Below are 144179 nucleotides of genomic sequence, written 5' to 3' on the forward strand. Positions count from 1 at the left end.
TCACCTCCAGCTGAGCTCTTTGTTAATGTGCTGTGGAGACAGTGGAGGATAGCTGAATTCACAGAACCCCTGTCACTTGCATAGGAGATCTAATAGAGTTCCTAACTCCTGTCTTTGGCTTGGCCCAGGCACGACCATCACAGCCATTTAAGGAGTGAATCAGTGGGTGGAATGTGTTTTTCCCTCTCTTTGTTTTCCCCTCTCTGTGTGTCATTCTACCTTTCAAACAAATTATTTTTGAAAAAAGAAAATTTTGTAGGTGACATTGATGAGTTAAGAACAGTAGTTGAACAACCTTTTTTTTTTTTTTTTAGAAAAGATTTATTCATTTTATTACAGCCAGTTATACACAGAGGAGGAGAGACAGAGAGGAAGATCTTCCATCCGATGATTCACTCCCCAAGTAAGCCGCAACGGGCCGATGCACGCCGATCCGAAGCCGGGAACCTGGAACCTCTTCTGGGTCTCCCACACGGGTGCAGTGTCCCAATGCATTGGGCCGTCCTCGACTGCTTTCCCAGGCCACAAGCAGGGAGCTGGATGGGAAGTGGAGCTGCCGGGATTAGAACCGGCGCCCATATGGGTTCCCGGGGCTTTCAAGGCGAGGACTTTAGCTGCTAGGCCACGCCGCTGGGCCTACAACCTTTTTTTTAAAAAAAAATAAATGTTAAAATATTTTCACTACTTAGGGCATTGTGAGGAATATTATGAACAGAGGCACCATCTCCTAAAAACTCGCCAGGCTGGGGAATAAGTCTTGATTTGACCAGAGCCTAAAGGTATCTTGAATTTTCCCCTTGGGAGCTATTGCTTTGCTTTTAAGGGGACATAGCTTTAGTGCTGGACAATTGAGCACTGAGATTAATAGCAAGAGGTCAATCATATTTTCCTTTTTGACTCTTACCTCTTTTTATTTCTCATATTTTTCCAATTTCTGGGCTTCTTGAGTATTCCCCTTCTTGTGATAAGCTTGAAAAGAATATGGACAATTTCTATGCATTTATATTAACGCAAGAAAATACAGATACAGCTACAAGCTAGAACATAGATAAACAAGAATTCAAAGAATCCTAGTTGATTCCAATTGATGGAGCCATGGAAACACTTTAGACTAGATCCTTCACTATTATGTATGGAGAAACAGAAATGAAGAGAAGGTAGCAGATCTCGTGATTCCCACTGACATTGTTTCCAAATTATGCTCTGCATCATGCATGACCTTATTGCTACAATACTTTCCAATTATGATGTGTAAAGGTTATTGGTTGGAATTTCTGGAGCTTATAGCCTGTTAGATGTTAAGGAGAATAGATCCAGAACCGTAGAAATGGTAAAGAGAGCTAAACTCAAACTAAATGCTGATCCTGAAACATCACACACAACCAGTCCTAGCTTTTTTTGAGTGTAGGCGGCTTCTTAGCTTCTGTCCTTGGCCCTGTTTTCTTCTGTTAAGAGGAGCTGTGTGTTTAGGGTTTGGCAAATGTAAGACTAATTCAGAGTTGCAAAGTTATCACTGAAATTCTTATGATGTTCTATTTCAGAGGATAATGCATCCCTTCTCCAGCTCACTACCAACATTTTCAGCTATCTCTTAAAGCTCTTATTTTAATTATTTTAAAAGTATGGCATGCCTGTCTGCTATTCCCTTATCAGTAAAGCCTACTCTGAGAAAAAAAAGCTGTTTGACACTGTCTTTCCCTCCTTTTTTTTTCACCCATTGCTAAAGCAGGGAATACCTTTTAGTCTTGATTTTAGTGACCTTTGCTGCCTATAGCACTGTTCAACCACTTACCACCTGCTTGAAACTCTCTTCCTTGACTTTTATTAAATTGTATTCTCCAACTCCTCTGGCCAGTCTTCCAAGATCTCATTCAACAGTAGTTACTATCCCAGTTAATGCTTAGCTTAGATAGCCTCTATTGGAATTGCTCTTGGCAATCTCTTTTGAAGGCATGGTAAAGATCCAAGACATAGCCAGTTGGAATAGGCATGTACATCTAACCAAAAGTGGGCACTAGGTGCACATTAGTCCATTCTCCCTTGCAGAAACATAGTGAGATGAGGGAGTTGGTGGTAGGGAGCAAGGCTGACAGGTCAGAGAGACTCAGGCTGAAGCTACCATTTTGGCTTTATGGAATGTATGGGTGGTGCTGGCACGATGGTTTTGTGGTTAAAGATCTCATCTTGAAAGTGCCAGGATCCCGTATGGGCGTTGATTCGTGTCCTGGCTACTCCACTTCCCATCCAGCTCCCTGTTTGTGTCCTGGGAAAACAGTGGAGGATGGCTCAAAGCCCCAGGTCCGTGTATTCACATGGGAGACCTGAAGGAGGCTCCTGGCTTTGAATTCGGATTGGCTCAGCTCTAGTGGCTGGGGCTGCTTGGAGAGTGAACCAGCGGATGGAACATTTTTTCTCTGAGTCTCTCCTTCCTTTTGTAAATCTGACTTTCCACTTAAAATAAATAAACCTTAAAGAAAAAGCCAATGGATGGGTGATTAGGAGACCCTGCTTGGCAAAGAGACAGGAGTGGGAAAAATAAACCCAACATTCATGGAGATGCAAGAAAACCAGATCATGAGGCAGAGTAAGATGAGGAGTAGCAAGGAAGATGGGGAAGGCAAGGCATGTGAAAATAAATGAGGAGTGCTATTGCTGGATCATACGGTATGTTGATTTTGAGTTGTTTGAGTATTCTCCATACTGATTTCCATAGAGGCTGTACCAGCCTGCAGCCCCACCAGCAGTGGAGTAGGGTTCCCTTTTCCCCGCAACTTCGCCAACAAGTGTTGTTGGTGCTTTTATTCATGTGGGCCAGTCTTACTGGCGTTAGGTGGTACCTCATTGATGTTTTAATTTGAATTTCCCTTATTGCCAGGGAACTTGAGCATTTTTTCATATGTTTATTTGCCATTTGGGTTTGTTCCTTTGTGAAGTGTTTGCCCATTTCCCGTGCCCATTTTTTGAGTGGCTTGTTTGTTTTGACATTTTGGTTGTTTTGTAGCTCTTTGTATATTCTGGATATTAGCCCTCTATCACCTATGTCGTGTGCGAAGATCTTCTCCCATTCTGTGGGAATATATCCAGAACAATTGTTTTATGAGAAACCAACATGCACTCCTATGTTCATAGCAGCACAATCAGTAATTGCAAAAACATGGAAGCAGCCAAAATGCCCATCAACAGAGGATTGGATAAGAAAGCTATGGTTCATCTACTCCATGGAATACTACTCAGCTATTAAAAAAAACAAAATGCAGTTCTTTGTGTCCAAATGGGCCAAACTGGAAACCATAATGCTAAGGGAAATGAGCCAATCCCAGAAGGTTAAATACCACATGTTTGCCTTAATTTAAGATGATATGATGTTATGTATAACATGTTATGTTATGAATGTTATATGTTGTGTATAAACTAAAATTGAAATGTCAATGAGGTGGTCACAGAAGGTGGCTAGGAACTCGCATTTACTTTTAACATATTGGTTACTCATTACTATGTCAATTAATTCCATAATGATGTAAATTTTTGCTGATGGTATGTTGGAGCTTTTAATTGACTGGGATGATACTCTGCTGGCTCTGTCTTCAGACCAGAAAGGGTATACCTAAGAAGCCGTTGAACTTGACTGGACAATAAGATGCTGGACTCTATGTTTGGTATATGCTTGCAATGGGGGAATCTCAACTGAACTTGAACTGTGGTTATGCAACAAGGTGGAGGAATCCACCATGGTGGGAGGGTTTGGGGAGGGGTGGGGAGAACCCAAGTATCTATGTAACTGTGTCACATAATACAATGTAATTACTGAATTAAAAATAATAAATAATTAAAAAAAAAGAAAATAAATGAGGAAGGGAGGGGAGTACTGAGTGAGCATGGGAGATGGCACTCAGAAACTTTGTAGTTTTATGGGGTGCATGTTCTTCCTGCACTAAACTGCTGTTATTCCACTATATCCTTGTGGTAACTCTTTTTGTTACTTAATTTTAATGCATCATTGTTTCTTGCTACTTTCCCCCTAAGGAGCCTCTTCCTCTGCCAACTTCCCAGATTCCCCCAAACGATCTCTTCCACTGTCTTTTATGTACAAAGGGTCAAGGACTACAGGAAAGTGGGTAAGACGATTGTTTCCACTGTCAGCCAGTGGATTCTGAATAGATTTCTTCGTGCTTGGAACAGCAAGATTGGCAGCGATTCAGAACTATTCAACTATCAAAATTGCTTGAGTGGGACCCTCAGAGCATGCCCCACATCGGGGGACCTGGAATGGATGGGAGGCTGGGAGGGGCTTCCCCCTTTGTTTCTTCCCTGACCCCATTTACAGGGGGAAAATGATGATATTAGTGTGGAAACAATGGTCTTACCCACTTTCCTGTAGTCCTTGACCCTTTGTACCCTAATCAACTATGTAAGATTATGTGGTTGGGGTTCTGAGATCAGCAGTTCAGTTGGAGGGATCTCCAAAGAAACTTCGTCTGAGGTGATCCCAGACCTGATTCTTGTGTGTGCTTGCCAGTACAGGGTCCAGCACAGTCCGTCACCCCAATCAGCTTACATACATACTGGTCATTGCAATTTCTGGGTCAGTTCTGTTTCCAGCCCTGTCTTCCACACGAACCAATGGATGTTGTAGTCTAGCCTGATCCTGCCCACTTTATACTTGGCCCTCACACAAACCAGTGGGAGCTGCAGCCTAGTTGGGGCGACTCCCCATAACCCCCACCAGGCCTGGCCCCTACCCTGGTTCCCATGCTTGCAAGTATGTACCGCAGGCTTGTTGAGGCTATCCCACATCTCATTTAGCTCTCGTACATGTCAATGGGCATTGAAGCCTAGTTCAACCCAACTAACCCTATTATCCAGCCCACACACATACTGGCTGGTGCCTTTCTGTCTAGCCACCCCTGCCCCTGTCCTGGTTTTCATGCTCTCCAGTGGGAGTGGTAACCCAAGAGGGAGGTGCCCACTATTTCCCTACTAGGCCACTCCCACTCCCAGATTATGCACTCTCCAGGTGGTTCTGGAGTTTAACTTGACAGGTTTAGCCCCCAGTGCCAGCCTCTGCCAGCTGATGCTGCAGCAAAGTCCAACCAACCCTCACCCACTCTAATTTTTGCTTGCACCAGTCGGAACAATCAGCCCAACCTGGCTTTTCCCTGATCTAGCTCACCTGAGGCCCACAGGTGTTGTAGCCCTGCCTAGTTTGGTCTGCCCCCATCCCAACTCATGTTCTCCAGTGGGAATGGTTGTCCAGCAGGGGAGCCCACATTCCCCCTGCCGGCTTTGCCCTCTCCCTCCCTGGTTCTCACGTATGCTGTTTGGGTGCTGCAGCCACATCTGGTACAGCTCACCTCACCTTGGCATTCTGTAATGTGCACTGCTTTGTTTCATGACCGAACCTGGCCTGACCCACACTCTATTCTGGTGCTCAGATTTGCCAGCATGTAATGTGAACTGGTTCAGCCTGGTCTGCCCCCAACCTATGCCAAATGTATGCCGGGGGGTGTCTTTCTCTGGCCTGGTCTGGGTTGCTTCCTATCGTGGTTCTTGCACTCACCTGCAGGGACTGTGTCCTGACAGAGGAGTTTCCCAAGCTTCTCCATCAGAACCTCTCCCTATGCCAGGTCTTGTGCATACTGGTGAGTCCATGGGCCAGCCCTCCTTGCTGGCCTTCAATCCATTCCGGTTTTTACTGTTGGATGTTTCAGCCCAGCCAAGGGTTGTCCATATCCAGACACTGCTCACACATGGCTCAGTAGGGGCAGAAACCTAGCCTGGTCTGTTCTATATCTGCCCAGGTTCTCCAGAGCACCAGATGGAGCTGGCATCTAGCCCGGCTAGGTGTACACAGCCCCAGTTCGCACTTGTGCAAGGGAGAATTCAGCCATATGCAGACCAGAATGCAGCCCCCACTCCAGCCCCTGCACTCTCCTGTGGGAACCCCAACCCAGCAAGGGTGTACTCTCACAGCTCACCAACTGGGCCTATTCCCAGCCCTAGATTACTCACATACCAGTGGTTGCTCTGACCCAGTTGGCTTAGCCCCTCACGTGTCTCAGCCTTTGCTTTCAATGCTGTGTCCTAGTATCCCTGGCTCATGCAGACCAGTCGGTGTAAGAGCCTAGTTTGGCATGATCTTTGCTCCATCCTGATTTGTGTTCTTCCTTATGAGTTGAGGTTTGCTCAGCCCTGCCCTCTCCACCCGCTTCCAGTTGCAGCTCGGCCCACCCCCACTTCCTTTTAGGATGTACCTTCGGGTGCTGCTGCCTTGACCTGCCCAGAGTGTTGTCAGTTTCTTTACCTGTAAGTGATGGCAGGTTCCATGGTCACACCTTGCTCAGCCCATTGCCACCCCAGCTCACGAGCTAACCAGCAGGACTAACCAGCGGGGATTTCCATAGCGTTTGGCCCACACTTCCCCAACAGAATCTACCCCTGGACCCGGTTCTCTCACGTGCTGGTTAGTGTCTTGTCCCTGCCATGTGCAACCCAGCCACTGTTCCACCACTCAGCCAGGTACTGGTACCTAGCCCTGTCAGACAAGCCCTCAGCCATAGTTTTCATGTGGACTGGTGTGTGGCAGTCAGTGATGCTCTATGCTAACAGCCCATCTCAGGATTCCCATCTGGGCTGGTGAATCAATCACTTTAGCTATTGTAAGTGTACACGTAAGTGTAACTGTTACATACATTCACATTGTTGTATAACCGTCATCACCTTCTGTCTCCCGAACTTCTACATCATGTCAAATTAAAACGCTTTACACTTTAAATAACGACTTCTCATTCTCTTTCCTCCTAGCTCCACTACTCTGCTTTTGGTTATCCATGTTGTGAATGTGGCAAAATCTTCATTTTTAAGGCCTGATTAAGATTCCATTGTATATAGAAATCACTTTTGTTTATTCATCTACATATGGACATTTGGGTTGTTTTCTTTCTACCTTTTGTTTCTTATGAATATGGTGGTATGAATATGAATGTTTAAATGTCTCATCAGATCCTGGCTTTTGATTTTATGTAGGTATATAACTAAAGGGGACAGCATTAGAAGAAGGACAACCTTGTTTCCATATCTTGAATATTGTGTATAATGCTGTGAATCATGTAGGTCTATATTTATGATTTTTTGAGAAACTTATTTCCTGATGAACATTTTTTAAAAATTACTTTATTTTGGCAATCTTTACTTAGTTCATTCGGGCACAAAGGGTTAAGAGCTACAGGAAAGTAGGTAAGACTATTGTTTCCACATTATTTTTTTTTTCTGTATATTGAGTAAAGGGGCAGATAAAGGGAAAATCCCCACCAGCCTCCCACCCATCCCAGGTCCCCAGTGTGGGGCATGCTCCGAAGGTCCTGCTCGAGTGGTTTTGATAATTCAACAGTTCTGAATTGCTGCCAATCTTGGCATTCCTGATGAACATTTTTAAAAGCTTATTTATTTGAAAATTAGAATAAAAGAGAGAGAGAGAGAGAGAGAGAGAGCGCAAGCAAAAACTTTCATTCTGGAGCTGGGCCAGATGAAAAGCAAGAGCTGGGAACTCAATCCAGGTCTCCCTGGATTGTAGGTGACAAGGACCCAAGTACTTGAGCCTGATGCCCCAGGGTCTGCATTAGCAAGAAGCTGAATCCAAAGCAGGCGTTGGACTCAGTCCCAAGCACCTGGATATAGGATATGGACATTCCAAGCAGTGGCATAACTTGCTGCCCCACAATGCCTGCCCCTCTTTTTCTTTTTCTTTTTTTTTTTCTGCTAATGATAATAGTTTTCTTGATTTCCATTTTGTATAGTTTGTTGTTAATGTATAGAAATTTTGTGTATTTTTTATAGCCTCTGACTTTATTGATCAGTTCTAACATAGTTTTTAGGGTGTAGAGCCTAGAGTTTTCTTCAAATATGATCATTTTTTTTTTGCAAACAAAGATAATTTTATGTCTTCCCTTCTGATTTGCATGCTTTTCTTTTTTTAAAACAGGAACATGAAACCATTTATTTGCCTTTTTTAGAATACTGTACAAAGGTGTTTTTGTTTGCCTTTTATTTCTTCTAATCTAATTGCTCTGGCTATCAGTTGCAGTATTGTATTGAATAGTTATGGCAATAATGTGTGTTTTTCTCTGTTCCAGATCTTAGAGGAAAAGCTTTTAGATTTTTACATTGGCTGTGTTGTTAGCAGTATGTTTTACACATGTGGCCTTTACTATGTTGCGGTAAGTTATTCTTTCCCTGTTTTGTTGAGAACTATTGTCATTAAAGTATGTTGAATTTTACCAAATGCCTTTTATGCTGCTATGATATGGCAAGGTGCTTTTTTGTCTGTTTATTTGGCAAATTGCATTGATTCATTTTCATTTGTTGAGCGAGCCTGGGATCCCAGGGACAAATCCCACACTTCATAATATGTGATCATTTAAATATGCAGTTGAACTTAATTTTCTAGTATTTTGTTGAGTGTTTAAAAAAATCTGTGTTTACAATGGATATTAATATTGTTGTTTTCTTGTTTCATCAGTGGCTGTGAAATCAGGGTGATGCTGGCCTCATGAAATGAATTTGACAGTATTCCATGTTCTTTTTCTTAAGAGAATTGCAGAAGGATTTTTAGGAGTTTCTCTTTAAATGTTTGGTAGAAATCACCCATGAATACATCTGTTCCTGGACTTCTCTTTGTTGAGACATTTTTAATTACTTAAATATCCCTATTTGTTATCTGTCTGTTCAGGCTTTCTATTTATTCTTCTTCAATCTTTGTAAGTTACATATTTCCAGAAATTTATTCATTTGTCTTTAGGGTATTTACTTTGCTAGCAAGTAATTATTTGTAATAGTTACTTATGATCCATTTTTATTTCTGTGTCACCCATTGTAACATTTCTGCTTTTATTTATATAAATGGTCTCTCTTTTTCCTAGTCTAGCTAAGAGTTTGTTGATTTTTTTTCAAAAAACTGACTCTTCTATTGTTTTCTACTCTGTGTCTCATTTATTTCAGCTATAATATTTATTATTTCCTTCCTTGTGCTAATGAGTTCAGTTTGATCTTCCTCTAATTCCTTCAGTTGTAAAGTTAGGTTACTTAATTGTGATCTTGCTCCTTTTTGACACAGGTATTTATGGCTATAAACTTTCGTCTTAGTATGGATTTTGTTACATCCCATTTATTTTGGTAAGTTCTAATTTCATCTCTGTCAAGATATTTTTAGATTTTCTTTTGTTTTTCTTTTACTCGATAATGTAAGAATGCGCTGTTCCCAAATTTTTGTGAATTTACTTTTTTTTGCATTTTTTTAAGATTTATTTTTATTACAAAGTCAGATATACATAGAGGAGGAGAGACAGAGAGGAAGATCCTCCGTCCGATGATTCACTCCCCAAGTGAGCACAACAGCCGGTGCTGCACCAATCCAAAGCCGGGAACCAGGAACCTCTTCCGGGTGCAGGGTTCCAAAGCTTCGGGCCATCCTCAACTGCTTTCCCAGGCCACAAGCAGGGAACTGGATGGGAAGTGGAGCTACCGGGATTAGAAGCGGCACCCATATGGGATCCCGGCGCGTCCAAGGCGAGGACTTTAGCCGCCAGGCCACGCCGCTGGGCCCGTGAATTTACTTTTTTAAAAAAAGATTTATTTATTTTTATTGGAAAGTTGGAGTTACAGAGGAGAGACAGAGAGGAAAGATCTTTTGTCCACTGATTTACTCTTTAAGTGCCTGCAGTGGCCAGGGATGAACTGATCCAAAGCCAGGAACCAGGAGCTTCTTCTAGCCTCCCACATGGGTGCAGGGTCCCAAGGCTTTGGGCCGTCCTCGACTGCTTTCCCAGGCCACAAGCAGGGAGCTGGATGGGAAGTGGAACAGCCAAGATTAGAACCATTACCCGTATGAGATCCCAGCGAATGCAAGGCAAGGACTTTAGCCACTAGGCAACTGTGCCAAGCCTGTGAACTTTTTTGTTGCTGTTATTTATTTCTGGTTTCATTCCACTTTGGTCTGAGAAGATAGTTGGTATAATTTTTATTTTATTTTATTTCATTATATATGTATTTAAAGACTTATTTATTTTTATTGGAAGGCAGATCAGATTTATGGAGAGAAGGAGAGACAGAAAGATTCCCCCATACTCTGGTTTGGTCCCCATGTGGCCACAATGGCCAGAACTGAGTCGATCTGAAGCAAGGAGTCAAAAGCTTTGTCTGGGTCTCCCATGCAGGTGCAGGGTCTCAAGGCCTTCCCAGACCGCAAGCAAGGAGCTAGATGGGAGGTGGAGCAGCCAGGTCATGAAACGATGCCCATATGGGATCCCGGCACTTGCAAGGTAAGGATGTAGCCATTGAGCCATTCAGCCATTGCACCAGGTCTGGCTACTAGAATTTTCATTGTTAAAACTTATGAACTAATGATCTGTCCTGGAGAAAATTCTAAAGTGCACTTTGGAAAAATATTTCTGCTATTAGATAAGCAATTATGCATATATTTGATACAATTTGCACCTGGTTTGATTGGCCCCTAAGGCTTTATGTGTTGAAATTAAATTGCCTTTGGGCCCCAGTGCGACAGCATAATGGTTAAGGTCCTTGCCTTGAACACGCTGGGATCCCATATGGGTGCCAGTTCTAATCCTGGCAGCTCCACTTCCCATCCAGCTCCCTGCTTGTGGCCTGGGAAAGCAGTCGAGGACGGCCCAAAGCCTTGGGATCCTGCACCTGTGTGGGAGACCTGGAAAGAAGTTTCTGGCTCCTGGCTTTGGATCGGCATAGCACTGGCTGTTGTGCTCACAAAATGAAACCCCTAGACCTTGCACCTGTGGAACGATGGCCCAAGTAAGCCTCTTTTCTTCATAAGACAGTCTCCTTGAGGCATTTTGTGATAGTCACAAAAACTGGACTAACATAGTATCTGTTACGTCTTTTTGGATGATAGCATTGTTCAAGTTAACTATTTCCTTGTTGCTTTTTTGCTTGGATGTTTAATCAATTATTTAAAGTGAGATATTAAAGTTTTTCATTGTCACCATCAATTTCTCCATTCATATCTGTCAATATTTGTTTTAAATATTTAGGTACTTTGATGTTTTGTGTATAAATATTTATAAGTATTTTATTAACTTGCTTAAGTGATGTTTTATCATTACATAATGATCTTTGCTTTTAATGACGATATTTTATTTAAAGTCTGTTTTGTCTGATATAAATGTAGCTACCTGTCCTGTCTTTTGAATACAATTTGCATAGAATAATTTTTTTCATTCATTCAATTGCACATATATATTTTTTGTATCTGAAATGAATCACTCCTAGGAGGTATATTGCTGTATATATTTTTTACAGTTATTCACCTACTATTTATGCCTTTTGATTAGGGAGTTTAATCCTTTTACATTCAGTGTGATTACTATCTCAATTTGTGAAATTTTTAATCTCTTTTGTGGTTCTTTTATTTGCTTTCTTTTTTACTGGCTTCTTTTTATATTTGATTTCTTGGGTATTTTCTTATCCAATGACTGAATCTCTTACAATAACCTTCTCCTAATTTGTCTCCCTGCCTCCATAATTGCCCTCCTTTTTTCTGATGTGAATTAATGTAAGCTAATTTAGCGTCTTATATCATCACTGACTACCAGTGGTGTGACATGACTAGAAGAGGTTAGATTGCAGTTCTTATTCTACAGAGCCTTCTTTCCAAGTAGTATGTTCTAATAAAAACACAACTTTGACCCAATTCTGCTAATCATATATATATATATATATATATATATATATATATATATATATATATATAATATGTAGTTTGATTTCGTCTGGCAACTTTCTTCACAGGCTTAATTAAACCCCATGGAAGAAAGGATTCACTTGAATCATAAATAACAGTTCTCCAGTATTTATTATTATTGTTATTTTATCTAATCTTCTGGTTTGATTAGTCATCAGAATCTTGAATTGTCAGGATCTGCAATATAGTGGATTCTTAGACCTGATATGGTACTCTGAGATCACCAGTTTCTTAGGACTCATTCTTGTGAAGGCAGACGAATAAGCAATCCATATGTCTAGAATGTCTTTTATTTCACTGATGAAAAATCCCTTTATGTTCATGAGGAAACCCCCTAGTGTAGGTCTAGGTAGATTGGTTGAAGCTTTGCAGAAACTTCCTCTGGAGTGTGAGCTCATAATTAGGTCCCAAAGAGAGGCTAGTATGTTCAGTGAAATAAGCCAATACCAAAAGGAGAAATATCATATGTTTTGTCTGGTATAAGGCAACATTCATGCAAAATATTATATATATATATATATATAAATATATATATACATGTATATACATATATTTATCTAGACAATCTGTAAAATGGAAGCAAGTATACTGTAAAATGAAGATACATTGTAGGACACATCTCTGCTTCTGAAAAAAAAGATAGACTCCTAATGAAACTATTAAATATATCTTGACAATAGAATGCTGGACTTTCTACCATTGTATATACTGACAGTGTCATGATATACTTAAATAGAAAATAATGGACTTGTGATTGTTTTTGAAGGACTATGCTATTGTAATAATATAGGGGGGATCAGTGGGGGAAGGGGGAGTAGGGATATTATGGTGGAAGGGAAAATGCCTGATCCTGTGGAACTGCATCATGAAAAAAAATGCATACTTAGTACTGCTGGAGACCCTCATTGGCACACCATGATACTAGATGATAACTGTATAAGAGTATATGTTTATATACATATACATGTATAGGTATGTGTGTATCTCACATAGACTGTGTTGACTTTTCTTTTTTCAAAGTAAATTGCACTCCATAGGGCAAATCTGCTCTCCTATGTGTATCTATTCATATTGTTCCCTGAATATATTTCTCTTCCATGGTTCTTTATTGACTGTCAAAATGAAGTCCAAACTCTTTCAAGTGACATTATGGGCCCTTCCAGACCTGCTCCATTCCTCTCCCTTTTTGTACTTTGCATTGTGGTCAAGAATGACCAAGATGCTTGCATTGATCTGCGGCAGCTGCTGCTTTGTACCTCTGTTTGGAGGTCATGCTGTCATCTTGCCTGTTAACCTTTCACACAGGTTTTCATTTGGCTAGCTTTTACTCATCCTTTATGATTCAATTCAGGCCTCTGCCTTTTCCAAAAACCTTTCCTGTAACTCCGTTTATACTTAAGCTTATTTCTTTTATCTATGGCTTACATATTTCTTATTCAAGCATATTTAATCCTCATAACTTTATGATTTAGGTTCTACTATTATCTCACACTTCGGATGAGGCTACTGAGTCACAGAGAGGGTTGAATATCCCATAGTCACAGGACCTGGATGTGTCAAATCCACACTTCAATCCTAAACAGTCTCACTTTGGAGTCTGTGCTGTTCATCCTTATGCAGGATTTCTTCCCAAAGTCCCTGTGTCTATTTCCACAGCATTCTAGGTGTACCTTTTTCTTAGCATTTTGCATAATAGTTTAAAAATATCTTTTTGGGTATGTGTATCTGTTGTTTTACCACAAGACTCCTAAAGCTTATTGGTATTTGAGGCAATATAGTGGTTAACAGCATGAAGTCTGGGCTTAAATTGGGGTCAAGTCGTATCTCTGCTATGCACCAACTATGCAGCCTTGCATAAACTGTTTTTACCTGTGACTCATTTTCTTCATGGAGTGATGGCAAGAGTGAGAGGAAATGATGTGTCTAAAGCATCTGGCAGAAGATCTTATAAAGTGAGAAATTCTTGGTTAAGTTTGACAGTTACAACTAGTTATTATTGTCTATGCAACTCTGATACTTAAAACTGCCCCGAGGAAGTAAGAAGTTGAACACCATTTGTTGAGGTTAACTGTTATGGAAGGGCCTGGTGCCATGGCCTGGCGGCTAAAGTCCCCACCTTGAATGTGCTGGGATCCCATATGGGCGCTGATTCTAATCCCGGCAGCCCTGCCTCCCATCCAGCTCCCTGCTTGTGGCCTGGGAAAGCAGTGGAGGACGGCCCAAAGCCTTGGGACCCTGCACCTGTGTGGGAGACCTGGAAGAGTTCCTGGCTCCTGGCTTCAGATTGGCGCAGCACTGGCCATTGCAGTTACTTTGGGAGTGAATCATTGGATGGAAGATATTTCTCTCTGTCTCTCCTCTCTCTCTCTCTCTCTCTCTCTCTCTCTCTCTCTCTCTCTCTCTATATATATATATATATATATATATATATATATATATATCTGACTTTGCAATAAAAATAAATAAATCTTAAAAAAAAACTGTTATAGAAAAGTTGGGACTGACATATGTCTTCAGAAGTGACCTCCTGTAGTTAAGCAGGATATGTTGCCTCACTTTGCTAGGACATCTTAGGAGTTTTTCTTCCAAAGAGTAGCAAGCCTTGCGGTTCACCACCCATGCAATTAGTAAATATATTATTCTTGTCTTTGTAGTTATTAAGCTTAATGTGACTGAAGCTTATATGGGATGGCTCACTTCTTTGAAATGAGTCTTGTTATACTATGTCATCTAATCCTCTTTCAAAATGAAAGAGGACTCCATTTTCATGTTCTTTCTTAGAACAGGGGGTTCAGGACTCCCTAGGACCACCCATTCTCATCAGATCACTGAACCTTCTTTTTTAGTTCTAAACCTCTAGGCAAATTCCCTTCCCAGTTTTCCAAGGCTTTGATCCTTTCTACTATGCTCACATTTGTTGGGATGATGAGAAATGTAGTTACCAGATATACTCTGGATACCTTTGGAGAGTATTATGATGAAAAATGCCCCAGGCAAAAACTAAGTCCCCATCTTCTTGTATACAAGAGAAACTGAAAACATTGCTAGAAAGGCTGGAATAGATGCAAACTTCACATCCAGAGAACATTATCTCTTTGCATACTTTAGAAATGGATGCTTCTAAGGTAGACTTTTTGGGCTATCTTGGGGCTAAAGAAAAAGCTTGTTTGGATTGAAGTGGGAAATCTTTCTCCCACATCTGAACCCGCTTTCCTTCATTAAGGTAGCTGAGATAGTGACCACTAATCTTTGTGAAGGAGCTAACAGAACCTCTCTCTAGATGCCATAACTGATCATTGTCATAATTCTAGATGAAGGAACTGATCTTTGGCCTAGCAGTTAAACACCATTTAAGATAACTTTGTGCCATATCGGAGTGTCTGTGTTCAGGTTGCTGACTTGCTAATGCAGATTCTGGGAGATGGTGGTATGGCCCAAGGGATTGGATTCCTGCCATATTCATGGGAGATCTGTGTTGAGATCCTAGGTTCAGTTTTGGCCCCAGCTGGGGCTGTGTTAAGCATGTGAAGTGTGAGCTAGCAGATGGGAGTTTCTAGCCTCTCTGTATGTTCCCCCTGCTCACTGTCTCCCAAATAATAATTCAAAGAGAAGTTTAGATGTAGAGAGAAACTTGAACACGTATCAATCCCATTCAGAACCTAAAATCTGTCAGTTGAAATGTCCACCCAGTTTGTTGTCACTTTCCTCTTTTCCTTAAAAATCTGGTGTATATAACATCTTCCCTCCCACCCATCAACACTACCAGTTGAAGGTTGTGGATTCACAGGTGCCAGGGGGAATTTGATGTGAAGAAATAATGGCGATAGTGTGCATTTGACTCACCTAGGAGTGAACGGGATTCCAGGGTAGAGGAAGGAAGGCTGGGTGTAAGCCAAAGCATGATGAGCACACAATAAACTGGGGCCGCGGCTTGTGGTTTTTTTGCTCAAGGCACAGCTGGAATTTCCCTTTCAGTTTCTGTCCTAATGGCCACAAACAAATCATGTAGCGTCTGGAGATGGAAAACGTCCACCGCCAAGAAAGAGCAGTTAAGAGCAGTGAGGAGACGGGATCTCTCATCTTGGTTCTACCTCAGAATGTTTCTGTTGTAATGTGAGAGTCCATCAAACCTCTCAGAGCAGCAAGCTAGAGATACTATGATCAGGCTGTCACACAGAGATGGTGGGAGAACTAGCTGAAAGCTTACAAGTAGCCCATGTAAGTTAACTGAGACCCGTAAGAAATTAAAGTTGAGTACAGAGAAAATTAAGGATTAAAAAAAGGAAAACAAATGAAGAAAACAGAGTTCAGAAAACTTTAATAACTCCCCAGTTACTGATTGGTGACTGTGCCAAAGCAAAAATGTGAAATACTTCATTGTTTGTACCAAGACCCTTTGTGTATCTCTTTGGAAGTTCCTTTAGGAGTGACTATACTGCTAAGAATTTCAAGGATAGTGGAAAGCTACCAAAGTGAATATTTTGAAGGTTGGCAGCTGATCTCAGCCACAAGTAATTTAGTATCTTTGTCAACCTTAATTCACAGTGCTTTCTGAGTGACTTGATAGCCCTTTAAACTTCCAGTAGGCAAACCTTTTTTGTTGATACACAATTCTAATTATTTTACATATTTTTATATAACATGGAAATGTTGATGCTGTTCAATGTGAATTGTATATCATTCATCTGAATCTAACATAGAGGAGAGAATTGGAAGTGGATAACACCAAAAAAAGGAGACGATGTCCCAGGAAATCAAGTGATATTTTTGTACTGAGGTCTTGTGGAAGAGAAAGCAAGTGCAAGTCAGATGAGCATCACAAATAACTGACTGCTTCTGGTTGGATCAGTATCCAGGGAGTTCAGGTTTATATGAAGGCCATTGGTGGGTCCCTAGAGAGATGGAAATGAGGAAAGAGGGATGCAGAGGGCAGGGTTAGAAGACAGTACACACAGGAGTGCAAGCCTGCTGTTGCCCCATACCTGGTAACTCATTCAGAGCCCTTCTAGTGCTTGTGATTGGCCATGAGAGCCAGTCAAGTTCTCCTCCTCCTTCTCTGTCAACCACTACCCTATTCAACTATCAGAGAATTTTGACAGAGAGGAAGATACAAAGAATTACACAATCTGTTTTCTCTAAGACATAGTTACCAATCTACTGAATGTCTCTCCCCTTGGAAAGCAGAGTTGTGAAATCCTAGAATATTTTCCTACCACCCCACTAAGAGGTTGCTGCTGCTTTCCTGGACACTGTTTTTGGTTTCTTTATCCAACAGTGACCATGATTTTCATGACAGATTGTTGATTACTTTTCTAAAAACATATTTGACCAACTTCTTCATGATATTTCAAAATTTAAGGGCTGGAAATTTAAACAAGTTCAGATTTAAATGAGCTAAACAGAAGTTAAAATAAACTTATGACTTCTGGTTGCAGAATTTCCAGGCTTCCTTTTGTAGAAGAGAGAAAGTTTTAAAGCAACCACTCTCATTAACTAACCCAGAGAAAGCCTCTTTTCTGTTTCTGAGGTGTTCAAATTGAGTTTTCTGTAGGATTGGTTGGTGCCTTAGGGTCAATCTGTTAGTAAAATCACACTATGTACACCTTTGTTGAATGAAGGAGCTGGTGGAAGTTCAAATATGTGTTCAGTTGATTGAAGAAGCTGGTGGAAGTTCAAATATGTGTTCACCTAGGACTTTAACCAGAGTTTGAAGATGGCTTCCTGTTAGTAGCTCCAGACTGGGCCATTTAAATAAACAGAACTGTTTGTTCTGGTGAGGAGAGGGCATTAGCAATCATCCCCATCTTTTGCTCCTTGCCCAGTAAGTTTATTTTATATGAAACCACAGATTTTCTTAGCAGCTTTAACAGTGGGTTGTTATAATTGCAATATTATACCCAAAGTATTGTCACTGCTAAGTAATCTCCAGTTTAGAATACATGAATAAATTTTCCCAAATGCTTAAGAGTATCAGTTTTTCTCAGCTAAATAACGTGTAAATTAAAAAGTTAAAAATGAATCTTTTTATGAAATGAAGCATGTACTTGAGTGCAGGGTTTTGATAGGCATTTATGAACTGTGTAGGTGAGTTTAAAATCCCATGGCAGCTAAAAGTACTATGCTCCCTTTCACTTACTGGACAACACAATGTGTACAGAATTATATATTCATTAATGTATTACTAATTCTCTCATTTTCAAGATATGGCTTTCCAAAGTCACTGTGGATGCTGACAGTTGGTCAATGGACAGGAAAAGAGAAAGAATAGAAAAAACATATAGCTCTTAAATGGAGTTCAATGTCACACACACACACACACACACTCACACACACCTGCCACCAATGTTCCGTTGGTAAGGACTTGTCATAAGGCTCCACCTAAATGCAAAAGGAACTGAAAAATCATATTTTCTATCTGCAGAGTTACCTGGCATAGCCAAAATTTAGCACAATAATGCAGCATTTCTGCCACCATTGTATTTTGTCAGTTCTTAAATTATTGCTTTAGCTCCAAACGTAATCATCTATATCCTGTGTTGTGATGCTAGCAATAAGATATTACAGATGATGATTTTACTTTGTCTGCTGGTTTTTGAATTAAGTGCTGTTAGTGGGATGCAACAGAGGGCAACTGCAAGGCTGAGGAACAAATAGAACTGCTGCCAGCTGTCTACTTGGAGTTCCTATGAGCATAATCACATTAGTCCTGTGGCCTCACCTTGGGAAGAGCAAGACCTTCCATAGCATCCTTGAATCTGGTTGGCAGTGTTACTGCCATTTGAAAGAACCATGCTGACATGCCCCACACAGAGACAGCAATGGCTTGTCAATCCTCTCTCTGCCATCCCAAGAAATTTGGGCTTCAATGACAAAGGGCCCTTGTCTAAGCTCAGAAGTTTCAACACCAGCTTATAGGTACCCCTTTTTAGAAGTAGGGGGTCTTAGATCAATATAATCCCTTGCCCGCATTGGAGTAATTATCCTCTCTTTCTTTCCCCTCCCATTCAGTCTAGGGGTGATAGTTGCCTTTATGATATCTTAGAGCAGCACTTTGAATGGAAGTATAATGTGCCTCAGACACTAATCGCTAATTTACTGGCAGCCACATTTTAAAAAGTAGAAAAGAAACCAGCAAAATTAATTTCAACACTATATTTAACCCAGTATATCTGATTGGGTTTCATTTCAATATATAATCACTATAAAATTATTAATGAGATTATTTTAAATTTTATATGAAGTGTTTGAAATAATGAATTTACATACACATATCCATTTGTATTATAAGCTAGATCTATATTTAGATTTTATAAAATGTACAGTCTAAAATATAGATTTACCTACTAATACTAGAGGCACATTTAAAAATATTCTAAGAACTGCATTAAATATCAGTTTTTAGCTTTTTATTTTGAAATAGACACAAGAAATTACAAAGAGTTGTCCAGAACAGTTCTATATGCCCGGCCCCCAACTTCTTTCATTTGTCACAACTTCTGCAACTATTATGCACTGTGAATACCAGATTTCACCACTTTTGGCATACATGTGTCATTTTTATATGTCTTCATAATTATGTGACTTCCCCCCCCGAGATTTAGCTTTGTATAACCACCTCCACCATCATGATCAAGAGATTAATACTAGCTTTTTTTTCCTTTAGAATCATGCCATTAAGACACATTCAAGTTGGATATATTGGTTTGGTCTTTTTCTTGGTAAGTAATATTCCACAGTATGGATGTATCACAATATGTTTACCTATCCACTGTTGAAGAATATTTGGTTTATTTGAAAATTTTGAATTTTACATACAAAGCTATTATGAATATTTAAGCAGATTTTTGTGTAGGTATGCATTTTGTTTGGCATCAATGGTTAGGAGGAGTGTTATTGCTGGGCCATATGATAACTCCATGTTGAAATTTTTCAAAAATTTCCAATGTGATTTCTGAAGCAGTTGTACCATTTTACATTCCTACTAGCAACACATTCTAGCTTTTAGTTTTTGGCATCTCAATCAGCACTTGACATTATTGATGACTTCTATTTTAGCTTTTTAAAAAAGTATATAGTAGCATCTTGTGGTGCTATTTTTAAGGTCTATTTTATTTTTATTTAAAAGACAGAGTCACAGAGGGAAGGAGAAATATAGAGATCTTCAATCTACTGATTCACTCCCCAAAAGGACACAATGAGTAACTTTTTCCACGTCTCCCACATGGATGCAGGCACCTGTAAACAGGGAGCTGGCTTGGAAGTGGAACAACCGCAGCATGGTACTAATATGGTATGCCAGCACTTCAGGCAGAGTCCCAGCCCAGCTCACCATGCCAGTACACCGACCCCTCTTCTGGTGGTTTTAATTTGCATTTCTCTCATGGTGGCCAATGTTCAACATCATTTTATATGAAGATGAAGGAACTTCATCTTGTTTGTGGCAAATTGAAATTAAAAGATTACTTTGATGCAAAAGTTTTTTTAAAATATTATTTATTCAAAAGGTAAAGTGATAGGGAGAAATAGAGAAAGAGAGGAGAGAGTCCATCTACTGGGTACCCAGAAACCTAAATCATCTGGGATTGGGCTAGTCAATGCCAAGAACTCTATCCAGGCCTCCCATATTGGTAGAAGGGGCCCAAGTACTTGGGACATCACCTGCTGCTTTCCAGGCTTTGCATTTGCAGGAAGTTGGATCAGAAGCATTGTAGCCAAGACTAGAAATGTAATCTGATGTGGGATGCAGGAGTTCCAACCTGCAGCTTAATCTACTGCCCCACAACACTTGTCTGGTGCAAAAATTCTTGAAATGCATGCATATGAGAGTTTCTAAAAGTTCATATTATGAAAAAACTATACATGAAGTTTAAAATTGTTAATAAGAGAAACTAATCTTTAAGTTCCATCATTCTGCAAACTTTTTGAAGTATCTTCATATTTGCCATCGGTATGTCACATGTTCTCAAGTATGTTTGCCTGTTTAAAAATTGTGTGGTTGGAGGCTGGCACTATGGCTTAGCAAGCTGATCTGCCTGCCTGCGCTGGCATCCCATATGGCCACCTGTTGTAGTCCTGACTGCTCCATGTTCCATCCAGTTTCCTGCATACGGCCTAGGAAAGCAATAGTAGATGGATCAAGTGCTTGGGCGTTGGTTCCCATGTGGGACATCCACTAGAAACTCCTGGCTCCCAGCTGCAGACTGCCTCAGATGTAGCTGTCACAGCCATCTGGGGAGTGAATCAGAGTGTGGAGAAAATTCTCTCTCTCTCTCTCTCTCTCTTTCTCTCTCATCATGACTTTCAAGTAAAAAAATAATCTTTTTTAAAAATTGGGTGGTTGGTATCTTGCAGTTGAGTTTGCAGAGTTCTTTATATATTCTAGATTCAAATCCTTTGTTGAGATAGGAATTGCAAATGCTCTCCTTGTGTACAGCATGTCTTTCTATCTTCTCAATAGGTTTTTCTATGTGAAATTTGTATTTCTGCATTTTTATGCTGAATGTTTTTGGTGTCATGTATTATAACCTTCATCTGAAAGTTTTCATCTCAGATCTTAAAACTCTACATTTCATTCTGTATTCTAATCTGGATTAATTTTTGTAGAATGTAAGAAGTTGTGGACTAGATTTGTTATTAAGTCTTTTTGGCTTTGATGACAATTTTTTTCCAGCAGTATTTGTTTTAAAAAGAAGTTGTTCTGGTGTCCCACAGCTACCCACACTTAGTGATTCACTGGAAGGATTCACAAGACTCAGCAGCAAGTTTTACTTAGTGATAAAGTTTCTTATAGAAAAGGATACAGACCAAAAACTGTAGGAAAAATACACACACACTGAACAGAGTCGAGAGACATCAGATGTACACATTTTCATTTAAGCCACACAGGATGTGATTTCTCTCTAGCAAGGAACTACAGTGAGCGACATTTAAGGAATAATTGCTCAGGTTCCAGGGGCTGAGATCTTTACGTACTGTCGTGGTGACTTGTTAATGTATGCCACACAGGCCAAGAATGAACTTGCACAACTTCCGTGTGATCCTCTCAAAGTTTGGGAGAAAATGGGTGGTCCTTCTTGTCTGGATGTCATAATTTCTGGCAAGTGACACAAGGAACACAGAGAGCTGGCCTCTGAGTTCTCTTATTTCCATTTTCCATTAAGTCTTACATAGCCTTAAAAAAAGATTTTATTTTTATTGGAAAGTAAGATATACAGAGAGGAGGAGAGACAGAGAGAAAGATCTTTCATCTAGTGATTCACTCCACAAACGATCACAATGGTCGGAGCTGAGCCTATCCGAAGCCAGGAGCCAGCAGCTGCTTCTGGGTCTCTCATGCAGGTGCAGGGTTCCAAGGCTTTGGGCCATCCTCGACTGCTTTCCCAGGCCACAAGCAGGGAGCTGGATGGGAAGTGGGTCTGCCAGGATTAGAGCCGGCACCCATATGAAATCCTGACACGTGCAAGGTGAGGACTTTGGCCATTAGGCCACTGCACCAGGCCCACCTTTTATATTTCTATCAGAACTGCAAGAGAGTTTCAGTTCATTGGCATCCTCATCATCCTTTTTAACTTTAGCTGCTTTAACTGATATGTAACAATTTCATTGTGGCATTAATTTGCATTTTATAGTGGACAAAAATATTGAATTCTTTTGTGTGCGTTTTTTTCTTTTTAAGATTTTTTTGTTTTATTGCAAAGTCAGATCTATAGAGAGAAGGAGATACAGAATGGTCTTTCATCTGCTGGTGCATTCCCCAAGTGGCCATAAGGGCCAGAGCTGAGTTGATCCAAAGCCAGGAGGTACTTCTGGTTTTCCCACATGGGTGCAGCGGCACAAGGACTTGGGCCATCCTTGACTGCCCTCCCAAGCCACAGGCAGGGAGCTGGATGAGAAGTCAGGCAGCCAGGTAGGACATGAACCAGTGTCCATATGAGACCCTTACACTTGCAAAGTGAGAATTTCAGCTGCTAGACTGCCACGCCGGGCCCAAGATATCAAATTTTGTTTCTTGTGTTTATGTGCTGAATTGTCTGTTGAAATCTTTTGCCCATATTATATTGATTTTTAACATCTTATTGAGTTTGTAAAGTACCTTATTTTTTATTTATACATTGTATATTCCAGTCTGTGAGTTTGTCTTTTTTTCTCTTCCTTTACATAAAAGATTTATTTTATTTATTTCAAAGTTATAATTACAAAGAGAGAAATAGAGAATTTTCTGTTTGCTGGTTCACTCCCAAAATAGCTGTAATGGCCAGGGCTGGGCCAGGCTTAGTCCAGGAGCTTCTTCCAGGTATGATGCATAGGAATAGGGGCCCAAGTGCTCAGGTCATTCTCTGCTGTCCTCCCAGGTGCATTGTCAGTGAGCTGGACCGGAAGTGGAGCAGCTGGGACTTGAACTGAGTCTACTGGGATGCCAGCAGTACAAGCTGAAGCTTAACATAAGGCTCCATAGCACTGGTCCTGTAAACGGTATTTTGCAAGTTCAGTAATTCATTACTAGTATATATAAATAATTTTTTGGTATTTTGATATTTATTGCAACTTCACTATACTCACTGGTTTGAGAATCTTTTAAAGGTCGTAATGAATTTTCTGCATATGAGAAATTATCTGAAAGTTTAAAAAAATGTACTGTTTCATTATTGGGCATTTTTAAAAATTGAATTTTCTTGCCCAACTACATTAGGTAGTGGTTTTCTAGCAGTTGACTTACTTCATCTAAGTCCTCAAATTTATTGATGTATACTTGTTCACAATATTCCCTTATTCTTGGTGTTCTTACAGGCTGTAGCAATCTTTCCCTGTCATTATTGACATGAATAATTTACATCTTCTCTCTTTCATGACTGAGGAAGCTGGATTTTTCTCTGATATGGGATGCTGCTGTCGCACGTGATGGCTTAACCTGTTGTTCTACAATGCTAGCACCAAAGTTTTCGTCTCTGAAATAGCTTGCATGGCTCTACATAATTTTTTGACCATCCAGAATACAGTCATCACAGATGTTGTAATGGTCTGATTAACTGTAGCATGTATGTTAATTCTGAGACAGTTTTAATTATTTGGTTGTTCATTACTTAAACAGACTTTTATCCTTTTTACCCTCTGTGTTAAAATCTGTTGAGTTAAAGGAAAGCAGTGTCATTTCCCCCCACCCCCACCCCCACTACTGAAGCAAGACTTTTCTGAGCAATATATCCAATTCACTGTGAATTAGGTTTTCCAGACGGCCTGTTGGGGACAGGCATCATTGCAGGTTCTTTGTGTATGCTGGGTACTATGTTCTTTAATCTTCTTGCGTGGTTCATTCCCTGACTCCCAGTAGTTTCTCCACATGCATGTAACAAGAAGTTGTCTACTGAATACTCAAGGGTGACTCATTGTGGGCTCTCTGAAGTTCTCTTTCTGTGTAGTTTTCTTTTTTTCTGGTTTTCTGTCCTGGAAGAACTTGTTGCTTAGAGCTTCCTGGGCTCTCAGCTGTGTCTGTTCAACTCAATGGGCACTCCAGGCTCTGCCTCCACTTTCCTGCACCTGCGCCACAGCCAGGAAACTGTCCTGGGTCAATGAGCTCTGATAGTTAAACAACTTGCGTCATTCACTTCCTTTCTGTCTGGGATTTCTGTCCTTCTTGCCCTTCTTGTATTGCCTTTAAGGTAACTTTATATATTCTATCTAGTGTTCACCAGTTTTAAGGAGGAGATATCTACTGTCTGTTGTTCCATACTGGAGTACCAAGTGTCATCTATTAAACTTAAGTGAATCAAAATGAAATAACCTTTAAAATTCATCAGTTGTGATTAGCCACATTTCAAGTACTCCAAGGTCACATGTGGCTGTCGTATGAGACAGCATACTCTCATCTGGACTGGATAAAATATCACCTCTTTACTCTTAGCTATATAGTTAAGAACTATATACCTAGTTAATAATTACTTACACTGAGTTCTCTTTGATCAAATAGCTCATGTGGATTCTTTCATACTATGGATGATATATTTACTCTGGTAGTTTCATTATCATGGCAGCACAGTGATAGGCTTTGGCAACCTAATGGCACAAGTTTAGCTCTCACTTACTGGCTATACAAGCAAATTACTTAATCGTTCTAATCTTCAGAATGTTACCAGGTAAAGTGGTGACAGTAATACATACTCTTACAATTTGTCTTGCAGATTCATTAAAAAGGCTGAGTCCACATTGTTTCCATCTTGTATCTGAGGTAAAGGGGGATATTGAGGGGGAAGCCCTTACCCACTTCCCTATCCCCCTGAACCTTTTTTTTTTTCTCTTTTCTTTTTCTTTCTTTACCTGTAATTAACTATGTAAAGATTGTCAACAACACAATAAAATAGATTATTAAAAAAAAAAAAAAAAGGCTGAGTCATGGAACCAACTAATGGCATAGTGGGCTGGGTGCCTGTGGCGCCAGCATCCTATATGGGTGCTGGTTCAAGTTCCAGCTGCTCCAGTTCTGATCCACCTTCCTGCCTATGGCCTGGACAAGCAGTGCAACATGGCCCAGATACTTGGACCCATGCGAGAGAGAACTAGCTGGAGTACCAGGCTCTTGGCTTCTGCCTTGCCCAGACCTGGACTGTTGCAGCCATTTTGAGGAGTGAAACAGCAGGTGGAAGATCTCTCTCTTCTTCTCTGTAACTCTGCTTTTCAAATTAAAAAAAAATTAAAAGAAAAATAAAAAGAAGGGGCAGGAAGCTTGAGGAGTATCATTATGTTCTTAAAACTGCACATACAAAATGTATGAAATCTCCTTTTATATAAATAAATAAATCAAAAAAAGAATGAAAGATATACACATAAGATCTTAAGAATCTATAGGAGAAAAACTTCCTGACATTTGATTTGGCTATGATTTCCTCAATATGACATCAAAGGTATAAGCAACAAAATGGAAAAATAGACAAATTTTAATTTATGAAATTTCAGAAGTTTTGTGTGTCAAGATTACCAGCAAATAAAGCAAACCTCAGGAGGAAAGACATTTTTTAAGCCATGTATCTGAATAAAGGTTAATACCCAGAATATATAAAGAATTTCTAAAATCTAGCAAAATAAATAAAAATTTAAAAATGGGCAAAGTGTTTGATAGACATTTTTTCTTTTAGTTTTAAGGATTTACTCATTTTTATTGGAAAGTCAGATATACAGAGAGGAGGAGAGACAGAGAGGAAGATCATCCATCCGATGGTTCACTCCCCAAGTGGCTGCAACGGTTGGAGCTGAGCCAATCCAAAGCAAGGAGCCAGGAGCTTCCTCCATGTCTCCCACGTGGGTTCAGGTTCCCAAGGCTTTGGGCCATCCTCGACTGCTTTCCCAGGCCACAAGCAGGGAACTGGATGGGAAGCAGAGCTGCTGGAACTAGAACCGGTGCCCACATGGGAGCCTGGCATTTTCAAGGTGAGGACTTTAGCTGCTAAGCTATTGTGCCAGGCCCAATAGACTTTTTTCTAAAGAAGATATACAAATAGAAAAAGATGCCTGGAAGGATGTTCAATGTCAAAAATTAGGGAAATAAAGTAAAAATTACAGTGATGATTATTATCAAAAGCAAATGCATAGAAAATATCAAGTGTTGGCAAGGATGTAGAGAAATTGGAGTTCTTGTGCATGGTTTGTGAGAATGTAAAATGGTACAGTCACAATCAAAAGCAATATGATGATTCTTCAAGAAATTAAAATTCTGGAGCTCGGCAGCATGGCCTAGTGGCTAAGGTCCTTGCCTTGATCCCATATGGCCGCTGGTTCTAATCCCGGCATCTCCACTTCCTCTCTATCTCTCCTCCTCTCAGTATATCTGACTTTGTAATGAAAATAAATCTTAAAAAAAAAAGAAATTAAAATTCTGCTTCTGGGTTTGTATCCCCCCAAAATTAAAATAATTCAATTATTTTCTTGAAGACCCTCAAAGAGATGCTTGTATGTCCATAGCAATATTATTTATAATTTCTAGAATATGAAAGCAACTCACAAATCCTTCAATGGATGAATGGATATGTAAAATCCAGTAAAGGATCTCTAAGAATTTCATGAAAAATGTGTATTATGAAAGAAACTGTCCATGGATTTTCATTTTGGCACCACTATTAACTCATCTTTTAATTCCACATCTCTGCAATTTTTGAAGTGTGTGTGTATAAAATGGAACATTATTTAGCATTAAAAAGGAAGGTAATTCTGGTATGTGAGAAGAAGGGAAGGGAGAAATATGGAGCTTCTTTTTGCTTGTCCATTTCCCCAAATCTTGCATCAGTTGAGGCTAGGTCAGCCTGGATATGGAAGACTGGGATTCAATCTGAGTCTCCGATGTGGGTGCAGGGACCTAAATACTGGAGCTATATTCTGCTGCTTCCCACAGTGCATATTATCAGGAAGCTGAAATTGGGAGTAGAGCTGGAACAAATCCACAGTCTCCAATATGAGATGCAGGTATCCTAAACATCATCATTCAATTTATTTTTAAAAAATATTTATTTTATTTATTTGAAGGGTAAAGATGTCGGGAAAGACAGGGAAGAGAGAGAGATCTTCCATCATCTGCTGGTTCATTCCCTAAATGACCACAACAGCCAGGGGTTGGACCAAGCCAAAGCCAGGAGCTTGGCACTCCATCTGGGTCTCTCATGTGAGGGTTCTGGGGTTCAGATACTTGGGTTATCCTCTGCTACTTTCCCAGCTGTCTGAGCAGGGAGACGGATCACAAGCAGAGCAGCTGGGACTCCAACTAGTCTTCCATATAGGTTGCTGACTTCCTGGCAGTGGCTCAACTCACTGTGCCAGGATGTCCCATCCCTCCCCTCCCCAAGCAGCATATTAACTCCTAACTGCCATGCCAAATTATTGCTCCCATAATTTTTGAAAGTTGAAACTTGAAGAAAAGTAACCACAGATTACTGTGGTGATTTAGTGTGTTCCTTTTTCAAAAAAAAAAAGCCAAAATGAAAAGAAAGTGATATAGTTTAGGTAGTATCAATCAAGGAGATATTCATGTTGGAGGATAGCTTCCGAGTGTCCCAGTCTAGTCAATACATCAGCCTCATTATGGAACCAAACTGAAGGATGTCAGAACTGACTCTCATGACCTATGAAACCATTATCACTTCTAACACTTTATCTGGTCGAGTTTTTATTATGTGCATATAAAATTAGGCTCACTGCTATTCAAATGTCACTTAGATTATATGCCATCCGCAACACTAGAAACTTTGTGTACTCAGTTAGGTATGAACTTTGATCAGTAGTTCTCAACTGGGGGGCAGTTTTGCCTACCTAAGGGCCTTAGTCAATGGTGATGTTTTTGGTTATCACAATCGGAGCGTTGTCACATTGAGTGGGAGGAAGCCAGGGACACCACTCTTAAATGTCCTCACACTACCTAGGAAAGCTCGCTGCAACAAAGTTCTTAGGTGTTCGATGTCTGCAATGCTAAGTTTGAGAAACTGTCATCCTACCTGAGCTCAAAGGGAAACTGAAATTGGCTGGGCTGCCCCAGCATATAATACCACAGCTCCAGGCTTTCCAGGATTCAGTATTACTGATTTTTAATTTCATGTGCTACTGCTGCTTCTTCTTTGGGTGGCAAAGTAGACTGTGTGTTGTAAATATTCTTTTTAAATTTATTACTTTTTTAGATTTCATCTATTTTTATTGGAAAGGCAGGTATACAGAGAGGAGGAGAGACAGAGAGGAAGCTCTTCCACTCGATGATTCACTCCCCAAGTGGCTGCAACAGCTGCAGCTGAGCCAGTCCAAAGTCAGGAGCCAGGAGCCAGGAGCCTCTTCCTGGTCTCCCACATGGGTGCAGAGTCCCAAGGCTTTGGGCCATTCTTGACTGCTTTCCTAGGCCTCAAGTAGGGAACTGGGTGGAAAGCAGGGCCGCAGGGATTAGAACCTGTGCCCATATGGGATTCCGTTGCATTGAAGGCGAGGACTTTAGCTGCTAGGTTATCGTGCCAGGCCCTCTTTTTATTTTAAAAATTTTACTTCTTATTTTTATTATTATTATTACCACTAAACCCAGCTTCTCTTTCTGTACCTTCTAGGACTCCCTGAACTCTTCTATTTGGCTTTTTAATAGTGTTTTTCAAGTCTTGAACTTTTTTTTAGCTTGACCCAGCTCTACTACCAGCTTTTTGTTTGTTTCCCACTGGTGACAGGAGGTATCTTCCAATTCTGAGATTCTTTCTTCTGCTTCCTTCATTCTATTTTGGAGACTCTCCACTGTGCTTTTAATTTGCTCCACTGTATTAATTTCTGATATATCAGTTTTCATTTGATTCATTTCCAGTGTGACATATCCCTTAAATTCCTTGAACTCTTGCTTTATGTGGTTCTCATTGTTGATAAGAGGCTTTATAACAAGAGTCTTGAATTCTGCAGCTCCCATTTTCTTGATGTCTTCCTCAGTTAACTCTGAGGTTGGCAAAGGGTTTTCCTCCTTTGCAGGGGAGTCTTCAGTAATATTCATTGTGCTTTGTTTTTGCTTTTAGTCACTGTACTTCTGGTTAGCAGACTCCTCCCCCTTGGGCTGATTTCTAAGCTGAGTCACCCACAGGTCTACAATTGTGGTTGGTACAATGCTCTTTGTTAACAGCCACTTGTATCACTTCCTCCAGTGAGTTGCAGGTCTGGGTTCTTATGTTAGAGTTCCATCATGGTCTCTATAGCCCCAGCTCTTGGCTCACCACTCTCCACCTCCTGTGATACCATGCTGGAGCTGCAGCAGTGTCTGCACAGTCTTTCTCCCGCTTCTGTTTGGGGCAGTACCCAGGATTAGGGAGACACCAGGAGTCCTATATAGATAGGTTGCTGTTGGTGGTGATCTTGCCAGAACCTGTTGGCTGTTAGTTCTGAGGGCCACATGGGCCTATTTTGACCCCTCCAATGCCACAGTTGGTATTATTTTCCTGTGGGACCAGTGCAATACACTGAGATCAGTGAGTTCTTGCCGAGCTCAGTGCATGTACAGTTCATTGTTGTTTCTGCAGTCTTAAATACTTTGCCACACCGTATGAGATGGCACCTGATGTGCCACTACCAGAGTTCTTGATCTGCTGGCCATCAGGTGTGGGCACTACCTGGACCTATCTTGGGTGGAACTTGTAGGATGCCACATTGTTACAGTTCACTGAGCCAGAGATGAGTTCATTCTCAGATCAGTGCATGTGCAGTACTGTCCCATAGCCCTTGCCTCCCTGCACAAAATGGCACCCAATTCAACTCTAGCTGTGAAATGTACCCTATCCTTGCATTGCCCATCTGGGATCTGCTGCTCTGTCTCTGCTCCTGGTCAAATCAAACAGACCAGCAGAACGGACAGTTCTTTGTTGTGTTCACCTCCTAAGAATGTCCCTTCCCACCTTTTTGCTGGTGGAGTTCTGGCTGCCAGTGGAGTTCTGGCTGTCAGTGCAGTTCAGATCGCTGCTTGCTGAATGCCGCTGGGTTATCAGTCACTGTAACACCACATTGTTGTGTCCGCTGCTTTCCCGTGTCAGTCTCCAAGTGCCCCTTTGCTGTTGTTCTGTCATCTCCTATTTCCTGGAATGTGCCCTCTCTGCTTCACACTGCCTAATGTTTCTCCATTTGTTTAAACTTGTCCTTATCTTATTTTGACATCTTGATTCGAGGTAAACATTCTTAAATGTCAGAAGAATGCGGCTCTTTTTTTCTATCTTAATAAATCAATTATTGTACACTTTTTGTTATTAAATTTTTATTTTGAATTTTTGCATTTTATGGTACAATTTCATATAGACTGGGATTCCTCTACAAACTCCCACTCCCTGACAGATTTTCTCCATATTGCTACAATAATATAGTCCTTCATAAGGAGTCATAATCCCATCAGTCTGTTATTTAAGTGTGATTTTACACTTTTTTTTTAAAGATTTATTATTATTATTGGAAAGCCGGATATACAGAGAGGAGGAGAGACAGAGAGGAAGATCTTCCATCCGATGTTTCACTCCCCAAGTGAGCGCAATGGCCGGTGCTGCGCTGATCCGATGCCGGGAACCTGGAACCCCTTCCAGGTCTCCCACGCGGGTGCAGGGTCCCAAATCCTTGGGCCATCTTCGACTGCTTTCCCAGGCCACAAGCAGGGAGCTGGATGGGAAGTGGAGCTGCCGGGATTAGAACTGGCACCCATATGGGATCCCGGGGCGTTCAAGGTGAGGACTTTTAGCCTCTAGGCCACACCGCCGGGCCCTGATTTTACACTTTTTAAAAACCCATTGGTGGGTTTTATGTTTTTTATTATTTAAAAAAATTTTGGGGGGGGGGGAACAGTCAGGTTTACAAAGAGAGTGAGAGACAGAGAGAAAGATCTTTCCTCTGCTAATTCACTCCCCATGTGGCCACAATTGCTGTAGCTGAGCCAATCTAAAACCAGGAGACGAGCAGCTTCTTCTGGGTCTCCCATGTGGGTGCAGGGTTCCAAGGCTTTGGACCACTCTCGACTGCTTTCCAGGCTACAAGCAGGGAGCTGAATGGGAAGTGGAGCATCTGGAACATGAACCTGCCACCCATATGGGATCCCGGTGTATGCAAGTTGATGACTTTAGCCACTAGACTACTGTACTGGACCCCACACTGATGATTTTTAAATTGCATTCTACAGAATGAGGCTGCAAGAGACTAAATTGTTAAAAAAAAGAGAGAGAGAGAGAGAGAGAGACTTATTTGAAAGCAGAGTGACCAAGAGACACAGGGAGAGACACACAGAGATCTCTCATTTACTGATTCATTCCCCAAATGACCACAATGCGAGGAGCCAAGAACTTCACCCAGGTCTCCCATATAGGTGGCCAACTACTTGGGCTATTTTCTGTTGCTTTCCCAAGTGCATTAGGAGAGAACTGCATTGGAGGCAGAGCAGCTAGGATTTGAACTTGTGCTCTGATATGGGATGCCAATGTGGCAACCCATGGCTTAAGCCACTGTGGCATAATGTTGGCCCTCTGTGCCATACCTCCATCCTGAATTTATGTTGAAACCCTAACCCCCAAAGCAGGGTAGTATTAGGAGGAAAGCCTTGAGAAACAATCAGGTTATGAGGGCAGAGTCTTTAGGAATGGAATTGGTGTCCTTATAAAGGATACACCGAAGAGGCCCTTCATCTTTTCTGCCGCGTGAGGCTATGGTAAAGAACATAGTCTAGGAAACATGCCTTCCCTAGACAACAGATTTGCCTATGCTTTTAGGACTGCTTAGCCTCTAAAACCATGGGAAATAAATTTGTGATGGTTATAGGCTATCCCAGCTGTGATAGTTTGTTAGAGAAGCCTAAATAGATTAAGACACAGGTATTTCATGGGTCTCTTGAGAAAATGGATGAAGAGCTGAGAAGCCAATGTTCTGACCCACCTCTGGGCTGTTTTGCTGCTTGCTTTTGCATGTGTATAGTCTCAGTGAAATTCAGCTGTTAAGAACAAAATAATATTTGAATAGTGCTGCTTTTATATGATCAGTGAATTGTTGAAGTTTTGAATGTAAATTTTGTTTTTTTATTTTCCTTGATACTGAGAAAACAGAGGAAAATCTGCTAAATGGATATTCTATCATTCTTTGTAAAATGCTCATGAGGATTTTCATGTCTGGGATAATTAAGGGTACATGCAATTAATAGTCTTTTTTTTAAAGGATTTGTTTTATTTTTATTGAAAGACAGATATACAGAGAGGAGGAGAGACAGAGAGCAAGATCTTCCATCTGATGATTCACTCCCCAAGTGACCACAACGGCCGGTGCTGCACCGATCTGATGCCAGGAGCCTGGAGCTCTTCCGGGTGCAGGGTCCCAAGGATTTGGGCCATCCTTGACTGCTTTCCCAGACCACAAGCAAGGAGCTGGATGGAAGTGGAGCTGCCGGGATTAGAACCGGTGCCCATATGGGATCCCAGCGCATTCAAGGTGAGGACTTTAGCCTCTAGGCCACCACGCCGGGCCCAATTAATAGTCTTTTAGAGGCTATTGATATCACATGATTTGGGAAAATGTTCCTTTTTGTAAGGATGTATTTTATTTTAAAAATAGGAGTTACACAGAGAGAGACAGAGACACACAGAAAGAGGAGAGAAATAGAGACAGATCTTCCATCTCCTGATTCACTCCCAAATGGCTACAATAGAAGGAGCTCAGCCAGGTCAAAGCCAGGAGCCAGCAGCTCCATCTGGGTCTCCCATGTGGGTGGCAGAGATCCAAGCATTTGGATCATCTTCTGCTATCCTATGGGCATTTGTAGGGAGCTGGATTGAAAGTGGAATAGCCAGGTGTTGAACCAGTGTTCCAGAACAGGATGCCAGCATCAGAGGTGGTGGATTGACTCATTGTGCCATACTGCCAGTCCTGAAAATGTTCTTCAAATAGTCCTTAGTCCTTACAGTTGAGTCTATCATCAGAAGATTCCCAGACCTGGGCTTGAAAACTATGGTCCTTCAGCCTCTCAGAAGAAGTAGTTACTAAGATTGAAACTTTCCATAGAAGAGTGATCTCACCTTCTGTCCCCAGGAGTGACTGATGATAGTATTGCTGAGCGGTGTGGTGGGTCTAGGAGAGAGTATCTATCCTACCACTTCTCTCATTGCTTATTGGACCTCACTCCAGACAAATTTGTGAAGCAGGTTTGGTTGTTTTGTTTTTGTCTTATGTCTTTCTTGTCAATTACTTCCTAGGAGTTTCTGTTCCCCAACTGCCCAGTGTATACCTGCACAAGATGATTTCATTGTCAAATTCCAGAAAGGCCATTTCTTCCCAGGTAGCATGCCATGCCTGAAACCTCTCTATCTGCTTATTTTAGCTTCTTTGTTTGTGTTCATCTCCTTGTTTGTGTTCTTCTTGCTCTCTGTAACAATTTTGTAGAGTGAGGGTGAGGCCATGTAATGGAGCAGGACTGCAGAAAAAAGAGCCCTCCACCTTGTCTCTGCATGCAGCTAGGGTAAAGCACTCCCCACCATCTCTCAGCACAGCTAAGCATTTAACTGCACCCGGGTTGGACAACACTTACCCACCTCGCAAAGCACTTCTGTGTCATCCCAGGGTTGTCTGTTTTCCACGGGCAAAATAAAGCACAAAAACAAGATAACGTTTTCTTGGCTCATAATACTTCCCACCCTCACAGGTCCGGAGTTACTGCCCTCCAAATTGATACATTGAGAAAAGCACAGCCTGTGCTAGAGGGGCTGTTTATTTCCACCTGCGGGGATCCTGCACTTAATATCCTGGCTCAAAGAAACAAACAACTTTGGGTAAATTATGGTGAACTGGGTTGTGGTTTTTGTTTGGTTTTTAAGCTTTACTTTATTGCAAAAAGCAGATTTGCAGAGAAGAGGAGAGACACAAAGAGAAATATCTTCCATCTATTGGGTTGCTCCCCAGATGACCCCTATGACTGGAGCTGAACCAATTTGGAGCCAGGAACTTCTTCTGGGTTTCCCACGTGAGTGCGGGGGGCGGGGGTGGTGGGGCAGACTTAGGCCATCCCTTGCTGCTTTCCCAGGCCACAAGCAGAGAGCTGGATGGGAAGTGAAGCAGCTGGGACACAAACTGGCACTCATATGGGATACTGGCATTTGCAGGTGGATGATTAGCTAACGCACCAACTCCAATAAATCCATTTTAAGAACTTATTCCTTCCTTCATTTATCAAACAAGTGCTCACCATGGGTCTGTTATATATAAAACTTATTCACCCAGTGTTATAGATTGTGATAATAAATAATTCCTTATTGTATTGAATTCTTTTCTGTTTATCAGGGAAATTTCTTTTTTTTTAACTTATTTTTATTGGAAAGGTAAATTTAGAGAAAGAAGGAGAGACAAAGAGAAAGATCTCCCTTCTGCTGTTTCACTCCCCAAATGGGCACAATGACCAAGACTGTGCCAGGCTAAAGCCAGGAGCTTCTTCTGGATCTCCCATTTTGGTTACGGGGCCCATGGATTTGACCATCCTCCACTGCTCTCTCAGGTCACAAGCAGGGGAGATGGATGGAAAGTGGAGCTGCTAATACATGAACTTGTGCCCATATGGCATACTGGCGTTTGAAGGTGGAAGATTAGTCAACTGGACCACTGTACCACTCCCATCAGGGAAATTCTTTAATAAAACTTCTGCTTGTGGTTCAGTAACAAAAGCAAACAGCACTCACACATACAAAATATTTCAAAAAATTTGTGGAGAAATGGAATTAAAAGATAAGTTTGAGCCAGGATTGTGGCACATCAGGCTAAACCACTGCTCTGTACATCATTATTCAGTATTCCATATTAGATAGGAAGTCCTTGTCATTGTAGCTGTTTATGGGGTGAACCAGTGAGTGAAAGATCTCTGTTGATTTATTTGTTTCTTTCTCTGTTTATCTCCCACTCTGCACTTTGAATAAATAAGTATTTTTTTAAAAAAAAGGTTATTTTGGTATAAAAAAATAAAATCAAGGCTAGGATGATGGCTTCACTGGCTAATCCTCCATCTCCAAGAACTGGGATCCCATATGAGCACTGGTTTGTGTCTCGGCTGCTCCACTTCCCATCCAGCTCCCTGCCTGTGGCTTAGGAAATCAGAAGAGGATGGCCCAAAGCCTTCAGCCCCTGAACCCAAGTTACAGAGCTAGAAGCATCTCCTAGATCGTGGCTTCAGATCAGCTCAACTCCGGCTTTCTGGGCCATTTGGGGTGAGAACCAGCGGCTGGAAGATCTTTGTCTCTCCTTCTCTCTGTAATAGATCTGCCTTTCCAATAAAAATAAGCAAACTTTTTTTAAAAAAAATTGAAATCTCTGTGCAGCTTCTTGATAACAAACATTTTCTGTAAACTTTTTATTTTATTTATTTTTTTAAAAGATTTATTCATTTTATTACAGCCAGATATACAGAGAGGAGGAGAGACAGAGAGGAAGATCTTCTGTCCGATGATTCACTCCCCAAGTGAGCCGCAACGGGCCGATGCGCACCTATCCAAAGCCGGGAACCTGGAACCTCTTCCGGGTCTCCCACGCGGGTGCAGGGTCCCAATGCATTGGGCCGTTCTCGACTGCTTTCCCAGGCCACAAGCAGGGAGCTGGATGGGAAGTGGAGCTGCCGGGATTAGAACCGGCGCCCATATGGGATCCCGGGGCTTTCAAGGTGAGGACTTTAGCCGCTAGGCCACGCCGCCGGGCCCCATTTTCTGTAAACTTTTTGAAGAACCTTCATACCTGAAATTCAGGCAGCTTTTGACTTACCATCAGAAAATGTTTCCAGGCCTTGTTTAAAGACAAAAAATCTTCAGTACCAAGCGTGCCTATAAAATAGTGTGATCATTAGTTTTTAAAGAATAAGCAAGACAGAGTGTATCCATTGAAAGATAAAATCTCCACTTGAATGCAGGCACATTGAGAGGCTGTGCCCTTATTTTTTGTTGTGGCAACAACTACTGAGCTATTAAGACTTAGACAAGATGTTACCTTCTTCCTTCAGAAAACTGGCCCTCATCCCCTGCTTGAGCTTGTTGCCCCTGTTCTGGGCTCCTAGAACATTCTGTGTTTTGATTTGTCAAAGCATTTGTCACACAAAATGATATTTCCCTTACCTGGGTCATGCTCCCTAAACATAGAAAAAATTTCTTGTTTGTTTTTTGTGTTTCTGTGCCCAAACAAATGTTGGACTAGTTTCTTATTTAATGTTTGAAAAATACTCATGTAGCTCATTTTTGAAAATCTTCAATGATAACAAATCTATATTCTTTTAATGGAAAATGATTTTTAAGAGATGTTACTCAGAAACAAATTGGAAAAGGTTTCCATCAAAGTTTATTATCACTGTCTTTAGTTAAAAATAAGCTAGTATCATAATATATTCTTTTTTTTTCTATGCCACTCAAAAACTGGTTTTGTAAGCAACTCCACGGAAGGGATTGTGAAATGTCCTGTAGCAGCGTTCCAGGGCAGCATCATTGAAAGGGTACCATCGTTTACACGTTTAGGGCCCCAAATGTATTTGCAAATGTTTACCCTGACCATTGTTGAGCACATACAGATGTTGAGAGCATTACTCTGGAGCTGAACTGCTGAGGTTCGTATCTTAGCTCTGCAACTTATCTCTATAGCCCTGGACAAGTTACTCAACCAATAAGAACCTTGGTTTTCTTACTTGAAAAATGTGGATAAGTATCACCTGTCTCATGGACTTGTTGTGAGGATTAACTGACCCAGTCCTGGATAGTGCTAAAACTAATGGTCTTGGTAGGAAGTAAGTACTCAATAAGCATCATGACAGTTGTCATCTTTATCATTACAACTGTTCTCAGGACACTGCATGGGATAATATTAAATATAAAAAGCTATGTGCTTAGCTTCAGGAAGTTCACAAGCTAACGGGAAACACACATGTGATTTATGTAGTAGTGCACTTGATGGGTGCTTGTAGTGGTCTCTGTCACTATGGGGAAATTACCTAACATGGGGAATGGTTTAGTAACGATAGCGTCTAAGTATATTCCAGTAAGCATTGAATGCCCTCCACTCAATTCAAAACACGATCTCCTGAGAATGTGAATGTCAGTGGTGAATAGAGTGGTGATGAGAACAGAAGGGCGTGAGCCTAAACATAACACCCATTTGCTAAAATGTTTCTCAATTAAAAACAGAAACAAAAACAGGAAAAAAAACCCGAAGGAATGCTATATAGCATTAATCTTGTGAAAGTACTCAATGTCTTCTACCTCACTTTGAATAGAAACCATTCTGGATAAATCATACAATCTATCAATAATATGTGTATCTCTTTTAAAGATATATATATATATATATATATATATATATATATATATATATTACTAGGTTGTAATTCTCTAATTTTGAAATAATGGAAAAATCTTCAAGTGCCTGGTTTATTAGCAAGATAATTTACAGCGTTACTATGGATTTAATTTGAATCAAAACTTTAAAACAGTATTATTTAGTGATTATATCTTCTACATTTGGGAAGTATCTTGTTTCTTTACCATATCATTTCATATATTGAGCAGGAACATTTTTCAATTAAAAGCTTTGTTTCCTTTTTTTAAAACTACCTTCCCCTCTCAGAAGTAGTCATGAAGATGACAATTTATGTTGCAATCGGTTATTTTGCATGATTCATGAAGAAACACTTTAAAAATAGCTTTGTAATAAAGACAGAAAACTGTTTCTTCACAATTGTGATTCATCATCATTATTTTTGAACATTTGGTAAATCCTATTTCTGTGAACTTTTAAGAAGAACTTTCAAGCCTTTCCACAGCCTGCTGAAGGCCCTCCTTTATGAATTCTGCAAAGGTTTCACTTTGTGATGGAAATAGGCTTGAGGTAATAAGCATGGCATGAGACTGTGTGTGTGTGTGTGTGTGTGTGTGTGTGTGTGTGTAACGTGTACATGTGTATGTACTCTTCATCTCGTCAGTCTTCTGAGATGATCAAAGAAGTCAAGAGATTATTTTGCATAATTATGGTTGTTGCAAAGAGAAAACAGCAAAGACTTGCACCCCTTTCATCTGGAATGTTCTGTGCTTCTTGGCCCAAGGAGCAAGCAGAAAATGAGGTATATGTAGTAAAGGGCCTCTCTTTCATAAGAAGTAAAACTTAACGATACCAGTTCTTAAGAGACCTGCAGTGGAGCCCCAAGGCATCTTTCCTGAAGAAAGGAACGGGGATTGTGGCAGAGGTAAATAGGATCAGGTGTATGGTTGGCATTCGTTTCAAGTTACTTTATTGAAATGAATTTCTGCTTCAAGTTTGTAATTACTATTTTGGTAATGGGGAGTATACCATTCTGTGTCATATAGATCAAACATACACCTGTCATCTTTATTCCTCCACACCCAGCAAGGACTATTAACAGTTGGTCTTAAAGTGATGAATTTTATTCTACTGCATGGATCATGAATTGAGTGATTATAACACATGTCAGTATTGTGAGGAAAATCTGCATGCTGAGTATGTGTATGATTAATCTCCCCAGGAACCTCCTAATGGTTCCAAAACTGAAATTTTCAACAAATGTGCCAGCTATAATTTTCTGTTACAGTTCCAACATCAAGGCTTTTTTGTTTAAACACTGGCATTGTGGTACAGCAGGTTAAGCCATGGTCTGTGATTCAAGTGTCCCATTTGAGTGCCAGTTCAACTCCCAGCTGTTCCAATTCTGATCCAGCTCCCTACTAAAATGCCTTTTTACTATTTACTTGTTGAATCCTTTATTCAGTGCAACATTAAGATTTGGCTATAACGTAAACTAACAATATGTTATCAAAAAATTTAAAAAGGAGAAAGAAGGGGAGGGACATATTACTTTTTTTAATTTTGAATTTTATGGTACAAATCCATAGGGTCTGGGATTTGTCCCCCCCAGATTCCCCCCCCCAAATGATTTTCCCCATATTATTACAATAGTATAGTCCTTCATAAGGAGTCATAATTGAGGGGAAATATTCTTAGAATTGTATGTATGAACTACATTGAGTCTGCTCTTTATGTATTAATATCATATTAACTTGAGAATTATAGTAACTGTGTATTTACTGTGACCCTAGACTCTAATATATAAATAAATTGCCTAAAATTAAATTAAAAACAAAGTAATAAATCATTACAGATATTATTGAGGTCCACTGTTTACCCTCACACTGGAATTCTCCTCTTGTACTAACACTTGCTTTTACTAGCAGTTTTTAAAGATGAAACTGAGTGACTCCTATCTTGCGCTACTCATGTCCTTGGGTAAACTGCACCCCTTGAAAGTGGGCTGGACTCAGCAGCTTAATTCTAATGAATAGAGAATATGACAAAAGTGATGCAATGTCACTTCTGTGATTAGGTTATAAGTGACTGTGACCTCCATCCTGCTACCACTGTCACTGTAAGTAAATGTGCTACCACACTGTAACATGCTCGGTAGTGGTCCACATGGTGAGGAATCAAGGGAAGCCTCTAGCCAACAGCTAGTAGGGAACTGAATTCTTATCCCACCAATCCATGAGGAGCTGAGGCCAGGCGTATTTGTGAATCTGAAAGCAGATATTTCTGGTGAACTCTTCAAATGAAACAGTGTTCCTGCCTGACACCTTGATTGCAGCTCTTTGAGAAACCCTGAAACAGAAGACTGTGTTTGGATTCCTGAAAATGCATTCTTAAGCATCTGAGTTGTGGTGTAATTTGTTAATTTGTTATGCAACATGATAATTACGTCACCTTCCAAGAGGTAACCACAAATGTGTTGTTTATCTTTCCCATACATGTCTTTTTGATAGTCATGTGTTGCGAAATAACTGCTTGCTTAATATTGAGAAGTGAAGATACATTGCAGTATGCATCTCTATTCCCAAATAAAAGAACTCCCAATGAAACTGTTAAATATATCTTGACAACACCATGCTGCACTTTCTATCACTGTCTTTACCTACAATGTCATGGTACATTTAAAGTGCAGAATGATGGACTTGTGACTGTTGTTGGAAGGACTATACTATTGCAATAATATAGGAGAAGTCAGTGGCGGGGGGGAAGGGGAATGGGGAGGGTGGAAGGGGAAATCCCTGAGTCTATGGAACTGCATCATGAAAAAAAACCTGCTTGCTTAATGATGGATCACATACCTAAGAGTGGTCTCATAAGATTATATTATCAAGAAGTTAGCACTGTGTTACTGTGGGCTAAGCCACTGCTCGTGACTTCTGCATTTCATATCAGAATACCAGTTTGGGTCCCAACATCTCTGTTTTTCATCTAGCCACCTGTTAATGCATCCTGGGTGGCAGCAGATGATGACTGAAGTGTTTGGACCACAGCCGCTCATGCAGAACACCTGGATGGGTTTGAGGATCCAGGCTTTGGTCTGGACCAGTGCAAGCTGTTGTTGGAATCTGGGGACTGAATCAGCAGATTCAGGCTCTCTGTCTCTATTTCTGTCTATTTCTGTCTCTGTCTGATTTTCAACTAAATAAATATAAAACAAAATAATATTGCTTTCTCAGGATGGGCATTTGTTCTAGAAGTCAAAACGTTGCTTAGGATGCCTGCATCCTAGGTTAGAGTACCTGATTCAGATTTTCTACTTCCAGTCTAGCTTGTTCCTCTGCTTCTAGCCCAGCTTCCTGTTAACACGCACCCTAGGAGGCAGCAGCAATGGTTTAAGTACTTGGATCCCTGCCACCCACATGGGAGACCCAAATGCTTTAGCCTGATGCAGAGTTGTAGGCATCTGGTGATTGAACAAGTGGATAAAAGATTCATTCTCTCTCTCTCTCTCTGTCTCTCTCTCTCTCTCTCTCTCTCTCTCTCTCTGTCTCCCCCTCTCTCTCTTTCTCCACCTAACTCCTTTTCTGCTTCTGCTTTTCAAATATAGTGAAAATAAAATTTATACAAGGCTTATGTTGTCTAGATATGATGGAATTGTCTCAGTTTGTGTAGGTACACACTATTATGATTATACAGCAAAGAATTCACCTATGGCATAGTTTTCGGAAGTTAAGGTATGCATGACTGCGTATATGTGTGTATATATGTGTATGTGCGGTGTGTGTATACACATAAGATGCATTTGTGTGCATCATTCCCATGCATATGTATATACAGATCATATTGAATATTTTAAAGATATAAATGTATAAAGATATAAATGTAATAGCATATAAATGCTATTACAATGTTTTCTTGTAGAACCAGGTTTTTTAACCTAATTTTTCACTTACACAACTCAATCTCTGACATTCCAAGAGGTCTTTCTCTGTTTCAGACCTAAGCATGCTAATCTCTTCCTCAGTCCAACCCCTGGTGTTCTGTTCAGTTTCTCTACAAGTTTAAGCCAGCGAAATTAAGCCTGGTCCTTCCTTAAATGCTCAGCTTCTTCTCGTGTTGCCCCCTACACTGAAGAGTGGGCACTGGCTTTCCAAGATTACATGAGCCTCTAAGCATATCTGAACCATCACTTTGGCTTCCTTTGATAATGGTGCTTGTTAGCCTGTGGGAATTACCTATGGACCTTGTTAAATGTCATATTCTGACTTACTAGGTCCACAGAGGTCTGAGATAATGCATTTCTACAACACTTTTCAGGTGTTACTGATGCTGTTGACACATGAGCCACATATTTATAAGCAAGGTTCCAGAGGCGAGACAGTTATCTCTTTTAAGAAATTGTTTTAGGCCCGGTGCAATAGCCTAGTGATTAAAGTCCTCATCTTGCACATGCCAGGATCCCGTATGGGTGCCAGTTCATGTCTGGATGTTCCACTTCCTATCCATCTCCCTGCTCATGGCCTGGGAAAGCAGGTGGTCCAAAGCCTTGGGACCCTAAACCCGCGTGGGATACCTGGAGGAAGCTCCTGGCTCCTGGCTTCAGATCGGTTCAGCTACAGCCATTGCAGCTGTTTGAGAAGTGAACCAATGGATGCAAGATTTTTCTGTCTCTCCTCTGTAAATCTGCCTTTCCGATAGAAATAAGTAAATCTTTAAAAAAAAGAAAAGAAATTGTTTCAACTTTATGATTTATATTGAACAGAAATAAACAAATCTTAGAATTGGCTTACACAATGATGGGATAGGATAGCTTTCAAAGAAGGTTAAGACAGGCCAAAATAAGCAATGTAAGGAAACATTATACTCATTGTTATGTACCTAAAGTAAGTCAAAGAAAGGAAATACTACAGATTAGGATGAAAATTATAAGAATAGGTTATAGTGAAACAGAGAAAAATCAGTAAAAGCAAAAACTAAGTTGTTTAAGATGAGCAAAATTGTTAAACCTTTAGCTTGATTGATCAAGACAAGATAAAAGAAGAGTCAGATTACTGGAATCAAAAATAAAAGAGGAGGCAATTGACGAGCAGCTGCAGAGGCCTGCAAAGCTGGATTCTGTCTATTTCACCAACTAACTAACTTCTCCTTATTTCCCTGTTCTTCACTTCTGCTGTTTGCTACCACCACCCTGGCCTAGGCTGACATTGCACTGATTGGACTGGCTGTCAAGGGCCAGGACTTAAATTTGCACATGAAGGCTTTGTGATCCATACCCTTAATAAGATAGTCTTCAAAGTGGATTTTTTTTTTTTTTTTTTTTTTTTTTTTTTGCCAATGAGGCAAAGGAAGCCAAAGTGTTTGGTGCTCAGTCCTTGAAGGAGATAGCTTCCAAGCTGAAGAAGCCTTGGCAGATCACCCTTCTAATGGAAGCAGGTCAAGCTGTTGGTGATTTCACTGAAAACCTGGCACCATTGTCAAACAATGGGGCCATCATTCAGGGAGGACATTAGGAATTTAGGGAGACCACAAAGAGGTCAAGGCCCAGGGAATCATTGTCTGTGGGAAATGGAATTTTCAGTGAAGAGGGGAGTGTCTGGTTTGGTCCATCACACATGCCAGGAGGGAACAGACACTTGGTCCCACATCAAGATAATCTTTGAAAGCAGGAGTCCAACAAGTAGAGAGAACACTGCTATAATTGGGTGGCAGAGGATGGTGTGAGACACTCTGCGAAGATGGTGCACCATTGAACAAATTACAGTGATATTTAGCTAACTTGTGAGGCATACCGCTTGATGAGCAATGTTCTGGCCCAGGGCATGATGCGATTGTTCAGGTATTTAAGCAATAGGTTTAAAGAAGAGCTAATCTCATTCCTGATTGAATTCATAACTAATATTCCCAAGTTCCAAGACACAGAGAACAACTGTTCCCAAGGATCAGGGACAGCAGGAACAAGATTGCCATCTCAGTCTCAGAGGACAGCCTTCTGGTCACCCTCCTCAAAGAAACTGACAATTCAAGCTAGAGAAAACTGAAAGGTCCCCATGATATTTACTTGAAAGTTGAAAAAGCACCACTTCTAGAGAACATTCCAAAAGCCCTCTGTGTTTCTAAGATCATCTCTTACATTTAAGGCTTTATGCTGCTAAGACAGGCAGCCACCGAAGTTTTCTGCACCCTTAATTTTGGTGGCATTGTCCTGATGTGGAGGTGCAATAAAAAATGTATTATTGAGAAATAGATAAGATGCATTTGCTCAAAACCAAGAACTTTATAACCTAGTACCACTAGATGACTTTTAAAAATCAGCTGTTGAGAACTTCCAGGACTTATGGCAGTAGGAGGTGGGGCCTGGTCTAGACAAGCTTTCCCATGTCTTATTTCATCACTGCCATCTTCTCCCTTGTTGGATACAGACATAACTTGCTGCCAGCCAAACTCTTTCAAACTCAGCAGGTTACTCCAGGGGCTCAGCTCATGCCTATGAACTCTTAGCCATCTGAGGACACTATATGCACACTAAGTGGACAGACCAGTGGCAGCACATTATCCTATATCATTATATGATACCTAATCAGGTTGTTTTGTTATCTCCACAATTTCATAAACCAGGCCTTTCCATGTGTTGCACAACACACCTTCATTATTCTTTCCCCTATTTTCTGCTCAGATCTTTTAAAATCAAGTGTTGTAAGAGACTTCTGAAAAGGTCTGTTTATTTTTAAAGTAGCTCTTTGACAGCCATTATGTGTTTGGGATTGCCCAGGTTATGATCATGTGTGTCATAGCCAAACAACTCCCCGATGCAGTTGAGCAGTGAGGCAGCTAAAAATTGTTTGATGGAGCCAGCAGCTTTTAGAACATACAGGAGACGGAAATCTATGGGATTTGATTAAACTGGGACCTGGATATAATGCAGTTGATTCCCTTTTTCCTCCACTGAATGACAGTTACTTTACTAGAAGAAGATGAAGATGAAGATGAAGAAGAAGAAGAAGAAGAAGAAGAAGAAGAAGAAGAAGAAGAAGAAGAAAGAAAAAGAAAGTGACATGAAGTTTTGTGTCAATAACTTTATAGGTGAAATGACAGATTTTTAGAAAGATAAAAACTGAAATTCATCCAAGTAGGAAAAAAATGAATTGGCCTATAGGCAACTCATTTTTTTAAAGATTTATTTGCTTGCTTGAAAGGCAGAAGGACATAAAGAGAGAGAGAAAGGAGAGTTAGAGACACAGAGGTCTTCTATCTGCTGGTTCACACCCCTAATGGCATCAATGGTCAGGGCTGGACCAGACCAAAGACAGGAACTCCAAACTCCATTTGGATTTCCCACATTTGGGACAGGTTGCCCAAGCACTTGAGCCTTCCTTCATTGCCTAACATTATCAAGGAGCTAGATTGGAAATGGAGCAGCTGGGATGTGAACCAGCACTTCATTTGATATGGGATACAAGTATCGAAAGTGGTGGCTTAACTCACTGCACCACAGTGCTGGCCCCAACCAACCCATTCTATGAAGCTAGTATTACCCTGATAACAAAACCAAAGAAAGCACAAGACACACTACATACTAATATTGCTTATGGATATCATTTCAAAAATCCAAAGCAAAATACTGGAAAACTGAATCCAATCACATAAAAATTTGTTCACTATGGAAAGTGGGATATATTCCCAGAATGTAAGGTTAGTTTAACATCTGAAAATAACACAAAATACCACAGCAATAAAAAAAAAAAGCAAACATCACATGATAGTCTCAATTAATACAAAAAATGACAAAATCCAAGTCCACTTCATGATAAAAACACTCGATAGACTAGGAATAGAAAGGGTCTTCCGGGCCTGGCGCAATAGCATAGTGGTTAAAGTCCTCACCTTGAACGCGCCTGGATCCCATATGGGCGCCGGTTCTAATCCTGGCAGTTCCACTTCCCATCCAGCTCCCTGCTTGTGGCCTGGGAAAGCAGTCGAGGACGGCCCAAAGCCTTGGGACCCTGCACCCATGTGGGAGATCTGGAAGAGCTCCTGGCTCATGGCTTCGGATTGGCTCAGCTCCAGCTGTTGCAGCCGCTTGGGGAGTGAACCATCGGACGAAAGATCTTGCTCTCTGTCTCTCCTCTCTGTATATCCGCCTTTCCAATAAAAATTTTTTTAAAAAAAGGGTCTTTCTCAATTTGCCATAGGCTATCTATGAACAATACACAGTCAACCTCATATTTATTGGTAAAAGAATGAATGCTTTACTCTTACGATTAGGAACAAAACAAAGGCATTAACATGTCAGCACCATACTGGAATTCTAGCCAGGGCAATCAGGAAAGAAAAAGAAATGAAAGTCATTTGGATAGAATAATAAAGCAATTCATATTAATTTACTGCTCCATTAGCTTCACAATTGTATCTGGAAAATTCTAAGGAATCTACAAAGTGTGTAGCTAATAATCAAGTCAAAAACAAATCAAGATACAAGATCACCATACAAAAATGAGCTGTATATATACTTGGATGAGCAATCCAAATATGTGATTATGAAATAACAATTCTGTTTATAGTAGCATCAGAAGGTGGTGGTGCTGCAGAGTGTTTTGTTTTGTTTTTGCCATGATTAAGATGCTACTTGGGATGTCATCATTCCATATCAGAATGCCTGAGTTTGACTTGAGGCTCCACTTCCAATTCCACCTTTCTACTAATGCATGGCCTGAAGGCAGTAAGTGGTGGTCCATGGGCTTGGATCCTTGCCATCCATGTGGGGCTAGCACAGTCCAAGCTGTTGTGGGTATTTGGGAAGTGAAACAGTGGATGGAAGAACTCTGTCTCTGTGTTCTTTTCTCTGCCTTTTAAATAATTTTTTTAAAGATTTATTTATTTTTATTGGAAAGGCGGATATACAGAGAGGAGGAGAGACAGAGAGGAAGATCCTCCGTCCGATGATTCACTCCCCAAGTGAGCCACAACGGCCAGTGCTGCGCTGATCCGAAGCCGGGAACCAGGAACCTCTTCCAGGTCTCCCACGCGGGTGCAGGGTCCCAAAACTTTGGGCCGTCCTCGACTGCTTTCCCAGGCCACAAGCAGGGAGCTGGATGGGAAGTGGAACTGCCGGGATTAGAACCGGCGCCCATATGGGATCCAGGCGCGTTCAAGGTGAGGACTTTAGCCGCTAGGCCATGCCGCCGGGCCCGTTTTAAATAATTTTTAGAGATTTATTTTATTTTTATTGGAAAATCAGATTTGCAGGGAGAAGGAGAGAAAGAGAAAGATCTTCCATCTGCTGGTTCACTCCCCAAGTAACTACAATGGCTGGAGCTCAGCCGATCTGAAGCCAGGAGCTTCCTTCGGGTCTCTCACATGGGTGCAAAATCCCAAGGCTTTGGCCATCCTCTAATGTTTTCCAGTACACAAGCACGGAGCTAGAAGGGAAGTGGAGCAGACAGAATATGAACTGGTGCCCCCCATATGGCGATCCTGGCACATGAAAGGTGAGGATTTAGCCACTAGGCTACTGCATCAGGCCCTTCAAGTAAATTTTTTAAAAATTAAAAAAAATAAAGCACTTACAAATAAAAAAAAATCCCCTAAGGATTCCAGCTAGCTTTTCTTAAAAAAAAAACCTTAAAATTTATATAAAGGCAACACATTTCATCTATTTATTATATACAGTTTTTAACATAATTAGATACTTTGATAGTTAAGATGATAATACTTTCCACTCTTCCCTCATTCCTTCCTTCTTTTCCTTGCTCCTAACATCCCCCTTCCTTCTTCTTCTCAGTTTTACAATGGCATGCTTCCAAGTTACTTTATAATCACAGGCTTAATCCCCCACTAAGAATTCAAAAAGTAGTAAGTATAGGGCCTTGCGCGGCAGCCTAGCGGCTGAGATCCTCACCTTGCATGCGCTGGGATCCTATATGGGTGCTGATTCTAATCCCAGCAGCCCTGCTTTCCATCCAGCTCCCTGCTGTGACCTAGAAAGGCAGTCAAGGATGGCCCAAAGCCTTGGGACCCTTCACCCAAGTGAAAGATCCGGAAAAGGCCCCCGGCTCTTGGCTTCAGATTGGCTCAGCTCTGGCCATTGTGGTCACTTGGGGAGCGAATCATCAGATGGAAGATCTTCCTCTCTGTATATCTGACTTTGCAATAAAAATAAATAAATCTTAAAAAAGTAGTAAGTACAAAAGCCACTATTCCTCAGGAATATAGACACAGGCTATAGACAGTAACAAAATCTCAAAATTTCAGTTTTGCTGAGATACATTGCATTTTTTAACATTCTGAATATTACCACAAATCAGGGAAAACATGACATTTAACTTTTTGGGACTAGCTTATTTTCCTAAGCATAATGGTCTCCAGTTGCATCTATTTTTTGTGAAATACTGGATTTCATTTTTTTTAATAACTGAGTGGTATTCCATTGTACATATGCATCAGAATTTCTTTATCCAGTTATCACTTGATGGCCATTTGGGTAGATTCTGTATCTTAGCTAGTGTGAATTGAGTGGCTATAAACATGGGGGTACAGATAGCTCTTTCAAATGTTCCTTTCCTTGGGACAAATTCCCGGGAGTTGAATAGCTGAATCATATGGTAGATCTATTTCTGAAGAATCTTCATACTGTCTTCCACAAAGGTTGTACTAATTTACATTCATACAAACAGTGTATTAGGATGCCTTCCCTCCCACATCCTGGTCAGAATTGGTGATTTTTGATATTTGGATGATAACCATTTTACCAGGGTTGAAGTGAAAGCTCTGGAGGCACCACAGTTCCAAATTTCAAGATATGTTATATGACAGTTATACTGAAGAACATCCTGGAATAGGCACAAGAGCAGACACGACCACCAATAGAACAGATAGAGAACCCAAAAAATAATTAATAAATCTCCAACCAATTAATATTTAATAAAGCTAGCTGAAATCACTCCCTGGAGAAAGGGCAGTGTCTTTAATGAACAGTGCTGAGAAAACTGGATCTGTGCCTGACAAAGTATGAAACATGATACCCTCCATACAATCTGTACATAAATCAACTCACAATGGATTAGAAATCTAAGACCTGAAAACATCACGTTTCTAGAGGAAAATATACAGGAAACACTGCAAGACACTGGCATAAGCAAAAACTTCTCAGATAAGACCCCAGAGTCAAGGCAATAAATGTGAAAATGGGAGACAAATGGGATTATATCAAGTTAAGAAGCTTCTGGACAGCAAAAGAGACAACGCAACAAAATGAAGCAACGAACAGAGTAAAAGTATTTGCAGACTGTACATCTGATAAAGGGTTAATATGCAGGATAAATATGGAGTGCAAGAAATTTAACAATAAAACCAGCAATCCAGGTAAGAAATGAACTAAGGATATAAACAGGCATTTTTCAAACAATGGAATACAAATGACCAACAATAATGAAAAAAATGCTGAGGATCACTAGCCATCAGAGAAAAGCAAATAAAAACCAGCTAGCTTTTCTTTAGAAATTGGCAAGCTGATCCTAAATTCCATATGTAATTGCGAGTGACTCAGAACAGCTAAAACAGTCTTGGAAAAGAAGAACAAAGTGGGAGGATTCACATTTCCTTATTTCAAATTTTACTACAAAGCAATGATAATCAAGACAGTGCGGTACTGGCATAAGGATAGACATGAACATCAATGAAACAGAATTAAGAGTCCAGAAATAGAACATGTCTATGCCCAAATGATTTTTGACAAGGTGCCAAGACCATTCAATGAGGAAAGAATCGTGTGTGGTCCATGAGGTTAGATTGTGCTCCATACCATACACAAAATTTTACTCAGCTGGGTCTGGCGCAAGATGGCCCAGCAGCTAAATCCTTGCCTTGCATGCACAAGAATCCCATTTGGGTGACAGTTTGTGTCCCAGCAGCTCCACTTCCCACCCAGCTCCCTGCTGTGGCCTGGGAAAGCAGCAGAGGACAGCCCAAAGCCTTGGGACCCTGTACCGTCATAGGAGACCCAGTAGAGGCTCCGGGCTCCTGGCTTTGGATTGGCTTAGCTCTGGCTGTTGTGGGCACTTGGGAGTGAACCTGTGGATGGGAGATATTTCTTTCTATATCTCCTTTCTATAAATCTGTCTTTCCAATAAAATAAATAAACCTTGAAAAAAATTTACTCAGATGAATCAAAAGCCTAAATACAGGAGCTAAAAATATAAAACTCTTACAAGAAAACAGGTGTAAATATTCATGACCTCAGATCTAACAAAGGGTTATTGTGTATATAACACCAAAAAGGATAAAGGAAAATATAGATAATTTGGACTTCATCAAAATGTAAAACTTTTGTTTCAAAGGAAATCATCATAAAAGTAAAAAGAGAACATATGGAAAGGGATAAAATATTTTCAGATCATTTTTATTACAATGGACCATGTAAAGAACTTAGAAGTGAATAATAAAAAGACGAATAATCAAATTTAAAATGAGCAAAAGATCTGAGTGAACATTTCCTCAGGGAAGACACAGAAATGGACAGAAAGTATAGGAAATGTTGCTCAGAATCAGCAAATACAAATCAAAACCACAGTGAGATACTCTTTTATACCCACTAGGATGATTATAATGCAAAATCAGATAGCCAGTATGGGCAAGATTTGAATAAATCAGAATTCTCGTATATTGTTAGTAGAAATGTTACATGGTGCAGCCACTTTGGAAAAACAGTAATGAAAAAGTGTAAAACGCCTACAGGGCCCAGGAGAGACTCAGGAGTAAGGAAAATGTATGTCTGCAGAAAAACTTGTATAAAATTATCCTTGAATGCTTATGGCAGCATTATTCACAATGACCAAATATTGACTACAACCCAAGTGTCCATCAAGCGATGATGGACAAAATTGGGTTTTTTGCAAAAAAACAAAGGAATGACGTACTTATGGATAAATGCTGCAACATGGATGAGCTCTTAAAAAATTAGTACTGAGTGGAAGAAGCTAGTTACAAAAACCGCATATTGTATAATTCCATTTATTTTTAAAAACACAAAAAACAGATGAGTAGTAAGTGCTTGGGGCTGGAGGAATGAGGAATAGAGAAGTGATCACTGAAAGGCACAGGATGTCCTTTTGAGGTAATGAAAATGTTCTAAAATTCATGTTGTTTTCATGCATCTGTGATTATGCTAAAACCATGGCATTGTACATTTGTATGGGTGAATTAGGTAGGCGGCAAATGAAAGTTCAAGAAAGCTGTTATTGTACTACAAAAATAAGCCCGGGTCAGGGGAGGAAGGCAATAAGGGAGGGCAGCATTATGGTGCACTGAACTGACACTGACATCCCATAATGAGCACCAGTTAAAGCCCTGATAGACCCACTTGCTATCTAGCTCCCTAACACTGACTGGGAAAGAAGCAGAGTATGGCCCAAAGGCCCAGACCCCTGAATCCATTTAAGAGACATGGCAGGAACTCCTGGCTTTGGCATAGCCAAACACTGGCCATTGCAGCAATTTATAAAGTGAAACCAGTGGATGGAAAATTCTCTTTCTTCCTCACTGTGACTCTTTCAAATAAATAATCTTTTTTAAAAAGAATTTCAGAGTTTACCTACTTCAGCAATCTTTTAAAAATAGATGAGGGAATATAGTGCAACAATTAAAAAAATAGACTCAACTTGTTTTTCATATCTGAATAAACTTGACAATTAAAAAAAAATTGGCTTCAGGATCAGGATTGTGGTGTAGTGAGTTAAGCCATTGATTGTGACACCAGCATCCCACATGGGCAACGGTTCAAGTCCACTTCCAGTTGCTACATGTCCAATCCAACTTTTATGCTAATGCACCTGGGAAAGCAGTGAAGAAGTCCCATATGCTTGAGTTCCTGCCACCCGTGTAGAAGATCTAATTAGAGTTCCCGGCTCCTGGCTCCTGGCTTTGGCCTGGCCTAATGCAGGACATTGCAGACACTTGGAGAGTGAACCAGCAGATGGAAGATTTCTCTTTCTGTCACTACGCCTTTCAAATAAATAAATCTTAAAACCAACAAACATGTCAGAGCATTCATAAGACTCATCTTGCTTGCTTCCCATCTCTTAGAGATCACTCCCTATTGCTTACTACCCTATGTCTTGAAAAATACTTGCTTCAGGCCCAGCACGGTGGCCCAGTGGCAAAATTCATGCCCAACTGTGGGGATCCCATATGGGTTCCAGTTCATGTCCCGGCTGCTCCACCTCGCATCAAGCTCCCTGCTTCTGGCCTGGGAAGGCAATCGAGGATGGCCCAAGTCCTTGGGACCCTGCACCCAAGTGGGAGATTTGGAGGAAGCTGCTGGCTCATGGTTTTGGATCAGCACAGCTCTGACCGCTGTGGCCACTTGGGGAGTGAACCAGAGAATGGAAAAATCTTTCTGTCTTCCTTCTCTCTGTATATCTGCCATTCCAATAAAAATAAATAAATCTTAAAAAAAACACTTGATTCACATTTTCTATATTTTATTTATTTATATTTAATCAAGTTGAGTGATTACAGTGTTATTCCATCTTAGCCAGAAGAAAAAGTTTCCATATTGTTTTGAGAACACTGAGATCAAAAGCAGGTGAGTTGCTTGCCAAAGTTCATGCAAGTTAGTGGCAGATCCAGGACCACACCAAGATTTCCTGATGCCTGATGTAAACTTGAGACAGAACTGCTTCTTGTCTAGCCACTGTCTGGGACAATTTGATGGCAGAAGGTTGACTTGCCGGGCATAGACAAAATAAATGTCTGTGACTTGAGAATCCTGAAAGATTCATATAAATTCCAGCCTTCCCCTTAATCAGTAAGTATTTACTGCACACCTATATGCAGTGCTTTTTGGGAGACACTCCCAGAGACAGAGAAGCAGATGCTAGGGCCTGGGGCAATGGCCTAGTGACTACATCCTCACCTTGCAAGTGTCACCATCCCATATTGGCACCGATTCGTGTCCCAGCTATTCCATTTCCCATACAGCTCCCTGCTTGTGGCCTGGGAAAGCAGTAGAGGACATCTCAAAGCCATGGAACTCTGCACCAATGAGGGATACACTGAGGAGTCTCATACCAGCAGATGGAAGATCTTTTTCTTTGTCTCTCCTCTCTGCAACTCCCCCTTTCCAATAAACATAAATAAATCTTAAATAAGCAGATGCTACTATTTACGGCAGCAAGGGGATCACAATCTATTTGGGAGAGATTAACAAAAAAATACATGCAAAACACCTAATGACTCAAATGACTCAAACACTGTTATCTATAATATCATGAGTCACTCAACTGTGCAGCCTCAGTCACTCAACTGAGTCAGGAGGGGTCACAGTGTGGGGACAATTTCACGCAAGACTTCCCAGAGGAGCAACATCTAAGTTTCAGAAGATGGGCAGCATCTTCCAGCTGGGTTGGGCAGTGACTTCAAGATATTTTCTCCACAGAGCCAAAAGTCTAATGCACACAAGGTTTCAGAGGGACTGTGGCTGGAAGAAAAACCCGAACTGTTGAGTAGGGGGAGAAAGGAGTGTTGGCAAGGGTCGGAAGGCAGACCTAAAGGATTTGATGGAAATACTGTGGCAAGGCTGAGTAATAAGGCACTTTGTTTGCCTACACAAAATCAAATTCTCTCACATAGACAGTTTTTACAGGAAAGCAACAAGTGTCTGTAGTTTATGAACAGTTGGGCTGTTTGCTTGAGGTAGCAAGGCAGACCGTCCAGACCATAGTCACCCATCCTTCAGTGAGCATGTACTGAGCAACTATGGTGCACTTGAAGCTGAGATAGGAACTGGAGACACATGTGTGCTCAAGACTTTGGCTTGCTGTAGTTCACAAACTATATGAGGAGGCAGACACTTGGGATGATGATGGTAAATTTTCTTAGGGGAAGTTTGTCTGTCTCCACATCCCACTCCCTCTGTCAGGTGACAGAAGAGGCCAAGTCCTTTCCCTCTGCAGACCTGCCATCAGGGTTTGGGGAGGGGGCCGGGGGCACGGGGGGGAAGCATCCATCAACTCTCCAGCAGGGATGGCCAGTCTGAAGTTCTCCTTTACAGTCTGTCTCAAGGCTTCCCACCTCTTGGGCAGCCTTCTTTCTGTACCTGCTGCCTCTCCCTACCCCAGGCTGTGCTGAATGCCTGTGCTAAGTGTGTGCATGCTTTAGCCCCTCCACAAGAGCACAGATCTTTTAGGGCGCATGTTCAGGCCTTCCTCAAGCTAATACGACATACCATAAGTTTATGGAAGAAGTAGATGTTTCATCAATGATCACTGGATGAATCAAGGGACTTTGGAATAACTAACACCATTAGTGGTGTATCTCTTCGACTTGCCCAGGGCTTGATTGTCTACAGAGGCTTTTCTGAGCCCTCCCTCCTTTCTTTCTTGGGACCTTCTCCACAGTCAGTAGTGAGGATTTTGCTCTTGTGGCTAGCTGTAATTCTACTGTGATGCTGCTGATCTCTCCTGGGACTTAACTTTGACCCCCATTTCCTGAGAATGTCACTGATCTGTGTCCTGGAGCTTATTCTGTGGGAGTGGAGTTGCAGGTCACAGGGTGCTGGTTCGGGATGAGTCTGCGCCACCAAACCTCCTTTTCATTCACACATTCACCTAATTTGTGGGATTTGAAGCAACACAAACACACACACACTCACTCACACACTGTCATTATCACTCATTACATGTGCAAAACCTTGCTATTCATAGAAATACTTCTCCATCACCTTGTTGATTCCTCAGGATAAGATTATTACATGTTTCTTTCATCAACTGTATACTACCTCATTGTTTATTTTTACTCATCCTGCCAGTTTTGTAACTCAGTGCTTCTCTCCAACTCCTTGAAAAAAAATCTTCACAGTTCAAATGCCTTGCATGAAAACCAACATATCCATGTATCTTGGTTGACAGTTTGAGGCTGATCACACTGTGTTCAGCAATTATAGGGCTGATCAGCAAACAGCTGATTTTCAGGGAAAATACCCATCAACTACAAGTGTTTTATGAAGACTGAAACCAGGTTTACCAAACGTATTAGTGATGGTTTCACAGTTTGAAAGTGTATTCATTTTTAATTAAATTTATTTATTTTATCAGTCTGTGATTCAGTTCTATATGATCTGGGATTTCTTACCCCCTCCCAAATCCTTGTCCTCCCTGCTCCCTCCCCTCAATTTCCCCCATGTTATTACAATAGTATAGTCCTTCACAGTCATAAATCCATCATTCTACTATTTAAGTGTATCCTGACATTGTAGGTCCAGCATCCTGTTGTCAAGATACATTGAACAGCTTCATTGGGAGTCCATCTTTGATTTGTAAGTAAAGAGGGACACTGCATTGAATCTTTACATTTATATGTGATGGTCTCTACTACACAGTTACTATATATCCCTGTAAATGAAAAGCCATAAAACAAAATCAACAGAGAAAGATAGAAAATTTACAACATGAAGTTAAATAACATGCTACTAAAAGACCAGTGTGTTTCTGAAGAAATAAAAAAGAAAAATCAAAGACCTTCCTGAAGTAAATGATGCTATTGTGTGACCTATGAGTCAGTGAGGAAATTAATAAGAAAAACAAAACCTTTTTGAGTGAATGAAAATAAAGACAAAAAATCAACCCTCTGTGATGTAGCAGAAACAATATTGAAAGTGTTATTGATCTTGTATTTTGCATATAGGTTGCCTTATATCAGAGAGAACATAGGATATTTGTCCTATTGAGATTGACTTGTTTCACTGAGCATAATGGTCTCTAGTTGGGACTATTTGATTCCAAATGGTAGCATTCAATTGTTTTCCATGGCTGAGTAGTATTCCACGGAGTAGAAGGCATTTAGAAAGTTATTGTTTGTGAATATGTGTTCTGTTCCCCTGGGCTTTCAGTTAGGCATTTGTGAAAAGAAGTGACTAGTTGTATCCCACAACCAATTGGCAGCCAAGGTTAGGACTTGGAGCTACTTTTTTCTGAGCCCCAGGCTCTTTGAGTCTCCCTGCAATGGAAAGGATTGCTTACTGGCTACTTACTAAATGGTAAGTAGAATGGAAGGTAAAATCATGACTTGAAGCTCAGGAGTTCAAATCCATAGTACATTGATGAACAATCAAACTTACTCAGATAAATTACCTCCTGAAATGATGATATGTTGCCCAGTAATCAGTAGGGAGATGGAAATTGAGCTGTTCAAGGATTTATAGGAGCCGGTGTCATGGTGTAGTAGGCTAAGCCTCTGCCCACAGCACCAACATCCCATATGGTTACTGGTTTGTATCATGGCTACTCCACTTCTGATCTAGTTCCCTGCTAATATGAGTGGGAAAGCAGTGGTAGATGGCCCAAGTGCTTGGGTCCCTGCATCCACATGGGAGACCCAAAGAAGTTCCTGGCCCCCCAGTTTTGGATCAACTCAGCTGTGGCCAACACAATGATCTGGAGAGTAAACCAATAGATGGAAGACGTCTCTCTCTGTCTCTCTCCTTCTTTCTCTGTAAAATCTGCCTGTTGAATAAAAATAAATATTTTACAATAAATCTTTTAAAAAGCAGGAGATTATATATAAAGATATAGTCTTACTTAACAGTACCTTCTCATCAAATGGACAGCAAATGTCCAGCTACAAAGTCAGAGTCCAGCCTGGGTTCTTTCCAGGTGTGTGACCTTGATCATTTGGCCTTCTTCAGACTTCACTGCTCACCTTAATGGAAAGAATCATGTTAACATCTGTTAACATCTGAGGTACTGGGCCTGGTGCAATGGCTCAATGGCTAAATCCTCGCCTTTCCTGCGCTGGGATTCCTTTTTGGCACCTGTTCGCGTCTCAGTGGACCTGCTTCCCTTCCAGCTCCCTGCCTGTGAACTGGGAAAGCAGTAAAGGATGGCCAAGTCCTTTGGACTCTGTACCAGCGTGGGAGACCCGGAAGAAGCTCCTGGCTCCTGGCTTTGGATCGGCACAGCCTTGGCCATTGTAGCATTAGGGGAGGTGAACAAATGACAGAAGATCTTACTTTCTGTGTCTTCTTCTCTCTGTAAATCTGCCTTTCCAATAAAAATAAAACAATCTTTAAAATTAAAAAGAAAAAACTACCTGAGGTACTTTGGCCCATACTGAGGTCATTAAGTCACTCTACAATCTGCTCCTTGCTTTTCTCTCTTTAACCTTCCCCCTTCTTTGTGTATCCTCTCTTTTTGCTTTAACTGTATTCACTTCCTTTCTGCAGCTTGCAGCCAGAGACCTTTATAAATGACCAACCCAGTCACATCATTCATCTGCCCAAACCCTTTATAGTAGCTCCCTATTTTCCCCAGAAAAAAATACCAACTCCTCCCCTGATCTACAAGATCCTTCCTAGCCTGGCTCCCCTGGCTCACTGCACACCTCAAATTCTAGGTCTCAGCCATAATAAACTAATAGGGATTCCTAAATGCAACAGTCACTCTCACCTCCAGGCTTTGTGCCAGCCTCTTGTTCTGTCTATAATATTCATTTCTTCCCAGTCCCCCTTTCCCTCCCCATAGCCCTGTGATGCTGCAGAATCCCATGATCATATTATCCACCTGGGAGGCGATCCTCCAATCTGAACTGCTCTTCTTCTGAGCTCCCCTGGCATCCAATGCTTCCATCTTCTTAGCATTCATCTGCCAAATAGCAAGCTGCCCTCTTCCTGGTTGATTTTTCCCACTCAGTTCAGCAGGACTGCAGCTTACTCATCATTAGGTTTCCATCAGAGGCTGCCAAACAAATGAAATGCGTTATGGACAGAAACCCACTGCATTAGTGTTGAACATTAGGCAATACTGTGTTAAGAGTGCTTAGTATTGTTGTCCTACTCACATATTTGCTAATAACTAATATCACATTTCAATGACATCATTCTGGTTCTTTCTAATCCAATACTACAAAGGATACCACTACTTATTGAACATTCAACTTGGACTAGGCCTTGTGATAAGATTTTACACTTATGATTTCATTACTCATCATAACAGCAATATTACAAGCTGGATCCTATTATAAGCATCATCTCTATCTTTTTCCAGATTAAAACCAAAAAGCAAAAAAAACAAAAACAAAAAAACTAAGGGCGACTCAAGAGGTTTGGTAGCTTGCTAAAAATCGCATTGCCAGATATCTTGAATCTACATTTTTTTAATGCAAGATCCAAACCCTCCCTTCAGATAAAAAAGCTATCAAGAGAGTGAAAAGGCAACTCATAGAATGGGAGGAAAAAAAACCAGATATCTAACAAAGGATTACTTTCCAGAATATGTCGAGAGCTACTGATACTCAACAACAATAAAAACATCCCAATTTAAAAATGGGCAGATGACTTGACTAGTTATTTTTCCCTCCAAAACACATATACAAATGGTGAAAAAGTACATGAAAATATGCTCAACATCACTAATCTTTAGGGACCTGCACATGCAAACCACAATGAGAGATAACTTCATACCCACTGGGATGGGTACCATGAAAAAAGGGAGTGTTGGTAAGAATGAGAGAAAACTGGAAACCCCATGCACCACCAGTGGGAATATAAAATGATGCTGCCACTGTGGATAATGTTATGAAAGTTCCTCAAAAATAAAATAGAAAAAATTTTAAAGATAAAAAAGAAAGAAAACAAACAAAACAAGAAGAAAAATAAAATAGAAGTACCATATGATGCAATTCTACTTTTGGGTATATACTAAAAAAAAAAAAAAGTGAAAGCATGGTAAAAAAAAAAATGGTATTTGTACAGTTCGATTTATAGTATAATAGCCAAAAGGTGAAGCAACTGAAGTATGTATCAATAGATAATTGAGTGAACAAACACTATATATATATACATAGTAACATACACACAGTATATATATATACATTGTATACATGTTACTATGTATATCTACACATAATATGTATACATAGTATATATATATGTTGTATACATATAAGTATTGTATACATAATGTATATGTTGTATACATTATATATACTATGTATATACATTGTGTGTATATATATGTATATATACACAATGGAATATCATTTAGCCTTAAAAAGCAAGGAAATTCTGATACATGCTACCACATGGGCAAATCTTGAGGTTATTATATTATGCTAAATGAAATGAGCCAGTCATAGAAATGAAAAGAGCTCCCTTGAATAGTTCAGTTGGTAGAGACTGAAAGTAAAACGGTGGAGCCTAGGGAAGTGGAGAATAGAGAGTCCATTCTGAATGAGCACATGAGTAGAGCTTGGATTTTCCAAGATGAAAAAAGTTCAAGAGGTGGATGGTAGTGATGGTTGAAGAACAACAACAAGGTGCTTAGTGTCACATTGTCATGGATTTATTAAAAGTGGTTAAAATGGTAAATGTTATGTATATCTTAGCACAATTGGAAAACCACCCCAAGCCCTGCTTCCAACCATTTCTGAGTTAGGCCGTTGTCTGGATTTTTCAGTTCTAAAACCAAATACAGGCTCTTTCAAACGCATAACTGTCAAACACACAGTATCTGCATGCCTATTCATTTCTCTATCACAGCCAGGACCAAGAGACACACCTGCTGGGCTTTCTCTTGTCCCTTTGCCTCCTCCTAGCTACAGCCACAAACCTGCTGTAGTGTTCAGCAACAGCTATTCAAGTTGCAGCACCCTGACGACTATAGACATTCCTGACAAAGTTTACGGTCAATATCATGCACATGCACCTGCCGAGAGGGGCAGCCTGGAGAGATCGTCTCTCAGTGCCTGCAGGACTGGGACCCTGTCTGCCCACTCTGGCCTTCTTTCATCTGTACTGCCAATAGGGAAAGGCAGGGCAAGGTGCATCCCTGATCCGCATCGGCAAAATAAGTCAGGGATAGCAGACATCTGTACTGTTAGGTGTGTCAAAAGAAGCAAAGCTCTTGAATTGCAGCTTTCATTGTTATCCATCACATGACTCTTGAGTAGAAGACTCTATCTGCTCGCACATACTGTCCGTCCTCACAGGCTCCAGAGAGAGCAGGCAGATAGATAATGCTGGGTTCACCCTGACTGCTTCTGCTAATTTTCTTGGCCTCCCTTTCCTCCTACTTATTAAATTCCCATCTTTCCACTCTGTCTTATTTTTAATAATTATTTATTTATTTACTTGGAAAGGAAGATTTACAAAGAGCGAAAATGTACACTAGCTCACTCCCTGCATAGGGACTAAGCCAAGACAAAGCCAGGACTAAGCCAAGACAAAGCCAGGAGCCAGGAGCTTCTTCCAGATGGCCCAAGTGGGTGCAGAGTCCCAAGGACTTGGGTCATCCTCCACTGCATTCCCAGGCCACAAGCAGGGAGCTGGAAGGGAAGCGGAGCAGCTGAGACAGAACTGGAGCCCATATGGGATGCTGGCACAGCAGATGAAGGATTAGCTTACTAATCCATTGTGCTGGCTGGCTCCTGTCTTGTATTAGAGAAAACTTCTGATGGTTGGTTGCCTGTTCATTGGGACCTTGGTGTTGACTCAAGGCAGGATTGGCCACTCAAAGAGATGAAGAGGCTGCCATCTCTAGCTCTGAAACATGACTTGATCCGTGCTAAAATCAGCCCTGACATTTGTGTGACAATGGCGGTCCCCAGTTTGGTCGACTTGCCCAAGTTTACAGAGCTAAGAAGTGGCCATAGCTCCTGGCGCTTCCTAAGGTCTACATGCAGCATCTGCAGGTAGACTAACAAGGAGGAGGTGCGGGGGGGAGGAGGAAACCCACGCCTGTCTCCCGGTTTGAGGCAGCATGACCATGGGGTGTCCCTTATTCCTCAAGGTTGGTAAAGCTTGTCTGCTCATTCCAGAGTGTGGGGGATCAGGAGGGAGATCAAAACGGCACACACCCTTGGCCACTATGCTGGCCTTAAGGGAGTGTAAAGGATACCCTTCTCCAGTCCTAGGACCCCTCTCCCTGGGACCACCCCCACTGTGAGCTTGCTCTCCCAAGTCTTACCTCCTGCGCCAGCCACCTGCAGGCCGCTCTGTGGACTGCTACACTTGAGCTGCAGCCCAGCCGCCTGCCATGCTCACAGGCCCCCAGAGCGCCCACCAAGCCCAGCAAAGCCGCGCCCAACCGGCCAGCAGCTCTCCTGTGGATTCTCCGGCCGGCAGCTGGCAGCCCGCCCCTCCCATCCCCCCAGCGCAGGTTGCCGGCTTGGGGGCAGAGGTGAGCGTGGGCGGCATGGAGTGGGGTGTGGGTAAGGGGCGGCCCATGCACGTGCGCCTCCCTCAGAGGCCGCCTAGCAAGCCAGTGGAGCAGAGCGCATCTCTGCGCGTTCCCTGCCTGCTGGAGAAGCGATACCCAACTTCTGTGGACGCCGGACCAGCTGGTTTAAGTGGCTTACAGCACAGGTAAACGGAGGAACCCTCAGAAAAGTGCACTCATTGCCTTTTGGGGATGCGGGTGGGCTCCCCGGGGAAGGCAGGGAGCCAGGAGTGGCGGTGGTGGTGGTGGTTGCGAGGGTTCGCCCAGAGTTTCCCGGGTTGGGTTGAAGGCAGTCAGGAGGGAGAGACTTCGCGAGGAGCCCGCCGAACTGCTTCTCTTTGTGGAGAGCGGCAGTGGGCCACCTGGTGGGGGAAGTAGACCCTACGGAGCGAGCCAGCGAGCAAGCCTCGCGGGGTCCCGCGCCTCTCCCTCCAGAGAGGGTCTAGGGGCACCGGTAGCGAGCGCTAACCAAGGGGACCTGTTTGCTGCTACTCCAAAGGTGGGATGGGGTGGAGTTTGAGAGATGCAGGAGCCAGAGAGAGGCCATGATTTGCCTGCGTTCCCCCCGAAAAGGAATCTCTGAGGTGCGGGGGGTTAATCAGGCCGAGCGTCAACACAAACAATCCCCCAAAGAAGCCGAGCAAAGCGAAGCCCCGAGAAGCAAGCGCAACGCGGTTACAAAACTGTCTGGTTTTGTAACAATTTCCCCGCCGCCGGCCAATGAGAGCTGAGCTGGCGCGTCACGTGGTGGCGCTTTATATAACACTTTGCTGAGACAAGACAGTTATTAGGTGGCGCGGGGCGGCCGGCATGGAGCTGGCGGAGGCGCGGCGGGGTTCAGCGCGTGGCGGCCCGGCGTCTGTCCAACTGCTACCCCTTGCCCTGTAGCCCCAGTCCCTAGACGCCTGTGCACCTCTGTGCATGTAGTCTTCTTCCTCATGGATCCCTCTCAGTCCGAACAGATGCTGAGGTTACCCGCTGAGGTGTGCACCGACAACTTGGAGGTGGCGGAGCCGGAGGAGAGGGAGGCTTCAGCAGTCCTCATGGACAGCGGTCGCGGCTCGGAGGCGGCTCCAGAGGGCCCCGCATCCCAACCCACGCGGGAGCCGGAGCCCGAGTCGTCTGCGAAAACGTCGACGCCGGAGAGCAAAGTCCTGCTCAAGCAAGCTGACTCCTTGGCGTCCAGGGGACGCCTCCGAGAAGCCCTCGAGGTATACAGGCGGCTTTCGGAGAGGCAGCAGCTGGTGGCTGAGCAGCTGGAGCAGCTGGTGCGCTGCCTGGCTGAACACATCCCGCCAGTCGGGGTGCCAGCGCCCTCGGAGGCGAGCTGCACGGCCAGCCGCTGCTCGGCAACGGAAGAGGCATTGGCGGCCGCGGCTGCGGCCACCGAAGTGTGGGAAGGTTTTAAGTGCCGGAAGTGTCATGGGTTTCTTTCGGACCCCGTGTCCTTGTCGTGCGGCCACACCTTTTGTAAACTGTGCCTGGAACGCGGGCGGGCCGCCGACCGGCGCTGTGCGCTGTGCGGAGTCAAGCTCTCAGCGCTGATCGTGGCCCCAGGGTGGGCACGCGGGACCAGGAGGGGTGGCCAGCAGCCGCTGCCGCCCCTGCGGGTCAACGTGGTGCTCAGCAGCCTCCTCAGCAAGTTGTTCCCGGGCCCGGCGCGGGCCTCGCAACTCCGGCACGAGGGTAACCGACTGTACCGCGAGCGCCAGGTGGAGGCGGCGCTGCTCAAGTACAATGAAGCAGTCAAGCTAGGTGAGCCCACTACGCCGCGGGGCCGGGCCGGGGTTGGCGGGACCCGAGAGGTGGGAGAAAGAACCTCGTGGCGGGACGGGGCGGGAGCCGCGTGGGATGAGGGGCGGGGGACCCTTGGGTTTGCACGGACCGTTGCTGAGGGGTGGCAGAAAGCGGGCTTTCTGGGACTTTTGTCTGAAGCGCGCAACTGTTTTGCTGTGTCGCCGTTGGTCTTTCCCTGCGTCTCCTGGGGGCTTTTGGGGCTCCATTTCTCTTTCTGACTCTTCGTCACTCTGTTCCCGACCCGCTCGGCGTCCCGGGCTCTACTTTCCTCTCTCCTTCAAGCGGCACTCCCTGGGGTCTCCTCCCTCTTCCACCTGCCGGCACCTTCCCAGTCCGGCGCGCTAGGAACTTCGCCGCCTTCGCACACTTGGCGCGCCGGGACCTCTGCGGATCCCAGGCAGCCGAAGAGCTCCGCTCGGCGGCGGCGGCTGCGCCTGCCGCTCCCGCCGCCGGGAGTTGGCCCTTCCGGGGGCCGCGGCTCCCTGTGGGGTGGGTCCGGCGTGGAATTAGGTCAGGAGAGCACTGGTTGCATAAGGACGGCGAGCGGCCCGGGCCGGGCGGCCCCTCCTCCGCGCGGGCGGACGGGATTGTGTAACGGCTGAGGTAACCGAAGTGGGCCACGCTTGCCTCGGAAACCATCCCGCGAGCGTGTGCGGGGGGAGGGGTAGAGCGCTCGCGCCCCGCTGCCCTGTGACTCATTGTCACCGCTTCCTATCACACGCTCCTCGGCTGAAATAGATGCCTCCTCTCCGCTTTCCTTGCCCCCCCCCCCGGCAGCCCGCAGCCTGCGCCTTGGCTTCCAACCCCTCGCGCCCCGTGCACCCCGTGCGCGACCCGGCCTGGTCATTGCCTTGGGATCTCCCGGGACTGGGAGATCGGTTCCGAGTGCGGCACACCCCCGCTCCGGCTGACTGCTGCTGCCTGCCAGAGGTGGAGTGTGAGCGTCGTCGCAGCTTCAAGGGCAATGGGAACTCCCCCCACCCCAACCCGCCCATTCACACACCCTCGGACCCGCGCTAGGCACCCGAGTTCTCTCCCGGCGCGTATCCATGGGTCCCACAAGCCCGGAACCCAGGAAGTGGCCGCCCATCCGCCGGCTGATAGTGCCAGGAGTTAAGCCCTGCTGGGCGCGCTGTCTGATGAAGCCCGCAGGGTGGGGGGGGTGGCGGGGAAGCAGCCGCTCTTGGGGGTAGGCAGGCAAGGCACTGGGAGTCTAGGGCACGCTGGACCGGATTCTGATGGGTGACAGGGGGGTGGGGTGGCCTGGAGTGTCCACGTGTTGAATCTCCCAAACTTGCAACAAGTAATGGGGGCGGAGGCAGAGAGGACAGCACAAAGCTGGCCCCCACCTACTCCTCCTGCCTGTGCCCATGTAAGACTGAGCAGCCATGGGGCCGGAGTGTGCTGTTAAGGGACAGAAAAGTTAAGGGACAGAAAAGACGGTTAATTCTTTGCTGGTGTTTTTGAGAACAAGTAATGAGCTTTCTAGCAAGCTCTCAGAATCTGTCTGGAGGGTAAACCATCAAAACAAGGGGGTAGTGGGAGAGAGGACAGCGAGGGTAATGTGGTGGAGACAGGCAGAGGTCACCTATGCAAGGGAAGACCCCTTCCTTCGAGCCCTTCCTGGCACTGACCAGGTAACTCCTCCTGGCCTCCCACCTCCCTGCCGCTGACACCACATGGCCCTGGCAGTTTTTCCTTGCACCAACTGTTAATAATCTGGGAGCAAGCAGGGCAGAAATATCGAAAACAACTTCACCCTTCTAAAAGGAAACTCCTTCTCTCCAGCCCAGCCTTGGTTCTGGGTGCTGGCCAATGCCCCCTAAGTGCTGTATACACCTACAGAAAAAGGAACCTATTATCCTCCTCACTCCCCCCACCCCAGCTTCAGTGTCTGACTAGTTAGCAACCACTCTGACCAGCTAGCTGTGTGATTATAAACCAATTCCTTTCCCTCTCTAGCCTTGATTTTTCCCATCCCAAGAATGGGTTGACGGAGTCAGATCATCGGTCTAGCATCTTCCAGGATGTTGCTGTGAGCCAGCCTTACCTTTTCTCCCAGAAGTCCAAATTCATTCACATTTAGCCATCTGTACTGACAGGGTGGGACTTTGTAGATACATTTTTGTTGTCTTCAGGCGAGTTTCCTACAGGCTTTATAGATGGACAGGATTGCTAATGTCGCCAGTTTTCCTACCTAGAAGGCTAACTTGGACTTGTCTTCCTGAAGGTCAGGCTAGAGGCTCCATCTAGCCCCCTCCCTTTCTTTCTTCCATGGCCCGTTTTTTTGTTGGTTATGCTTTCCCCAGAAGCCATTCTGTTTGCATTAGCTCCGTGTAGCCATGAAACAGGCTGCTAGGATTTCTCCTAGCTTGGAGTGCCTTAACATGCCACAGGCACTGCAGAAACTTCCAGGCTGGGCAAGAAGTTTCGCTCTGCAGTTGGAGACACTTAGACCTTGAGTGGCTGGGGCTGTGGGAGACAGAGCAATATTATGATGAAGCATGGATATAACATATTGGATTCCTGAAAGAAAAGTCCCAGATACCTTGTTGTTTGCTCAAGCTCCATCTTTGTGTGAGTCTTATCACATTCTTGTGTTGGGGACTATTAATGAGGACTTGTTTTTCTCATTTTGGCAGCTCCAAATGACCACTTGCTCTATAGCAACCGATCTCAAATTTATTTCACCTTGGAGTCTCATGAAGCTGCATTACAAGATGCAGAAATAGCGTGCAGGCTCCGTCCCATGGGTTTTAAGGTGAGTATGGGATGGGGCGGGAGAGTGGGACAGGCATTGTACACTAGACAGGAATGGGGAGGAAGGAAGCACTGCCTCCTTGGGGGCAGAGGGACACAATAGCCCTGGCAGAGCAGAGAGAAAGTTTTGTAAAAAGAGTGGAGGGCCCCTCTGCAAAGATGACTCAGGTCGGCAATGGAACTGAATTCTTCCCTGATTGAATATTCAGTGGATGACCTGCTGAGTACCCTGGCCCTCAAGAGTCTCAAGAAGATAGACTTGGAAGTCAGAGTACCTGTGTTCATGTCTGGGCTCTGTTTCTTTTACAGGCTGTTTGGGTTTGGGAAAATGACTGAACCTCTCTGTGCCTCATTGCATCATCTATAAAACAGGAGGATTCAGAGCATCTCCTAATTAGGCTTGTCATGAAGATGACATGGACACCTGTATGTGAGATGTTTGCAGTAGTGCCTGGCATGTAGCAGTATGTACATGTTCCTATCACCACCACCATCGTCATCACCATGATCTTCCAGGGGCAAGAAAAGGGAGAGAAGTGTTGCCGCTCTGGCCTGAACTACCACTGGTAGCCAGGTTTCTCAGATGCTTAGAAAAGATCTTCCCTGTCACAACACAGTTGTGCTGTTTTGAGTCCTTAATGTAGTATTCAGTGTGGCTCCCTGAATTCCCACACTTCTAAGTAATGTAGCAGAAGTGGGAAGAGATAGGCTAGGAATCTGCCAGGATGCTTACGATACAAAGGGTCGATTTCTGCATCTCTGTTGGCCCTAAGCCATATTTTACTTAGAAGATTAGATTTGACCCTGGGATCTGTTCCTTGCAAGCTTAGTGACCAAAGGTAAGTGGCTTTGCTGTCTGAATCCCAAGTATCCTTGTTTACAAAACAAAACTATTTCTATCTGTCCTGATTGTCTCACAGGGATCACAAGTGGCTGGTGGCCAAGAGAGCAGTCTGGGAAGCCAGCTTGGTCTTGGTGTAGTGCTTTACCTATCTGATCCCAGGGTGTTCTCCTTGGGAAGTCAACTTGTCCCAGCCTACTCTGATGGCACCAGGTGTATACACAATCCACCACAATTTTGATTATACAAATATCATACTTTCAGTGATCTTTGCACAGTGCCCAGTAGTCAAAACCTACTACATGCACATTCACATCAAGATGGACAAATAGTTGAAAATATGTTTTATCAGTTTAATTTAGGTTCTGTTACTTGATGAATTTCTATGTCAAGTTTGTGAAAACTTTTGCATTTTGGAACTTAAGATAAAACATTATGAACCTCTATATATTGTTGTTAATATTAGGGTGAATTTTGTATGTCCTTTTAGTTTTTTTTTTAAAAGAAGGATGTATTTATTTATTTATTTATTTATTATTTGAAAAAGAGAGAAAGAGATCTTCCATTAATTGAGTCACTCTCCAGATGACCACAATAACCAAGGCCAGGCCAGAGCCTGAGAAGTCTTTTTTTTTTTAAGATTTATTTATTTTTATTGGAAAGGCGGATATACAGAGAGGAGGAGAGACAGAGAGGAAAATCTTCGTCCGATGATTCACTCCCCAAGTGCCCACAATGGCTGGAATTGAGCGAATCTGAAGCCAGGAGCTCTTCTGGGTCTCCCACGTGGGTGCAGGGTCCCAAGGCTTTGGGCCGTCCTCGACTGCTTTCCCAGGCCACAAGCAGGGAGCTGGATGGGGAAGTGGGGCTGCCCATATGGGATCCCAGTGCGTTCAAAGCGAGGACCTTAACCACTACGCTATTGTGCCGGGCCCACCTAAGGAATCTTAAACAGGAGTTTCATTTTTTCCATACTGATCAGGTGGTTTATGATAAGAAAACCCCATTGTCTTGGGGGTAGGGGGTAGACTTGAAATGATGGGTGTAATTCTAAATCACATCATACTTCCTCCAATTTGTATATTTCCCGTCATTTCTCTGTGCAGGGAGGGGATTCATGTGGAAACCCTTTTCTGGCCTGTCTAGCCAGGCTCCTTGGTTCTCAGCCCATGTGGCATAGCTCTCAGTGGGGTGAGCTGCCACATGGAGGATGTGAGTTGCTATTTGGTATGATTATGAGAGCCCAGAGGTCTCTCCACTCTCCCATTACATACAAGCCTTTCTTCTGAAGGTCCCTGGTAAACACTGCGGGAAGGTGCAATTAGGGAGCATCCGCCTAGCAAGCAGCCAGTACTGGCATCCACAAGAGGTGGGGGCATAGGAAGATGTCTGCAAGACATTTAGTGCAGGGACTGGTATGCAAGAAGGCAGCCTTTAACCAATTCCTATAACCAGGCCAGAGCCCAAGGGCTCTAAGCCTACAGAAGCATGGTGGAAGGAGAGGCAGGGGAGTGCCCAGCAGTTGCAACCTGGGTCGTTCTTAAGTTAGATTTAAATACAGCCGTGGAGGCAAGGCAAGGGAGTAGGTCACCCAGGGGTGGCCTATGTAGCTCAAGAGGAATGCTTCCCTAGCTGAATTTCCAGCAGATTCCTGTTCAAAGAAAAATAAAAGTGATCCCTCTTCTCCTTTCTCCCACTTTCTCAAAAACTTCTGTTTTCCCTAGTATCTTTTCCGGGGACTCTTCAACTAGAACTCTGGGGGCCCCTAAAATTTCTTTTTCAAAAGATTTATTTTTTTTTTTTGAAAGTCAAATATACAGAGAGAAGGAGAGACATAAAGAAAGATCTTCTATCTGAAGCTTCACTCCCCAAGTGGCTGCAATGGCCAGTGCTGAGCCAATCTGAAACCAGGAGCTACCTCCAGGTCTCCCACACAGGTTTAGGGTCCCAAGACTTTGGGCCATCCTCTACTGCTTTCCCAGGCCACAGGCAGGAAGCTGGAAGGGAAGTGGAGCACCCAGTCCTGGTGTGTGCAAGGTGAGGATTTAGCCACTAGGCCACCAGGCTACTGAGCCAGGCCTGGCCCATCTAGCCTGCCTGCCTGCCTTTCTCTCTCACTCTCTCTCTCCCCCTCCCTCCCTCCTTCCTACCTACCTACATTCCTTCTTTCTTTTCTTGCTTTCCTTCTATCCTCCCTTCCTCCCTCCATCTTCTCCCCTCCACTCTCTTTTTAAAGATGTGGAGAAAAGAGAGAGAGGTGAGCTGATTTGCTAGGAGTGAAAGCATTGGTGGGACCAGTATTGTGGGATAACGTGCCAGCATCCCTTGTGGAGCCTATTTGAGTCCTGGCTGCTACACTTCCAATCTAGCTCCTTGCTAACGCTCCTGGGAAAGCAGGAGAGGAGGATCCAAATCTTTGGGCCCCTGCACCATGTGGGAGACCTAGATGAAGCCATGGCTTCAGCCTGTTCTAACACTGGCCATTGTGGACATCTGCTTTTCCTCTCCTCTCTGTACAACTCTGCCTTTCAAATAAATAAAATCTTAAAAAGTTGTATTAACCAAATTCTTCTTAACTACTTTTTAAATGATTTATTTATTTTTATTGGAAAATCAGGTTTATAAAGAGAAGGAGAGACAGAGAGAAATATCTTTCATTCACTGGTTTACTCCCCAAGCGCCCACAGTGGCTGGAGCTGAGCTAATCTGAAGCCAGGAGCCAGGAGTTTCTTTTGGGTCTCCCACGCGAGTGCAGGGTCCCAAGGCTTTTGGCCATCCTTGACTGCTTTCCCAGGCCGCAAGCAGGGAGCTGGATGGGAGGTGGCACTGCCGGGATTAGAACTAGTGCTCATATGGGATCCTGGCATGTACAAGGTGAGGACTTTAGCCACTAGGCTACCGCAAAGGGCCCTAGCTTAACCACTTTGAAAGACAGCTTGCTTTTTGGGGAAGAGCATTCTGGGAGTTCTAAGAGTACAGTTTTAGTTTTAGCTTTGCCACTGACTACTTTTGAGGAGTTAGAGATCTTTACTAGATGCTCATTAGATTTCTGCTTGACTGATCAATTCAAAGGAATGTGTATCTGGGAGGACCTTGGAAGCTTTATACTACATGGTCCAATGGGAGCACTCATTTCATTTAGTGATACTTCTGTGCAAAGGGGAGCAGAGAGAAGGTAGCATGGTAAGACTATGAGCTTGATATTAGTCCCAGGTTCAAAGCCTGATTACATAATTGACCAGTTGTATTACTTTGGGCAAAATACTTTTGTGGTTCTCAGTTTTTCTTTTCTATAGAATGATATTCACAATATGCCTAATTTATAGGACTGAAAATGAGAGAGTCCTTTTTAAATGTTTTACACAGTAATGACTACTCACTAAGAATTTAACAGTTGTTACTATTAACAAACTCACAGCATGTATAACATAACAAAGGTTGGAACTGAGAACTGGTGCTTTCTTCCAGGCACACTTCAGAAAAGCACAAGCCTTAGCTACTCTAGGTAAAGTGGAGGAAGCACTACGAGAGTTTCTCTATTGTGTGTCCCTCGATAACAAGAACAAGAGAGCAAGATTGGAAGCCCAGAAGGTGAGTTGAAATGACTTCTGGCACAGCTACTTATAGAACCCCATGCCTGACCTCTCCTTTTTTTCCTCTGGGGAGGGGAGTAAGGATATATCCATTGGCATTTTGGATGCATGAGTGGGTGGGCAGGAGGGAAACACGAGTGCCATCTGAGTGCCCAGAAACACTTGTCCTATTGGCCTATGCACTCGGATGGGGCAGTTCTTGCATTTTGTAGAAACCTATGAGGAATGAGTTGGCATCTTTGATTCAACATCTGGATCATTAATAAATAAATAAATAAATACATAAATAGAAGAAAACAAGTTCACATGAGGGTCTAAGCTCACTGAGAAGACTCTGGCTCTTAATGAGTGATGAGGTACAGAGTTTCACCAGCCACACAGGGCAGCCTGTAATTAGGCAGTGACATTGGTGGCCCCCACTTCACCTGTTGCATGTACAGCTCCTGTCTCTAGCTCTATTGTTGGAAATGAAATGCATCTCACAAATGCAAGTCAGAGACCATTATAATATAATCTAAGTAGTCTCAAATAGGTCTTCTAAATCCTGTGTCCCAGGAAAAGGTGATTGTTACCCTATGCAAAAACCTAACTGAAATAGCATGAATGAAGGCTCAAGCATCCTTAATTCATGAACTTTATTGTTTATTGCTTTGCAGTGTACTCTCTTAGTGTCTGGCTAATGGGCTGGCCACTTGAATGTGGACAGTAATTGTCTCTGCTCTCAGACCCTGCTGCCTTTAAGCAGTAGCCCCCAAGGGTTTCTGTCTCTGTGTAGTTTGGCAAAAACAGTGCAGGAAGAAGTGAGCAACAGATAGACCTAATTTCTGAAGGCTCCTGGGGAGGAATCTTCAGCAAAATCGATGAAGCAGGAGAAGCGGATCTCTGGATTTTCTATTGCTCACAGAGGATTTTCTTTCTGGAAGGTTTTGTTTGTTTGTTTGTTTTAACTTTGAGCTGTTTGGGCATGCAGACAAGCTTTGCTTGAGAGGAATGTAAGTGCGGGAGAATTTCTCCAAGTTGAATGCTCCAACCCGTACGTAAATTTTAACTACAAGCCATAGTGAGAATAATAACAATAGTGGCTAACTGTTTTTGAGGGCTTTCTATATGCCAGCAGTGTCGTAGGCACTTTATCTGGCAGATATAAATTAATCCTCAGCAAATCCCTATGAAAGCAGATAGTTATTCATCTCCATGATGTAGATGAGACAGGTGAGGAAGCTGAGATTTGGTGACTTTCCCAAGGTCATGCAGCTTGGCATTGGTGGAAGTATACTCATGCCTAACCCTGTCTGCTTCCAAAGCCTGCCCTTTCAGCCGCTCCAGCATCATGCAGTCACAGGCAGACATAACTAGAGTCTCAGTGCTCACTGGTAGGGCTAGGCCAAGAACAGCCAGTGGAACTGTCCAGTTCTGGGATGGACAGAGGTACCTAGGTGTGCCTTGATTTTGGTGACACAGAAGGCGCAGAGGCCAGCAGAGGCAGTTTTCAGGTCTGAGATGACCCAAGAGGTGCTGACATCCTCAGCTGGCTAGATCCCTTACTCCAGGCCACTTTTTGTAGACCAGTTGTTGTCATTTCAGGATAACAGGATACTGTATGTCATTGTGTCAAGTTCTGAAGACTCAAAGAGGCATAAGCCACAGTTTTAGTCCTCCGGGAGTAGATAAGCCTGCGTTTGTTCGTAGGAATGTCAGGCACTACAAGTAAGCACATTTCCAAGAGCATAGTTAGCGTTTCCACTTTTGTGTTTCCAGTGTGAGGCCACAGCACACAGCAGCCATTTAAGACCACTGAGGGTCCTCAACTATGTTTATTCACCGATTCTTCCAGTCTCAGCGCTGCAGATTTGATGGTGATAGCCCCAGTTCATTTGGCGCTAATAAACTCCCTTAGAACTCAGAGATCTGGAGGATTTGTTTTCACTTTATTTTTTTTCCTTCTTGACCCAGTTGGGCCCTTCTAAAGCTGACACTGAAGTGGAATTGACTTTCATTCACGTGGAATGATTATTCTTACTGAGAGTTGATCCCAACTTTTGGTTTTTACAGCCAGTTAGGTAACATCTTAGGAAGGCATGTTAGGTAGCAGAATGAAGGGAAGGGCCATTATTACTTTTGCTTTGTTTCATTTGATTTATCCTCATGGCCTCTTGCTTCCTGACATCTTCAACCTGTTCATCCTTATACCTTTGAATGTTGGGTAGCTGCCAGTGAAAATCATCACACTCATGTATGCAAAATTCCAGGGAAGCTGCTTCAGAAGGCAATTGGGCCTATTGGACAACTTAGTATGGGCTTCTGTGGGGCAGCTTTGGCCCTGTGGAAGAGGGACTCATACAAGCCAGTATTTGTGGCTCAGGATCTGTGAGTGTAGCATCTCACTCCTTTGCCAGTCTGTACTTGCCAACTGAGTTTCCCAGAGTTAGAAGGAAAAATAGGCATCTGTATGAGGATTTTGGATCGTGGGATGGGTGAATATCTTAATTGAATTCCATGTGACGTGAGGAGTGTTTATTGAACATCTTCTATGCACCCTCAGAAGCTGGCCATCTGGCTGGAAAGGCTAACATCTGCCACACAGTTCCAGGACAAAATAAGTTGGTGTAGTTTAAGATGCTCTGTTGGGTTGCAGGAGAGAAAAGGGCAGAACAGGAAAGATCAGAGAGATTGGAGTAGTAAGGGGCACCAACTTGGAGTTCTGTTCTAAAGGTTTGGCAGGATTTGGTCATATGGTTAGTACTTGAATACAAATGAACATCATGAAAAAACTGCTGGGGAAGATGTGTTTGGGGTTCTGGCAAATTTCCTTGGTCGATTAATACTTTATCCATATACCTTAAACAAGACAATGCAGTGGAAATCTGAATACAGCAAAGGCGGGGCCAGGTGCTAAATGCCTGACTATATTTTAGAGACCAAGTGGCCTGCCCTCTTTGTTGCATAGCCACAATCCCTGCTGTCACAGCAGAAAACTGAAGCAAGCATGTGAACAGTTAATGGAAGAGTCTGCAAGAAAATGCACATTCTTTGACTCCTGGTCCCCTCTGCATCTTGCCATTGTGCCCTAGTATCATACTCATAATGGAAACCAGGAATAGGCTGGAATCTGCCTGCCCTGGATATTTGAACTTAACCTGAAACATTCTTTGGAAAGTAATGGCCAAGATGTGGGAGAAGAGGGAGAAAGTTTGAGTTCTCACTTTCTTGACACTTCACTGCTCACATTCCCTGCTCTGAAGGGATTAAAGATCCAGGGGGTGATGATGAAAAGAAGCAGAATTAAAATAGGTAGCCAGAGGAAAGGAACCTAGGAGACAGTTGTAGACTTCTTCCCACCTGGAGGGTTATGGTCAAGACTCCAGGTTCTTCAGCAGAGGTTTGGCTCATGACTTTATCTGCACGTTCCTCTCAGATAGATGCTGGACTCCCATTGTAGACAATTCTGTGGAGTGGTGGCTTTCCAGAGTGCTGGCTTCCAGCCTTGGCTAGATCCAGGGACATCTGTAATGCCTTCTCAAAACCCAGAGTTCTAGGCCCTACTTGGGAGTCTGGGGACTATGGAAGTGGGAAACAGGACGCTGGGTTGCTGCTCAGCTCCCTAGCTCAGTCTGATGCACACGTGATGGGGAGGGCCCATGCCCTGGTGGGTCAGGGGTAACTGGCCCAAGGCTTTCTCCTTGTGTTTATGCCCTACAGGTTGTGTCCTCTGTTTTCCCTCCTGCCCTCCCCCTCTTAACCTGGACACCCAAAGAAACCTAAGTAGTGAAGTTTTCTGTTTTATGTCACAGCTTCTTCTTAGTTTCTTTACACCATCAGTTCCGGGGCCTTCTCAGGAACATTCTCCTGCTATCCTGAAGCTGTTGGCACCTCACCCTAGACTAAAGGAACAAGTAGAGTCAATGGCTACTGAAGGCACCAGCCATAATCTACCCAAGTTGTCACAGGTAAAGCTTAACTCATCCAACTTGCTTGTGGTACTTCATTTGATTGTTTTATGTACAAATTAGGGCAGTAGCCTACCTCTTCTACTTTGGTTTATGAGAAAGAAAAAAAAATGAAATCACTAGTTGTGTTCTTGGCTAAGGAATTAACTTTTAAAAAAATTGTTCATTTTTACTGGAAAAGCAGATTTACAGAGAGAAGGAGAAACAGAGAGAAGGATCATCCATCCCTTAAATGGATATTCACTCCCCAAATATCTTGATGGCTGGAGCTGAGCTGATCTGAAGCTGAGATCCTTTTGCAAAGGCAACTCCATTTGATCGCCAAATGGAGATGGTTTCCTACTCCTACACTATGCCTCATGCATATGTAGACTTCTAATAGGAATTTGTGGCAGAGAAGAGGCAAGGGTTTGGGTAAGAGTGTTGAGTTGAAGTTACAGGGAGGAAGATAAAAAAGCATGTGCGCCTTTATTTGAAAATAAGAAAGCAGCAAACGGGTGAGCTCCAGGCTCTGACCTTCCCAATAGTGATGAGCTGAAGCCGGGACTCCAAGGTACAGACTCAAAGGCAGCGTTTAGCACTGAACTGCTGCATGCCTTTAGGAAACAGTTTTCCCTCCATTTTTTTTGCCTAATGTCCTCTCTCACTAGTAAGCCCTAGGCACTCACCATTTCCTAGGTTTCTTTGTCATCCCTGAAGGATGAATTAAATGCAGTTGTGTGTGTCTTAACACACACCCTGAGCTTAGAGTTATCTATTGAAATCAGGGGTTCCCCAGAGATCTTTACATGATTGGAAATGTTAATATTGCACTCAAGTGCTTAGAGTGACTTGTAATATTGCAGCTTTGTCTGAAATAGAGAAAAATACCACCCTGGCTTACCACCCTGAGCCAGCTGGGGTATCGTGTCTGGATTTCTACTCAGATTTTGTTTTGCAAAGCAGAGTATGCCTATGTGAAGGATGCCTTGGGCTCATGAACAGTGGAGTTAGTGAAGTTGCTGTGTGCTGGGAAACACCTGACCTCCCCAGGTTGCAGCATGAGAAAACCCATCACCATTTTTGTCTCACCTCATTGTTTTCTTCCAGTTGTATTCCCCACCCTTTTTAAAATCCATCCAGCACTTTGTTTCTGCTAGAGATCGGAGCGTAAGCAACAAAATGCATATTTTGCATATGGATTATAGATTTAGATTGAAGAGGGACTTGCCAGATAAACTGCATAAAAATGTTGTCATTGAATTTATTTCTAGATCTATTTTCTTTTATATATATATATATATATATATATATATATATATATATATATATATATATTTAGTTTTATTTGAAAGATTTTACAGAGAGAGAAGGAAAGAGAGATTTTCTATGCACTGATTCACTTCCCAAACGGCCACAGTGGTCAGAGTTGAGCTGGTCCAAAGCTGATCCTAACAACCAGGAACTTCTTCCAGTCCTCCCATGTGGGTGCAGGATCCCAAGGCTTTGAGCCATCCTTCACTGCTTTCCCAGGCCACAAGCAGGGAGCTGGATCAGAAGTAGAGCAGCTGGGGCACGAAGTGGTGCCTTATGGGATACTACCATCACAGGGAGGAGGATTAGCCTGTTGTGCCACCGCACTGGCCTCGATCTATTTTCAGATATCCCTTGTGCTGGGTGGTGGTGGGGGAAACCTTTCAAAGGCTAAGGGCATTACTGTTTGTTTTTATCAAATGATTTTCTCTTTTATGGACTTTTCACCTAAAATGTAGTGAAATGAGGGATCGGCCCCTTATTTATTTGGCTACTATAATATGTAGCACTGGAGTGTGAGGTGACTTGGCAGGCCTATGTATAGAGAATATATGCCATAAGGTCATTTGGACTTGTGATTGGGACATTCACAGCACAGGCTATGAATAGCAGTGACAGTGACCAAAAGCATGCCTTGGTTTTCCTTAAAGCGGTCACTGGGAAATAATGCAGATAGGAGAGGGGACGTCTGTCCTTCTTTTTGCCTCTTCTTCAACCGTTTAAGGGACCACTCCTCCCACATGCCTTTCCGCTCTTGCCAAGAGAATTTTCCTAACTGCATCCCAGCTGGGTGTGCCTTTGTCATAGATGCTGTGTGGATAGAAAATATGAAATAAGAGTTATGGCTGCCCTCTGGTTGATTTATGAATCCGTGAAGTGTTTGCTTTCTTGTCCTTTTCAGGTAGGAATATTGCAGGACAATATAGGTTGTGAGTAGCCATTACCATTTGGTTCTTTCTTCATTCAGGAAAATCTAGAGCTGCTGCACTGTTCTAGTTGGGGCGAAGCAGCAGAGCAGGGAGATGGCAGCAGCCTGATGAAGACAGCTAAATTAAGGGTGGACGGTCAGCAAGACGACATGAAAGGTGAGGAAGAAGAAGGGGAGGAGAAGCAGGATGCTGCCTCTCCAGAAGCTGCCTGCATCAAGACTGGCAAATGCCAGGAAAAGAAAAGGAAACATTGCCAAATTGAACCCCGAGAAGACACGGAGGTGCCTAATAAAGCCTCTAAGCAAGGTACTGACTCCCCCGGGGGAGAAAGTAGTTTGCAGGAGATGCCCCGGGTTTGCCCACGGATGCAAGTTTTTACTACTGTCCGTGAGGGCACTCCTTGTGCTTAGGTGTGTGGCCCAGCTCTGGGTCAGCTCTGATCTTAGGGGTTGCTAAGAGATTTGTATAAGACCACATACCATGTCTACTGTTTTCTAAATTTTTAATCAGTATTATTTGTAATTATGCACTTGTTTTCATTGGAAAGGAGTTTTACAGAGGGAAGGAGAGACAGAAATATCTTCCATCTGCTGCTTCTCACCCCAAGTGTCCACAATGGCCAGAGCTGATCCAGTCCAAAGTCAGGGAGCCAAGAGCTTCTCTGGGTCTCCTACAATGGTGTAGGGTCCAAAGGCCTTGAGCCATCTTCCACTGCTTTCCCAGGCCATAAGCAAGGAGCTGGATGGGATGTTGTGGAGCAGCTGGGTTGGTGTCCATATGGGATGCTGGTGCTTGTAGGTGCAGCGTTAAGCAGTTGAGCCACTGCACCAGCCTCAGTAATAATTATTAAGTTTTATTTCATTTTTATTTGAAGGGTAGAATGAGAGAGAGAGAGAGAGAGAGAGAGAGAGAGAGAGAGAGAGAGAGAGAGAATGAATGAGAGAAAGAGAGAATGAATCTTTTTGAATCTTCCATCCTCTGTTTCACTCCTCAAATGGCTGTAATGGTCAGAGCTGAGCCCATCTGGAACCAGGAACCTGAAGCTTCTTCTGGGTCTCCCATGTGGGTGCAGAGGTCCGAGGACTTAAGCCATTCTCTGCTGATTTCCCAGACCATAAACAGGGAGGTAGATAGGAAGTGGATTTCCTGGGACTTAAGCCAGCACCCATGTGGGATGGTTTCACCACAGGTAGAGGATTATCCTGGTATACTACCATGCTCACCCTCCCCCACAAACTTAATAATTATTATTAAAATGGAAAGTCAAGCCACAAGGTCAAGCACAGTACATAATATCGTCATCCCATATCATTGACAGTGTCACTTCTTTCAGATCAAGCTCTCCTGACCCCCATGCCTATTCCAGGAATGAAGGAAGCATGGTCGGGCCTCCCACCCTGATCAGTCCCAGTTGTGCTCCCCTCAGTGGGTAATCTGAGATGCAGCCGCTGTGGCTTGGTATGTTGCCCAGAGTGGCTGGTGGTGCCATGATTCTCTCTTTCGAGGAATTGCCTTGTTACTGCCACCGCTATGAATGAAGTGGCCCTGCCACTTCTGAAGGGAGTCCCTGGGGCTGCTAGACCTTCCTTCACTTGTCTTCTCTTTCAATGGGGGCTGCTGGAAACCTCTGAGAGGGGTTACTTACTCCAGGGGCTACCATTCTCAAGGGCCCTCCCTAGCTGGTGAGCGAGGCTAACCTAAAAACGAGTTGGGTTCTTCTGCCTCCCAAGTCATGTCTGAAGACAAGGTTGGCCCAGCTCTGACTGACTGCTTTCTGAATCACAGATCCTCCAGCTTGTCAGGCGATGAAACCTGCTTGTGGTATTTCTCGTGCATCCTTTGATGTGTCTGACCTAGAGTGCGCCCTGTGCATGAGGTAGGTGATGTGCTCTGTTGCTTATCACTGAGGCTTTCTGTCCTTCTGAGTCTAAACTTTTTTGCTAGTAACTTATACTTAGTTGGTGAGCACATAAAAGCATGACTCTGACAAAGTGGACATCACAATGGTGATTGACACAAGGGCCAGCTTGTATTGCTTCCTTACATAATGAAGCACCTACGTCTCTGGCCCCTGACTTGGAAATACCTCAAGAATAGGAAAAGTTTGGTCTGTTTACATGTTATGAACTGGTGGTTTGTAGGCTGACTATGTCTTTGTTTAGGTCCTCCTGAGGTTAGTTTGTGCTAAATGTGAATATCTTTTTGTTCCCTCCTAAATATTTATGTATTTATTTGAAAATTACAGAAAGTTGCAATGACCGGGGCTTTGCTAGGTCAAACCCAAGTACCAGGTGCCAGGAGTTTCTTCAGGTTTGTCATGTGAGTTGTTGGGCTCCAGACAGTTGTGCCATCTTTGTTGCTTTTACCAGGGCATTGTCAGGGAGCTGGAGTGGAGGTGTAGCAGTCAGGACTCGAACACTTACCCATATAGGATGCTAGTGGTGCAGCTAGAGGCTTAGCCTGATATGCCACAGATGTGGCACTGATGTGCTCCAGGATGTGAATTTTACATGAACTTTTAGAAGAATTACTTATTTTTGTTTGAAAGGCAGAGTTAGAACAGAGAGAGGAGAGACAGAGAATTCTTCCATCTGCTGGTTCATTCCCCAAATAGCCACAATGGCTAGAGCTGGGCCAGTCCAAAGACAAGAGCTTCTTCTGGGTCTCTGACATGAGTGTAGGAGTCCAAGGACTCAAGCCATTCTCCATTGCTTTCCCAGGTCATTAGTAGGGAGCTGGATAGGAAGTGGAACAACCAAGATACAAATCAGCTCCCATATGGGATGCTTGCACTGCAGGAGGAAGCTTAACTTGCTATGCCGTGGCATCAGCTCCTATGCAAACATTTTTAAATGGTTGATTCAAGAAACGTCTTTTGGTTCAACCCACAGGGGGAACCAGTGGGCAGAGAATTTTCATGTCTTCTTGCCCTTACAAGCATATATGCCTCTCCTATCAATCCCATGCGTTTGTACTCTGAATAGATGTCTCTTATTGAATGAACAAAAGTTAAGCAGCCTTTTTCTTTTTCTTTTTTTTTTAAAGATTTATTTATTTTTATTGGAAAGGCAGATTTACATGGAGATAATGTTTTCTATCTGTTGGGTCACTCCGCAGATGGCTGCAATGGCTGGAGCTGAGCTGATCTGAAGCCAGGAACCAGGAACTTCTTCTAGTCTCCCACACGGGTGCAGGGTCCCAAGGCTTTGTGCCATTCTTGACTGCTTTCCCAGTCCTCAAGCAGGGAGCTGGATGGGAAGTAGAACAGCCCGGACACAAATTGGCACCCATATGGGATTCCATCCCTTGGAGGTGGAGGATTAGTTAGTTGGGCCAAACATACTGGCCGCAACTTTTTTTTTCTTCCAGAAATGTGGCCTTGTTTTTTTTTTTTTTTTCCTCTTGAAAATGTACAGTTTCCTCATAGGCTTGAGGAGACCTTATTAAGCAACAGTTCAGTTCATGGAGCAGAACCACCCCAAGCAAGTCTTTTATATATTATTAGGAGTTTGTTTAAGTGGGCTGGGTTAAGCTAGATTGGGCTCCATGCGGGAGCTCCAGAATGGTCACTGGAGATAAATGTGAATTTTAAAACAAAGCAAAACTCTGCATGGGATTTCATTTTAGCTTGCAATGTGATAACCTTGTCTTTTGTTTCCATGTTCATGAACTTTTTGGATTAACTATTGTATGAGCAGTCCCCTCTCAACATTGCCCTTCATGCCCTCTTGCCAGAGCAGCAGGTGAGTCAAGCCAAGGCCAGACTACCAAAACAGAAATCCTGTTCGTAAGCAAAGAGCAAGACCCCTGCAGGTCTCAGCGCTGTGGCCTCAGCCTGCAGTGTGACCTGGGGAGTAGAGTTGATTTAACTGTCTAAGGGGGCCGGGGGGCCTTTGTTGTACTTACCCTCAACTTGTGCCAACATCCAGGGTCATGAAATCAAACACAGGCACTCATCCTGTTTGTGTTTCTTCTGATGACGAAGAATCCTGAGGTCTAAGTTTGTTGGTTCCTCTTCCTCTGCTCTATCCCTTTTGTCTTGTTTGTCCCTGAGCTTGCTTTGGAGAAGGGTTGAGAATTTAGCCCAAGAGATCAGAACCCTAGGATAAAACTCTCTTCTAGTTGGCTTGCCCCAAGTTGCAAAGCTGTTATTTCCCTTTTCCTGACCCCCCTGTTCTGAATCTCCAAAACAAAATTCCATCTTTGCCAGAGCAACTGTTGTATGTTGCGATGTTGTTGCCACACTCTTCTTCCTGTAAGAAGCTCTTTTAGCTGTAAGACTCTGGCCAATTCTAGGGGGTCAGAGTGCTTTTTATGTTGAGGCCCTTCCAAGTGAAGCCTTTAGAAGCATGGCATTTCCTTTTCCACAGGAACTTTCTCTAAGTCAGATGTCATGGTGTGACAGTAGCTATTTCATACACCTATGTTAACTTGAATGCCTTGTAAAAAGTTCCTGCTGCCACATGGCATCAGTGGTTTTCTTCTTGGTCTTTGTCAGGATTACTACTAGTTTCTGTTGTTGCCCTCATGTGTGAAACAGGGCCTGGAGTACAAGACAGTCTTGAAGAACCTGCTGGGTCATTGAACTAGACATCTGTGTCATCTGTACAAGTCTCTAGAATGAAACCCAGTCCCATAATGCTGTGGTGAAACTGTGAATTGTGCGTCTGGTTCTAGAAAGAAATTCAGGTGTAGGCTAGACATCCTTCCAGGCACAGGGTGGAAAGTGACTGAACAGTCATCACAGAGAGCAGGGTGGTCACAATGCTTGGTCTAGTGTGGATGTCTCCCTTGCTGGGTCAGGAATGTGCTGCTACAGGAAGTGGCTCCTGGACACCAACCCCCCCACCCCCGAACTACATCCGTGGCTCTCCAGTAGCTGAAAATCTTCCCTTGATATTTACCTGGAGCTGATACCCTAGTCACTGGGGGCCACCTCTGAGGCTACTGTGGGAGCAGCAGCTGTAGAGTGACATATTTTCAGATGAGAAGCAAGACTGCTTGATATTTGAACCAGTTCCCTAATGACCCAGTGACCTCTTTGTCAGTTGAAAGAAGCTTTATGTATAACCAAATTTTAGCTACTCAAGTAGCTAGGTATTAAGGAATCAATGCACTCTTCCCTCTCCTCTCTCTCACTCCTCCCTCCTTCCCTTTTTGCTTTAATTTGATAGCAAAGGAGTACAATACAAGGATGTAAAACTGGCAGGAAAAGATAGCTATTTCCAGACAAGGCAAACATTTTATCTGGGCTGACATCTAACTGAAAGCATTTATTATTACCATTGTTTACCTCATCACTCTGACATTGTAAAATGCATACTTTTGAGAAAATTTGGCCACGTTCTGATGTATAAATGCCTCCCTGAAGTGTTTTTCTGAGATCATTACCAAAAACTGGTAAATAAGAGGGAGAATTTGGAATCCTGGTCTCTCTCTGTCTCTCAAAAGAGGAAGACAGAGGAGTAGAAGGAAGAGTGTGTATATGAGCATGTGCCTACACATGGAGATGGATGATGTCTGTGATACAGAGTACACACAGTCATTGCCGTGTGATAGAGTATAGAAGCAAGAAGGATTTAGGAAGTCAGATCTGACTTTACAGTTGAAGCCTTGCTACTTACCAGCTTGTGTGTGATCATAGCCAAGGTATTGAACCTGTCTGAGCTTTTATTTCCTCATTGATAAAATGGAACTCCTGATAATGGTCGCCTACTAATATATAAACTTAAGGTTATATGAAGAATAGTGCTGCACACACCCAAACATATAGCAAGAGAAGAGCTTGCATATTCCAGTTTCAGAGGAGCCCTGAACTGCCAAAGGAGTCAAGTCCTGAGAAGGGATCTGTTCCCAGCATCCGGACCTTGAGTTATTTCTGGGCAATAATTATACAGCATCAGTGGCAACATTTTTGTTTGTCATCAGTTAGGGGCATTTTATCTTAGCGCTTTTAGAGAGATACTGTGTCACTTTGGGTATACCCATGTGGGTACCTGTTCAAGTCCTAGCTGCTCTACTTCTGATTCAGCTCCCTGCTAATAGCCTGGGAAAGCAGCCAAGGATGGCCCAAGGCTTTGGGCCCCATAGCAACATGGGAGACTCAGAAGAAGCTCCTAGCTTCAGATCAGCCCAGCTCTGGCTACTGTGGCCATTTCGGGAGTGAACCAGTGAATGGAACATATCTCTCTATCTCTCTATGTGTGTGTGTGTGTATATATATATATATACACACACACACATATATACACATATATATACACATACATACATATATGTAATATATAATATATATGCATATATATATAATTTTGAAGTGTCCATTCATTTTAAGAAGTATTGCTTATCTAAGAAGGGAGGGAGAGAGAGATAGATATCCCACTCTATGGTTCACTCAAATGCCTGCAATAGCCTGGGCTGTGCCCAGGCTGAAGTTGTGAATTAGGAATTCCACCCAGGTCTCCCATGTGGGTGGCAGGGACCCTACTGCTTGAAGCATCATTTACTGTCTCCTGAAGTCTCTACTAGCAGGAAGTTGGAGTCAGCCACAGTTAGGAATGCAACCCAGAAACTTTGATGTCCACTGGGGCATATAATAGCTGTGTTAACTACTAGGCTAAGCAAGCCTGTTCCAGTTTTGTCTTAAAAAAAAACCACAAAATTTACATTTATTGAATTATGCAGAATGTAGTGTTTTGTCTAGCTTCATCGTATTAACAATGTTATTGCACATAAGTGAAGTTTGTTCATTTTCATTATTGTGCAGTCTTCTATGTGTAACTCTACCACAATTTATTTATCAATTTGATTATAGATGAACTGTGGGGTTGCTTCTGGTTTGGAGATATCATTTATGTATTCTGGTGTAGTTAAGTTCATATATTCTGCTGCATGGAAATGCTTATCCGTTTTACATTGGTTCTCCTTTCCTGGCCTGTGGAAGCTCTTTATTATCTAAATACAAGTCCTTTGTTAGTCACACTCATTTGTTGCAGATATTTTCTGCTCTGCTTGCCTTTCTGCTCTCTTAATGACACCTTTTGATGACATCAAAGATTGTTAATTTTAATGGAATCAGAATCATCAATCTTTGCAGTTGCAATTAGAGCCTGTCTGTGTATTGTTTAAGATTTGTTTTTACCTTGAGGGGTTCATGAAAGTATGAGGGCACTTTAAAAAATTCATTGAAAGGGGAATTAAAAGGTGACTTTATTTTTGGTGAATTTTGAAGCGCATTCACAATTTTTTTTCATAATCCACATTTCCATGAACTTTTGGGAGACCCCCGCATAGTACTGATTTATCTTCTGACAATTTTATTGTTTTGTCTTACACTTACTTTTACAGCCCATGTGGAGTTGATTTTTGTGTACAGTGTGAGAGATGGTTCCATTTCTTCTTCCTAGGTACCCAAAGATTCCTTTGCGTTTCTTGAGAATGCTACTTTGGTACTAAAACATCCCTTCCCTGTCTGCTTTGAAGTGTTACATTTGTCACAAGAACCCATGCTATGTTCTGTTTCTGGGTTTTCTGTTTTGCTCTACAGGTCCATTTGCCCTTGTGCACATGCACTGCTTTAATTAACACAGCTTTAGTTCTGAAATCAGGGCAAGTCTTCCCACATTGTTGCTCATCAGATGTATCTTACCTACTGACCTTTCTTCATTATTTATAGAGTTTAGAAACCAGCGTGTGAATTCCGCAATAATAAACAAATGAGGCAACCCAATGGGATTTGTCTTGGGGTTTATTTAGATCTTCTTTGCTTTCTTTCACTGAGAGGCTTGTTATTTTGTCTGATATAAGTCTTGGCACAGCTTATGTATGATTTATTCCTGTGTATTTGGCTTTCCAAAGCAGTTGTAAATGTCACCTTCTTACAAATTTAGCATTGAATGCATCTATATAGAGCTTTGATTCTGTTTTTGCATGTGTATTTATCTGGAAAACTGCTAGCTCTATTTGTTGTTATCAATTCTAATAATCAGTTTTGTGTAAATTCTTCAAGCCTTTTTAACTTCAACATCAAATCATTTCTGAACAATGACAGATTTGCTTTGATTCTTGTTGTGTTAGGACACTGGCTTCAATCTGTATTTTAGTTTTTTTTTGGAAATTTACTTTTTGGCTAACTTGTTATGTAGAGTTTATTAATTCTGTTGTACAGGTTTACTACATTTTAAACAGAATAAGACAGAAGTACCGTGTATACTTTTAAAGATTCACTGGTGACTGATGATTCTATGTGAACAATAGTACAGAAGGGTCACCTATGCAGAGAAGAGCAGGATTGTGTAGTGCACCAAGTGATTTTCAGCTTTGACTGTACATTAAAATCACACATGGGGCTTGAAAACTCCTGATGCCTGACATGTGCCCTTAGTCTACTTGTCTGAATCTGTGTCGGTTTTGTCCTGAATATCTGGTGATTTTAAAAGTTCACAGGTGATAGGGATTGGAGTATGTGGTAGACGCAGGAGGGAGGATTGTAATTACAAAGAAGTACGAGAGAGATGGCTATGTTTACTGTCTTGGTTGAAGTGACGGTTTCATATATATTACATATTTTAAAACTTGTGTAAACATATAAACACAAAATATATGTAACATGCATGTTACATATAAACATATAAACATGTATGTTACATGTTTAAGAACTTATCAGAATGAGTACTTTTAAGTCTGTTCAGTTTATTGAATGTCAGATCTATAACAATACGTTTTTTCCAGAGTCCCAATTGATTCAGACACCCAGCAATGATTGAGAATCATTGACTGGGAAAAGCACAAGAGAGGAAGCAGCAGTTGGACAGACTTATATCTGGCAGAAGTTAGTTATGTATAATACTCTAATAACTTCACCCCTCTGGACTTCAGATTCATTCTAGTTGGCAGGCTTTATCTATTCTCAAGTACTTGAACAGCTCTTACATTTTTTACTGCTCATGCAACCTCCTGGCCACACGAGGGTGCTGTGCATCTGTGTCTTTCTCTCCACTGAACCCTCTGTTGAGGTGAAAATAACCTGCTCAGGCATCTTTCTCTTTTTGAACCCCACTTCTCAACTCTCATTTCCAGCTGTCTCCACCCACTGTAGGTGAGTCTTTCTTTGAACAAAATAAATCCATGAATCTCTGAAGATACAGAATAGCTTTGCAAAAAAAAGCTTCAATTAAAATAAGATCTAACTGAAGTATGTGTATACGTATGCATTTGTGTAGCAATCCATATGAATAAGCATGTTAACTATATTACTACTCCTACAAAAATGATCCTTCTATTAAAAAACAGTTATGTGTTTGTCAGAGGTGTAGTTTCAAAATCCCCCGGGCAGTAAGCAAACTTAGGTGAACAAAGTCATCAGCATTTAGCAAACAAGCCAAATTTATCCTTGTGATATAATGTCATGTGCTTATCCATGTAATATGATGTCAAGTGCTTGAATATAGTGTGTGTGTTTGTATGGGCATATCCCCATCCATGTGTATTCATAAATTCAAGTGAACAGGTTGGCTAATTTTGTTTAGGGAATAATCTCTTCAGACATTCTGGGTATTAATCTTTATTTTTCTTGGACAAGATATGGAAGAAAAGCTGGATGCCCAAAAGAGGTTGACCAGAATGAAATGTTACAAAATGGTTAAACTATGCCCTAAATGTTAGTAAATGCATTATATTAAGTCCAGTTCAAAAATAAAAAGCAAATAACTTTCTCAAGTACAACAGCAAAAGTGATTGAAAGCAAAATAGTTGCCTGTTTTTGCCTCCCACAGATTTTTTCCCCTAATTGTATACAATCACAGCCATGAATACCTCTGTCTTTTATTCTTGGTCTCACTGCAGTTTTCTTCCATTTTGCTTCCTAACTTTCAGATTATTCTATGAGCCAGCCACAACACCTTGTGGGCACACCTTTTGCTTAAAATGCCTTGAAAGATGCCTGGATCACAACGCAAAGTGTCCATTGTGCAAAGATGCCCTTACACAGGTAAACTGTTATTTCCTTCTTAGTTGATTTTGCTTATTTGGAAATGGGTGATGGGATGATGTTCAGTTGCATTTCGAGCCACTGTATATAAGTTGTCAGTAATGAAATTCATTTATGTTAGAAACAAAAGCATGAAAGATATGGATCCTGATTCTCATGTCATCATACCACCTGGCACATTGTACCCTTTGGTAAATCTTTGGTCATCTGTGGGCTTGACTGGATGAGTTCTAATGTCCTGCTATTATCAATATTTATTCTGTGCTTTGAACAGATCAGCTTCTGGGACCCAGAAGAATCTCATAGACCTTCAGTGTGTTTGTTGTCCAATCTTGCAAGAGCCACTGTACTTATTAATAGATTCTTGGATATCTGAAAACCCTAGGTTCTGTAAACTCCATCACATAAACTCCTACCTTCGTTGTTGGCAGGTGGATTTGAGGGAGTTTCCTGTAGCAAAAGAAGGTCCAGTCTTGTTTGCCCTCCCCCAGGAACTTGGGTTTCCCGTTTTGCAAAAATATTTGTTTTTCCTTGATCCCCTGTCTGTCTGAAGTGAGACTGAAAACACAAGACTGTCCTTAAGTGAATCTAAGTCCAGAGGAGTCACTTATTGAGCTTTCTCAACATCTGCATAGTTAAACTATGGGAATGAAGGGAAGTCACCATCAAGGAGAACCGTAAGGGTGTGTTCTGAAGTTTGGGAAGAATTAATGCCATGCTTTTACCTAGATAAGGAGGGAAGACTTACTGGTCTGATTGTAGGAGAAAATCACGTGATCCTTACACTTAGCTAATGTGTCTGTGTTGCAGCACTACAAAATGTAGAAAAGCAGAAGAAAAAGCAATACATACCATAGGCTTGACACCTAAACAACACCCCTGTGAATATTCAGTTTGTGCCCTTCCTGGCATTTCTAAAAGATTTTTTATTTTGAAAGAAGAGTGAGAGAGAGAGGGAGAGAGAAAGATAATCTCTCATCCTTTGATTCATTTCCTAAGTGGTGCCATGGCCAGGTGTGAACCAGACCAAACCCAGGAGCTTGAAGCTTCTTCTGGGTCGCCTATGTAAGTGTAGGTGTAATACTTTCACAGGGACATTATCAGGGAGCCAGATAGTAAGTGGAGCATCTGGTGTTCAAACCAGCATCCACATGGGATTCCAGCATTGCAGGTGAAAGCTTAACTCGCTGTGCCACAGTGCAGACCAGCCATCCTTGTTGCTTTTTGTTTAGCGTCAGTGGAGAAGTCACCTCCTTCTTGGATTGGCCAACTTCTGAGTACCTATTGCTCTGCTCAAAGATTCAAACTGGTAACATAGTGGATTCTCCTGTACCAATGACAGTGGCTGATAAGGCTTCCCGGAGGCAGATACCATGGAGTTTCAAACGCAGGAGCTAGAATATATTCTCTCTCTCTCTCTCTCTCTCTCTCTCTCTCTCTCTATATATATATATATATATATATATATATATATATATATATATATATATATATTCACCCAGAGTCAGACTTATATCATTTTATAGCAAGATACATATTGCAGTCCAGTTCATCACAGAATATAGCCGTAGCCAGTACTGGGAAACAAAATTGTTTGAAGCCAAGTCCAACAGTTTGATGCTCATATGCTCCTCCTGCTAGTTCTGTAGTTGTAGGTTCCAGAGTGAGTCATTTTCTGTGGGGTTTTAAAAAATAGTTTATTTACTTATTTTGTTGTGGTATAAGGTATTTAGATGTTTATCATCCATTGTTTGGTTCACATTACTAAACACTCACTACTTACAGGCCTCTGGGTGTGTATGAGGGTAAGGGTGTTTTCAGGAGAGAATTACAAGGGTGCTGGAGTCTGATATACGTTCTGAAATTATGGATTATCACATAAGTTTGGTGACATCTAAATGGTATATTGAAAAGGCAAATGAACAAAGCCACTAGTATTTAGATGTTTGTGTGCTTTTGGAAACAAGTTAGATGATCTAAAATGTGTAGACTCAGCAGTATCCAGGAGCCAGGCATCGGGAGGGTATGGAAGAAAAGGATCAGTGATTGCAAATTGTGTTTCAATCCCCCAAACCTTTTGATCTCTGACTTTTAGAATGTGCCAGACCTAGGTCATTTCTATGAGCTTATAAACATGATAACCAGAAAAACAAGTGATGGGCTCCCATCATTGTTTTGATAAGAACGTGACTTCAATATCAATATTTTAAGAAGATTATGAGATTTTAAAAAATTATTTATTTATATATTGGAAAGGCAGAGTTACAGAGAGAGAGGGTGGGGGGGAGACAGAAAGAGATCATCTACCTACTGATTCAATCTCCAAATGGGTGGAACAGCTACACAGAGAGAGAGGCACAAACACACGCAACTATATATAATTATTATCAAGATAATTAATTACACATGTGCTTTAAGTTCTAGTATCCAGATGGTGCATACATTCATTATGATAGCACCAGATGTTAATTTGTGACTCCAAATCACTCTAATATGTGGGTTCTTTGATTGTTCTACTGATTATATCAGAGCTGTTTTGTGTTTTTCTGATGACTGCATAACCAGTTGTCTTGTTCCACATATAGTGGTTGGCATTAAGAAAATACAGCAGAAATGTCATAATGGAAGATTTAATAGCTACGTTCCTTCCGGAAGAACTCAGGGAACGAAGGAGACTTCATGAAGAGGAAATGGAAGAACTTTCTAAGTATGTATACACATGTTTGTATTTCTGTTTAATTTACACTGACACGTGAGAGCTGGGAGTGCACATTTCTTTCCAGCTCCTCAGTCACTGATACCACATCACTTGAAATTGTGCATGCTCAGTGTATTTGTACCATGGGAATCAGCAAAGGTGACACACCAGGGCTTTCCCCTCCCCCTAATTTGGAGAACCAGACGTTAAACATTTACCAGAAGACCATATTCAAATACACAAGGAGATGGATACTTGAGATTAAGAACTTTAGTTGCAGCCAGACCTGGGCTTAAGACTCAGTTCTGTTACAAAGTGAGAATTCTTCAGGACCCTGGGCAGTTCATTTACACTTTATGGGCTGGTAGCTTAGGAATGTAGACACAACCCAGGCTCTAAGATCTCCAGCTGGCTGATAAAACCAGCTCACCGGACAGCAAAGTAATGGTGGTGGTGGTGGTGGTGAATCAGTAATTTCTGTCTGTCTTGCTACTACATTCCCCTCACTCTCACCTCAGTAGCGTCTTCTCAACAGTGTGGAGTTGAGGTTCCCAAGAGCAAAGACTGTCCTGTTTTTTGCACATCCTGTACGGAGGATTTCTAAACACCAGTTTGGTTGAATGTGCCCCCATCATACACACACTGAATTGTGTTTTCCTCAGGAACTACAAATCTTTTCCCATTCTCTTTGACTTCTAGTGGAACTACCCAGGGCATCTTTCTTTCTGATTCTGAACACAGCCTGGAACCTCTCTGAGGTGCCATCACACATATCATTTAAGGTCTTATTAACAAACATTGGGGCATACTAGGGAAACTTTCTGTTTGAAGGAACTTTACAGTTAACCTTTTTGGTATTTAGGGGAAAATGGTCTTATATGGTGGGGGAGGATCTTCGAACTTCATTGAAAATAGAACCCCATGAAAAAGAAAAACAAAACAAAACAAAACATCTGCCTTGAATTTAAAATAGTTGTGCACCAAAAGTCAACATGACAATTAATTCCATTTTCTATGACCTTTTTAAAGCCCCCTCATACCTGCTGCTTGATTCAAGTTCAGATGTTTCTGCACTGGATTTACAAGGCAAATTAGAGCACAGGGATCCAAGAGGGAGTTGGCCCTGTTGCTGGTTCCCTGACAATCTACATGCATCCATCTGTAGAGGTATTTTTTGGAAGGCCAGTTCTTGGATCCCAATTCCTGCGTTAATATGTCAGCACCTCTGGAGGTATGGGGGCCCGGTCACCTGGATTGGAGAGCCCCGATGATTCTGATAGAATGGAGTGTTGGAGCATCTCTAAGCTAGATTACCCTTGCCTGTCTCTTGCTCCCTCCTCCCTCAAGCTGGGCCTGCTATGAAGATTCCCTTTTGGGCTTTGCAAATGTATGCTGTCCAAAGGGACCCTGTAGAGAATTTCTCAGTGCCCCTCTGGAGAGGCGAATCCACTCACACCATCGGTACCCTTCCCTGTACTACTGGCAGATAACATTTAAAGCATTGTTTGGAGAGCATGAAAGAAAGAAAAAAATGAGATACAGCTGTCACCTACAGTGTTAAGATATTTGAGGGTTGCTTCATCCAGATTACAATGTGTTCAATGCCAGTTCTAACCTCAGGCCTCATGCTGACCTTTGAACCAGGTAATGAGATTCCGCCCACAGTATCAGTCTCATGTCATCATATTTTGGTCACCTATCACAACTGGATGGCTCGTTGCCTTCCTTCTGTGGAGAACCTTGTGCTGACAATTGCTGAATGTTTCTGTGTTCTGCTCCATTGCTCTGAGATCTGCCTAATTTGCTCTTTGTGACAGCTTAAATAAGAACGTGCCTATTTTCGTGTGCACCATGGCCTATCCGACTGTTCCTTGCCCCCTGCACATCTTTGAGCCTTGTTACCGCCTGATGATTCGCAGATGCATTGAGACAGGCACCAGACAGTTTGGCATGTGCCTTGGAGATCCCGTGAAAGGGTAAGAGAAGAGCCCTGTGAATCAAGCTAAGCAGGGGAGGGAGTGGGCCTGGACTTTGGGCTGTTCCCAGGAGGTACGGAGGCCAAGCTCATGGGCTTTAGCCAGCTCCAGAACATGAGCATGTATAAGATTAGGATCCCTCTGGCACCCAGTTTTCCCTGTGAAAGGCTGCCCATTTACAGGAACCCCACAATTAATTTTTTGTTAACCAGATAATATGTGTTATAAAAGTTGTTTTCTAATACTGCAGACTCTGAAGTCAAACTACCTGGGTTCATGTTCAAGCTCCAACTTTGGAGCAAGTTTGACTTTGGGCAAATTATTTGTATCCCATTGTCTTTCTTTGTAAAGAGGGTACAGTGACAGTACCTACCTCATCAGGTTTATCAGAAAGATTGATAATTTAATAATGCACATAAAGGATCAAGCACAGTTCCTGGCTGTATTAATTCATTTTGTGCTGCTGTAACACCATAGCACAGCCTGAGTAATGCATGAGCAGTGGAAATAATGTATCATGTTCCTGGAGATTTGTAAGGCCACAATAAAGGTGCCAGCGTCTAGCAAAGACCTTTTTATCATGTCATAACATGGTGTCAGCCATATGATGGAAGGACAAAGAGAAGATGAGAAAGAACAAGGGGCAAACTTGCAATGTTAGCAAGAATCCACTCCCACTAGAGTAGCACTAATTGGTTCATGAGGGCTCCACACTAATTGTCTAGTTACCTCATTAAGGTGTCATGAAAGTTGAGGTGGACAAATGTTTAAATCATAGCAATGCACATAGTATGTACTCAATAAATAGTAGCTGCGTTAGTAATAGATTGTGTGGTTGTTTTGGTTTGTTTGTTTCACATCCACTGCTTAGTGTGTTGTAGCTGTAGATCCAAGGACAGGCAAATGGGCACAAGTTTCTTGTGGCATAGCATGGGGTAATGTAGATAGCTGGGGGACAGAATCGGAATACAGAGCTCATCAAAGATCTACTTCTTTAATCCCTTTCTCAATAAACAGGTTTGCAGAATATGGCTGCCTCCTGGAGATCAGAAATGTTCAATTCTTTGCCGATGGCCGCTCAGTGGTTGACAGCATAGGCAAGAGACGTTTCAGAGTGCTCCAGCAGGGCCAGCGGGATGGCTACAACACAGCTGACATTGAATACATTGAAGACCAAAAGGTGAGTGGGCAGGGCCCAAGAAAGCTGACACAAAGCTCTGCATGTAACTTGACAGACGGTTGTCAAAAGATTGCTCAGAACTACCAGGGACCTTGGAGTTTCTCACCAAATTGCTGTGGTAACGTTAAATGGTGCTGGTTTGCCAGCTGGTTTACCTTCTTTGCAGAAAGCAGTGACAATGCCCATTGTCGCGACTCAGCCTGCCTAGCTTCTGAACTGCATTCATATGTAAGAAATGTCACTCCAGATCAGTGTGGGGGCCCTATCAGCCTAGGAGTTACGTCTCCCAGGGATACCAAAGGGCAGCTCTGTAATGGGAGCTACATTTGCACATTTGTTTTTGTACGGATTAGGTATCTGTATTTTACAACTGTTTTTGAGGTCATCATAGATTCACACATGTATTTGCATTTGTAAATGTGCAGCCTGGCTAAGAGCCCTTCCCAATAATGTATGACCCCATAAAGCAGAAAGATGGCATGTCCCATTAATCCTTGGTTTTCTGAGTTAATAGGTAGGAAAAGAGGTATATAATTTCATGTTCGTTTATGTGTGCCTTCACTGCATAGCAGAAGGCTAATAAGTGTATTTGAATAACACATTGAGGCACAGACATATTTGTGTCCCTCTCCCTACAAGCAATAAGAAAATAGATACAGCAACAAAAAGGTCGGAGGAGGCACAGACTGGCATAACGTACACTAATTACATGCCTTCACTCAGGCTAGATCAGATCTTTGGCCTTCTGTATGCCTTGTGGTTTTGGCTAAGCTGCCCAGTTGAAACTTTTTCTTTCCTGCAGCCAGAGCAGTGTTGGCTTGCGGCCCTGCACTTGGCTGTGGAGCAGTTCCCATCATAGGAGGAAGAAATCTGGATGACAAACCCTTCCGATAAGGAGGCAGAGTGGCTGTTCAAAGAGAGTCAGGTGTCAAAAGTATCTCTGAGTGATGGAGAGTGTACAGATTGTTTCACTTTCACTTGGCTACTTTCAGGTTCAGGGAGAAGATTTTGCTGAACTCATGGGATTACATAACTGTGTCTATGAGCTAGCCTTATCATGGTTTCATTCGCTCAAATCGTCTCTGAAGATTCGGATACTCAATCACTTTGGTCCAATGCCAGAGAAAGATGCTGATCCTCAGGTATGTCTTCACCACCACTGTTTCCCAGGCTTGGAAACTGGCTCTCCTACACCATCACTGTTATGTCTTCTTTTACTCTTTACTTCTTTTACACACATTTTATTCATGCTTATTCCCAATTTGCATGATAGAAAATCTGAATGCATATATTCTGACTTCTCTGCCAAAAGCCATTTTTCTTTTTATATGAAAAATTTATTTTTATTGGAAAGGTAGATTTACAGAGAGAGAAACAGAGAAAGAGTCTTCTGGTTTGCTCCCCAAATAACTGCAATATCCGGAGTTAAGCCGAACTGAAGCTAGGAGCCAGGAGCTTCTTCCAGGTCTGACTCGGGTGCGGGTGCCAAAGCTTTGGGTCGTTCTCCACTGCTTTTCCAGGCCACAGGCAGGGAGCTGGAAGGAAAGTTGAGCAGCCAGGATACAAACCAGTGCTCATATGGGACGCTGGTGCTATAGGCAGAGGATTACCTTGCTATGCCACTGTGCAAGCCCCACAAAAGGCATTGTTAGTGTTTGTCTCATCTCTGAAAGGAGGGAGTGGATGAAGACTTAATTAAAGCCCCCACTTCCTCCTCTATTTTGAGATTCTAAAACATAAAATTGTTTATTATGGGCTAAAATGTCTGTTTTGGGGGGCTGGGCTGTGGTGCAGTGGGTTAAACTATCACCTGTGTTGCTAGCATCCTATAGAGTTGCATGTTCAACTCTTGATTGTTCCATTTCCAATGTAGCTCCCTGTTAAAATGCCTGAGGGCAGAAAAATGAAAGAGGATCCAGGTACTTGGATTTCAGCATTCATGTGCAAAACCCAGAAGAAGCTCCTGGCTCCTGGGTTCAGCCTGGTTGTTGCTGCCTTTGGGGGAGTGAGCCAGCAGATGATACCTGTCTCTTTCTGTAACTCTGACTTCCAAATAAATCAATACACCTTTAAAAAACATTTACCAAAGGGGCTGCATTGGTTTAAACTAGGTGGATAAATAAGATGTCTTGCTTTCCCCCAGAGCTACAGTAGTGGCTCGTTTTGTGTCATGAGACAGCATCCTGAGCTTTGAAGCGTGAAAGGCCAGTTAGCGCTAGCCAGTGACCTGGCTCCTGGCTCTGGGTCGTTGTGACTCAGGACTACTGCATAACTCTGAGTAAGCTCTTGATCAAGCTTCATTTTTCCACTTCACCTTCTGGGAAGCATTCTTTCTGTGTCAGGCAAAAAAGATAGAGCAAGGATAAACAGCATCTTCCCCCAGAGGAAACACAGATGCCACCGTATGACTCACAAGGGCAGAGTGACACTGAAAGCTGAAACCTTGCGTTTTGCTTGCTTCATTGTTGGTTCCGCTGACATTTGTGTTGATGGGGGCAGCACCTGGTAAAAGCACAGGACAAAATGCTTGCCATTTTCTCTGGTCACTGCAGATCCAGAGGCCCACACCTAGGACTCTCCTAAGCCTTAGGAGGGGGTTTCTTGGAAACTGCCCCACAATTATTGATATCACTTTCATTCTCTTTATTATTGATTCCGGGAAATAAAGTTCAGAAAGTCAGTCTGTTGTTCATCACTGATCACAAGATGAAGTGAGAGGCACGGGTGAACATAGAAGACGGGGAGATTAAGGAAGAATCAAATGAAGCAACCTGGTACTCTAGAATCCTAGGTGTGGGTAGTTTGACCAGAATGATTCTCCACGGGCCTGAAAGCAATGACCTAATGTGAGAAGAACATTTATTTCAGGCTTAGTAAAAAGTAAGTCAGCAGTGTCTAAGATGTGTGTTCAGGAGCAAATAGGATTTTCTTGAAAAGCGACCTTAGGGACAGAAATGCATTTGTAATGTGAATGGATTTTTATGGCTATCTAACGCAGCTAATACATTTTTGACCATCTAATACATATTAATATGCTATTAATTCAAAGCAAGTCAATTCAATGTAGCTCATAGACAGCATTCTGCTTTTAAAATGTTCGTCTATTTTTACTTGAAAGGATTACAAAGAGAGAAAAAGTGATAGAGATTTCTTCCATCCACTGGTTCACTCCCCAAATGGCTACAATTGCTTGAGCTGAGCTAGTCTGAAGCCAGGAGCCAGGAGCTTCTTCCAAGTCTCCTATATGAAAGCAGAGATCTAAGGACTTTGGCTGCTCTATGCTATTTTCTCAGGCTATTAGTAGGGAGTTGGATTGAAAGTAGAGAGCTATGACTAGGTACCTGTATAGGATGTCGGCACCACAGGTGGAGGATTAGCATTATATGCCACTATGCTTGTCCCTAATAGGTACAATTCTAAGAATATAATGGTATTTCATTCTTCTCTCTCATTTCTTTGTTAGTTTTGGAGATTGTGTATGTTTAATTTACATTGCAGTCAAGGTGAGTGAAATCTTTCAATTTGATTGTTGCTGAAAGCCCTTGGCATTCTGTATTTCTGCTGAACTAATGACTTTGTACTTTTCACTTGTTGACTGTGGCTTTTGATCAGAAGTTGTACTGAGTGGGGTTGTTGTTCTTTGGGGCCTAGCCATCACAGCCTTTGGCTTTGGGAGAAAAGATAGCCACGGCTCTGCATCTGGCATGGGTAGTGCAACTATGGCCTTCAGTCTAAGCAGGAACAGGAATTGAGTGTTTAAAGACATGTACAGCCTGATGGATCATGGATTGAAGGCCTGCCAGTTGAGTGTACCTGTCCAAAGGATCTAAACAGAGATCTGAGATGTGGGAAGACTGGGCAATGCCTATTGTAGCTCATAAAAATCACCCTGGTTAGGAAGCATGATGTATCTGTTAAGATGTTGGTTTGCTTACCAAAATCCAAAAAAAAAAAAAAAAAAAGATACAGGGATACAGGAGCCAATGACCAATTCCTCTATGGTCAGGTCAGCTTAGCTCCAAGCCAACATTCGGAGACCCAGGCTCCTTCATTGTGAAGCACTACCCTCCTAAAAATGCTGCTCCCATGGTGTTGAGGAAGGCCAATCATGCATGGATCCATGTTCCAACTAGGAGAAATGGGAAGAAAAAGCCAAGTGGAGGCACATGGTTCCTTCCCAAAGCTGGACCTAGCAGCTCCCCACATCACCCCCTTCCATAGCTGCTATGTCAGAACTCTATCTCTTGGCCATGTCTAGCTTCAAAGGAGGCTGAGACGTGGTTCTGGGATTTTTTTACCCTGGAAAGCTATATTCCTAAGTTAAATTAATGGGAAACTGGGCTGGTGAGTGAGGCAATCAGCAGTCTCTGTTGCACACAGAAGCAATTCTACCTGGGATATTTATCTTGCATTTGAAAACCTGCAGCCTGATGGTGCTTGCATGGAAACAGGATGAACCCTTTTTGTTTTCTCTGTTGCAGATTAACCCGAATGGTCCAGCCTGGTGTTGGTGGATATTAGCAGTCCTTCCTTTGGAAAGCCGAGCTCAGCTGCCATTCCTGGCAATGCGATCCTTGAAGGATAGGCTGAATGGTATTCGGCGAGTCCTGGCATTTATATCCCGAAACCAAAACTAGTGAGTGTGGAGGCTGAAGAGGAGCCCCACACACCCCCGCTGCCATAAAGGGGGCTTCTTGTAAATATGTTTAGTTGCAATAACATCTTAACAGCAGGAGGTATCAAGCAGAATAATTAACCTGCTTTGAATCACAGAGATAAGTCAAACTGAAAGACCCAAAGAATGTGATCTATGTAAAACTTTATGTCCTACATGCTTCTTGATATACTGTGCAGGTACATAAACAGTAGAGATGTTTAAGTGCCCAGAAAAAAATATGTTGATCTTCATTTAAAAATCTTCTGAGAGTTTAAGGTGACTTTTCTTTTATCTTTTTGTTTTCATAGATGACTATGAAATGTGAACAAAGATACTAATGTTGCTGCATTGTGTCATTGACTTGAGGTCTCATTCCCAAATGGTTCAGGTTTTATAGAGTATTGTGTAAAATAAGGTTCATAGTTCTTTCAGTTTTGATAATTTATTTTTTGCGCTACTGTATCCTTTTTTTTCTACGAGTGTGTCTGTAACTATTTAAGTGTACATCATTGAGAAGTCAGTTGCTTTATTTATTCATGTGGTTTACTGTGTGCCCAGAGAGAAGTAACATTAGTTCTACAGTACATATACATAACAATGCCATAATTACAGCAACACTTTATTTTTTACTATATTGATCCCAGCTTTTAGATTATTTCTGTATCTGTCCAATTGGATATTGAAGATAAGTTTGGAGTGATGTAGGATCACGTCCCTTCATATAGTCTACTCTTTGTTTTGATTTGAATGAAACCACACAGAATATTTGAGGGATTTGTCATCAATTATGGCATGTGCTAGGGTAAAATGAAATAATCCTTTGCATATAAATACAAAGCGGGATCAAGAATTATTTTTCTAGAATGAAGGGATGAATCAGAGGAGTATCTTTTATTAGGGCATTTTGGTTTTATGGGCATTGTGGTTCAGCAACATAATTAGAGCTGTGTCTAATTTCTTACCCTGCAGTTAGAAAATGTGATTTTAGGTACAGTAGGATTTAATTGTTAAGAAGGAATGGCGCCAAACATCATAGCCATGTACCACTGCTCCCCTCCCGCCCCCAATGCCAACCTCCATACATGGTTCTGATCAAGATCTGGGGTAGCATATATGGAAACATTTGATGAAGGACTATTCGTTATCAGAAGTGAAAAAGCCAGATAGGATATAACTCTCTTAAACTCTTCTTAAGGGAACCATACAATTAGTCCATGCTGTCCTCTAAACACTGTCTAGTCTCCTAATTGCAGAAGAGCCAAATATCTCAGTACAGAGGGGGAATATTTATAGCTTGCTTGGTGCTAGTTTGATTCCTTTGGTGTCAGGAGAACTTGAAAGTACCCTGATTATGGGAGTGTTATAATGCCAGAGTTGAAAGACTAGTGTAGGGAACAAGTGAATTGCACCATTCTTACTTGCCTGCATATTCTCCCCCATGTGGTGTTGGACACCTATGGTGTTACTTATTCACAGCCCCTCTATTCTGTGAAGGTGAGAGTGTAATGTTTCTGGCAATCAGTCTGACTTCCATCACCACCTGTGGCCAAAAACAGGCAAAGGAGAAAGAGATGATCCAGGTACAATAAACAAAGACCAGGAGCTCTTGTCTATACTTACTTAATGAAGATTATGTTGTCAAAACATTATGTCACCAGGTTGATGTTTGGAGCCAGACCGCGCAAGTAAGGAGTAGAAAGATGTGCAAGTGTAGACCTCTTGGCTGTGCAAACACCACAAGGGAGCAGCAAACGAGGGGCACTGTCTTCTACCTGGTGACTGGCCAGATATTAGCTGTTGTGAGCGTATAGTTTCAGAATATTGGCCAGAGCCTATATTTGCATAAATTGTTAAGCACTGCCTTTACACATGGAAGTCTCTTGCAGCCCCTTTAAACGTGTTTGTTAGAGTCCATGCTATTAGTTTTTAGACCACAGTTGTTGATTTGAAGCATCAGAAGTTTGAACTAAATCCCATACCAGTAACCTTATCCCCATTTCAGTAAGGGCTGAAAAGGACCATTGCTTTGAGGTCTGGAATTTCTGATAGAATGGAAATCTTAAATTCTAGCTCCATTCATATAACTAACCCAACACTTGCTGTTCATCCAAATGTATTTAGAATCTTGCCCATGCCTGGGTGATTGGATTTTAATCTATGGATTTTGTGTTTACATCATGGAACAGATTTAATAGAAATGTACTGATGCTACCATGTATAAGGTCATGAATCATGAGACCTGCACATAGCCAAGTTATTGCATTTATTTCTCATACTCACCTGGTGACAGCAGTTACCATATTATGGGTGAGAAAACTGAGGCTCTGCTATGTTAACCACTTCATCCAAACAACATAGCCAAGGAATGGCCAGGCTAATTATAAACAGATTGCTTTGCAGATTTTCAGCATTTTAGATAGTTTGTATTCCACACTTTTTGTTAAAAAATACCTGACAATGAAATCACAAAGGTGCCCCCAAACAAAGTCATAGCTTCAGTAAAATTAATCTACCCAATATATGTTTTGTTTCACCTGAGTTTGATTTGTTAATAAAGTTCCACATCACAGAAATGGCTCCCTTTGATGAGTGAGTACTCATCTCCAGCAGATATTGATCTTCACCAGGCAGAATTGCACTTTCCTCTTGGTAGCCTAGACAGATACGCATGTGGGCTGCTGTACCCCCAAGGTTTTGTGATGGGAGTGTTGGGAGGCAGGATGTGCTTTGCTTTTCTTGGATGTACTTAAATGGGGTAATTCATTGGACTTGATCAGTTTTGTAAACTGGTTTTGCTGATCACCTAGAGAAGAATGAACATACAGAGACAGAACATAAGGGTAAATGTAGGCCCAGACAAGATAACCCCCTTGGTAGCCAGTGTCATTTACTGTGTTACTTTTTTTCTGTTGAGCATGACTGACAACAGTCTTTTCCTAATATACTACTTCTGTCTCTGTGTGTAACTATGTGTACATGTATACATGCCATGTGTATACTAGGTAACAAGCATACATCATGCCTTTCTGCTTTGTACTGTACTACTGCTGCTAATAACCAGCAAAATGTAGAAAATGAAAAGAAAAACAAAAAATTGGTTTTAGACAACTCAAAGAAAGAACTGCCTGCCCCTGGCTTAGTGGGGCTGAGAATAGATGAGTTCATCTATTTGCCTTTTCTGAGGGACAACTGGTTCTAGCCTAGTGTCACCTCAACAGCAAGGGGCAAGCCATTGCACCTGTGTTTCCCTCCAGCATGTTCTGTAGAACTGGCCTGGTCTCACAGTCCCCCCTGGTGACTGGCCAATGGAGCAGTGGCCTGCTTGAGGCTGGTTCACAGCACCCAGAGGTCTCTCCTTGTAAGCAGACTACACACCGTTGGACTGCAGTCTCCTGCAGACTGTATCCTCCACACTCACTCCATTGCCAAGATGGGAGTTTGATTCAATCCTCATTTTGTGAGTTCCATACATAGTAAATTTGCATCCATTTGTGCTCACCAAGGCAGAATCATAGCAGGGGTGTGTGGCCATGACGCAAATGGAAGGCAGCCCAGACTATGGAAAAGTGCAGACTTTCAGCTCTTTTCTGGAACTTGAGGAAACAAGATTTTGATTTATGATTGAAGACATTTTTTTTTTTAAAAAATGGCTGGAGGCATAAGCTTCCACCTGCTCTGCTTCCTACATGCAGAGGGAAGGAAAAGGAGCCATAGAAGATGGGCACTTTCAGTTTATCTGAGAATAATAGCTCCCATTTGCGGTTATTCAACAATTTAATAATCTGGGTTATGTACATCCAGAGGTGAAATGAAGAAGTTAACACTTACAAATGGGTGTTTAAAACATGCTAAGGTAACCTCCAGAGAGAAGTGCCTGTAATCTGTGTTCCTACTGTCACTTTAAAGCTTTTGCTTCATGACTCTGTAGCTGTTTTGGGTTTTTGTTGTTTTTTGGGTTTTGTTTTTGTTTTTGTTTTACAGCAAACATGATTAGTGAACGTTTACAAAGCAACACTGTAGCTTTGGCATCATTTGAAATGTTGATAAGCATCTGTTGTTAATGAAAATAAACAGCAACTTTGAAATAGCAAACAGCAAACAGGTTAATACGACATCATCAGCTTATCGTAAATAAATTAGCTGCATTATTCTATGCAGTCGTTAGTAGTGTCAGGATGCCAATATTAAGCAAACCTCTGAACCAGTGGCAAATGCATATGTGTATTTGTTTTCCATTTGTTTGTTAAGCGGCCATTTTACTTTTGCACTGTACTGAAGGGAAATTAAAGTAATGCTTTCCCCGTATTGCTGTTCAACTACCTCTATAAGCTTGATTGCTTTATAGTTTCCCTTCCTCTGAATATGTACAAAAACCATTTCAGCTCATTTATGTTGTAATAACAATGTGATACTAGAGAGTCTGCGTGAAAGTTGTTTGTTCATTAAAAAAAGAAAATGTTTCCTAATGTCTCACTTTGCTTCTGACAAAATTGTACACAAATATTTGGGACTGCTTTACCTGACTAACTTTGGTATCATTTGGTTGGAAATTGAAAAGAAAGCTATGGGAACATCTATCTTACTCTTGTTCCTATTGTTTCTATTACAGCTAACCACAAGATCCTTAGAGAAAATAGACCTGCCCTGTGCGTGTGACAGTGAGGCAAGTGTGAATTGATTTCTTTGATGGATGTGTTCTGAAATGCTAGCCATTAGCTAGGTATTAAATGCACCACAAAAACTTGTTATTTAAGCACTTTATCAATCATCTGTCTCTTTGTTTGCAAATGCAAGCATTCCTGTGTTTAATTTTTGCTGAAAGCAGGACATACTACCTACTGTGTTCTTTGATAAAATGTTCATGAAAGCCAATTACATATTAGCATTTAAGTTCAATGGTTTGTCAACAGTTGGTGAAAATTAAGGCCCTAGGTACAAATATTTTAATAGCGAAATTGATAAAAGTGATTGGAACAATGAGCAATATTGACCAAGCTGGTGCCGGCGAGAGTGCTTCAACAGTATCCCCTCTCTCTGTTTTACTCCTGAGGAAATATACATGAAGTGGGACAGTTGAAAAGGGGGTGGGCATTGTGACACAGTAGATTAAGCCACCTCCTGGGATGCTCACATACCGTATTAGGGTGCAAGTTCTGGTTAATTCAACTCCATGCTAAGGCACCTCAGAAGGCACCTTCCCAACTGCTTGACCCCTGCCACACATCTGAGAGACCCTGATGGGCCTAGCCCAGCTCTGGCTGTTGTGGGCATTTGAGGAATGAACCAGCAAATGAAAGATTGCCTCTCTCTCCATATTTCAAATAGAGTGATGCATAAATAAATAAATACACCTTTAAAAAATGAAATGAAAGGAAATTCTATTTGGGTCTGGTGTTACTCTATGTAACAGAATCTCTGAAGTAATAAGAAAAATTCAAACTCCTGCCCAACTAGGATGCTGCCCAAAATTCAAACTCCTGCCCAAAGAGAATGCTTGGCTCTGCTGGACTTAGCCCCTGTGTGCCCAACCTGCTACCCTCCAATTCTTTTGAGATAGAATACATTTAAGCCTAAGGCAGAACTTCCTTCTAAGGCAGTTCTTTATCCAATAATGCCTGCATAACATTTTCCCTGGAGAGTTGGACTAGAGTAGTCAAGAAGAAGGTCCTGTTTGCAGTTATTACAAATGCCTGGAGCTAAACCAGTCAAAAATCAACTTGCTCTGCTGCGGAACCTCTTGAACTGCCACTGAGTTCTCCACGGTCAATGATGCCTGCCTCAAAGGTGCTCGGCAGTCAGAAAATGAGGACGTGTGTGAAAGAAGACAATGAAAAAGCTTCAGATCAACAACTTCCACAGGGCTAAACTTTTGCCTTCTCTTACATGTATGACATAAGTCATCCAAGATCGGCTGAGGAGCTGATGTCAGCATTCCCTATATTGACTTCTTCTGGGGAATAAAGGAAGTTTCTAACCAGGCTTATCTGTGGTCAGCTCAGTACCCTGGTCTAGAGAGAGCAGTACAGGCTCCCAGGAGCCCTGTCTCTGAGCCCCCTTCTTTCATCCTTTCCAATTTTAGATCACTGCCTTTTACTTTTTAAAAATAGTTTTAAAGATATACTTATTTGAAAGTCAGAGCTACAGAGAGAGAGACAGAGGGAAAGAAATCTTTGATCTTCCATCTGCTGATTCACCCCCCAGATGGCTGTGATGGCCAGTACTGAGGCAAGGCGAAGCCAGGGACCAGGATCTTCATCCTCGTCTTCTTTGAAGTAAGGCTCCAAACACTTGGGTCTTCTGCTGTTCTCCCAGACGTAATATCAGAGGGCTGGATGGGATTCCACTAGGTTACCGCACCGGGCCCTTTACTTCTTTTTATTTTAAAGATTTGTTTTTATTTGAAAGGTAGATTCACACACAAAGATCTTCTATCCACTGATTCATTCCCCAAGTGGCTGCAATGGCTGGAACTGAGCCGATCCAAAGCCAGGAGTCAGGAGCTTTTTCTGGGTCTCCCAGGTGGCTGCAGGGTCCCAAGGCTTTGGGCTGTCCTTGACTGCTTTCCCAGGCCACAAGCAGGGAGCTGGATGGGAAGTGGAGCATCCAAGACATAAAGTGTCTGACACCCATTTTGAATCCTAGAGCACGCAAGGCATGGATTAAGCCACTTTGCTGTTGTGCCAGGTCCCCTTGTTTATTTCTGATAGTGCTAAAGGGGCAGGCTGCCATGTCTAGTGCCCAGAGCTGCCAAAATGTGTGCTGTCCTAACCAGACTAGTTCTGTAGTGTGGTGGTCACTGCACTTGGTCTTGGTTCCCCCACTTTTCCAGGGAATTTGACCTACAGAGAACTCTTACATGAATTCATTTGCCCCCTAAAGTCATTAGAGATGTCTGCTGGGGCTTATAATTAAGAACCCTGCTATGTTCCAAGTATGCATCTAGACCTTGGGAATAACTCACCTGCAAACACTGATGGGTATCAGGGCACTCAGCATCGGATAGGTGATGGCCTCAGGAGCCTCAGGAGTCAGGCACTGCTCCAGCCATCAGAGGTACTGACAAGAGAGTTACACTTAACTCACCCTGAGGGCTGTTTTCTGAAATTTTGATTCTCTTCTCTTTTGCCTCTTTCTTTCTTACTCCTTGGCTAGTGCTTTGGCCAGGCCAGTAGGCACCATGGTCCATGGTTTTACTCTAAGTGGAACCCTACAGAGTAAGAAAACTATGAGCTTTGCGCAGACTATTGAGAGTGAAGCTGTCTTAAGATGGATTTCCATCTTAATCCTATGCTAAGCATTGAATTCAACCATGAAGGCTAGAAGAGCATAATACCACCACATTATTTCTGTGTAAACTGCTATTCTCTAATACTTGGAAACACAGGGTCAGACTGGGACACAGTGGCAACTCTGGACAATTTGCGTAGGAAGAATATCAATGTGTTTATTAAGGACTGTAAATGGTTATCAGTGAAAAAGCCAACAAGAGGGAACACTGTGGGTAGCCAGCAGACTCTCTGAAAGCTGTGTATGTTGCTTTCATTTGGATGGTATGAAGTAGAGGGGCATAAGTACCAAAAGTCTCTAATGTGCTCTTTCCCACCATTTGTCTAATATTTTAAAATGTATACTGAAAGGGGGTGGGTGTTACGGTTCTACTAGCTAACCTTCTACCTTTAAGCACCAATATCCAATATGAGCCTGTTTGTGGCCTCGCTGCTGCACTTCCAATCTTGTTCCATGCTTATGCCCTAGGAAAGCAGTGGAGAATAGCCCAAAGCTTTGGGACCCTGCACCTGCATGGGAAACCTGGAAAATGCTCCTGGTTCCTCTCTGGTCATTGAAGTCATCTGATGAGTGAAGCAGCAGATGGAACATCTTTCTTTTTCTCTCCTGCTCTCTGTAAATCTACCTTTATAAGAAAAATGAATCTTTAAAAAATGTAGGCTGTCATTAGGATGTAGTCTTATTATTTTCATTAGAGGGTAACTTTGGGATACTAGATAAAGAGTGTCTGTAGAGTGTCCCCTACTCCCACCCAACAACTCCTTGGTGCCACTATTCCTGGACAAGAGCTATCCAGTGCTCCCAAACTTACCTCAAAAGGCAGGTGTTCACTCTCAACTTCAATTTAGGCTTTTAGGAATTTACACTATCCCTCAGCCACATGCTTAGGGCTGGACGTAAGTTGACTTCAGAAGCCTAAATCTTGGCTCCCAAGATCAAAAAAAGCAGTCACTGAGGAGCCTGTGTTCTCATTCCTAGGGCCCACAGTGTTGCTTTTAGTGGATTTTTTTGTAATTGTGATCTCAGACTTTTCTGACTTTTGGTCCCTTCCCCACCTCTCCTCTGTCATGTCCTGCCAATTCCTTGGCCTTGCCCACTCTATTTCTGATTGTAAAGTCCAGACATGCCAACAAAATTCATTCTTTGGCAACCAGCACATATGGTGAAAGGATATTGTCCAAGTCCATCTCTTAAAATACTCAATAGAATGATGTGATTCAACATGTGAGAAGACAAAAGGAAACAAAGAAAAATAGCCCAGGAGAATCAATCGGAGGTAGGTGGCTTTCAAGCCCTATGTGCAAAACAGCACATCCTTACAAAACACCTGATTCCTCCTTGAATGGTTGACTTCTCTTTTTCATTTAACTTTTTTTATTATGAAAAGGAAAATGGTCAGTAGAGTGGAGGTTTCTATAGTAACCTGGCAGCCGCACCTCTTGTAACCCATAAAATCATTAAACTGAGAGGTAAAACTAGGTTAGTGCAGAGCTTAACGGGGGTTGGCTGACCTAGAGTTATGCAAACAGAACAAGTGAAGGTCACAGACCACTCATCCAGAGAGGCAACTTGGTGTCAAGAAGGCCTGTCCCTAGGGCAGGGGCAGTGATAGGGAGTGCATAGTTGTGCATCAGGGAGTGTGGTGGGGATGCCCTGAAGAGAGGCAGGACAAAACCTGAGCGAATAGAAAGTCTACAGTTTGACTGAGAGCAATCTGTAGCTCCCCAGAGAACATGATCCCTGTTGCTCTACTACTATGGCTAGAGCAGGAAGGCCTCACTTTTTAATAACAAAGGTTTAGTTTATTTATTTGAAAGGCATAGTCACAGAGAGGGAGAAATAGAAAGATAAAGAGAGAGGGAAAGAGAGAGAGGGAGATTCACTCCCAAAATGGTCACAATAGGCAAAGCTAGACCAGTCTGAAGCCAGAAGCCAGTAACTTCTTCCAGGTCTCCCACCCGGGGGCAGGAGTCCAAGGATTTGGCCCATATTCTGTTGTTTTTCCAGTCGTATTGTCAAGAGCTGGGATGCCACCACTGCAATCCGTGGCTTAATCTGCTTGCTGTGCCATAGTGCTGGCCCAGCTTCCTTTTTGTTTTGAAGGGGGCAAGATCCCATTGTTATCCCCCTGACAGTAAAGCGATGTATAGAAAAGAAAACACGAACATCAGGATGGGCAAGATGGGACGTGCAGAAATCCTAGGCTCAGGATCCTGATCAAGGTGAAGAGGGTGACTTGTCCAGGAAATAGATTCTTTCCAGTCCTCATTTTTCCCTGTGCTACAACTAACCGTACATTTCCATTATGTTGATAAGTGGCATAAAGAAAATTGGTGATTAATACAGACACTGCTAGAAATGATTACCCACCATTAGGTTCTTTGATCTCAGCAACACCTCTGTGAACCAGATGTAAATAGATTAATCAACCTAGTTTCATTTACTGTGCAAAGTGCCGAGTATTACATAAGGAAGCTGTTTTGTTTTGCATCTGCTGATGAGAACAGGGCTTGACTTAGGGGAAAAAAATTGTTTCCAGCTTGGGGTCACTCACCACAGGAAAAAGAGCTGCATTGTTTTCCCAGCATCCTGTGGGAGGAAAACCCGTCACAGGAGCAGCACCAGCCCATCCCAGGGACCAGAGTCTGCATTCTCACCAATAATACCAGTACTGAGGGACCAGTGTGGAGTGCTGTCAGATTCCTGGACATGGAAGGTGCTTCTTTGTGTGTACTTCCTGGTGGTCTTAGAAGTCAACTCTGTCTTTTCCATTCCCCAGGCAGAACCCCCGGGTACTTTACCTGTCACCTTTGAACACGTTTTTTTTCTGAGAGAAGGTAGTTGTAGAGGCCTGAAGAGATAACCATCCTGGAAGAGTGGCAGTGAGAGGGGTCAGTTGGGGATAACAACCGGAGTTATAGGACTCATGTTTTGGCTGCAGTGCTAAGTCCAGGGTCGTTTCCAGTGTGTAGAGCGACCTTCAGTCTTCAGTGAGTCACACCTGCAGCTGAGTCACAAGCAGCAGAGGGGTGATGTTTTGTTCTTTATACTCACAGCACTCCTTCCTCATCCTCCCCTGATCATCTTCTTAGTTAATGGAAGAAGAGATGGTGGCTTCTGTTGTTATGACTTTCTATGGTTTTTGAGTCACGTGGATTGGCTTTGAGGCTTAGCTTCCTCATCTACATGGGGGTTAAAATAATACTTCATAGACTATTGCATGGTTATTGTGAAAATTTAAATGGGATGTTACAGATGGAATGTCCTGGAGTCACTGTAATATACTAAGGGATCAAAGAATATGAATCCATATTAAGGCACTCAATACGTTTGTTTGATGAAATCCCAATGTCTGGGAGTCAGTCCCATATGGAGGTCAATAGAAGGTTAACTCGCACACACACACGCTGTAGATTATTCGATTGTCCTTTTGATTTTACACTGTATGTGTTATGATTTTCCCTAGTGACAATCACTTCCCCAGAACTTCATCCCCATGGAAGAGGAGGCGGGAATCAAAACTAATTTTTGTATCTCAAAAGCTAAGGAATAAATGCATACTGATCACATAGGATGGTGCAGATACCCACCCACCCCCAAAATGTGCAGGAAATAGCACTAGGGCTTCTCTTGAACCTAGTACTTGATAAGGAGTGGTTATACACATCACCTCCCTTTCTGCTAAAGAGTGGAAATTACCCAGGATTCTTCATACTTACGTTGATGAATGTTTAGTCAAATCCACATAGAAGGAAGATGCCAATGTTCACTGCCAGGAGAGCCTGGCTTTTGACCATCTGGGTACGCGCTGGGTTTGCTGCACAGTGCACCTATAGGCGCAGCATCCCTTGGATACTCTGATGTCACACTTAACTCAACCAATGGAATTGACCAGCCCTCATACTGAAGGCTGTTTTTACTTGTTTCTCTTTCTGGAAAAAGCACATTAATCAAGATGTTTTCTACGAAATCACCTTAGTTCCTGATATGTAATATGTTGATATTCTTCCAGAGAAAGCAAAACCTTCAAGTGAGTTTCTGTGAAGTAAGATTGAATCTTTTCCACAGGAGTCAGAGAGATCATTTAAGGGCAGTCTGTACTTCCAATAGTTCCTAAAATCATAATCAAGGGCCATTCAGCCTCCAGAGGCAGCCTGCCTTTATTTATTTGTTTGTTTATTTTTACTAAGCCAAACTTTGGTAATGGTCTAGACATTCAAAGTCAAAGGCAAGATCAGTGTGAATACTTGAGTTGCTCCAGACACAGTCATCAAAGAGGCCGCAAGCAAAGGAAAGAGGCTTTCAAGTGTTGATGAACCATGCTTAGGTGGTCTTGTGGAACACACAGATGATCTACAAACTGACTTTCTATTAGGGGTTATTGCAAGTCTCCTCTTGCACCCTGCCTCAGGACAGGCTACAACCATGCATGCAGAGAACTGTAATGAGGTACTGGGAATAAGTCTGTTTTCCTCTCCGACCTAAAGCACATATTTTCAGTTCAATAACTAACAAGAACACCTTTTGCTTTCCTCTGCTTTGAGGGTAGTATGAGGCAAACACAGTACAATTTTTGGTAACAAACAACTTATGAAATTGTTGTGGGGTGGCATTTAAAATTGGACAGGCCCTTGGAAGTGTTCTAGTCCATTTAATTTTCACAAGTGATAAAACGAATGTGCAAAGAGATTTTGTCACTCATTTTAGTCTGTTACATTTACCAGTGACACAATCAGTGCTAGAATACAGGACTCCTTATTCCCAATTCAATGCACTTTCCAGGACAGCATGCTACTTTCTACTGTAGTGATGTTTGATTCATCTTAAATAATAACAGCTAATATTTACTGGCCACATTCCATGTGCCAGGGGTTGTGTTAAATTCTTAAGTGCTTTGTTGTATTGAATCCAGAAAGCAATGCTAAGAGGTAAGGGTTTTTGTTCTCCCAACTTTATAGATGAACACACTGAAGTATAGAAAGATCAGGTAGCTCAAGCAAAGTTTTGCGTGATATGCATTTTGGTTAATAGTTAGCTTACTAAGCTTTCCCACCCAATTCAAGAATACTCTGACTAGAGAACATATTTACATTGACCAGAATATATAAGGCAAAACATCAGAATTCTGCACATTTATTTATTTTTATCTTTTTATGTTAATATTTGCAAGCCTATTTCTGAATATTCTTTTCCCTTTATGAGTGCTCTCATTGACATTCAACACCATGTTTAGAATTAATAACAGTATGCATGGATTAGAATTAAGAGTGTGCAGGTAGGAGGGGGTAGGTATTTAGCTTAGCAAATAGCCACTGGTTAACCAGTGCCTGGGTTCAAATCCTGACCCTAATTCTGACTTCCAGCTAATGTGCACCCTGGGAGGCAGTAGATAATGATTAGGATGAGTGGTAGGGACCTAAGCAATGTCATCATCTGTTGCCTCCTAAGATGTGCATCAGCAGGAATCTGAATCAGAAACTTGGCAGACAGAACTCCAACCAGGCACTCTAATATGGAATAATGGTTGTTCCAATCAGTGACTTAACTGTTATGTCAATAATTTGAGCCTTAAAAGTATTGTGGGGGCTGACATTGTGTCATAGCAACTTATCCTAGCATCCCGTATCAGTGCTGGCTCACATCCCAGCTGTTCAGCTTCTGATCCAGATCCCTGCTAATGTGCCTAGGAAATAGCAGAGGATGGCCCAAGTGCTTGGTCCTCTGCACCAAAATGGGAGACCTGGAAAAAACTCTTGGCTCCTGGATTTGGTCTGGCCCAGCTCTGATTGTGGCTATTTAGAGATTGAAGCAGTGGATAGGAGACCTCGCTCTTCCTCTCTTTCTCTCTCCACTTCTTAGACAAATATAATAAATTTTTACCATAGATAGTAGGAAAGTAGAAATTAGAGAATTAATACATTGATTCACTAGGATATCTTGAGCTATTTACAATAAAAACACATCTATTCTGTTTCCTTTTCCAGTTATTCATAAATTTCCACCCATTGCTTTTGCAATATATTGATTTTCTTTTTAAACATTTAAATTTTGTTTTTAATACTGTTTGCATAGTTGAGAGAAATGAACACCCATTTGGACCTCTGATTGAGGTATGGAGAAAGGTGGCAGGGACAAATATTTCAATTTTTTTTCTGCTGTGTCCACACGATAGGAGAACGAGGATGCTGCTCCTTGCTTTCAAATGACATCAGTGCCCAGGGATGGGGAACAATCATTTGATTACATCCCAGAGACACTGATGTGGGAAAGAGTGTTCTATTACTTGAGTAGTTTTGATATCTCTGAGAAGTTGTTGGTTTCATTTCTCCTGGAGTGAGAAAATATTTCCAAGGTCTGTTGGTTGATAAAGTCCACCTTTGTGTATCCACAGACCCAGACAGTTGCTGTAAAGCTTCTACAGGAGAATTGCCCAACCTGCTCTATTCTCCATCTTCCATCAAGGTACTCAGTATCTCCTGCTGACCTGGCTGAACTGGTTGTCATGTTCTGCATGTGCATCTGGACATTCTGTCCAGCACACAGACATCAGCAATTTAGGAGGCCCAGTCCCAATACATGCACCCCAAGGTTGGACCACTCAACCTGTGATCTTCCCTGTGGTCAGAGTTTGAGTTCATTGATCTAGTTGGGGAGCCCTGCAAGAATGAAGGGTTACCCTAGACTTGACTCTTGTGTGTGCCACCCAGTGCAGGATCAGGCTTGGTACAGACAACACACATACTGGTGGATGCAGCTGCCTGGTCAGTTTCACAACAGCCCCATCTCTCACACAAATCAACAAGTACTGTGGCTTAGCCAGCCTGCTATAGGCCTGGTCCTTACACATACAAGCAGGTACCATGGCCAAGTATGGATGATCTCAATAAATCCCCCACAAAGCATACCCCCAACCATGGTTTTTGCATATAGCAGCATGTGCTGCAGCCTAGCCTGGCCCATCCTCCATCCCATTAGGCACTTGTGCACATTCATGGGTGCTGCATCTTACCTCAGCCCAAACTTCTTCCAGACCCAGCCCATGTATATGCAAATGGTTGCTGCCACCTTGTCCAGCTCAGCCAGGCTGCAGCCCTGGTTGTTGTGCTCTTTGGCAGGAGCTGCAGCCTAGCAGGGGAGCACCTACAGTTCCCCTACCACACCTTTTCTCAGCCCCATATTTTTTGCTTGCTGGGTGAACTACAGTCCAGCCTGTAATGACTCACACCCAGTCCCAGAACTTGCCAGCAGGTGCTGCAGCCTAACCTGGCTGGCCTAAACAAATTGTGGCCTTTTGCATGTACCAAAAGATGTGGCAGCCCTGCCCAGCCTGATTTGCCCCCAGTCCTAGTTTTCATGCTCACCATACAGTGGCCATAGCAGTGGAGTTCCTAAAGTTCCCCTACCAGGCCTCCTCAAGCCCTAGTCTTGCGCATGCTGGTGGGTGCTGTAGTCTAGTTTGAGATGGCCCACCCTCGGTCTTGGTATTTTCCAGCAGGTGGTACAGCCTGGGTCAACCCACCCACACCTAGTCTCAGCTCTTGGTAGTGGGTGTAATAGCCTCACCCAAGTTAGCCCAGCCTGGCTCACCCTCAACCCTCATGTGAACTGGTGGGTGTTACAGCCCAAACCGGCCTGGCCTGCACTCCATCCTGGCTCTCACTCAGGCCAGTGTATTCCGTGAACTGGCCCAGCACAGCCCTCCCCCAGACTGAGACCACACTTGTATGTCAACATCTGCTGCAGAGCAGCCAGCCTGGATGGCCCTATACCCAGTTCTTATGCTCACCAGTGGAAGCTGTGGCCTGGCAAGGGAGTTCCCCAAGCTCCCTTACCAGGTTCATTCCCAGCCCCAAATTTTGCGTGTGCTGGCAGGTACTGCAACTCAGACTTACATGGCCAACCTGCTACACCAACACTTGCCAGGGGGTACTGTGGCCTAGTCCAGCGAAGCATGACTCCCAGTCCCAGCTTTTGTGTGTGTCAGTGGGCTTCAGGTAATGCTACTTAGCCCAGCCCAGGTCTTTCACGTGGGCAGGTGCCTTGACTTGACCCAGACGTGTCCTCTGGCTTCCCCCCTCTAAACCATCTTGTCTCAGCTTCTTCAGCTACCTGTGAGTGCAGTAGCCTGATCTGTGAAGACCCCAGAAGTCACTCTTCCCCTGTCAAGCATGCTTTTGGCTACCACTACTCAAGCTCCATAGACCCCCTTCTCCAGGCAATTTGCAGCACCCTCTCTGCCTGGTGACATGTCTGAGGACCAGGGTAGTATGTTCTATCACACTATCTCCTGCTTTCCCTGCACAGTTTTTTTTTTAAAGAATAACAACTATGCTGGCACACTGGTATAGTTAGGGCAGATTTGGCATTAACCAGGCCCAGAATGACCATCAACTATTGGCTGGTTTTCTACCAGCAGTGTATGGCTTGCCCAGGTACAAGGCAAACTACGTAAGAGGGTGGTAGGATAAAACCACTTGTGCAAAAACTACTTAAGAGCTAGTGTTGTGCAGTGGGTTAAGCTATTACTTGTGATGCCTGAATCCTATATCAGAATTTAGGTTTTGAGTGCTGGCTACTCCAGTTCCAATCCAGTTCCCTGCTAATCTGCCTAAGAAAACAATGGAAGATGGCCTACATACTTGAACTCTGACACCCACATGATAGACCTGTATGCAGTCAATGGCTCCTGTCTTTGGCCTGGCCCAGCCCTGGCAATTGTGGCCATTTGGAAAGTGAATCAGTGGATAGAAGATCTCTGGCCCCACCCCATCATCATGTTGCCATTCAGAAAAATAAAAAAATCCTAAAGAAAGTAATGAATCTGTTCCATTTTTGGAGCATTTTTCCTCTCACAAGATTTAGTGGCATGTATTCCCCTAAAATTAGGCAATAAATGAATGCTCTCTAAATTACCCAGGTAACCAGAAAGCAATATTTTGCATTCATTTAATCCCATGGCAGGTACAAAAATACAAGAGAAACCATGTCAGAATATAAAGGCTACAAAGACATGTGTGGCAATTAGAAAATGCCTTCTTCAGTTTCCATTTGAGTCACTTGGATCTCTATTATTGCTATTATTGCCATGACTGTCCAGACATCACCCTGTCCCTTGAAAGTATGGTGTGAATCAATAGAATAAATAATCTGGGCAGTTGGATTATAACCTCACTCATTGTTTCAGAAGCCCATTTTCCCCTTGGTTTATGCCTATTTTTCCAACATCCAAAGAAGCTCTAATGATAACATGAGAAACTATCTGGGCAGTCTTAAAAAGTTATACAAATTTAACGAATTATTTGCGATGGTTAAGTTCATGTGGCAACCAGACTGGTCCAGAGAGTGCTCAGATATTTGCTTCAACATTATTCTGGATATGTCTGTGAGGTTGTTTCTGGAGATGAACATTTAAATCAGTACACTGAGTAAAGTGATTGTGCTCCCTAGTTTGGGCAGTCACCACACAACCTGTTGAAAGCCCAAATAGAAGAAATCCGCTGACCCTTTCTGGAGTGAGTGGAAACTTCACATGCTGACATCCTTTGACCTGGAATGCTGGCTTTTTTGTGTCCTTGGATTTGAACTAAAACATTAGTTATTTCTGGGACACAAGGCCTTCAGTCTTTAGAACTGCATCATCAGGTTTCCTGATGGTCTCAGGTGTTTTTATTTAATTTAATTTGGTGGAATAAAGGACTTGAATAAAAAAAAACTCCTAATATAACGGTCTTGAATAAAAAACTTCCTAATACAATGGGCTCTTTTTTATGTTTCCCTCCCACAAGATTTATTCATATGCGTTTTCCTGGAATCTTAAGCCCTTGGCTTTAGACTCAGGGTGAAACTGAACCATTGGGTCTCCTGGTCTTCACAATGATTACCCTGCAGATCTAGGAATTATTTACCCTGCAGATCTAGGACTTTTTAGCCTGTAATTGTATGGTTCAATAGCTTATAAATTTTATTTTTTATACACACACATACCTACATACACACATGCCTTCTTTCGAGATCATTTTTTAAAAGATTTATTTATTTATAATTTTTATTGGAAAGGCAGATCAGATTTACAAAGAGGAGAGACAGAGACAAAGCTTTGCTTCATACCCCTAAATGGCCGCAACAGCCACATCTGAGCCAATCTGAAGGGTCTGAATGACTGGGGTCATCCTCTGCTGCTTTCCCAGGTCATAAGTAGGGAGCTGGAAGGAAAGTGGAGTGGCCTGGATGTGAACTGGCATCCACATGGGTTGTTAGCACTTGCAAGGTAAAGATTTAGCCACTGGAGCCACTGCACCGGGTCCTCAATTGAGATCTTTCATGTGCCAGGGGATTTATAAGTTACTTTAGAAAGTCGTAGGTTTTGACGTGTTTTAAAAAGATGACTCTGGCCATATGTGGAGAATGGTGTGCTAGCGCACGTGCGTGCGCGCACGCGCGTGTGTGTGTGTGTGTAACATTAAAGCCAAGACCTGATGTGGAGGTTATTGTAGTCATCTGGGAAATGAATAAAAGTACATTTTGGCTTTAGCAACTAGATATTGAAATGGAAAATACTATGATTACAGGTGGAAGAGAATCAAGAGTACTGTTTGGGACATACTAAATTTAAGATGTCATACAAATGGAGAACTGATGTAGTAAGTCTAGAGTTTATGAAAGAGGCAAGACTGGAGACAAAAACTGAGACATAATCAGCATTGAGAGTATTTAACGACATGGGACTAGATTAGATTGCTAGTGGGAGAATGGATAAAAGGCGCGATTCCCAGCCTTGGGTACTTCAATGTTTAAGTATTAAACTGAGGTGTAGAGTCCAGGGAAGGAAACTTCAATGAAGTAGAAAGAAAATCAATTACAGCAGTTTCCCAGGAGTCAAGAGAGGAGAGTGTTTCTTGAAGGCAATGTGGGGAATAGTGTTGGGTGTTGCTGAAAGATAAAGACAGAAGATAGAGAAATAGCTCCTTGATTTTTAAAAACATCATATTTATGTTCCTAGAAGTCACTCTAATGTCAGCACAGGGAAAGACTTGAGGGAAGCAGACAGTAGTTAGATCAGAAAAAGGATGATACCAGTCAGAAAACCATCATTTCCGCATCTACATGTGAAAGCTCACAAACTCGTAGGTTGATATTGGAGGCGAAGTGGAGATGATACCCATAGAAAATGTCTTATAAAAATAAAGCCTGGCCCGGAGTGGTAGCCTAGTGGCTAAAGTCCTCGCCTTGCATGTGCCTGGATCCCATATGGAAACCGACTCATATCCCTGCTGCTCCACTTCCCATCCAGCTCCCTGCTTGTGGCCTTAGGACACAGCACCCGTGTGGGAGACCCAAAGAAGCTTCTGAATTGTGGCTTCGGATTGGCCCAGCTGCTGCAGCCACCTGGAGAGTGAACCAGCTGACAGAAGTTCTTTCTCTCTATAAATTTGTCTTTCATATATATATTTAAAAGGATAAAGCCTATGTCCTCTCATACCCACTTCTCCATATCACCTGTTCCTATACTGGAACCTCATTATCTTCAGAAATACACAGCTTGGGAAGTCTCAAATGCATCCAGAGTAAGCTCTGATAAAACAAGTCTTTAATTAACTGTAAAGCAAGTTATATCCCAGGTGAAAAGCTTTCACCAGCAGAAATAATATTAATCCATGATAGGCCTCAATAAATCGGTGGAAATTTGAATTATAATGACAATTTTAAAAAGATATTTTTTGCTGAAAAACAGAGTTATAGAGAGGAGAGGGAGAAAGAGAGAGATTCCATTTGTGGGTTCACTCCCCAAATTGCCCCAGTAGCTGGGGCTAAGCTGATCCAAAGCCAGGAGCCTGTAGCTTCATCCAGGTCTCCTACACAGGTACAGAAACCCAAACACCTGAGTCTTCCTCCTAGGATTTCCCAGAAATGTTAACAGGGAGCTGGATGGGAAGTGGAGCAGTCAGGACTTGAACTGTGTCCATATGGAATGTTGGACTGCAGTCAGAGACTTAGCTTGCTATGCCGTGGTGCTGGTTCTAAGAGGCAAATTTTACATGAACTTTTTGAAATCCTCTTTTACAAGAAAAACAGTTTTACTCATATATGCTGGTGTGGACATTCCAAAAATGAAATTAATAAAAATAATTATGTTTATAATAGTATAAAATAGAACACTTAAGAGGAAATTTAGCAAGAAATGGAAGAGATTTACATATTTAAAACTATATGCCTGTGAGCCTGGCAGGCTAGCCTAGTGGCTAAATCCTCGCCTTGTATATGTTGAGATGCCATATGGGCACCAGTTTGTGTCCTGGCTGCTTCAGTTCCTATTCAGCACCCTGCTTGTGGCCTGGGAAAGCAGTTCAGGATGGTTCAAAGTCTTGGGACTCTGAACCCATGTGGGAGACCAGGAAGAGGCTCTTGGTTCCTGGCTTCAGATTGGCTCAGTTCTGGCCATTGCGGCCACTTGGGTACTGAACCAGTGGGTGGAAGATATTTCTTTGTCTCTCTTTCTCTCTGTAAATATGACCTTCCAATAAAAACAAGTAAATCTAAAAAAAGAAAAAAAACAACAAAAACAAAAACAATACAACTGTGCTGAAGCAAATGAAAAAAGACCTTAAAGAATAGGAGTATATCTCAGTTCCGGCCTTGGGATTGAGGCAAAAGGAGCTCCCTGCAGTGTGGCGGCTGTAGGGGGTGCCCCAGCCAAGCCTGACCCAAAGCTGAGGACTCAGGCCAAAGTCATTGCCGACAGGTTGTGACTGAGTCCTAGGCTTTCTCCAAGCCTGAGAAATTTCTTTCCTCAAGATAAGTACATCATGAGGGAAGATTAGAAACTGGATTAAGGCCTCTAGCCCTGCCCTGCAACTACTACCTTGTGGTAGCAGGAAACTAGGGCGGCTCAGGTGACAGCAGTTATGGGGAGTCGTCCCAACTAGGCTGCAGCTCCCTCAGGTTTGCACGACGGCTGAGTATGAAGTGGACAAGATCAGGCTGGACTGCAACACCCATCGGTTCTCATGGAACACAGGGCTGGAAACAGAACTGACCCAGTAATTGCAACGACCAGCATGTGCATAAGCTGATTGGGGCGACAGACTGTGCCAGACCCTGTACTGGCAATACACACAAGAATCAGGTCTGGGAACACCTCAGGCGAAGTTTCTTTGGAAATCCCTCCAACTGAACTGCTGATCTCAGAACCCCAACCATGAAGAGACTGTCAGCCAGTGAATTCTGAATAGATTTCATTGTGCTTGGAATGGCCAGATTGGCAGCAATTCAGAACAGTTGAATTATCAAAATTGCTTGATCAAGACCCTCAGAGCATGCCCCACATCGGGGACCTGGGATGGGTGGGAGGCTGGGTGGGGCTTCTCCCTTTGTTTCTCCCCTGACCCCAGATACAGGGGAAAATGATATTGATGTGGAAACAATGGTATTACACACTTTCCTGTAACCCTTGACCCTTTGCACTCTAATCAACTATGTAAGATTATTAAAAAAAAAAAAGAACACGAGTACATCTCAAGGTCATGGCTGAAGAGAACATGTTCAGTGGCATACTCCCCAAATTGATCTACAAGCTCAAAACACAATCCATTTCAAAATTTCAGCTGGAGGTTTTGCAGAAATGAAGTGTACCTTCTGATCCTAAAAATGTATATGGAGATGCAATGGACTTTGAACTGAAACAATCTTTAAAAAGAAAAACATAGTTTGACTATCCACACTCCTACACTTAAAAGCTTACTACAAAGTTATGATAACATAGTGTCATACTGGCATAAGGAGGAAAGTAAGCTGAGCGAACAATCTGGAGTACAGAAATAAACCCATGTCTGTTACCCACTGATTTTTGACAAGAGTTCCAAAGTCATTAAATAGGAAGAAAATATTCCTGTCAAAGAATGGCACCAGGGAAACTAAACACATACTAATGAATGAAGTTATGTTTTTACTGCATATTATACATAAAGTTTATCTCAAAATGGGTCCAACATATAAATGTGAGAGCTAAAACTTTACTTAAAAAACATATAATCTTAAAGCATTGTAATGTTGGTTAAGCAATGGTTTCTTGTGTATGATACTAAATGCACAATCACAACAAATTAATTGACTAAAAATATCACAGTTGAAATATTTTGTGCTTCAGGGGCTTGCACCATAACTCAATTGGCTAATCCTCCACCTGCAAGTGCTGGCATCATAAATGGGTGATAGTTCATGTCCCGACTGCTCCACTTCCCTTCCAGCTCCCTGCTTTTTGCCTAGGAAAGCAGTAGAGGATGGCCCAAAGCTTGGGAAAGCTGCACGTTCACAAGAGTCCCAGAAGAAACTCCTGGCTCCTGGCTTTGCATAAGTGTTGCTGCAGCAGCTGTGGCCATGTGGGAAATGAATCAAAGGAAAGAAGATGTCGCTCTCTCTCTCTCTCCATCTCTTCTCCTCTCTGTAAATCTGCCTTTCCAACAAAAATAAATAAATCTTTAAGAAACATTTTGTGTTTCAGAGAATATCACAGAGAAAGTGTAAAGACAATCTACTTAATGGAAGAAATTACTTGTAAATAATACATCTCGAGAATGTAGCACTCATTAGTATTTGTGTGAACTGGGTCTGGAGACAGGCCAAGCTGGACCCATATTCATCACTCACTGGCATGCATGAGAGCCAAGACAGGGTATGGGCTGCGCCCTGCTGGGCTAGACGAGGCTGCCACACCTGTCAGCAAGAGCTGAGAGTGTGGGTGAGCCAGACACAGCTGGGTCAAAGCACTTGCCAGCATGCACAAGACCCAGAGCTGGGAATGGACATGGTATGGGAATTCTGCAGCTCCCACTGGTGAACACAAAAGCCAGCACTGTGCAAACCTAGCTGGACAAGACTGTAGCACTCATTGGCATGCATATGGGCTGGGTCTGGATACAAGTCAGACTAAGCTAGGCTCCAGAACCTGCTGGCACTCATGAGAGCCAAAATAGGTGTGTGACTGTATGGGCTAGGCCAAGGCATCCACTGATTCATGTGAGAGCCAGGACTGGGGTTGGACTATACTGCAGCATTTATCAGTGAGAGATGGAATAGTTGTAGGCTGATTGGGCTAGGCTGTAGTACCCACCTGTGAGTGCTAAGACTGGAGGCTGTCCACGTCGGTTTCGGCAGCAGTACCTGCTGGCACATGTGAGATTCATTGTTGGGAGCAGGGCTGGTAGGGGAACACCCCTGCTAAGCCACAGGTCTAGCTGATGAACACAAGAGCTGGAGATGTGTGCAGGCTAGACCAGGCTGGGCTGCAGCACCTGTTGGCATATGTGTGAACCAGGTCTGGAGCAGGCTTGGCTGAGCCAGTCCACAGCACACACTGGCACAAGTTAGAACCAGGGCAGTGTGCAGTCCATGCCAGGTTGGACCTCAACACCCTCCAGTTCACATGAGGGCTGGGGATGGGCCAAGTAAGGCAAGGTTGCTGCACCCACAGGCAAGAGCTGGGACTGAGGGTAGGCCAAGCTGAGCCAGGCACCTGCTGGTGAATACTGAGACTGGGCAACAGCACAAGATCCAGAACTGGGAGGAATCCTAGTAGGGGAACTTTGGGGACACACTTGCTAAGTACTCCCGTTGGTGAGCCTGAATGTGAAACTGGGGGCTGGTAGGCTGGGCTAGGCTGTTGCACTCAGTGGCAGTTGTCAGGATTGGGTGCAAGTCATGACAGGATGGACCACAGCATCCCCTGGCAAGTGCAAGATCTAGAGTTCAAAGCATGCCTAGCAGGGGAACTGTGGGAACTCCATTGCTGGGCTGTAGCTACTGCTGATGAGCATAAGAACCAGGGCTGGGGGCAGGCCAGCCTGGACAAAGTGGCACCTGTTGGTGTATGTGAGAGCTGGGTCTGGGGTTAGGTTGGGCTGATGTAAGTCACATCACTCATGTTTGTGCACACAAATCAGATGGGATGCAGGCTGGGCTGGGCTAGGCCTCAGAAGAAGCTGACATGTGCAAATTCTAGGCCTGGGATTGACCTGGTGGAGCTCATTGTGGGTCTCCCCAATTAGGCCGTGGTACCTGCTGGCATATGTATGGACCTGGTCAATGGCAGGCTGACTAGGCTGGGCCACAGCACCCATTGGTTCATGTGAAATACGCATCTGGAGTGGAACTGACCAGGCAGCTGCATCTACCAGTATGTGCATTGACTGGTTCAGGTGACAAACTGAACCTGATCCTGAACTGGCTAGCACACATAAGAGTCAAGTCTGAGATTACCCCAGGAGAGGTTTTTTTGAGGACTGTCAACTAGATTGCTGGTCTCCCATCCCAGCCACAAGAAAAATCACAAAATGTGTGTTTTAATCTTGGAGTGCATATTTTGAATTTGGCTTCCTTAGTTGTTAATACCTGGGCAGTGGACACCATGCCCAACTCATCTAGGCCAGCAGGAGGCATTGAATAGGAGAATAGAGCAGGTTGGACAATTTTCCTGTACAAGCTTTACCACAACTGTCTGGGATTGCGGATACACAAAGGTGGACTTTATTAACCAATGGACTTTGGAAATATTTTCTTACCCCAGGAGAAATGAAACCAACAACTTCTTGGAACTATTAAAACTACTCAAGTAATAGAACATTTCCCCCACATTGGTGTCTCTGAGATGTAATCAAATGACTATCCCCCATCCCTGGGCGCTGATGTCATTTGAAAACAAGGAGCAACCCCAATCCTGTCCTCCCCTGCAGAGTCAGGAGGAAAAAAAAACAAATATTTGTCCCTGCCACCTTTCTCCATACCTGACCTCCCTACCCTAATCTGAGGATGGGCATGTATCCCATTATGTATACATTTTTAAAAACAAAATAAATTTTTTTTTAAATCTCAAAAAAGAAAAGCATTTGTTTAGGATAGATGAAGCACTGTTGTAATTCAGCCATTAAATAATAAACAACTCAACTAAAAATAGGCAAAGGATTTGAAGCGGCATTTTTGCATAGAAAAAATATAAGCAGATAATAAGTACATGAAGAGATGCTTAACATAATTAGCCAACAGGGAATGTAAATTAAAGCCTCCATGAGGTATGATTTCACACCCAACAGAATAGCTATAATTAAAAAGGCATCAAGAGTATTGACAAGGATGTAGAGAAACTAGAACCTTCATCAATTGCAGGTGGAAAACTTTAAATCATGCAACTACATTAGAAAATAATTCGCCAGTTCCTCAAAAAATTCAATATAGAATTAGCAATAATATCCAGCACTTCCGCCTTTAATCATACGTACTAAATAAATTGAGAAAATATTTCCACATAGAAACTTGTGCAGAAATGTTTCTAACAGATTTATTTGTATTGACAACTTAAATGTCCATCAATTGGATTGCCAAATATAGTGTGGTGTAATAATACAATGAAATATTATTTGGCAATAAAACGTAAACTATGGAGATGTTACAAATATGATGACTCATGAAAATAGTATACTAAATAGAGAACAAAGTCATCTACAAAATGCCATGAATTATGGGATTCTGTTTACATTAAGTAACCAGCATAGGTAGATTCTTGAAACAGAAAGTAAGTTAAGGTGCAATGACTCTATTAGCTAACCTTCTGCCTGCAACTGCTGACATTCCATATGGGCACCAGTTCATGTCCCAGATGCTCCACTTCCTGTCCAGCTCCCTGCTTATGACCTGGGAAAGCAGTGGAGGATGGCTCAGAATTGTTTTTTTAAAGATTTATTATTATTGGAAAGCTGGATATACAGAGAGGAGGAGAGACAGAGAGGAAGACCTTCCATCCAATGTTTCACTCCCCAAGTGACCACAATGGGCTGGTGCACGCCGATCCGATGCCAGGAACCAGGAACCTCTTCCGGGTCTCCCACACGGGTGCAGGGTCCCAAAGTTTTGGGCCGTCCTCAACTGCTTTCCCAGGCCACAAGCAGGGAGCTGGATGGGAAGTGGAGCTGCCGGGATTAGAACCGGCATGGCTCAGAATGTTAGGAGCCTGCACCCACATGGGAGATCCTGAAGCTTCAGATAGGCTTAATTCTTGCCATTGTAGCCATCTAGAGAGTGAACCAGCAGATGGAAGATCTTTCTCTATGTTTCAGCTTCTCTCTGTAAATCTGCCTTTCCAATAAAAATAAATAAATTTAAAAAAAGACAGAAAATAGATCAGCAATTTCCTAGAGCTGCAGGTGCAAGGTAACGGCGAGTGGGGAATGGAGAATGAATAGCGAAGGCTTTTGTCTATGAGTTTCCTTTAAAGGGGACAAAATGTTGTAAAATTATATTTTGTATTTCTTTTAAAAATGGTTCAGATGTCCTTTACTTTTGTTCAGTAGCAGGTTTTAATTTTCAATGTGAAATTGGATTTTTATGAAGGATGTGTACTTTCATGAATATACTATGAAACATTGAATTGTGTACTTTAGATGGGTGAATTGCATGATATATAACTTATATACCAATACATACATAAAAATTTAAAAAGCCTTTCATGCCAATGTTTAACATCTCTGATGTTCTACATACATTCTATCATCCCTCCCCTTAGTTACTATCCATATTTTCTTGCTTCTGTGTCTTGTTTAACATCAAATAATTTCTCTGTAAGGAAACAGTCCATTCTCTTAAGACCAATTTTAACTCATTTGTCATAAGTCAGATGGCTGAGCTTGTAGTTAGTAGGTTCATTATTTTTTTTTTTAAGATTTGTTTATTTTTATTGCAAAATCACATATACAGAGAGAAAGATCTTCACTCCACTGATTCACTCCCCAAATGGCTGCAACAGCTGGAGCTGAGCCAATCCAAAGCCAGGAGCCCGGAGCCTCTCTTCCCTCATGGGTGCAGGGTCCCAAGGCTTTGGGCCGTCCTCGACTGCTTTCCCAGGCCACAAGCAGGGAGCTGGATGGGAAGCAGGGCAGCCAGGATTAAAACTGGTGCCCATATGGGATCCCAGCATGTTCAAAGACTTTAGAACTTTAGCTGGTAGACTATCGTGCCAGGCCCAGTAGGTCCATTATTAGACTTGGATTCCTTAAGATTGATGCCTACTTTGCTATATTCTTTTGGCACCTAATGCAGCAATAATTATGAGCTGAAATGAGCTAATCTTTAAAAGGATGCAAATAGGATTCTCCTCTAGTGCTTGCAAACTTTGAGATTCTAAAATACTCAATTATTGTAAATGTTTAGACTTTAGTTCTTAATCTTAGTCAATCTTTTAGCCATGATAGTCTTTTTTTAAAGATGTATTTATTTATTTATTTGAAGAGGAGAGAGAGAGAGAGAGAGAGAATATTTTATATGCCAGTTCACTCCCTGAATGACTGCAATAGCCAGGACTGAGTCAGTAGGAGCCAGGAGCCAGGAACTCCATTCAGTTCTCCCATATGGGTGGCAAGAGTCCAAGTACTTGGGCTACCCTCCACTGCTCTCCCAGGCATATTAGCAGGGACCTGGGTCAGAAACAGAGCAGCCAAGAATTGAATCATCACTCAAATATGATATGCCAGAATCTTTTTTTTTTTTAGTTTTTTTAATTGTATTTTTGTTGACAATATTTACATAGTTAATTATGGTAAAAAAAAAAAAAGGTTCAGGGGGTATAGGGGAGTGGGTAATAGTATTATGTCCATATTGTTTCCATCATGTATCTGAGGTAAAGGGGGGTATTGATGGAGAAGCCCCACCCAGTTTCCCACCCACCCCAAGTCCCGGATGTGGGGCATGCTCTGAGATCCTTGTTCAAATGGTTTTAATAGTTCTCCAGTTATGAATCGCTGCCAGTTTCACTCGATGAGGTCGTCCACTGATTGACACAGTCCATCATAGAGTCTTCATTTGCCCAGTATTTCGCTGCCAACATGTAGCTGAGATGGTTGATTGACTTGCTCTGTCCTCTGTCTTTTCTTGGCTAGGGTTCTGAGTCCTGCAGTTTGATTGGGGAGATCTCCAAAGAAACTTTGAGGCATTCCCAGACCAGATTCTTGTATGTTCTAGCAAGCACAGGGCCCGGCACAGTCCATCACCCCGATCAGCTGGTGGTTTCAATTGCTGGGTTTGTTCTGTTTTCAGTCCTGATTTCCACTGGAACCAATGGGTGTTGCAGTCCAGCCTGGTTGTGCCCAGCACACACTCGGCCCCCGCATCAACCAGTGAGAGCTGCAGTCTAGTCGGGGCGACCCACAATAACCCCCACCATATGCCAGAATCTTGAGCAGTGGTTTAACCTGCTGCACAACAGCCCTGGCCTTCTGACCATAATAGTTTTTATTGCCAACACTGAATTCCGACTGAGGTTTTAGCTTTTTGTTAGCCATATTGTCATAGAATGCTGAAATGTCTGCTCTGTAACTATTTGTATAAAACTAAATGCATGTGTAAGTACATTTATGCCTATAAATTTTACAGAAGTGTTAAAATATATATATAGTGAAACAGAGAGAGAAGGAGGATCTGTTATGGGCCAGATACTGAAAATATATCAAATATATGTTTTTTTCTGGCACAGCAGGTAAAGCTACCACCTACAACATCAGCATTCCCTGTGAGCACTAGTTGGAGTCCTGGCTGCTCCACTTCTGACTGAGCTTCCTATTAATGAACTGGAAAAGAAATTTCAGTCCCTGATCCTCTTGTGGGAGAAGCAGATAGAATTCCTGCCTCCTATGTTTGGACTGGCTCAGCCCCAGCTATTAGGGGCCATCTGGGGAGTGAACTACTGAACGGGAAGTTCTCTCCCTGTCCCTGTCTCTCTGTAACTCCAACTTTCAAATAAACCTTCTCAACTAAGATATAAAGTCAGAGCATTAAGAATTCATGTTCTTTGCAGGTGGAGATGAAGTTGAGCACACACACACAAACATAGACACACACACATACACAATGCAGCCGAGATTCACTTAAACATGGGGGTGTGTTCTGAGAAATGCATCATTAAGCAATATTGTTATTGTGCAAGCATCAAATGGTGTGCTTACCCAAACCTAAGTGTTACAGCCTGCTGAAGGCTATAAGGTCTATGTCATGGTATATGTGGCCCGTCGCTGATTGCACAGTGGCTCTGAGGCCATGACTATATATGAATAGATTTGGATGTGTGCAAAGAGTAGCAGTAGCCTACAATAAGAGACTGCTAATGAAAGCGTTACTCCCCTTGACCTGCTTCTTCTCTACTGCTGCAAAGTTTCTAAACTCCTTAGCTCTCACAATGTGCTTTGAGGCCATCTCTACTTCACAAATTGGTTTGCTTAATTTTCATCCATATTCAAGTGCCATTCACATCAAATATTTGTTTCAGTTATTTTTCTCCATTATGTATTAACTTGTCCCATGCATATTAATTTAGTTATTAGTCTGTTTTAGACTATCTATGCTCCCTTAATGAAATTTGAAGCTAGTATGTGAAGCTTTTAATTTCTTAATTTAGAAAACGTGAGCTCAAGCCATTTAACCAGGCGATACCACGCTTAATTGATAATTTATAAAAATAGGAAAGACCCATTTTCTTATCATTATTTTTATGTAATCAAGCTTAAGAATACTGTCACCATCTGAGATTGACATTTTAATTGAATATAGACCACATATGTTCTAGAGAATGAGTGAACAAAGCCAGCACTTATTCCCAATAAAGACACTTTTTAAATTTTGCTGAAGCTATCAAAAATAAAAATTAGGAAAGTTCAAAAACTATTTCCAATGACTATAACTTTTCCTATATTCCTGCAGTAGTTCTCATCTACCTCCCCAACCTCTCCTTCTCTTTCTTCCTCTCCTTATTTGCTTTACTTGATGCCAACACAGAAGTCTGAGAAAGTGATCCAGGTGAGCGAAAGGCTTGTGTTAGGAACCTCAATCAAAGGACATACACCTCATCTTTATATCATACAGGGAAACAAACCAATGAGATATTTGGGAGTCACACTTCTTCTTAACAGGTGGTTCAATTAAATACATAGATTATTAATGCTTTGACATTTGATTTTTCCCTCTAAAATATTTGGATCTGTTTTGCCACATGAGTCTTAATACTCATTGTCTGTGATGCCTGGAGAACTGCAAATCCTTAGCACCAGCTGTCCTAGGAATCAGTTGTCACCATTCAGAACTGAAAATGGACATGTTACAGACTCTTAATATGGGATTTGATGTCTCGTGAGTCCCAACAGCTTAAAATAGCTTCCCCTGAAGCCCACCAACTTTTTGATAGTCTCTCATTTTGTGGCTTCCCTTCTTATCACCTTTTGCAGGTCAATTTTTAATTTTAATAAAGAAAAGAATTAACTGTCTTTCCCCTTTTGTGGTTTGGACTTTTGGTGTTATATGTGAAAACACATTGCCTAATTCAAAGTCTTATATTTTATCTTATGCTTTATTTACATTTAACTCTATGATTCATTTTGAGTTAATTTTTTGGTAAGATGTGAGGTGTGAAGATTCTCCTTTATACTAATGTCTATTCTACCATCCTTTATTGAAGCATTCAAATAACTTTTGCCAAAAGAGTGAGTTTCCTGAGTATCTTACTAATGTATTATGACACATAAAAGCAATTTGGAATATAAATAATGACATGCATTATACTATATTATTTATATTTGCTGATTATTCATCTTGCTTCTGAAAAAACTAAAATAATTATGAGAAAACTATGAGAGAAAAATATGTGAAATTCTAAAAGGACTTTAAAATCTAGTAATTGGGAAGATTTTGTAGATAGTGTCAATAAAATGGTATTTATTTTAAGAAACCTGGGTGTCCCTACCTCATACCTTACACTATAATGAAACATCAATGGATTAAAAATTCTAAAACCAAAATCATGAAAAATTCAAGGAAAACCATAGGAAAAATTCTACCAATTCAATATAAAAATCAGTAATGGAATGAATCCGCAAATGAAGCAGTTCTCTGACTAGTGAAAAGATTCCCATGAATAGTAACAATAAAAGAAATGCAAAGTAAAGCAACACCCAAAAAATTTTTAAAGATTTATCTTTATTGCAAAGTCAGATATACAGAGAGGAGGAGAGACAGAGAGGAAGATCCTCTGTCTGATGATTCACTCTCCAAAGGGCCGCAATGGCTGGAGCTGAGCTGATCCGAAGCCAGGAGCCAGGAGTCTCTTCCAGGTCTCCCATATGGGTGCAGGATCCCAAAGCTTTGGGCCGTCCTTGACTGCTTTCCTAGGCTACAAGCAGGGAGCTAGGTGGAAAGTGGGGTTGCTGGGATTAGAACCAGCGCCCATATGGGATCCCGGCGCATGCAAGGCGAGGATTTTAGCTGCTAGGCTATCATGCCGGGCCCAGTACTCAAATTTTTACTTTGGCTGAAGTTTTTACGTTGGCTGAAGTTTAATTACACATCGTGTGATTCAGGGTGTAAGAAAGTAAGTATTCTTGTGCATTGCTGTTGAAACTGTAAACTGGCAATACCTTCAAACTGGGGGATGATTTGACAATATGGGTCAAAACTAAAATATTTTAGTACTTACACACACACATGCATTGCATCCTTGTTCAAAATAGCAAAAAATCGGGGATTATGTCAATAAGGACTGATTATATAAACTGATATGTATATAAAACATATATATTTCAGAATATTCTGTAGTCTGAAAACTTGGGCAGCTCTCTGTGGTCAAAGATACAGTGCTAGGGAGAAAGGAAAATATAGAACAGGTAGATCCAAGATGGATGAATGGAAGAGAGCCGGAACAATGAAGAGGGAGCGCATTTCCAGGATATTGGTGGAGGGAAGATTTCAGTGAAAAAGCGAAGGGAGCTGTGAACAGCATGAACACCGAAAGCCAGCAGAACAGGCTGCAGCTCTTACCCCAGCTTCCTGGCTAGGGGAGATGCCATGTTGCCAGGAAAAGGGAAGCCACAGACCAGTAACGACAGCTACAGATTTTCACAGTCTCCACTTGTTTTAAATCCAGTCTAGGAAACTTACCGAGGACTCAGCAGCTGTTTTACTCTGTTAAATAATCCCACATTGCCTCCCTCCACCTCCAGACCTGGGTTGCTAAAGTCTGGCCTCTGCTAAACTCCACTCTGTTTTAGGAGACAAAGGTGGCTCCATCGCTACCAGACACCCGCCAGACTGGTCAGATGAAAGAAATTGTGTCTGGAGGGAGCTGGCCCCTCTGCATCCCTCCTGAACCCTGGGAGCGCCATGCTTGCTCTGTACAATTCAGGTAACGTCCCCTCTGCTTCTTGGGACTGGGTGCCAGCAACAGCCAAATCCTTAAGCCCAGAGGCCCAGACTGCAAGAAGTCTCCTTTTGGATTTGTGTCTTTATGTAAGGTGTTCAGGACATAAATTTCATGAGCACCTTTTCATGTTCAGTGGGAACTGCAATAAGTCCCTTCTGTGTCCTGCGGGTCGGCCACAATTTCCAGGGTAACGCACACTGACTGTTGAAATCTCTCTGCACTTCTTGGCTTCAGGCTACTGGCTTCAAGACCACAATATCCAACATGGATTAGAACAATTTAAATTATCAAAATGTCCATGCAACCTACAGATTCAGTGCAATTCGTATCCAAATGTTGATGCCATCATTTACAGAATTAGACAGTTTTGAACTACATATGTAACCACTGAAGACACAAAACAGCCAAAGGAATCCTGAGCAATAAAAATTCAAGCTGCAGGCAATACAATACCTGATTTCATAACATATTAGAAAACTATAATAACTAGAAAAGATTAGATCAATGGACCAGAATAGAGACCAGAAACTAACCTGTACGCACTCAGTCAATGGATTTTTAACAAAGGTGCCAAGACCATACACTGGAGAAATGACAGTCTTCTCAATAAATTACACTGAGAAAACTGGACATGCAAATGTAGACTAATCAAAGTAGACCCCTATCTCTCTGATATGCAAAAATCAACCCAATATAGGCCTCAAAACTACAAAATTGCTAGGATAAAAGGGGGGAATATTTCAAGACATTGATACAGATACTAACAGTTTTTTTTTTTAAAAAAAACTAAGACCCCCCAAAGCACAGGCAACAAAAGCAAAACTAAGCAGATGAGGTTACACCAACCTCAGAAGCTGTTACATGGTACAGGAAGCAATCCAGTAAGTGAAAAGACATATGACAGAAAAGGAGAAGATATTCCAAGCCACACATCCAGCAAAGAATTAATATTTAGAACATATATGGAACATACACAAACACTCCTCAACAGTAGCAAAACAATTAAATTATTTTACTGTGAACCTGGAAGCGCAAGGGGTAAAACAAAATAACAGGACTAGGATTTTCCAGGAGACATTTCCTGGGTTACCCTCCTGGAATAGAATTCTTGATCCCTGTAGCTACAAAAATAAATTCTTCTAGTCATATATAAATATACACTTTTTTTTTCTTTTAGCGCAAAACCAGACTTCTACTCTGACACAGTCACATGGCTCCACCCAGTGGCAGTGTCTACCTATTGCAGAGAGAGTCTGCAGAAGCCATCAGACCCCCTGAATCAAAATCTTGAAAGGGAAAGAAGTGGTTATATTATTATTATTATCATTTCAATCCCATGGCATCCAGATGTGCTTCCATATTTTGAATTACTGCCCAAACTTAGGCTTCTCCCACAACATGGAGATTTTTCCTGATGCCAATTAGTATACCAAGAGGCACTTGGATAAGGTAATAACCTTAACATTCTCCTTGCTTTTTTTTTTCTTTTCACAAAGAGACATGGAGATGTCATAATGAAAGATAGGAGGAGGGGATCTGAAGGCCCTTTGTAGTTATTTAATTCCTAAGCAGGTCGCATAGAAACCCACTAATAGTGGCAGCTATTTTGAAGCCCAATGAGTAATTCAACAATCATTAATTAAATACTTGGTGCAGAGTTCTGTGGTGGGCACTAGGGGTGGTATCAACTTGAAGAAGGCCTGGACATGCGCCCTAAAAGATCTGTGCTCTTGTGGAGGGGCTAAAGCATGCACACACTTAGCACAGGCATTCAGCACAGCCTGGGGTAGGGAGAGGCAGCAGGTACAGAAAGAAGGCTGCCCAAGAGGTGGGAAGCCTTGAGACAGACTGTAAAGGAGAACTTCAGACTGGCCATCCCTGCTGGAGAGTTGATGGATGCTTCCCTCCCATGCCCCCGGCCCCCTCCCCAAACCCTGATGGCAGGTCTGCAGAGGGAAAGGACTTGGCCTCTTCTGTCACCTGACAGAGGGAGTGGGATGTTGGAAAAGAGCAGTTTTTCCTAAGGAAATCTGAAACCCTGGATGGCATTAATTTCCTGGCACAGAGCCCAGGTGTCATGGACCACAGATGACAGAAAGATGTCCACTGCCCACCGAAGATTGCCTGTGGGACCAATTCTGTGGAAACTTTTTTCTGCACAGCAGTTCTGTAGTTCTATAGTTACCTGGTGATAAAAGGGAATTTGTGTGTGTGTGTGTGTGTGTGTAAGAGAGAGAGAGAGAGAGAGAGAGAGAGAGAGAGAGAGAGAGAGAGAGAATTTTGTTTTTATTTAGGGGCCAAGATTGACTTATTCTTTATTGAGGCCAATCTCTCTCAAGTAGCATTGAATACTCAATGGCTCTGAAAATGCGCATGTGTTGTAAGTTCAAAAATGCTTTTAAATTATTTCATCCTCGCCCAGCAGTAAGCAAGGGCCTAGTTGTCTTGTACCTAGGCAAGTGTTATACTGTTGGAAGAAAAGCAGTCAACAGCAGACATTCAGGACCTAAAAACAAACAAATAATCCTGTGCTAATTATGTCAGCGTGCCAGCATAGTTGCTTACTATTATTACTATTATTATTATTATCATCATTATTATTGTTAAGATGGGTGGAGAAAGTTGGGAACTCCAGGCTAGGACATGTCAACTCAACCCCTCAGATGGTAGCTCTGCAGATCATCCAGGAAACAGGGTCTGGAGATGTATTGGAGTGAGAGTGGCTGGGGGCATGTTTGACAAGGTGGGAGTGAGTTCTGGGGTCTTTCATAGACCAGGCCACTGCATTTGCAGGTAGGCAAGAGACTGATATGGAGTAGTTTGGGAGGGCGGGAATTGGAGGGCATGTCTGGGTCAGGCCAAGGCACTTGCACACGGGAGAGACCTGGGCTGGGTTACATGACATTGCCTGCCACTCACTGGTACTCATAAAAGCCAGAGCTAGGTGAATGGCTGACTGGACTAGGCCAAAGTACCCACTCATGAGTGTCATAGCAGGGGGTGGACCATGTCAGGCCGGACCATGACACCCACCAGCATGTAAGAGAACAGGATTGGAGTGCAGATTCTGTAAGGGATTTGTGAGCTTGCCTTTGTGGGACTGCAGCACTTGCCAGTTTATGCAAAGAGCTGGGGCAGTGATGGACCAAGCCAAGCTTGACCACCGAACTCATGTGAAAGCAACCCACCTGACACTTGCAGGAGCTGGGGCTAGGAGCAGGCTGGGTAGGGCCAGTCTGCAGCATCTGCAGGCTCATACAAAGGCTGGAAATGAAGATAGATCATACCAACTAGGGCCGCTACCTCTGCTGGCACGTGTGAGATCAGGGGCTGGGAATAGATCTTGTAGGGGAATTGGGTTACTCTCTTATTAGGCCACAGCTCAAGCTGGGGTGCACAAGAGCTGCGGCTTGGGGTGGCCTAGGCCAGGAAAGTCTGTAGCACTCATCAGCATTTGTGTGGGTTTAGTCTGAGGACAGGCCAGGCTGGGTCCATCCTCAGTACCTGCTGACACACAGGAGAGCTAGGAGAATGTGGACCATGGTCTTCTGGGATAGGCTGCAACACCTGCCAGTGAGAGCTGAGACTGTGGATGGGCCATGCCAGACTGAGTCGAAGTATCCACAACAAAAGTAAAATCTGAGGCTGGGAATGAGCCTGGTTGGGGAGCTCTGGAGATTGCTCTGCTGGGCTACAGTTCCTACTGGTGAGCATAAGGGCTCTGGGCAGACCAAGCTGGACAGGGCTATTGCACCCATTGGTGTGCATGAGAACTGGGTCTGGGGGAAAGCCAGATTGGGCTAAACTTCAGCACCCACTGGCACTTATGATAGCCAACATGGGTGGGGGTCAGGATGGGCTACACTGTGGTTGTTGGGTGACATGAGAGCTGGGTCTGGGGGTAGGCCAGGTTGAGCTAAGCTGTAGCACTCACTTGCCAGAGCTGGAATGTGTGTGGGTAATTCAGGGTAGGCCACAGTACCTGTTAGTGAATGCCAGGACTAGGGTCATGTCAGTCTGGATAGTGCAACTGCCTGCATATGTTAGATCTATTGCTAGGAATGGACCCAATAGGGTAATTTGGGGAACTCTTCTGCTAGGAACAGCTCTTTGATGAGTGTGAGAACTAGAACTGAGAGCAGGCCAGACAAGGCTGGGCGTCAGCACATGTTAACATATGTGTAAGCTGCATCTGGGGGCAGGATGGGTAGAGTCAGTCCTCAGCACACACAGGCATGAGTGAGAGCCAGGACAAGAGTGCAGGCCAGGATGGCTTGAATTGCAATATCCACCAGCTCACATGAGGACTGGAGATGGGCCACGCTGGGGTAGGCTGCTAGATCCACTGAAGAGAGCAGGGATTGGGGGGTGGGCAATCTAAGTCAGGTTGTAGCAACAGCTGGTGAATCCCAAGACTAGGGAAAGACCATCTCAGACTGGGCTGCAGCACCTGCTGGCACACACAGGACCTGGGGTTCAGAATGGGCTTGGTGAGGAAACTTCGGCACTCCCTTGCTGGGCTGCTGCTTCAACTGGTGAACATGAGAGCTGAAACTGGGGACAGGCCTGTCTGGGGGTAGGCCATACGGCGCTAGGCTACTGCACCCACTGGTGTGCACAAACTCCAGAATGGGTGTATATCAGCTGGCCTAGGTCACAATATCAGCTGCAAAGTGCCAGGACTGGGTGCAAAACATGCTAGAATGGACTGCAGTACCTCCTGGCAGGTGCAAGATCCATGGCTGGGAACACGGCAGGCAGGGAAATTGTGGGAACTCCCCTGCTAGGCTGTACCTACCATTGGTGAGCACAAGAACAAGGGTTAGGGATGGGCCAGGCTGTACAAGGCAGCAGCACCTGTTGGCATATGTGAAGGCTGAGCCTGAAGGCAAGTCAGGCTGAGCTAAGGCACAACACCCATGGGTGTGCATGAGAGCCAGACAGAAAATGTGCTGGGCCAGGCTAGGTCACAGCAGATGCTGGTACAAGCAAAAACCAGGGCTGGGTTTGGGCCTAATGGGGGCTATTGGGAGGTGCCCTGACTAGCCCATGGCACCTACTGGTATGTGTGAGGACCAGGTCTGTGGTGGGCTGGTTTGTTTGGACTGAGGCATCCATCAGTTTGCATGTAATATGGGTCTGGAGTAGAACTGACCAGGCAGCTGTATTCACCGATATGTATATTGGCTGGTATAGGTGACAAATTGAACCTGACCCTGCACTAGCTGGTACACACAAGAGTCAAGTCTGAGTCACCCCAGGCAAAGTTCCTTGGGGAACTCTCTGACTGGCATTTATAGAAGTATATTGATGGGTGGTGTGGAGGCTCTGCAGGCTAATAATCCTCTGCCTGTAATGGCAGTATCCCATATGGGCACCAGTTTGTATCCAGGCTGCTCTGTCTTCCATATAGTTCCCTGTTTGTGGCCTGAGAAAGCAGTATAGAATGGGTCAAAGCTTTGAGACCCTGCACCTGTGTGGGAGATCCGGAAGAAGTTCCTGGCTCTGGCTTCAGATTAGCCCATCTCTGGCTGTTGTGGCTGGAGTGAACCAGTCAGTAGAGGGAAGATCTTTCTCTCTGTCTCTCCTCTGTGTGAATATGCATTTTCAATAAGAATAAATAAATGTTTATAAAAAGAAGTAGATTCTGTTCCTTGGTATTTGTCATTACTTTGCATATTAATCCTGTCCAGTTGAAGTCCAGGTAGAAACTCATTAAATGTAGTTAAATGGGTTTGAAATATTGAAATTTCATTTACAGTTGCACACAGACCTAAAAAATAATCCCGAAAGTACTTTAAAAAAAGAGATTTATTTATTTTTATTGGAAAGGCAGATAAACAGGGAGAAGAAAAGACAGAAAGACCTTCTGTCTGTTCATTCACTCCCCAAGCAGCTGCACCAGCTGGAGCTGAGCTGATCTGAAGCCAAGAGTCAGGAGCCTCTTCTGGGTCTCCCACGCAGGTGCATGAAAGATTCTAAAATACATATGACAAATATTTCAGATTATTTTAAAGGAATTCTAACTAGATTGAAAGCAGAATTCTCATCAGAAATCTTCTCCAGGAGTGAATAGAGTAATATAGTCCAAGTCCTAAAAGGAAAACCCCGTTAACCTAGAGTACTATATTCAGCAAAACTCTCAGTCATACACAATGAGATAAATACCTTCCAAATCAAGCAGGAATTCAAGGACATTCTCCACAATCCAGTCAGGTTTGTGAATGACACTTAAGGGTGGCTATACATAAAAATAGGGAGAGAATCAACATTATGATACAATGTGAAGGCAGAAAACCTCCTAGTGAAAGTACACAGAATATCCAAAAAGCAATAGGAATATTTTGGAAGAAATGTCAGGACAAAACATCAGTGATCAATAATAATCTTGAGAATAAACCAAATTCTCTAATTAAAAAGAATACAGGCTGCCTGAAATTAAGGAAAACATTCATTTTTATAACTATCTCCAAGAAACACACCTCACAAAGATACAGAAAAAGTGAAATGATGGAACAAGTTATTCCAGGAAAATAGAAATCAGAAACAAAGGGGAAGGATCTTGTCTGCTACTAGTGTTTTGTGAGATCACTGATATCCAGTAGAAGAATGCAATATCCCGGCTCTGAGTTCCATGACAGCTCTAAATTTCAGGGGCTAGTTACTCTTCTATTGCCTGAAGTCTCAATGTGTAGTCCTTTTCCCCAAGTAGATTGTGAGATCTTTGCCACCAGAGATGATGACACCTGTTACCATCATTGCTAAGGTTTTGCACGAGGCATTATGTGTAGGTGTGTATTCAATGCTTGCTGGTGGATAAGGAGGCAGGCTTGTCTGAGTTTCAGAAACCCTGGATCCATGGTCATTTACTTCTCTGTTTAATTATAATCAGGCTTCTGCTATGAAGTTACCCTGAAGCTCAGTGTACAAGAAGTATACATGTCTATATTCCAGACTAAACATCAGATAGCTGTTCTAGCCTTAATTCTCCAATAAGTAGTATGATCTTAGAAAAACAAGATACTGGCTCTAAGATTTAGTGTCCCCACTTGAAAAGCAATAGGCTTGGATTCAACATTTAAAGCCCTTTCTAGTTCTGAAATTTTGCCATCTCCTCTACCTTTGTAGAACATGTTGCAGAAATTGGTCATGCATTGCTATTGAGAGAAGGACTGTTCAACAAAAGTTCTGTAAAAATAAACTGAAATTATAATCACACACTACGGATTAAGGCAGTTCCACGGGGAAAAGGTAAAATACGATTTTCTGGATGAGGAAAGATTTACCAAAAACAAAAACAACAACAACAAAGAAGCAAAGATATTGCTAATTTTACGACACCAAAAAGTAGCACTATATATTTAGGAATATTAACCAATTTGGAAAATAAAATCAAGCTAGCAAAATATTTTCAACAGTTAATATCCTTAATGTAATCTCATCTCAAATCCATCTATCTTACTGACTCAAATCTTGACCATAGACAGGCTGTGCATTCAGTCAAGAAGGATGCACCTGTACATAACAGATATTTGTATACCCATGCAACTGGGAAAATATTATTCTTCCAAAACCAAATTAGAAGATTTTCTGAAGGCCTGAGAGACTATTTGATAGCTTCTCCACAATAATTCAAGAATATGGAAAACTTATTATTGTAACATATACAAGTATACCACCTCACAGCGAGAAAGGGACTGTGACCTATAATGTTTGATTTTTCAGAACAACTTTTTATGATTACTAGGTAATCATTACTCTAACTTCACATATGATAACAATGAGGCCCAGAAATAAATAACTGTCCCTAGATACCATCAGGGGCCAAACAGTAATGCCAGCTATAATTGGGATTCTGCCTCAGGTCTGACACCTTCATAATGAGGGGCTTAGATGAGAGATTTTTTGCAACACCTTCCAGATTTAAATCAATTATTTACAACATCATGCTCTATTTCTGAGGTAGGAGCACAGAAAAAAAATAAAAACAGGGCCCAGCACAGTAGCCTAGCAGCTAAGGTCCCCACTTGCACACACCGGAATCCCATATGGATCTAATTCTGGCAGCCCTGCTTCCCATCCAGCTCCCTGCCTGTGGCCTGGGACCCTGCACCCGCATGGGAGATCTGGAAGAAGCTCCAGGCTTCTAGTTTCGGATCAGCTCAGCTCTGGCTGTTGCAGCTGCTTGGGGAGTGAATCATTGGACAGAAGATCTTCCTCTGTGTCTCTCCTCCTCTCTGTATATCTGAATTTCTAATAAAAACAAATCTCTTTAAAAAAAAAACAGAAAAACACTGAAATTTTGTTGTGTTGATGAAATGAGTAATATTCCTGATCACTTCAATGATATTATGTTTCCTAAAATTGATATATGAAAAATGTTTCTTGCTGTTTTTTAGAAAACTAATTTTAATATAATAAAACATTGTTGTAGCATATAAAATAGCAGCCGATTTCTCCAAAATTTTCTGAATTGCCTCTATTTGAACTCTTGATAAAAGTTCATCTTGAAATTAACAAAAACTCATGGGCTGTCACTTCAGAAGCATCTTCAGAAACTTGCCCTGTCACTTTCAGGCTTAGTTACCAGATAACCTGATCCATTTTTAAGTGTTTTTCATTCTTCAGAACACTAAAGTGAATTTAGCAGAATCCATTGAACACCTTCCAGTGCCTGTCAGTTATCACTTCAACATTCAGGAGAATGTATCTATCTCAACTGTACCCATTCTTTTCTAAGTAGCTTAACTATGTTTAAGTTACCTAATTTTCCTTTCTTGGGAAGTTTTTAACCCTGCTGAAGCCTGAGGTACATAGCATTTTTTTAAATTATTTTATTGAAAAAGCAGCTCAGATTAATAGAGAAGGAGAAAGGTCCTCCATCTGCTGGTTCACTCCTCAAGCAGCCACAATGCCCAGAGTTGACCCAATCCAAAGTCGGGAGCCAGGAGCCTCTTTTGGGTCTCCCCCATGGGTGCAGGGTCCCAAGGCTTTGGGCCATCTTCGGCCACTTTCCCAGGCCACAAGCAGGGAGCTGGATGGGAAGTGGGGCCGCTGGGATTAGAACCGGTTCCAATATGGGATCCTGGTGGCATGCAGGGTGAGGATAAAGCCATTGAGCCACCATGCTGGCCCGGTATTTAGCATTTATAACTAGCTTTATGTAATTAAATGACCTTTACCTGATTGAAAACAGGACATATCCACACTTCACTATGACTCAGGTTACCTACGAATTGAACTACTTTTTTTTTCTGATAAAAATATGCCTAAAAGAGCAAGACTGGGCGGTGGTGTGGGGGTCGGCAATTTGGCATACTGGTTAAGCTGCTGCCTATGATTCTAACATCCCATATGGATATCAATTCTACACTCTACTGCTCCACTTCTTTTTTATTATTATTATAAATAATACATATTTATTAAAAATTCAAATACAAAAATAAAAGCACAATATCCCACCCAGTATACAGACAGCCACATAAATCCCCTTCCCTCTAATCCCTTTCCCCAGAGGTTATCACTGTGAACAAGTTAAAGTATATCCTTTGAAACATTTTCCTTTGTATATACAAGTATATATAAACACACATAAATGCACTTTTGCCTTTTACAAAAATGAAATCATGTAAATGTACATATTAATCTTCAATTTCTATCTTCATTCATTCAATATACAGAAAATTCACAACAAATCTGATTATCAGTCCTCTTGGGTTCGTTTTCCAGTATATAAAATTCATATTCAAGCATCAATTACAAAACTCTTGATAATATACTTCCTGCCATCTTTGAGTCTCATCTCTAACCACTCCAGTATGAAAAGACTGGAACATAAATTACCTTAAATTCTTCCTGAAACAAAGGCAGTATAATCAAACAAACAAACAAACAAACTAGGAACACACTCTGTCATTCCTAGATTTTGGCCTTTTCACTTTCTGTTACATTCTGCCTGGACTTTTCCATCTGGCAAGTCCCTAATTCTTCCAACAATCAGCTTAAAAATGATCTCTAGAAGACAAGACTTCCCAACTTTTTTCAAGACATAATCACTTCTCTATTTACCCCTATACTTTATAGCTAGCTTCTTAATTGTACTTATCTCACAGTACTGCAGTAATTCATTTACATGTTTTGAGTTACCTTTCCATCCAAAGGATCTGATGGAGTGTTTATCTTGGAGCAGGTACTCAGTAATTTAACTGTTGAGGAACCAATGCTTTAGGAACATTTGCTGAGTACCTACTATGCACAGAACCATATCCCAAGCATGAAAAGAAACTTACCATTTTGTCCTAAGGAACTTACCATTTTCCTATTATTTCCCCTGGGTGGATGGGGGACAGAACACATTTATTATAAGACCACATATTGCTTCTGACATATAGTTGGTTTCAAAAATCTATAGTCATTTACCTCAAATTCATTTAGGAACAAGGCATTGCATAATCAAATAAATCACAAAATAACGGGTAGTTTGTCCAGCAGGTCTGTTAAATGTGGCACAGAGCCTACCAGATCCCAATTCTCTGTCCCAGCAGGGGAACTCTCACTTATTCAGCCTGCAAATTAGAACACTGAGATGATATTATGCTAGGAAATTCCTAACACATCAAGAGGACATAATTAGTCCTTTTATAATTTCTCCTTCCCAGAGGAAAATTAGATCAAGAGCAACAAATGAAGTTAAAGGAAGACAACGAAGAACGAGCTTGTTTTCTATCTGGTAGTGGTAGGGGGAAGGGAGTTGCTTTGTTTTGATCAGAGGGTAATATTGTCCCAGACCAGGAGAGATGATTTATTCCTAGTTACTCACTATTTTTTAAAGGCTAAAGGTGTTAGTTATTCTAGTGATTTCAGGATCAGACAGCATACAAATAGAAACAAATTAAATTGGGGAATGGTGAACCACCTAGGCTGGAGAACAGGGAAGGCTGACCAAGGAGGCCCAAAGGAAGCCTCATTCATCAGAGTCCAAGTCACTGTCCCCAGCATTGGAGTGGAACTCCTCACTGTCCTCCTCGTCCTCTGAGAGGTGGACCTGGCTTAGTACACTCGGCCCAGAGCTACTGCTCCACTTCTGATCCAGCTCTGTGCTAACAGCCTGGCGAAGCAGGGAAGGTTGGCCCCAGTGTTTGGGTCCCTGCCCCAATGTAGGAGACCAAGAAGAACCTCCTGGCTGCAGCTTTTGCAGCCATTTAGGGAGTGAACCAGCAGGTGGAAGACATTTTAGCAGGGTGGGTGTGTGCATGCGTAATTCTTTTCAAAGGTAGGCAATTCTGAGGCCGACCTTGTGGTACAGAGGGTAAAGCTCTTTCTGGGTCATTGGCCAGTCTGTGAGTAAAGAAGCAGATAGATCTCTTCCTCCCACTTCCTTGTCCCTACCTCCTCCTTAACTGTTTCAAATACACCTTAAAAAAAACAAGGTAGGTGATTCTACAACCTGAGGGCCTTGATCATCCATTGGACATATGGTGTGTCAATCTTCATTTTTCCAGCAAATGAGCTTTGAGGTCATTGAGAGGGGCGTGACCCTTTGGTGACGCTGTCTAGATCCGGGGCTCCCTGCGAGCCTCGCCCTCACTTGGCGGCTAGACGCTTCCCACCTTGTCTGGCGTCTGAGGCGCCCCTTTGCCCGCTGTGCTTGGGAATGGCCGCTGCCCGACCCTTCCTGTCCTGAGCCTCCTCAGACAACATTAGAGAAGTTTGTGTCTCCACAGCGGGCGCCTCTGCCTCCCCTCACCCCGATTTTGGCGGCCGTTGGCCTCCGCTCGACGGCCGTTAGCCTCTGCTCAACGGCCACCAGCTCGCGGCCGCCATCTTTGCTGCCGTCGTCCTCGCGGACGCCACCAACCCAGGCCGAGTGTCTGCTGAGGTACCAACGGGTGTCATGTCCGCCACGGGGGATCGCCAACCAACGCCAGAGGGCCAAGAAGACCTGGCAAGTCTGATCGGAGCTGGCGCCGGGGCAGTTGAAGCGGGGCTGGGCCGCGGCCCGGGTCCTGACGAGGGCCAGGCCCCCATGGCCGCCGAGGAGGCCGAGGCTTCAGAGCTCGAGGGAGGCCCCGGGGAGGAGGAGGCAGAGGAGAGAGAGGAGGGGGCCCAGGCCGCTGCCACGGGGGGATCTGAAGAGGACCCTGACTGGGGGCCGGTGCCCCGGGAGGAAGAGGACCCCGACTTGGGGCCGGCGCCCCGGGAGGAAGAGGACCCCGACTTGGGGCCGGCGCCCCGGGAGGAAGAGGACCCCGACTTGGGGCCGGCGCCCCAGGAGGAAGAGGACCCCGACTTGGGGCCGGCGCCCCGGGAGGAAGAGGACCCCGACTTGGGGCTGGTGCCCCGAGAGGGGAACCAGGCCTTGGTCGTCAGGGGCGTGAATGTTGTCCTGCACGCACACCACTTCCCCATGCTGGGCTTCCGCTGGGTGTTCCTGGACATGAGCAATTCATTCCTCCACCGGGTCTATCGTAACGACCACATCCTGATCCGGGCACCCAGAGCTCGCGTGAATCTCAGGCACGATGCCCCCACGGCCCCTGCATCCCCCGAGCCTCCAGTGCTCCATGTGCCTGAGCTGCCCAGGGTCAGACCCGCATTAAGCCTGGGATATGGCGGCCTCCCCAGCCTGCCTCCGGCCGCGCCCGTTCAACAACTCGAGGGCGCGGTCGGGCCTGCTCAAGAGTCTGAGCAGGCCAAAGATGGCGTCACCACGACCTGGGAATCCACAGAGCCTGTAGAGGCGGCCATCAGCGAGGAGGCCATCAGCAAGACGGCCATCAGTGAGGCAGCCACCAGAGAAGAGGCCATCAGCGAGGCGGCCATCAGCGAGGAGACCATCAGAGAGTCAGCCATCAGCAACGCTGCCATCAGCCAGGAAACTATCAGTGAGGCAGTCATCAGAGAGGCGGCCATCAGAGAAGAGGCCATCAGTGAGGCAGCCGTCAGCCAGGTGGCCATCAGCGAGGCGGCCATCAGCGAGGAGACCATCAGAGAGTCAGCCATCAGCAATGCTGCCATCAGCCAGGAAACCATCAGCGAGGCAGTCATCAGAGAGGCGGCCATCAGAGAAGAGGCCATCAGAGAGGCGGCCATCAGCAAGGCTGCAGAGGAGGCTACCAACAAGGTCATGGAGGTGGCCCTGGAGGAGGTTACAAAAGAGGCCACCAGCAAGGCTGTGGAGGAAGCCATGGCGGAGGCTGCCAGCAAGGCCGTAGAGGAGGTCATCAGCAAGGCTGTGGAGGAGGCCATCCAGAAGGTGGTGGGGGAGGCTGCCAGCAAGGCCGCAGAGCAGTCTACAAAAGAAGGCAACAACGAGGCTGTGGGGGAGGCCACCAGCAAAGGCATGGCAGAGGCCACCAGCAAGGGTGTGGCAAAGGCGACCAGCAAGGGAATGGGGGAGGCCACAAAAGAAGGCAGCAACAAGGCTGTGGGGGAGGCGGCTAGCAAGGCCCTGTGGGAGGAGGCCAGCAAGGCCCTGGAGGAGGCCACAAAAGAGGTCACCAGCAAGGCCGTGGGGATGACCACCAGCAAGGCCGTGGAGGAGGCCATTAGCAAAGCCGTGAGGGAGGCGGTCAACAAGGCTGTGGGCGATGCCGCCAGCAAGGCTGTGGAGGAAGCAGTCAGCAAAGCCATAGAGGAGGCAGTCAGCAAGGCAGTGGAGGAGGCAGCCAGCAAGGCTGTGGGGGAGGCAGTCAGCAAGGCCGTGGAGGAGACTGCCAGCAAGGCTGTGGGAGAGGTAGTCCGCAAGGCTATGGAGGAGGCCACCAACAAGGCCATGGAGGAGGCAGTTAGCAAGGCTGCGCAGGAGGTGATCAGGAAGGCGGTGGAAGAGGCCAGCAGAAGGGCTATGGGAGAGGGTAGCAGCAAGGCTGTGGAGGAGGTTGCTAGCAAGGCCATGGAGGAGGCTGCCAGTAAAGCTGCAGAAGAGGCTACCAGCAAGGCTGTGAAGGAGGCTACCAGAAAGGCCAAGGAGGAGATGGGCAGCAAAGCTGTGGGGGAGGCTGTTAGCAAGGCCATAGAGGAGGCTGTGGCGGAAGCGGTCAGCAAAGCTGTAGCAGAGGCAGTCAGCAAGGCCGTGGCAGAGGCTGTCACCAAGGCCATTGGGGAGGCTGCCAGCAAAGCAGTAGATGAGGCTGCAAAGATGGCGGTCAGCAGGGCTGTGGAGGAGGTCATCAGCAAGGTTGTGCAAGAGGCAGCCAGCATGGTGGTGGAGGAGGCCACTATCAACACTGTGGAGGAGGCCATCAGCAGGTCTGTGGAGGAGGTTGCCAGCAACGCTGTGGATGAAGCCATGAGCAAAATTGTGGAGGAAGCTGCGAAGGAGGCAGTCAGCAAGGTGGTGGAGCAGGCATTCAGCAAATTCACAGAGGAGGCTTCCAGCGAGGCATTGGAAGAGGTCGCAGGGAAAGCCGCAGAGGAAGCTGCAGGCCCAGAGGGTGAGAACCGGGCAGAGGCTTCAGGGGCAAGCTTTGGGGGATGGGGGGACACCCAAGGCTGGCACGGGGAAGATAGTAGGCAGCAGCTTGGGACTAAGTCAGGTTCTGGGTTGAGCCAAAGTGACGGGCCCTGCTCAACGCACACTTCCACTAGGGAAGCAACAGGTTGTGTCACTTCCAAATTGCCCCTGAGCCGAAGCTCAATTCTAAAATGAGCTTTACAACTTTGAAGCCCATGCTGCCCTCCACCAACCTGGGTTCAATGAAAGGTGTGTGACTGTTCACACAATTAAGGGCTGTTGCTACCAATTATATATTGAAATATTTTTTTTCTGTGAGTGTCTCATGTCAAAATGTTTTTTTTTTTTTTTCCATCAAAGAGGTACCTAAATATCAGGATGAAAACCGGGATGAAGGTGCTACAGCTGAGGAAGAGAAAGCAGCGGAGAAAGACAACAATGAGCAAAACAAAGAACAAAAAGGACCTGACAAAGATGCTGATGCAACAGATGGAAAACCTGAGGAATCAAGGTATCAAGAATCATTCAGCCATTCCTGATATTTATCAGTTACTCATAACTTTAGGGGGAAAAATCACCCTTAAGCCAATCAAGAAAAAATTTTGTCTAAGATCAGTTTAAAATTAAGTTTGACATAGCATGTTATTAGAACATTCGGGAAGCTAGTAAAACGCAATATTTTGAAATACACTTTATGGCTACTTATCTGTTCTTGGGATGCCTTGTGTCCTCTAGCTGTAAGACTACTAATGTTTGATAAATGTACCTGGTACCTGAAACCAATATTTGGTTTTGAAACAGTTACTAGAAGCAGCAGTTTATGTGGCTGGGCCATCATTACTTGGCCACAGAAATGCCATTTCCCATACTAATCAGGAGAGGATACCTTTCAAAATGATTATTTCCAAATAGTAAATAGGTAGGAGTTTCAATTAGAACCATATTTAATGATGGACACCTCTTCAGATGAGTTGCAGACTTTTCTATTTTATGTGGCAAAGAAAACAGACTTGCATAATTATTATTTATCACTGAATTTATAATTAAGGCTTAAATTCTGTTTTTTTTTTAGTATAACAAACTAGTATATTGCTTGCCCTTCACATTTTCACAGCTGCACCTTTCATAGTAATAACGTTTTTCCTATGTGGGAATCTGGGAGAGTAAAGGAGTATCATTTCTGGAATGTGTACAGTTTTTTCCTTTCTTTTTTTTAAAAAAGATGTATTTGTTTGTTTGTTTAAAAGATGGAGAGAGAGAGAGATCTTCCACCTCTCCAGAAAACAACAGCAGCAAGCCGTATCTGGTGTCAGGCAGGGATGTTGTAATCGTATGATTGAAGCCACTAGACGCAGGAACAATCTGATGGAGGTTTTAACTGCAAAAAGGACATAGCAACTGTTTTCTTAGATTTAGGAAGATTAATGTTGTACAGTTTTTAATTTTCTCTTGTTTTATTCCATAGTTCGGAAGAATAGAAAAGGACATCAAAAGAAGAAAGAACTCGTTCTGTTCGCGTTTTCCATTTTTGAATCCAAAGTAAAACTACTGAGCACAAATTTGATTTCGATATATTTACGTAGCATTTGTTAAAATAAGTAGAAAAGTTTGTTTAAAACACTGAAATTGAAATGTAGGCAGGTTTATCAACATAAGTAACATTCAAATGTTTGTTTACTTTCTGTTTTGGTTGACTTTATTTTCATTTGGAAGGGATCACTTTTCCACAATTTCGTCAGCTTCATTTATTTTGTTGCAGCTGAAGTAATGAAAAAGACAGGTTTAAAACATCTTTTGCAAAAGGAGATCAAAGCTTTAGTTAAAGCTAC

General features: G+C 42.9%; 3 protein-coding genes, 1 long non-coding RNA gene and 1 pseudogene across 9 annotated transcripts in view; 4 read left to right on the plus strand and 1 right to left on the minus strand.

Moving 5' to 3' along the window:
- The first annotated feature begins 43323 nt into the window (after positions 1–43323).
- On the plus strand, positions 43324–43872 carry LOC131478645 (6-phosphogluconate dehydrogenase, decarboxylating-like; annotated as a pseudogene).
- An 11875-nt stretch (positions 43873–55747) lies between these two features.
- Positions 55748–60612, minus strand: LOC131478483 (uncharacterized). The gene is made up of 3 exons (XR_009244490.1): positions 60481–60612; positions 56098–56218; positions 55748–56022 (listed from the first exon to the last, which is right to left on the minus strand). It is a non-coding gene; the product is annotated as an uncharacterized LOC131478483 (long non-coding RNA).
- A 135-nt stretch (positions 60613–60747) lies between these two features.
- On the plus strand, positions 60748–97397 carry LONRF3 (LON peptidase N-terminal domain and ring finger 3). Of its 6 annotated transcripts, XM_058658274.1 has the most exons (13): positions 60748–60878; positions 61686–62487; positions 65172–65290; positions 69599–69721; positions 73515–73670; positions 75931–76198; positions 77678–77768; positions 85766–85880; positions 88466–88587; positions 90396–90554; positions 91572–91734; positions 92727–92876; positions 96216–97397. In XM_058658274.1, exons 2-13 carry the CDS (start codon positions 61695–61697, stop codon positions 96369–96371), a joined length of 2415 nt encoding a protein of 804 aa, XP_058514257.1. In that variant the 5' UTR covers positions 60748–60878; positions 61686–61694; the 3' UTR covers positions 96372–97397. The 6 variants fall into 6 exon arrangements, with proteins under 6 accessions (XP_058514257.1, XP_058514256.1, XP_058514259.1 ...); XM_058658273.1 differs by lacking the exon at positions 60748–60878 and having other exon boundaries at positions 61521–62487; XM_058658276.1 differs by lacking the exon at positions 60748–60878 and having other exon boundaries at positions 61521–62487; positions 75931–76048.
- A 42065-nt stretch (positions 97398–139462) lies between these two features.
- On the plus strand, positions 139463–141338 carry CT47C1 (cancer/testis antigen family 47 member C1). The gene is made up of 2 exons (XM_058659154.1): positions 139463–141259; positions 141331–141338. The coding sequence occupies exons 1-2, from the start codon at positions 139789–139791 to the stop codon at positions 141336–141338; spliced, it is 1479 nt and encodes a 492-aa protein (XP_058515137.1). The 5' UTR covers positions 139463–139788.
- A 20-nt stretch (positions 141339–141358) lies between these two features.
- LOC101534720 (uncharacterized protein CG45076-like) overlaps positions 141359–144179 on the plus strand; it is a 14406-nt gene continuing 11585 nt past the window's right edge. The window contains exons 1-2 of the mRNA XM_058659020.1: positions 141359–142330; positions 142711–142746. Of these exons, the coding sequence (XP_058515003.1) occupies positions 141412–142330; positions 142711–142746 (955 nt within the window). The 5' untranslated portion in view covers positions 141359–141411. The remainder of the gene's footprint in view (positions 142331–142710; positions 142747–144179) is intronic.

Source organism: Ochotona princeps, chromosome X, assembly GCF_030435755.1.
Source record: "Ochotona princeps isolate mOchPri1 chromosome X, mOchPri1.hap1, whole genome shotgun sequence".
NCBI classification, from domain to species: domain Eukaryota; kingdom Metazoa; phylum Chordata; class Mammalia; order Lagomorpha; family Ochotonidae; genus Ochotona; species Ochotona princeps.

Bases quoted from the DNA above. Each gene is read 5' to 3' on its own strand.
- LONRF3 (XM_058658273.1), top strand. From the start codon at position 61,671: ATGGATCCCTCTCAGTCCGAACAGATGCTGAGGTTACCCGCTGAGGTG. The intron at 65,291-69,598 runs GTGAGTATGGGA...GCTTTCTTCCAG, and splicing joins TCCGTCCCATGGGTTTTAAG to GCACACTTCAGAAAAGCACA. The intron at 92,877-96,215 runs GTATGTCTTCAC...TCTCTGTTGCAG, and splicing joins AGAAAGATGCTGATCCTCAG to ATTAACCCGAATGGTCCAGC.
- CT47C1 (XM_058659154.1), top strand. From the start codon at position 139,789: ATGTCCGCCACGGGGGATCGCCAACCAACGCCAGAGGGCCAAGAAGAC.